At 42.5% G+C, this 120,946-nt stretch overlaps 3 protein-coding genes across 5 annotated transcripts; 2 read left to right on the top strand and 1 right to left on the bottom strand.

Moving 5' to 3' along the window:
- Positions 1-14,005: 14,005 nt before the first annotated feature.
- Positions 14,006-43,570, top strand: LOC114839335 (GTPase IMAP family member 8-like). The gene is made up of 11 exons (XM_034292525.1): positions 14,006-14,176; positions 19,881-19,963; positions 20,066-20,749; positions 22,115-22,819; positions 24,684-25,256; positions 25,502-25,640; positions 31,032-31,246; positions 31,331-31,578; positions 32,295-32,417; positions 32,672-32,819; positions 41,300-43,570. The coding sequence occupies exons 2-11, from the start codon at positions 19,933-19,935 to the stop codon at positions 41,614-41,616; spliced, it is 3,183 nt and encodes a 1,060-aa protein (XP_034148416.1). The 5' UTR covers positions 14,006-14,176; positions 19,881-19,932; the 3' UTR covers positions 41,617-43,570.
- Positions 43,571-61,795: 18,225 nt separating this feature from the next.
- Positions 61,796-69,774, bottom strand: LOC114839337 (interferon-induced, double-stranded RNA-activated protein kinase). Of its 2 annotated transcripts, XM_029119775.2 has the most exons (9): positions 69,689-69,704; positions 66,059-66,119; positions 65,834-65,901; positions 65,430-65,558; positions 64,830-65,028; positions 64,439-64,597; positions 63,724-63,822; positions 63,583-63,645; positions 61,796-63,353 (listed from the first exon to the last, which is right to left on the bottom strand). In XM_029119775.2, exons 2-9 carry the CDS (start codon positions 66,065-66,067, stop codon positions 63,216-63,218), a joined length of 864 nt encoding a protein of 287 aa, XP_028975608.2. In that variant the 5' UTR covers positions 66,068-66,119; positions 69,689-69,704; the 3' UTR covers positions 61,796-63,215. The 2 variants fall into 2 exon arrangements, with proteins under 2 accessions (XP_028975608.2, XP_028975609.2); XM_029119776.2 differs by lacking the exon at positions 66,059-66,119 and having other exon boundaries at positions 65,714-65,901; positions 69,689-69,774.
- A 3,670-nt stretch (positions 69,775-73,444) lies between these two features.
- On the top strand, positions 73,445-98,241 carry LOC105009765 (GTPase IMAP family member 8). Of its 2 annotated transcripts, none has more exons than XM_034292524.1 (12): positions 73,445-73,711; positions 80,366-80,448; positions 80,551-81,234; positions 82,333-83,037; positions 85,970-86,539; positions 86,981-87,061; positions 87,997-88,135; positions 92,691-92,905; positions 92,990-93,237; positions 93,394-93,516; positions 93,771-93,918; positions 97,021-98,241. In XM_034292524.1, the coding sequence occupies exons 2-12, from the start codon at positions 80,418-80,420 to the stop codon at positions 97,335-97,337; spliced, it is 3,261 nt and encodes a 1,086-aa protein (XP_034148415.1). In that variant the 5' UTR covers positions 73,445-73,711; positions 80,366-80,417; the 3' UTR covers positions 97,338-98,241. The 2 variants fall into 2 exon arrangements, with proteins under 2 accessions (XP_034148415.1, XP_034148414.1); XM_034292523.1 differs by having other exon boundaries at positions 86,975-87,061.
- Positions 98,242-120,946: the final 22,705 nt, after the last annotated feature.

The raw sequence follows: 120,946 nt of genomic DNA, 5'->3' as shown, positions 1-120,946 counted from the left end.
GGAAGCGGATCCCATTCCTGGGCTCTAAGGACAGAATATCTCGCTCCAGAATCAACCAAAAATTCTCTGTTTACCATTAATTGTAAGAAACATTGTGGGTTTAACTTGGTACTCTACGTTTTCTCTAAATGCTTGTACATTAAGTGTTTGCATAACATCAATATATGCAGGGTCATGTAATGGATTGATCTCACCGGTAGATGTGTCCTGTCCTGCCCCCTCCGAGCGTCAAAACCCCTCCTCCTGGTAGCCTTCGTTTCTCCGAGTTCCCCTTGGATTGTTCACTGTAAATCCACTGGAATTAAAATTGTCTCTATTATTTTGTCCATCTTCCCTTGTGTCTTTTTCAGGACAATCGAGTACCCAATGTTCAATCGAACCATAACGATGGTAACCTTTGTCATAGTTGTATCGGTTAGCAGACCCTCGTCCTCTGCCTCGAGTCTGTGGTCGTCCTCTCGCTCTACCCCGTCCTCGGCCTCTTTGGTCGTAGCCGCTGTAAAAACCTAGCTGGGTCATCTGTAATTTTGTTTCACGTTTCCCTTTATCGGTTTGTCTCTTGTCCTCTTGGTCTCCGCAGACTTTTTCAGCGTGCTTGATTTATGGGCAAACGATAACTATATTTGATTTATATTGATCAAGCATCTGGAGGAAAACACGATTTAATTCCTCTCCACCTTCTTTTTCCGGGTTGGGCAGCGAACCGGCTACGTCTTTCAGGTCGGCCACTATTGAAGGATAAAACTTCTGGGCAGGAGGGGGACTATTTTGAGCTTCGGTGGCATTTCCGCCCGCGATTCAGGAACAGCTGCAGACTTTCGCACAGTGTTATAAGGAGGAGGAGGTCGGGGAGGGCAGTCCAGGTCCACGTCCACTCTAGTAGGAGAAGCCAGAACACATTGATCAGTAGTCCCTACACTACTCTGCCTAAATCTTTTATCAGTCTCTTCTTTCCATATACCATAAGCTTTCCAATCTACTTTTCGTTTCCCTTTCTATATTTTTTTAATTTTCCCCTGCTCGTATTCCTCCAACTTCTCTTTCAACCCATGCAACTGTCTTTAGCTAAAGCTGCCATTTTTCGGAAAACCCAAAACTTCCCAGAGATCCAACTGTTCACAAGTCCAAACACCATACTTCTCTTTCATTATCTCTGCTGGCCCAACGTAACTACGAGGGACATTTAATGGTTTACTGCCGGACTTACCCATGTTCAGAAAACCTGGCAAATTAATGTGGCGAAAAGCAAGATCTATTTTAGTCTAAATAATGTGCTCTAACACATATACTTGCGTCCTAACGCAAAAAGAAGTCCTAACTCTTAGTGTACTCGCGCCCAAACGCTGAAGTGCCCTAACACTCTTATCTCAATTAACGTGTTCCTAACACCTGTTAATAGACCCATCGGCCCGTAAGTGAGATAATATAACTGCAGATTTAAAATGTGCCCTAACACATCCAATGGCCTTTTCCCGACTGTATTGTGCTCTTACCTCCAAATTCAATTTCCACGGGCAACCTGTACTGATCATACACGAGTCTCAGCTCCAGCCAGGCACTCCTTCTCAACCCCTCAAAGGATAGCCTTTTTAGGGGGATAAGGGAATTTCCTCTCTCTGGCCGTGCACGGTTAACCTGTTTGGAAAAAGGACTCAAACCGAGCAGGATTAGGATCCCGGACGAGCACCCCAAATGTGATGGCAATTTCTAAAGTCCAAACGATTTACGAAAATGATAGGTAAGACAGAGGAAAACTCGAATGCACAATAAACAGTTTATTCTTGCAAGGACAACAATTAATAATCTCTAAAGTAACACAGAACAAACATCCTCATTTAAAGAAGGAGAAAGGGGTGTCTCCCTTCCCCCAATCTCCACTACAGTCTGATTCGGTGTCCTCGTCTGAGTCAATCCATCTCCCTACTGCTTTCCCCGTAAGTAACACCCTTCCCTTGTATGAATTTCCTTTTTCCTGCTTATTTTGTGTCACTCCCCTCAGACTCTGACCCCGTGTCCTCACCTAACATGCCTTTAGCACTGTCTGACCTTTTCTTCCTCACTTTGTTTGTTCAGTTTCTGGCTCCCTTGCTGAAGCCTTCGTACTCTCTCTCTGCCCTTGCCTTAAACGTGTTCACTTCCTCCTCGGTGTGTCTCGCTCCTCTTATCTTGCTTCCCTGTGAACTGAAGTACAGGCTCGCTGTTGTGATGGCAATTTCTAAAGTCCAAATGATTTACGAAAATGGTAGGTAAGACAGAGGAAAACTCGAATGCACAATAAACAGTTTATTCTTGCAAGGAGAGAATACACAGGTTACAAAGTAACAATGAATAATCTCTAAAGTAACACAGAACAAGCATCCTCATTTAAAGGAGGAAAAAGGGGTGTGGTAAGATGTGTGTCAATATAACACATTCACATGGTTAACCTTTTCAACCTTTTAGGAGCCATGTCTGGACACCCAAGGATTGACCCTAAAAGGGTTATACAGATTAACTAATTAACGAGTAACTAATCCACTAGTGCCGGTCAAGGATGCTGTTCAAGGATGTCTCCCCAAGACAAACACCAGACCCCACTCTACCTACATTCCTTTACTTATCTAAACATGGGGACTCAGTCCTTTAATCAGTAAGAAAACATCAGTGTAAGAAATTTCCCTGACACTGTTCTGTGTCTAGGCTCAACGTTCCTTGTTCTAAACGCAGCACTGGATACCTTTGATTTTGTAGCTTCTTGTTGACAGCGGCTCACTTCAAGAGCAGGTGAAGCAAGTAGGGACAATGTTGAAGACGTTTGCTCTCACTGGGCAATCAGGTACAACTTGCAAACAACACCTGCGGTTGTTAGTTTAATACCTGTACATGTAGTAGATCTAGATATAAATGTCGTAGTTTAGTATTTGAGGGACCAGGACTGACTACTTAATTCTTTTATTCTGGGAACCCCGGTAGGTGCGTTACCTGAAAGGAGCATCTGACCGTGAAGGCAGAAAAAGGCGCTGCACAGCTGAGAAGGACCCACAGCCGACCCCTTAAACCTAGGCTGACTACTGACACCCCAGCATCACTGAACTGGAACACTTTCTTTATCCTGCAGTCAGTAACATCAAGAAGCCAGAAGTGCCAGACTACACTCACCAAATCCACCATGGTTTTTTTTGTAGTATTGGCCTTTAGTATTGGCCTATTTGATTCCGTCTTAACGATTCTATTATAGTTTGTAAATCCTATTTCATACCTGTTACTTGATATTGCACATTAACTAGTATAAAAATTCTAAAATACAAAAAAAACCAGGGTGGATTTGGTGAGTGTAGTCTGGCATCTCTTGTCTGTTCGGGTTCGGTTGGAACTCTTAGAATTGAAGAAGTTACCTATGGGGGGAAGGAGAGCTTGTCCTTTGTGTGAAGCCTAAGCAGTAACATAACAAAGGGAAGGTGTTTGATTGACATGAGACAGATGGCAGCATCTTACCACACCCTTTTTTCTATGTAATAAATACGGATTGTGCATGTTTTGAGTCAGAGACTCCTCAGACGATTATGTGTGTGTAAGCGGTTGACGCGTCTCTCATATGTGCATAATAGTTAATAAAACGGTTAGAATGTACAAAGAGAACTTTGTCTCTGTGTCCCTTACTCCGAGTGTCGATACATGGAACTTCCATCACATTTCCAAGACAAAAAACGTCACAAATAACATCACTTGTACTCAAACTCTTGGCTATGTGAAGTGGAGTCTGGATTACTGGGGAGAAACCTGGTTCTGAGAAAGAGGGAACAGAAATTTGAAAATCTAACAAAGTGTATAGTTTAGTTACAGGATCACAAATTAAGCATCACAGCAATACATTTTACATACCAGCTCTGATGTCTACAGATGGCTCAACATTTTCCTGGTTTTCTGGAATCGATGCAACTTCTGTAGCATGTAGTGATTCAAGTGAATGTCCTGTTTGTCCCTCTCAACTCTTTTGGCCCAGTAACTAGACATTGTGACTAACAATGCATTTACCTTTAAAGCCAAAACGATTGACCAACAGTAGGTCTCTTGGATGAAGATAACCGGTTATGCTCTGGCCAAGGTATCTGCAAGAAAACGTGAACAAAACCGGATTGTTAACGTTAGGAATATACAGTAGCTATGCTGTGGGGGGAAACATTATAAAAAATACAATAAAATGTATTCACCAAGTGTTGTGATTCAAGTGAACACAGAATTTTCCTCAAACATAAAAAGTACAGCAGTTCAGAGAATTAGAAATCATAATGGCCTTAAATCCAGTACAGTAGCAACACAGCACAAAACTTGCTAGCCACAGTGTGTACTGTAGCAAAGGCAAAACAGCATGTGCTAGCTAACACTTACTAGCCACTTTAGCTACTGGACTAGCAGCATACTCATTCAGGCAAACAAAATAATTTAAACAACATATATACATTGTTATTTTTGTAAGAAAACACTAAAAGTTAAAATTAGTCTTTCTAGATGTAAAGCTTTTGCTACCTATTATAGTTCGTTAAAATTCTACATGTACTAGCAACATTGCGTAAACAAGGCTACTTTAGCTAGTTAGGCAAGAACAAAGATGACTACACATTTTAAATATATAAACTAAAAACAATGTAAATATAATATTGCGTTACACAAAACATGTACTTACTTAAACGATGGTAATCGATGACTTTGCTAGCTAGCAAACTGCAGGCTGTAACTCGCGATTGAGCGACAAACTGATGCGAATGTGTGTATTTAAAAGCGTCTTGCTGCCGGACGACCGCGGTCCATTAGACCGAGGCAACCGCTAGAGAAAATGAAGCAGTCAGGGAGTGACGTATTCGGCGGCAAACGTTTCATCCCCGCCAGCAGGACGCACCTATAGCCGACAACTTAGGGCGGGCGGCAAATAGAAGCCGTGCGGATATTTTTTGCTATCTGGGTGAAGACCAGCTCCCATCAGCCATCCATCCATCCATCTTCTTCCGCTTATCCGGGGCCGGGTCGCGGGGGCAGCAGTCTAAGCAGGGATGCCCAGACTTCCCTCTCCCCAGACACTTCCTCTAGCTCTTCCGGGGGGACACCGAGGCGTTCCCAGGCCAGCCGGGAGACATAGTCCCTCCAGCGTGTCCTAGGTCTTCCCCGGGGTCTCCTCCCGGTGGGACGGGACCAGAACAACTTCCCAGGAAGGCGTTCCGGAGGCATCCGAAAAAGATGCCCAAGCCACCTCATTTCGGCCGCCTGTATCCGGGATCTTGTCCTTTCGGTCATGACCCAAAGCTCATGACCATAGGTGAGAGTAGGAACGTAGATTGACTGGTAAATCGAGAGCTTCGCCTTGCGGCTCAGCTCTTTCTTCATCAGTGCACGTGGCACCAGGACACCCTAGGCCGCAGGTCGATGATCGACTTTGTTGTCGTCTCATCTGACCTGCGGCCGTATGTCTTGGACACTCGGGTGAAGAGAGGGGCGGAGCTGTCAACTGATCACCACCTGGTGGTGAGTTGGATCCGATGGCGGGGGAGGAAGCTGGACAGACTCGGCAGGCCCAAGCGTACTGTAAGGGTCTGCTGGGAACGTCTGGCCGAGTCTCCTGTCAGAGAGATCTTTAACTCCCACCTCTGGCAGAGCTTCGACTGGATCCCGAGGGAGGTTGGAGATATTGAGTCCGATTGGACCATGTTCTCCACCGCCATTGTCGAAGCGGCAGCTCGGAGCTGTGGCCGTAAGGTCTCCGGTGCCTGTCGAGGCGGCAATCCCCGAACCCGGTGGTGGACACCGGAAGTAAGGGATGCCGTCAAGCTGAAGAAGGAGTCCTATCAGGCCTGGTTGGCTTGTGGGACTCCTGAGGCAGCTGACGGGTACCGACAGGCCAAGCGGGCTGCAGCCCGGGTGGTTGTGGAGGCAAAAACTTGGGCCTGGGAGGAGTTCGGTGAGGCCATGGAGAAGGACTATCGGCTGGCCTCGAAGAGAATCTGGCAAACCATCCGGCGCCTCAGGAGAGGGAAACAGTGCCCTACCAACGCTGTTTACAGTAGAGGTGGGCGGCTGTTGACCTCATCTGAGGATGTCGTTGGGCGGTGGAAGGAGTACTTCGAGGATCTCCTCAATCCCGCTGACACGTCTTCCATTGAGGAAGCAGAGGATGAGGGCTCAGAGGTGGACTCGTCCATCACCCGGGCTGAAGTCACAGAGGTGGTCAAGAAACTCCTCGGTGGCAAGGCACCGGGGGTGGATGAGATCCGCCCTGAGTACCTCAAGTCTCTGGATGTTGTGGGGCTGTCTTGGTTGACACGCCTGTGCAACATCGCGTGGCGGTCGGGGACAGTGCCTCTGGGATGGCAGACCGGGGTGGTGGTCCCTCTTTTTAAGAAGGGGGACCGGAGGGTGTGTTCCAACTATAGGGGGATCACACTTCTCAGCCTCCCCGGGAAAGTCTATGCCAGGGTTCTGGAGAGGAGAATACGGCCGATGGTAGAACCTCGGATTCAGGAGGAACAGTGTGGTTTTCGTCCGGGCCGTGGAACACTGGACCAGCTCTATACCCTCTACGGGGTGTTGGAGGGTTCATGGGAGTTTGCCCAACCAATCCACATGTGTTTTGTGGATTTGGAGAAGGCATTCGACTGTGTCCCTCGCGGCATCTTGTGGAGGGTGCTTGGGGAATATGGGGTCCTGGGTCCTTTGCTAAGGGCTGTCAGGTCCCTGTACAACCGAAGCAGGAGCTTGGTCCGCATTGGCAGTAAGTCAGACTTGTTCCCAGTGCATGTTGGACTCCGGCAGGGCTGCCCTTTGTCACCGGTTCTGTTCGTAATTTTATGGACAGAATTTCTAGGCGCAGCCAGGGGCCGGAGGGTGTCAGGTTTGGGGACCACACAATTTCGTCCCTGCTCTTTGCAGATGATGTTGTCGTGTTGGCCCCTTCTAACCAGGACCTTCAGCATGCACTGGGACGGTTTGCAGCCGAGTGTGAAGCGGTGGGGATGAAAATCAGTACCTCCAAATCCGAGGCCATGGTCCTCAGTCGGAAAAGGGTGGCTTGCCCACTTCAGGTTGGTGGAGAGTGCCTGCCTCAAGTGGAGGAGTTTAAGTATCTAGGGGTCTTGTTCACGAGTGAGGGAAGGATGGAACGGGAGATTGACAGACGGATCGGTGCAGCTTCTGCAGTAATGCAGTCGATGTATCGGTCTGTCGTGGTGAACCCATCAGCCAGTGAACACTTTATCCCATTCCAAAATGGGATATCAGTAAATTAGCGTTTAAGCAACTGTCTCACCAAGCACCATGTCAAACAGGGTAACTTACCTGTTTGACATTCTGTTCAGATTACTCAACAGGCACCCCTCATCAGAGCACATGAGCAGAGTGGAGCGGTGAGAATCTCAGCTCATCGCTCAAGGAACTGGTCACCCCTCCGCTCCCCTGCTCAAAGCCACATCAGGCCACTTCGCTAGTAATTGCTCAGCGCTGAATGCATTTGCTTCGCGCTCCACTCAAATCGGCCCCCGCTCGCACCAAAAAAGGAAAAAAATCTACATGTAGATTTCACTGTTAGCTCAGACCACAAACTTTTTTTTAAATGCTACATCCAGCTCTCTTTTTTCTCTCCTTTGTTATTGTTGGGTCTTTGCGCACAGTGAAGAAACTTTTGAATTCCTCAACCGTTTTCTTTTGTTTCTGCTTGTTGAGTTATATGTTCTCATCATTTATGTTATATTATGTTGTTTAATTATGATACTGACTGTTGTATACCCAAAATTGTGCAAGAGTTAATTGTGCGCATGTGTGAAGAGATGGGACTTTTATTTTAACCTGTCTCAAGTAAAAATGTGTAGCCGTATACTCAGTCCCTGCTGCTGTTCCCTCGTGCACTGATGTTATGCCAGTGCATTGAGATGTAAACTAAAAAATAAAACAGTATTAATAGTTATATTTGGAGTGATCTTTGGTGGATGGATGACAACAACATATTGCACATGGTCATGGTGGAGAGAAATGAAACCTTAACAGGTTATGGGCCCAGGCGCGCAATTGCTAACGTTACAGGAGGAAAATGGCAGAGGCTAGTTTTTGGCAGAGACGTAAATAACTACGAACTATGGGAAGTAAAATTTCTTGGTCATCTGAGAATAATGGGTTTAAAAGAAACAATACTGTCTACCGGAGATATAGACGGAGAAAAGAATGAGGAGTGCTACGCTGAACTAATCCAGTTTCTCGACGATAAAAGCTTGTCACTGGTGATGTGAGAGGCGACTGATGACGGTAGGAAAGCTCTCGAAATACTCCGAAGTCACTACGCCAGTCAGGGTAAGCCAAGAATTATTGCCCCATACACTGAACTAACTTCGTTAAAGAAGAAATCTGACGAGACGATAACAGATTACATTATCCGAGCTGAGAAAGCGGTGACTTCTCTAAGGAACGCAAAAGAAGTAATAAGTGACGGATTGATAATAGCTATGATTCTAAAGGGCCTGACAGATTCCTACAAACCTTTCGCTATCCATACTACACAGAGTAGTGAAGAATTGACTTTCACCCAGTTCAAAAGCAAATTAAGAAGCTATGAAGAGACAGAAAAATTTGATGATAAACCCAAAACTGACAATGTGATGAAAGTAAACCTAGCATCCGTGACCTGCTATGTTTGTGGAAACCGCGGTCATGTTGTGCGTGATTGCCGCCAAAAAGGCGTACCTAAGTGGTGCAGCTACCATAGAAGTTCAACACACAGTGATGAGACATGTCGCCGGAGAAAAGACGGGCACAAAGACGACGCAAAACAGGCAGCAGAAAAACAAGAGAAGCATGAGAAAGATCAAACATTTGTGTTCAAAGTCAGTCAAACATTTCTTCCAGACAATATTACGAAAAATGGACTAATGGTAGACTGTGGAGCAACATCCCACATCTTAACAGACGAGAACAATTTCACGAAATTTGATGGGAGCTTCGACCCAAAGTCACACTACATGGAGCTGGCGGATGGAGCCAGGATGAACAACGTGGCATTAAAGCGGGGCGACGCAGAGGTGTCACTGCTGGATGTAAAAGGAAAATGCGTCAGGATCACTTTAAAGAAGGCCTTGTTCATACCATCATATCCACAGAGCATCATCTCTGTTCAAGCTGCTACAACAGCTGGTGCCAAGGTGATCTTCCAGGAAGGACAGAATGAACTGATAATAATAATAATAATAATAATAATAATACATGGGATTTATATAGCGCTTTTCAATGACCCAAAGACGCTTTACAAAAACAAGCAAAACAAAGAACACTGAGAAATAAAATATACAACAACAAAGGGGCTATGGGAAGGCTTGTTTAAACAGAAATGGCTTAAGGCGGAGGCGGAAGGTGTTAAGAGAGTCAGAGTCAAGGATGGATTGTGGCAGTGAGTTCCAGAGCCGGGGAGCAACCCTGGAGAATGCCCTGTCACCACAGCTCCGTAGCTTGGATCTGGGGATGATGAGGTGGCCTGCTGTACAGGAGCGGAGTGAGCGTGAAGGTTGATAGTGTTGAAGAAGGTCCGAGAGGTAGGGGGGAGCAAGTTTGTGGAGGGCTTTGTAAGTCAGGAGGAGTATTTTGTATTCAATGCGCTGTTTGACAGGGAGCCAGTGAAGCTCACAGAGGATGGGGGTGATGTGCTGCCAGGACTTTGAATGAGTAAGAAGCCTAGCAGCAGAGTTTTGAACCATTTGGAGCTTATGGAGGTATGAGGAGTTGATGCCGGACAAAAGGGAGTTACAATAGTCAAGACGGGAGGAGATGAATGCATGAATCAGAGTTTCAGCTGCAGGTGGTGGGAGGGAGGATTTGAGTTTTGCAATGTTACGAAGATGAAAGAAAGATGATTTGACAGTCTGTTTAATGTGTTGCTCGAAACATAGGGTGGAGTCAAGGATGACCCCAAGGTTGCGAGCACAGGGGGAAGGAGAAACTACAATGTTGTCAATGGTGAGAGAGAATGTGCCAGTTTTACTAAGGGTGGATTTGGTGCCAATGAGAAGAAGTTCTGTTTTTTCACTGTTGAGTTTGAGGAAGTTGTGATGCATCCATATTTTTATTTCAGAGAGACATAATTCAATATGGGCCAGAGGTGGGTTGGTGAGAGATTTGGTGCTGAGATAAATCTGTGTCATCAGCGTAGCAGTGAAAATTAAGGTTGAAGTGGCGGAGGATCTGACCAAGAGGGAGGATGTAAATAATGAAGAGTAAGGGACCCAGAACAGAGCCCTGGGGGACCCCCTGCGTGACTGTAGATATTTCAGATTTTTAAGCAAGGGTGGAGCTGTGTTCCGCATAGAAGAGCATGAGAGACTGTACTATCTGAAAACGGTAAATAACAACAAACAATGTGTTGATACATCAGTTACTGATATGATGTCCATGGAAAAAGTAAGTCTAACTTGTGATGTTAAGACATGGCATGGGATCATGGGACATTGTAATGTTAGTGATGTGTTGAAATTACCTGAAGTGGTAGAGGGTATGAAAATCACAGGTAATACCAAACTAGACTGTAACGTTTGCGCTGAGGGAAAGTTTATCAACAGCAGAAATAGGAAAACTGACACTAAAGCTGGCGAGGCCCTAGAGTTAGTACACACTGACTTAGCAGGTCCCATTGAACCAACTTCTCAAGAGGGCTATAAATATGCAATTTCATTCACGGATGATTTTTCAGGGGCAGTATCTGTTTACTTCCTTAAGAACAAGAGTGACGCTACTCTAGCGACAGAGAAGTTCCTTGCAGACTGTGGACCATACGGTAGAGTAAAATGCATAAGATCAGACAATGGTACAGAATACACAGGCAATGCATTTCAATCACTTTTACAGAAAAGGGGTATTAGACATGACACATCATCCCCGTACTCTCCTCATCAAAATGGCGAGACAATGGCGAACCATTTTTGAAATGGGAAGGTGTCTACTAATAGAGAAGGGATTACCCAAGGTTCTGTGGCCTTATGCTGTCCAAACTGCTACTCATATCCGAAACAGATGTTATAATGACAGAATTAAGAATACTCCACATACAGGAAATGTGTCAAAACATAGACTGGTGAAATTCATTAGGAAGAGCAGTATTGAACAACAGACACAAACCGACGAAGATTACTTAGAAATACAAAGCTACAGAGACAAGACACAGGATAGTGAGAACAGTGGTGATGCCCCACAAAGTGAGGAAAGCACCGAGAACAGAGTCCTAGATGAAAAAGTGGAGGCTGTAGATAAAGACAATACAGAGGTATCGGAACATGATGGAACTATAAAAAGAGTAGAAACAGAAAACAACAAAAACAGTACAGGTCCAACAGACACGGCTAATCAAAAACATTTCCACTCAAAAAGAGAAAAGAGAGCCCCAAAGTATTTACAAGATTACCTGACAGACTTCAAAGACAATGTAACCAATGTGAGTGTTGATTATTGTTACAGGGCAGTGTGTGGAGTCCCCCAAACCTATAGAGAGGCTCTTATGTCACCTGATGCTCCCGGATGGGAACATGCTATGAAGGAAGAGATGGACTCACTTAAAGAAAATGACACATTTGAATTGACAACTCTACCAAAGGGCAGAAAGACAGTCGGGGGAAGGTGGGTGTATGCCCTTACAGAAAATGCAGAAAGAGGAAAGATTTTCAAGGCTAGATATATTGCAAAAGGGTACAACCAAACTGAAGGCATAGACTGCCATGAGACTTTTGCTCCTACAGCAAATCTCACCTCTGTACGGGCATTAATGCAGATAGCTGCTCAGAACGACTTCTTTGTTCATCAGATGGACGTCAAAACAGCATATCTACATGCTCCAATAGAGGAAGACATATACTTAGAACAACCAGAGGGTTTTCAAGAGACATCTGACATAGGAGACAAGTTAGTATGCAAGTTAAAAAAATCTCTGTATGGTCTAAAACAGTCTGGAAGGAACTGGTACGAACTTTTAAATGATCATCTTGAACAAAACAACTTTGAGAGAAATCAGTCTGATCACTGTGTGTATAGAAAGCAGATTGAAAATGAGACAATCCTAGTGATCATCTGGGTAGATGACTTGATAATTGCAGCAAGCAGTGAAGATCAGCTCAACTGTCCAAATTTAACATGAAGGATCTGGGGAAAATATCTTATTTTTTGGGGATTCAATTTGAGCAAAAAGAGGAAGAAATTAAAATGAATCAGAAAAGGTACATTCTCAAAATGCTTGAAAGGTTTGGAATGTCAAACTGTAAACCAAAAGCTACCCCAAGTGAATTAAAAGTGGAGTGTAATAAAAATGAGGGAGAAAACAACGAGATTGAGAACCCCAAAGAATACCGTGAACTTGTTGGAAGCTTGATTTATGCAATGACCTGTACCAGACCAGACATTAGCTGGATAGTCAGTAAACTGTCACAAACCCTTGCAAAGCCTAAGACGCATGACTTAGTAGCTGCTAAACATGTCCTGAGATACCTAAAAGGTACAGCTGACTATGAGCTTTGTTTCAAGAAAACAGACAAGACTTTAAGTCTAATAGCATTTAGTGATTCTGACTGGGCATCATCTGAAGAAGATAGGCGTAGCACTTTAGGTTACTGTTTCAGCCTGACAGAAAAAGGCCCTGTTATTTCATGGAAGTCTAAGAAACAGCCGACAGTGGCACTGTCGACCTGCGAAGCTGAATACATTGGTCTAGCAAACACTACTCAGGAAAGCATGTACCTAACTCAACTGCTAAATGGCATGGACAGTACTGTTTACACTTGCACCACAATGTATGGTGATAATCAGGGGGCCATTGCACTGAGTAGAAATCCAGTGAATAGATCTAGATCTAAGCACATTGATGTGAAATATCACTTTATCCGTGATGCTGTCAGTGAGGGAAGAATACATATTGTGTACTGCCCAACAGAAGACATGGTGGCAGATGTTTTGACAAAATCTGTATCAAAAATTTAAATTCTAAAGTTCAAATGTTTTCTGTTTGGAAACTAAATATCTGTGATATCATTATACATGGCTTAAGATGATGAGAACAAGTGGGGGTGTTGAGTTATATGTTCTCATCATTTATGTTATATTATGTTGTTTAATTATGATACTGACTGTTGTATACCCAAAATTGTACAAGAGTTAATTGTGTGCATGTGTGAAGAGAAGGGACTTTTATTTTAACCTGTCTCAAGTAAAAATGTGTAGCCTTATACTCAATCCCTGCTGCTGTTCCCTCGTGCACTGATGTTATGCCAGTGCATTGAGATGTAAACTGAAAATAAAACAGTATTAATAGTTATATTTGGAGTGATCTTTGGTGGATGGATGACAACAACATATTGCACATGGACATGGCGGAGAGAAATGAAACCTTAACACTGCTGCTCCTCCTCTCGCTCTATTAAATACAAATTCACCGACGACACAAATTAAATAAAACGAACCATTAGGCCTACTTGAATGACAAAACGAATTTGAATATTACACTATATTTACAAGTTAAGTATTCAATTTCCTTTTGCTGTCTTCCCAGCGTGTTCACGAAGCACACTTTCGTGTTTTCGAGAGATGTGTCTTTTCAGATTCCAAAATGAATCTTCACTTACAAAAACGATGTCTCCACATTCGTTTTCTTGTACCACATTATCATTGTTAGTTCGTTTTATTTTAATACTACACCTGTATGACTTTTTTTTCTTTTTTAAAGTACATTTTGAACTCCATTATGTCTACTGTCTGTTGTACTGTGTGTTGATGACTTTGCAAGACACAGATGGATTCTGGGTCAGGCCCGACTGAGCATGCTTAGACTCGCGTTTGAGCGGAGCGGGAAATAGGACGCTCGCGCCGTCCTTTTAAAAATGCCGCTCTGCGCTCTGTCCAAAATCCACCCGCTCCCGCTCCCCGCTCGCTCCCGCTCAACTCCGCTCACATGCTCTGCCCCTCATAAGCACCAAAAAATCACAATTTCTTCCTTTTGGACTCTGATAAAGTAAGTGTTCAAATGTCAAAGAGTAAACCTTGATACCTTTATCTGATTGCAAATTGGCTATATACTCGTAACTTTCGTCTTTTTGTGACAACTATTGAAGTACAAAGATCTTGAACATCGAAAGTGAAACAACATTTTCTCCAGGTGTGAAAAATCTCTAAGCAAGCTTGAAGCCAGTACTTTCCCGTGGTAAGTTACTATTTTTCTCTGAGTTGCCACAGTGACTAAAATCTATTACCTTTTCCAAATATTTGTTTTGCTATACTACTTTATGTATCCTGTACTTTATATAGTTAGATAAATGTGGTGCTGTATAAAGAGCTGATTATCATTTTAGCATGAACCCTTTAGGCAGCTAGACAGCATTTAATTAACACTGTACACAGTTTCAGATCAGACCAGGTGCAGCTGTGAGACTATAGTCTACATTTACTGTTGATAGTAAGACGATTCTCTTATGATGGACAGAAAAAAACCACATATACGTGCCTATTTTTTCCACGCACATAGTCGATAAATAAAGCCTAGTTGAACTAAAAAACGTTTTTATTCATCATAATATCCTATCTCAATTAAATGTACTGAAATGAATGCATATGTGACACAAAAATGCAATCTATTATTTTGGCTAGTAAATAATATGCTTGGCTGGTGGAATTTTTCATCTACTGGCAAGGGAGCATTTCGGACACAATTTACATCCTCGTATACGTGAAAACCTGACAGAACCCTTGACATCTGTCACCCACGAAGCATCATCACCAGTGCCCATCATCACCAGTGCCCATCAAAAGTCGTGGCCTCTGTTGAATAAGGGAAACATCTACTAAAGGTTTAACTACTTAGAGTGGTCTAAGCTTGCAAAAAAAGGGAAAGTAGGGGCGTGTGGTACGAAAGTAACCCTGCCTCAGCTCCTCCGATTTTTATTTATATTGTTTTCAATAAAAATCATGTTTTCAGTTGTCAGTTAACTAATTTTTAATTAATTGGGACGAATGTGAGGCATGGTCAGAACAATGTATTGTATAAAGTTGTGCTCATAAGTTTGCATATCCTGGAAGAAATTGTGAAATTATGGCATTGATTTTGAAAATATGACTGATCATGCAAAAAAAATAGAAATCACCCAAATGGCCCTGATCAAAAGTTTACATACCCTTGAATTTTTGGCCTTGTTACAGACCCAAGATGACGCGCACAGTTGAAAATTGCAATTAAAGGTTAATTTCCCACACCTGTGGCTTTTTAAATTACAATTAGCGTATGTGTATAAATTGTCAATGAGTTGGTTAGCTCTCACAGGATGCCCTGAGCAGGCTAGATACTGAGCCATGGGGAGCAGAAAAGAACTGTCAAAAGACCTGTGTAACAAGGAAATGGAACTTCTTGAAGATGGAAAATAATATAAAAAGATATCCAAAGCCTTGCAAATGCCAGTCAGTACTGTTCAATTATTAAGAAGTGGAAAATTCAGGGATCTTGATACCAAGCCAAGGTCAGGTAGACCAAGAAGGTTTTCATCCAAAACTGCCAGAGGAATTGTTGGGGATACAAGAAAAACTCACAGGTAACCTCAGGAGAAATACAGGCAACTCTGGAAAAAGACAGTGTGGTTGTTTCAAGGAGCTCAATATGACGATACTTGAACAAAAATGAGAAGCTGGTTACAATATGCCTGACAACACCTTGACAGGCCTCACAGCTTCTGGCACACTGTAATTTGGAGTGACAAAATAGAGCTTTATGGTCACAACCATAACCGCTATGTTTGGAGAGGGGTCAACAAGGCCTGTAGTGAACAGAATACCATCCCCACTGTGAAGCATGGTGGTGGCTCACTGATGTTTTGGGGGTGTGTGAGGTCTAAAGGCACAGGGAATCTTGTGAAAATTCATGGCAAGATGAATGCAGCATGTTATCAGAAAATACTGGCAGACAATCTGCATTCTTCTGCATCAAAGCTGCGCATGGGACGCTCTTGGAGTTTCCAGCAAGACAATGACCCTAAGCACAAGGCCAAGTTGACCCTCCAGTGGTTACAGCAGAAAAAGGTGAAGGTTCTGGAGTGGCCACCACAGTCTCCTGACCTTAATATCATCAAGCCACTATGGGAGATCTCAAACGTGCGGTTCATGCAAGACGACCAAAGACTTTGTCATTTTGCCAAGTTGAATGGGCAGCTATACAACCATCAATAATTCAGGGCCTCATAGACAACTATTACAAAATACTGCATGCTGTCATTGATGCTGAAGAGGGCAATACACAGTATTAAGAACTAAGGGTATGCAGACTTTTGAACAGGGGTCAGTAAAAACATTTTCTTTATTGCCATGTTTTGTTTTATGATTTTGCCATTCTGTTATAACCTGCAGTTGAATATGAATCCCATAAGAAGTAAAAGGTGTTTTGGCTGCTGACTCATGTTTTCTTTTCAAATGGTAAATATATTATCAATTCTCCAAGGGTATGCACATTTTTGAGCACAGCTGTAGTTTGAATGACGATTCGAGACATAAAGCTGGACATTTTAATTTTATACGTTTATTACCCATAATGCACTACTTCCCCTGGCCAGTGGGCAGAGCTACAGCTGTCCTTATGACCTAATTCTCTATACCATAACTAACTACTATTTAGGGGGCCAAGCAACAAAGTTGCTGGAACCCTCTTATGTTTGTACGTTTTATTATTATTATTCTCCAGGGCCATTTTCAGAGGTCCATGGTTCGGTCCCCTCTGGTTCAAAACGCTCCAAACTTTGCCTGATTGTAGACAGCCGATGTCAGATGGCCATCATGGTACCCATACTCCTCATGGTGGCGCTGTAGCGCTCAGTCGAAAATGGAAATAGTGAAGCTCAGATCTCATGAACCGAATGTCGTAGAGACATGCATCCAAGTTCCAGATATACCCCTTCTCATGATGACCAAAAAGTCTCTGGGGTCTTTCAAATTCGCCCCTTGGAATTTCCTTCATTTAGAATTTAGTGAAAAACACGTTAACGTCATCTCCTCCGAGACCACTGAACGGATTTGCATGCCGTTTGGTGTGAAGAACCATTATCTTTAAAAGTTATATAAGGAAAGTTGATATCTCAAATAGTACTGCCGAAATCAGCGAATGAAATTGAGCTGGGCGGGTCTATGAATTTAGACGTCCATTTATCCCAAATGGAACATCAAACAGCTATGAAACGAAACATACTAGTACATGTGTCTCTCAAGAATGGACAGAAAAAGTCTCATACAGAAATACCTCTTGGGGGCGCTATAAACATCACCGATGTTTCTCACGATTTTGCCATTAATAAAAACCCACTTAAACGACATCTCGTCCGAAACCACTGAACAGAGTTGGTTGACAATCAGTATAAAGGACCACTGGACCATTGTCTTTAAAAGTTATATAAGAAAAGGTGATATCTCAAACAATATGGCCTCCATTTTGACTTCTGTGAAAAACATGTTAACGTCATCTCCTCCGAGACTGCTGAACGGATTTGCATGCCGTTTGGTGTGAAGGGCCTTTGAACCATTATCTTTAAAAGTTATATAAGGAAAGTTGATATCTCAAATAGTACTGCCGAAATCAGCGAATGAAATTAAGCTGGGCGGGTCTATGACTTTAGATGTCCATTAAACCCAAATGGAACATCAAACAGCTACGAAACGAAATGTACTAGTACATGTGTCTGCTAGGAATGGAGAGGAAAACTCCCATACAGAAATACCTCTTGGGGGCGCTAGAAACATAACCGATGTTTCTCACGATTTTGCCATTGATAAAAACACACTTAAACGACATTTCCTCCAAAACAGCTGAATGGATTTGGATGACAATTGGTGTAAATGACGACTGGACCATTGTCTTTAAAAAGATATATTATTGTAAATGTTTCTGGTGGATTTTCAAAATATGCACCTGTGTGTGCTATTTCAGGTATTATAGATCACAACCCGATGAGACTATTCTGTCTGCCAGCTGGCCCTGTGGTGTAGTGGGACCATCCCGGTCCTTCAATATTGTGACCCCAGTTTGATTCCCTTCTCAGACATTCCAAATTCTGTATCTCATAAATGCTTTTCAACCTTCACACAACAATACATATCTGAAATACCATGATTTTCATTTATTTGCGAGAATAATTGTATTACGTGACCCTTTTGTGCTGTTATTGTTTTCCAAAGAAAGGAACCAGCCATGGAGTGATTGGAGTCATTGATTTCGTTATAAGTAGGATGTATAGCTATTAGCTAGCCATCTATAATAATCTTTGTACAACTGTACACTTTAGTTCCGTTACAAACGTTTTGTTGCCCACTTTATCTCAGCAAAATTGTAATGGCTGGGGTAAATTTTACATTTGGAGAGGATAGAGAGCTGTAGGGACAACCAGTAGCTCCTTTGGTGTGGTGGGGACATCCCTGTTCTGCAATATTCTGACCCTGGTTCGATTCTCCCCAGAGCTGTTCCAAATTTTGTATTTTAGGAATGTATAATCACTCGGTACTTTTCACCCTTCACACAACAATATATATCCCCTCTTTAATACCATCATTCTCAAATGTTTAGGAGAAGAATTGTTTTACGTGACCCTTATATTATAATATTATTACGTGACCCTTACAGTATATATACTGTTATTGTTTTCCAAAGACACAAATCAGCCATGAAGTGATTGGAGTCATTGTTTTCGTTATAAGTAGGATGTATAGCTATTAGCTATATAGTCTTTGTGCAAGACTACTCTTTAGTTCCGTTAATAAATGTTATTTTGTCCACGTTATTTCAACATGTAATGGCTGAGGTAAAAGTTGCATTCTGCTGTTTAAATAGTGTAATGATTAAAGACAGTCTGCCACATAGAAAACCAGGGATTGAAACCTGCCAGCGACAACAATATTCATCCCTCCTCATCGGCTGAACTAGGATTGCCTGGTTCCTTTTCTGGTTTCAAGGTCTTTTTGTTTTGTTTTGATTTCCTCTCCTTCGATTGGACATCCTGACTACTAGCGGCATTGGGCATTTTTAAATTGCAAAACATTTCTCTTGTGAGAGCATGCAGTGAGATGCTTCCTATGCCCCGCTTGGCCCCCTGAAACGCTGCTCGCAGCTTTAATTTACTACTAACGCTGTTCATTCTTTCTAGCCTTTTCTACAGTGTCACACTGAGGAACCATCCTTTAGTCCTACTTGATGACATACAAAAGCCCTGTGTGCTGATTTCATCAGTCCATTAGACCTTCTTCCAGTCTTCAGTAGTCCATTCATGGCTCTGTCAAGCCTCTTTTTCTTATTTTGCCGTCTTAGCCATAGATGTCTTACTGCCACTCAACCGGTCAAACCTGCAGTTTGAAGTTTTTCAGAGTTGACACTGAGACATTCTTACTTGTACAGTGTTGGTATTTATCTGGGCTTGAAGCTGTTGTCCTGTGAACTGCCTATCATGCAAACTGTTGACTCTCAGAAACTTAGTAATCTACTAAAGTTGGAACACCTGTAGGAATTGTTTGCATTAACTGTCAAGGCTGAATTTTATTCCATTGCTGCAGAACAGCTATGTTGTTAACCCATTACTTGTTCCCTTAAAAATATCTTTTTATATAACTCTGAAATGTACATTCTTTTTCTAGTTTTCGGTAATCAAAACTTTTTTTTTTTATCCTCTGGCAGATTACCACTTAACTTTGTACCATTTCTTCAAGTTATTCACTGTACCTTAACTGCTTTCATGTCAATAAACACTGGAAAAATGAGGATATTCTAAAACGTTTTACCCGTAGTGTACAACCAAAGCCACCCTGGAGTGGCTTAAAAACAAAAAGTTCATTGTCTTGAGAGTAAAATGAGTAAAATTTTAGGGTTTCTTGCTGATTGTCTGATTTTATAGGAGTGGATGACTGTTCCAGACTGGAGGAGGAAGAGTGTAATATAGTGTCACAATGGCATCAGGTGGATTACACACACTATCAGGTAATCAAATGAAATGTAAATCATATTTCATCTGTACTTTTATCTAGAATAAAACATAGTTTTAAACATATTTACTTTATGGTGATTACTTCTATCTTTCAGAGTTGAGGATTGTGTTGCTGGGTAACAGAATATCTGGGAAGAGTTCCTCAGGGAATACCATCCTGGGCAGAGAAGAGTTTGATCTGAGGACATCTGCTCAGTCTGTGAGGAGACATGGAGAAGTATCAGGGAGGCAGGTCACTGTTGTCAACACTCCAGGATGGTGGGCTAATCACCCTGTGGAGTGGACACCTGAGATGGTTAAACAGGACATTGTCCTCAGTGTGTCTCTGTGTCCCCCAGGACCCCACACTGTCCTTCTGGTCATACGGGTGGATGGTTCATTGACTGAGAAACACAGGAGATCGGTTGAGGGACACATGGAACTTCTCGGTGAGACAGTCTGGAGTCACACTATAATCCTGTTCACCTTTGGGGACTGTCTGGGAGACACAACCATTGAACAGCACATTGAGAGTGATGGGAAGGAGCTACAGAGGCTTGTTGAAAAATGTGGAAACAGGTATCATGTCTTCAACAATAAGAACATGGGTGATGGATCTCAGGTCACAGAGCTGCTGGAGAAGATAGAGGAGATGGTGACAGGAAGGAGAGGAGGATATTACAAGGTAGAGAAAGAGTTTCTAACAAAGACAGAAAACAGGAGGAAGGCAGAGGAAGAGAGAGCAAAACAGAGACTGATGAAGGTGAAGGAACAGAGAGAGGCCCTGAAATCACAACTGGGTGAGTTTATTTTTCTGCTTTGGGCTTGTCCAGAACATATCCCCATCTGAAGCTTTAGTGGGGAAAGCCTGTGGTCACTTTCTAGATAAAAGGATTTATCATCTTTGCTGTTTTCCATATGTCGCCACCATTACGAAAATACTGTAAATCAAAGATGCGGCAAGAGGCTTTGGCATGTTGCAAATCACAAACACTTTGGCTACAGCTTTGCAACTGCTTCCATTGCTGGTTAGCCTCTGAGCTAAGCAGTGTTGTTGGGTTGGAGGCCAAGTACTGTTGTTTTCTGATTAAATAAAAACATTTCTGGCTAATTCCACAGCTTTATCTTTAGAACCCAAATAATTATTTATAGTTGAAATAAGAGAAGTTGAGCCATACATAATTTCGGGGCCAACTGAAAATGTGTATTTCTGGTAATAATTGGACCTCAAATTTGAGGAAACATAAAAAACAATGGAACTAGTACATGAAAAATAATTAGTTGAAGAAACTTAAAAACTTTCCAGTCTGTGGTTGTTTTGCCCAAGTATACTGTATAATAATGATCACTGTTTCTCTCTCTTTGTCCCTTCATGTGTCATGACTCCCTCCACGTCTCTCTTCATGTGTCATGACTCCCTCCACGTCTCTCTTCGTGTGTCATGTCTCCCTCCACCTCTCTCTTCATGTGTCATGACTCCCTCCATGTCTCTCCTCATGTGTCATGACTCCCTCCATGTCTCTCTTCATGTGTCATGACTCCCTCCACGTCTCTCTTCATGTGTCATGTCTCCCTCCACGTCTCTCTTCGTGTGTCATGACTCCCTCCACGTCTCTCTTCGTGTGTCATGTCTCCATTCACGTCTCTCTTCATGTGTCATGTCTCCCTCCACGTCTCTCTTCATGTGTCATGTCTCCCTCCACGTCTCTCTTCATGTGTCATGACTCCCTCCATGTCTCTCTTCGTGTGTCATGTCTCCCTCCATGTCTCTCTTCATGTGTCATGACTCCCTCCATGTCTCTCCTCATGTGTCATGACTCCCTCCATGTCTCTCTTCATGTGTCATGTCTCCCTCCACGTCTCTCTTCATGTGTCATGTCTCCCTCCATGTGTCATGACTCCCTCCACGTCTCTCTTCGTGTGTCATGTCTCCCTCCATGTCTCTCTTCATGTGTCATGTCTCCCTCCACGTTTCTCTTCATGTGTCATGTCTCCCTCCACGTCTCTCTTCATGTGTCATGTCTCCCTCCACGTCTCTCTTCATGTGTCATGTCTCCCTCCACGTCTCTCTTCATGTGTCATGTCTCCCTCCATGTCTCTCTTCATGTGTCATGACTCCCACCACGTCTCTTCTGCTCTCTGTTTGTCCCACCCTTTTCAACCAGATGACTCCCTCCATCTCTCAGAGTTGAGGATTGTGTTGCTGGGATCCAGAACATCTGGGAAGAGTTCCTCAGGAAACACCATCCTGGGCAAAGAGGAGTTTGACCTGAAGACATCTGCTCAGTGTGTGAGGAGACATGGAGAAGTAGCAGGGAGGGAGGTCACTGTGGTGGACACTCCAGGATGGTGGGCCAATGTTCCGATTGAGGAGACTCCAGAACTGGTTCTGGACGAGATTGTCCTCAGCATGTCTCTGTGTCCTCCAGGACCACACACTGTCCTCCTGGTTATAGATGTGGATGTTTCATTCAAAGAGGAACACAGAAAATCGGTGGAGGAACATCTGAAGCTTCTCGGTGAGACGGTCTGGAGTCACACTATAATCCTGTTCACCTTTGGCGACTGTCTGGGAGACACAACCATTGAACAGCACATTGAGAGTGAAGGGAAGGCCCTCCAGGGGCTTGTTGAGAAATGTGGAAACAGGTATCATGTCTTCAACAATAAGAGCAGGGGTGATGGATCTCAGGTCACAGAGCTGCTGGAGAAGATAGAGGAGATGGTGTCAGGAAACAGGGGAGGTTATTATAAGATAAAGAGAGACATTCTTGAGAAGAAACAAGAGACAAGGAAGACAGAGGAAGAGAGAGTAAAACAAAGACTGATGAAGGTGAAGGAACAGAGAGAGGCCCTCAGATCACTTGTAGGTGAGTTCATTTCAGTCCCTCTTTTTGTATCTTTCATTTTTAGTGTCTGTGTCAGGAAGTATGCCAGAAGAATGTTTGAGCCTTAAAGAAAGACTGCACCACCATCCTGACCCTGCAGACTCTGCTAGGGATATCAAAAAGTTTGTAAATGTGTATTTAAATATTTGTCCACAGAATATAATTATTTAGAATAATATTTGAATAACTACATTAAAAAGTATGTGTGAAAAATGTATTTGCAACTGTGTTCAGAGTTGAGCTCACTGTCTCCCGTAGAGGGCAGCGCTACGACAGACATTGAAAAGTCTTTAACAACGATAAACATTCAGTTCCATTTCACAAAATTTTCAAACCGAAGTGGCTTTATCTTCCACGATTCAATCCACTGCCCAGAAACCAAATAATTTCTGGTCTACGTATTTTTGCAGAGTTTCAGACATATGCTGCTGTTTTATGCAACGCAATTGAAACCAGACTCCTGCACAAATGTAGCACCAGACAGTGTCAATCACGTTCCACTGCCACCATCTGTTCTATCTGAACCTTTAGTGGGGAAAGCCTGTGGTCACTTTCTAGATGAAAGGATTTATCATCTTTGCTGTTTTCCATATGTCGCCACCATTACGATAATACTGTAAATCAAAGATGCAGCAAGAGGCTTTGGCATGTTGCAAATCACAAACACTTTGGCTACAGCTTTGCAACTGCTTCCATTGCTGGTTAGCCTCTGAGCTAAGCAGTGTTGTTGGGTTGGAGGCCAAGTACTGTTGTTTTCTGATTAAATACACATTTTTGGTAGAAATGTTACATATGGCTAATTCCAAAGCTTTATCTTTAGAACCCAAATACTTATTTATAGTTGAAATAAGAGAAGTTGAGCCATACATAATTTCGGGGCCAATTGAAAATTGGGCCAACTGAAAATGTGTATTTCTGGTAATAATTTGACCTCAAATTTGAGGAAACATAAAAAACAATGGAACTAGTACATGAAAAATAATTAGTTGAAGAAACTTAAAAACTTTCCAGTCTGTGGTTGTTTTGCCCAAGTATACTGTATAATAATGATCACTGTTTCTCTCTCTTTGTTCCTTCATGTGTCATGACTCCCTCCACGTCTCTCTTCATGTGTCATGTCTCCCTCCATGTCTCTCTTCATGTGTCATGACTCCCTCCACGTCTCTCTTCATGTGTCATGTCTCCCTCCATGTCTCTCTTCATGTGTCATGTCTCCCTCCATGTCTCTCTTCATGTGTCATGTCTCCCTCCACGTCTCTCTTCATGTGTCATGTCTCCCTCCATGTCTCTCTTCATGTGTCATGTCTCCCTCCATGTCTCTCTTCATGTGTCATGACTCCCTCCACGTCTCTCTTCATGTGTCATGACTCCCTCCATGTCTCTCTTCATGTGTCATGTCTCCCTCCACGTCTCTCTTCATGTGTCATGTCTCCCTCCACGTCTCTCTTCATGTGTCATGTCTCCCTCCACGTCTCTCTTCATGTGTCATGACTCCCTCCATGTCTCTCTTCATGTGTCATGACTCCCTCCATGTCTCTCTTCATGTGTCATGACTCCCTCCACGTCTCTCTTCATGTGTCATGTCTCCCTCCACGTCTCTCTTCATGTGTCATGACACCCTCCACGTCTCTCTTCATGTGTCATGTCTCCCTCCACGTCTCTCTTCGTGTGTCATGTCTCCCTCCACGTCTCTCTTCGTGTGTCATGACTCCCATGTCTCTTCGTGTGTCATGTCTCCCTCCACGTCTCTCTTCATGTGTCATGACTCCCTCCATGTCTCTCTTCATGTGTCATGACTCCCACCACGTCTCTTCTGCTCTCTGTTTGTCCCACCCTTTTCAACCAGATGACTCCCTCCATCTCTCAGAGTTGAGGATTGTGTTGCTGGGATCCAGAACATCTGGGAAGAGTTCCTCAGGAAACACCATCCTGGGCAAAGAGGAGTTTGACCTGAAGACATCTGCTCAGTGTGTGAGGAGACATGGAGAAGTAGCAGGGAGGGAGGTCACTGTGGTGGACACTCCAGGATGGTGGGCCAATGTTCCGATTGAGGAGACCCCAGAACTGGTTCTGGACGAGATTGTCCTCAGCATGTCTCTGTGTCCTCCAGGACCACACACTGTCCTCCTGGTTATAGATGTGGATGTTTCATTCAAAGAGGAACACAGAAAATCGGTGGAGGAACATCTGAAGCTTCTCGGTGAGACGGTCTGGAGTCACACTATAATCCTGTTCACCTTTGGCGACTGTCTGGGAGACACAACCATTGAACAGCACATTGAGAGTGAAGGGAAGGCCCTCCAGGGGCTTGTTGAGAAATGTGGAAACAGGTATCATGTCTTCAACAATAAGAGCAGGGGTGATGGATCTCAGGTCACAGAGCTGCTGGAGAAGATAGAGGAGATGGTGACAGCTGACAGTGAGTGTTTTTTACCATAAAAGAGAAAGAGATGTTGAAGAAATGTATTGGAAACACATCCAATGTACATGGGATATCTCAGAAAAAACTGTCTTTTAAATGGTGTTGAACGAACAGTGGAATAAACAGACATTATCTGATTGCTAACATGAAACTACTTAATCGGCTCACGACGGTTTGGGCTAACACGTAGACCACTGCTTAATGTTAACATTTCCTGGATTGTCTGATGTGTTGTTCTCTAGGGAGCGAACATGACGGATCTGATGACCAGCATATGAAATGCTCTGAATACGACTTCCTGACATCACAATCAGCATTTGAAGACGGTTCTGAAAGAAAATCAAAGGGGCCTATATGGGTTCAAAACTCAGACACCATGGGGTAGGCATGTTTCCTGACCGTCCACTTTTACATTTAAAATAAATGCTATAGCCATGTCTAATGAGGGTCTGACATGCTGTAAATATTCACATTATTTATTATTCTTTAAAAGTGTCAGCAATAAAGCTTTTTTTCCTTATAAACATTTTAGGAAAAGTTATATCTGTTATCCACATGGTGTCAGAGTGCTTGGACTATAAATATTAATTTGGGTAACTGAGGTTGTGTAAGTCTTTCCTATCACAATCAAATAGTGACCATATCCATCAGCAAGTCATTTTGTGTTAAAATGAATATCTTTCTGTATCAGAATCACTGTACCTCTTGCCTTAGCTGACAAGGTTTTGTGACATACCAAGCCATCTTCTGTTAGGGTAAGAATCAAAGAATCCAGAGAAAATGATGTTTCCGTTAAATGTATTTTACCTTGACTTTGCATCTCTTGGTGGATGAGAATATTATGTTCCAGGAGTCTAATAGCCAGCCTTCATCTGGTTTGCATTTCTTAAGGTAAAAAATAACTATCAGCTTTTCCATCTATACTGACACCGTCTCAATGCTTTATAGTTGTTAAAGAGGTTCTGTTTAAAGGCAATGTTTAATTTGGACCAAAAATTGTAGCCAAATTGGAGCCAAACAAACCCACCTTTGACCCATCTGTCCAGAGAACATTGTTCCAGTAATTTTGGTAAAAAATAAACAAGACAAAATTATTGAGAAGATGCCAAATCTACTACCATACAAACAGTACATTCGGAAAGTATTCAGACCCCTTCACTTTTCCACATTTTGTTACTTTACAGACTTATTCTAAAATGGATAAAATTAAATACAGTTTTAAATAGAATATTGTATAATATGACAAACCAAAAACAATATGGGGTATTATTAAGAAAACCCTATTTGTTAATACTTTCTACAACTAGATTGAAGTCCACCAGTAGTAAATTCAATTGATTGGACATGACTTGGAATGGCACACCTGTCCATGTAAGGTCTCCCAGTTGACTGTGCATGTCAGAGCAACAAGCAAGCCATGAGGTTGTAGGAATTGTCCTGAAGGACGTTTGCCAAGGCCAGTGCAGGGCAATCAGGGTGATGGAGGCTCTGTTGCTTTGATTCTGTTGAGCATTTGGGGATCAGTCACACTGGAAGGAAGGCATAAAGGAAGGCCTTTGGCCACCTTTTGGCCAGTGTCTTCACACCCATTCCAATCACTAAGTGCAAAGAGACGGCAGTGTACATTACAGCAAGCATACTGTAATGACTCCAAAACCTCCTAGAGACATCATTCCACAAAAGGGGTTTTCCTTATGACAGCAGGTTGCTCTGTGGAAGAACAAATGCACTCTGTTCCAAAGCAGAATCTTGATGGCGAGGTTAAGAATCTGTATGGAGCGCGTTCTTCCTCTGCGGTTCATATATATACGACGCCTGTCAATGACCTGGTGTCCCTGAAGGTACTGAAGAAAATCGCCTCAGAGTTCAACCATGTTGAGCTCCAAAACGCTTATGTGTAGCATGCTCATAGCACTGGAACACAGCCCATTGGCGGCCCAGCCCCAGACACATTTGTCGTCACCATTTTGTTCACTGAAACTGTTCTGAAGGGACACACCTGAGAAAAGGAGGGGTCTCTCCTGCAGCAAAAGGACACGCTGCTGAGGCAGGCAGTTGTGTGCACTAATAAAGACACAGATCAAGGTGGAGTGAATGTCTGTGCTGAAATCCTCTCGATAGGAGTAGACCAAGTGGAATGACCATGATCATAGCTATGAGCCCTAACAGTCATAGGCAGCTCAAATGCATAACCGAACATGCCGGATTAGAGGTCATTGCAAAACTCTGTCACTGTCTTCACAGTGAGGGCTGTCCTGCCAGTCAAAGAATCCAATGTTAGTCCCAGGACGTTTGCCTGTTTGGAAGGAACTAGCAAGCTATTGGCAGTTTATCCTGAAGCCCAGATGTAAGTTGTGGGACAGCCTGTGCCTGGGAGTCAGTGCTAAACAACCAATCGTCAGTGTAGGCTTGGGCCCTGAGGGCAGCATGCTTATTCAAAGTCTGTGGAGCCAGGGACAAACTGAAGGGTAAGCTGAAATATCTGAAGGCAGTGCCCTCGAAAGCAAAATATCAGAAACCTCGTGTTGAGGATTATTCCGGACATGGATGTAGGTGTCCTTGAGGTGTACAGATGTAAAACAATGGTACCATCTCAAAGAATCTGGCAGCATTCAAAGCTTGAGCATCCGAAACATGTAGACCCATAGATGAAGGTGCACTTCCCCTCTCTTTTCTGGGACCAGGAAAGAACAGCTGTAGGAACCTTGCTAGGCTTATTAACCACCTGAGTGGCATCCTTGGCCAAAATGAATGTGTTTTCCTCTCTCAGCAATACTACACTATCTGCTAATGCAGAAGACTCTACTGTTCCCTGAAATTCAGGAGCCACCCACGCAATTTCTTAATCAGAGGAATGAGCATCTTTTGGTGGCCAGACAGGCAAGGAGTTGCTGTGGAGGGCCGGCCAGCCCTCTAAGCAGGTTTCCAGGACACTGGGAAGTGCATAGTAACCACCTAAAGAGGATGAAGCCAAGAAACTCCAACTCCTTGTTATATTTGGGATGTTTAAATTCATAATATGTTTTATATGTTTTGGTGAACTAATACATAGGGATTTATGAGATCATTGTAAATGATTTAAACTGCTCAAAAAACTTAAGGGAACACTGAAATCACACATCGGGTCTCAATGAAGAAAATATATTAAAGGCCGAAATCTGTACTATATATTCTGTAATTCGTTGAAAATAAAATGAAGTAACAACAGTCAATGAAAATCAAAATTACCAACCGATTGAGGGCTGGATTCAAACTCACACTGAAAATCAACAAGTAAACAATTGAAATCAGAGGCTGTTCCAACTTATGTGAATTTCATCACAGCAACTCATAATGTGTCTCAGCAGTGTGTATGGCCCCCATGTGCCTGTATGCACTCCAGAAAAGGTCTGAATATGCTCTAGATGAGACGGCAGATAGTGTCCTGGGGGATCTCCCAGACCTGGATCAGGGCATCAGTGAGCTCCTGGACACTACTGGAAAACTTGGTGGCATCGGATGGACTGATACATAACATCCCAGAGGGTCTCAATTGGATTCAGGTCAGGGGAATGTGAGGGCCAGTCAATGGCATCAATGCCTTTGTCATCCAGGAACTGCCTACACACTCTGGCCACATGAAGTCGGGCATTGTCCTGCACCAGGAGGAACCCAGGGTACACTGTACCAGCTTAAGGTTTGACAATGGGTACCAAACAGCAGTCAGGGTACCATTGGCTAGCACATGGAGGTCTGTGTGACCCTCCAATGTTATGCCTCCCCAGACCATCACTGACCCACCGCTTAACCGGTCACGCTGGATGATGTTGCAGGCAGCATACCGTTCACCACGGTGTCTCCAGACTCTTTCACAACTGTCATGTGCTCAGTGTGAACCTGCTATCATCTGTGAAGAGAAAGGGGCGCCCATGTTGGACCTGCCTTATTCTGGTGTTCTCTGGCGAATGCCAATCGAGCTACATGGTGCTGGGCTGTGAGCACAGGTCCCACTCGAGGATGTTGGGCCATCATGCCACCCTCATGGAGTCTGTTTCTGACCGTTTGGTCAGAGACATGAAAAAATACTATTTGCACTTGAGAGGATGTTGAATAAACAATCTTTGAAAGAGTTGCCATGTTGTCCCATCCCACCTTGTATTCTATTTTAGTATCTGCTCCATCAGTCCCATATCTGGGACATGTAACATAGGGAAATAACGGGGTAGCCCCAGACCAGTCAGGGTGCCCATGCTGACCCTTGTCCTCTGCCGAAAGCATCTACAATGGGCATGTGATCATCAGAACTGGGCCACGGAGCAATGGAAGAAGGTGGCCTGGTCTGATGAATCACATTTCCTTTTACATCACATGGATGGCTGGGTGCATGTGCATTGCTTACCTGGAGGACACATGGCACCAGGATGCACTATGGGAAGGAGGAAAGCCGGCAGAGGCAGTGTGATGCTTTGGGCAATGTTCTGCTAGGAAACCTTGGGTCTTGCCATTCATATGGATGTTACTTTGACATGTGCCACCTACCTAAGCATTGTTGCAGACCATGTGCACCCTTTCATGGCAACGGTATTCCCTGATGGCATTGGCCTCTTTCAGCAGAATAATGTGGCCCCAAAGCAAAAATGGTTCAAGAATGGTTTGAGGTACACAACAACAGATTCAAGGTGTTGACTTGGCCTCCAAATTCCCCACATCTCAATCCAATCAAGCATCTGCGGGAGGTGCTGGACAAACAGGTCCGGTCCATCGAGGTCTCACCTCGCAACTTACAGGACTTAAAGGATCTGCTGCTAACATCTTGGTACCAGATACCACAGCAAACCTTCAGAGGTCTAGTGGAGTCCATGCTTCGGCGGGTCAGGGCTGTTTTGTCGGCAAAAGGGGGACCTACACAGTATTAGGCAGGTGGTCATAATGTTATGGCTGATTGGTGTATACTGTATATATAGCTCCGGAAAAAAATCACCTTCTAAAAAAAGTGAAAAGGAAATTCAGTTTGCAGTGGTCTCTTATTTTAACCCTTCTAATCCTCACTCAAAACCTTCCTTTTTGACTTTTTTGGAAAGGAAAGAAAAAGGTGCAGGGGTCTCTCTTAATTTTTTATCAAGTTCATTTATTTATATAGCACATTTAAACAGCCGCTAGACAGACCAAAGTGCTTTACAGAACAAGCATATAAAAAATGAAAGCAGCAAAACAACCCATAAACATATAGAGAACTTAGATCTAGACTTAGATTAACTTTAAAACAAAGACACAAATGTAAAATAGTAAAAACCGCCCAAGAAAAATCATCAATATGCTAAAGAGAACAGGTATGTTTTAACCAAAGACTTAAAAGCAAAGACTTTATATCATGTATTAGAGCTTTATATCATGTATTAGAGCTTTATATCATGTATTAGAGCTTTATATCATGTATTAGGGTGTTTTACTCCAAATATACAGTATATCTTAACCTCAAATGAACTGCAATTACAGCCTCCAAGGAGACTAGCAATGTGATTGTTCACATTACAGACCCCAATAATTGTACCGAAATTAGCATTTACCGAATGTACAGACACCTCACATAGGTGACTCTTATTGTATTGCTGACATTTTTAATTGATAATAATTGTTTTGTTTAATCTGTGAGTGTATCATCTGTGAGCGTGGTTATTGTCTTGTGGCTCTCAGGCTCCATTATTTTATTGCTAAAATTAATTGGTAATAATTGTTTTGTATCATCTGTGAGTATATACTCTGTGAGTGTGATTATTGTCTTGTGACTCTCAGGCTCCAGTGCTCCGCTCCAGGTCTGTTCCAGTGCAGGTTGACAGGGCTGGTGTTTCAGATGGAGGGGGAGGGGGAGGTGCAGTACAAGACTATCCAATGGGATGAGAGTTTATTACACTCCACAGGTCAGGTTCCTGCAGGACCTCTGTACAGCATTAAGTGCCCTCAGGGTTCTGTCAGTGAGCTCTACCTTCCACACTGTGAGGTTCTCTCTGGTGAGTAACAAACCACTCAAAACTATGATTAGTGAAGATACTGTACAACAGCCAAACAATCCTGGATGTATTTCTGTTTTGTAGGAGAGGGTTTTGGTTCCCTGTCTGTGGCCCATGTTACTGGTGACAGTGTGGAGGTTTTACCACCACTGAGGGTGACCGAAACACACATAGTGGTGACCATCAGAGACCTGTCCTTATGGGGCCTGGTCAGAACCTATATTCCCTTCCTGTCCATAAAGGGACAGGTGCTGCCTTTCCTCAAATCCGTGGACAGTTCACGTTCTGTTCTGGATGTGATCGTCCTGCCATCAAATGTGCCACTCAGTGAGGTACAGTCCGAACCCCTCTTTCTACAGTCAGTTGTGAAGTTTTTAGTGTGTGTGTGTGTGTTTCTGTGTGTGTGTGTGTGTGTTTCTGTGTGTGTGAGTGTGTTTCTGTGTGTGAGTGTGTTTCTGTGTGTGAGTGTGTTTCTGTGTGTGTGTGTGTGTTTCTGTGTGTGTGTGTGTTTCTGTGTGTGGGTGTGTTTCAGTGTGTGTGTGTGTGTGTGTGTGTGTGTGTTTCAGTGTGTGTGTTTCTGTGTGTGTGTGTGTGTTTCAGTGTGTGTGTTTCTGTGTGTGTGTGTGTGTTTCAGTGTGTGTGTGTTTCAGTGTGTGTGTGTTTCAGTGTGTGTGTGTTTCAGTGTGTGTGTGTTTGTTTCAGTGTGTGTGTGTGTGTGTGTGTGTGTGTGTGTGTCTTTCAGTATGTTTGTGTTTCAGTATGTATGTGTGTGTGTTTCAGTGAGTGTGTGTTTCTGTGTGTGTGTGTGTGTGTGTGTTTCAGTGTGTGTGTGTTTCAGTGTGTGTGTGTTTCTGTGTGTGTGTTTTAGTGTGTGTGTTTTAGTGTTTGTGTTTTAGTGTTTGTGTTTTAGTGTGTATGTGTTTCAGTGTGTGTATGTGTTTCAGTGTGTGTGTGTTTCAGTGTGTGTGTGTTTCTGTGTGTGTGTGTGTGTGTGTGTGTGTGTTTCAGTGTGCACCTTAACTGATAAAAACCTCTTGTTGCGTTGCAGGTGAAGCAGCAACAGACAGGAAGCACCTACATCCAGGTCTGTTCAGGCTGCACTCTCATTAGATGGGAAACATACTTTCTCTCCTCTGACCTGGAGAACATCCAGGAGAAGATAACCCCAGAGGTAGACTATAATGTCATGCCACATAGTGCCAGATGAACTTTGGTACTGCATCTTTCATGGCCACTTAATCTGGCGTTGAGTCTTTGGCGTTTCGGCATGTGGCTGCGAGGTTTCAGCCAGGCACTTCCTCAGCGTTTTTATTCAGTGGCATGATAGGATGTAGTCTAATGGAAAACAAAATTAGTCAACTGTTCTGACATGGTTTGACCTGTTTTACATTTGTTTGATTGATCATATATCTCACTTTGTTTTAGTGTGCTGCATTTGATTGCAACTATGGTCCAAACTTCCACCCCTCCTTTCAAGTGTTCCTGGATCCGAATATGAAGGATTTGAAGCTGAGTCTGCTGAATGGAGGGGCTGGTGGTGACTTGGTGTGGACAGGGATGATTCCTCTGCCAGGTAGAACCCAGATAAGACCAGTGTATAATAACACATTGGTCAGATATGTTAAATGCTTTTAAATAATTGCTCTTTTCAATATTTAGTTTGCGTGTGAAGTTGTCCTCATACGTTTGCATACCCTGGCAGAAATTCAGAAATTTTGGCATTGATTTTGAATTCAATGTGGAGAACAAGTATTTGATACACTTCCGATTTTGCAGATTTTCCCACTTACAAAGTATGTAGAAGTCTGTCATTTTTATCATAGGTACTCTTCAACTGTGAGTGACGGAATCTAAAACAAAAATCAAGAAAATCACATTGTATGATTAAGTAATTAATTTGCATTTTATTGCATGACATAAGTATTTGATACATCAGAAAAGCAGAACTTATTATTTGGTACAGAAACCTTGGTTTGCAATTACAGAGATTATACGTTTCCTATAGTTCTTGACCAGGTTTGCACACACTGTAGCAGGGATTTTGGCCCACTCCTCCATACAGACCTTCTCCAGATCCTTCAGGTTTCGGGGCTGTCGCTGGGCAATACGGACTTTCAGCCCCCTCCAAAGATTTTCTATTGGGTTCAGGTCTGGAGACTGGCTAGGCCACTCCAGGACCTTGAGATGCTTCTTACGGAGCCACTCCTTAGTTGCCCCAGCATGTTTCGGGTCGTTGTCATGCTGGAAGACCCAGCCACGACCCATCTTCAATGCTCTTACTGAGGGAAGGAGGTTGTTGGCCAAGATCTCACAATACATGGCCCCATCCATCCTCCCCTCCATACAGCGCATTCGTCCTGTCCCCTTTGCAGAAAACCATCCCCAAAGAATGATGTTTCCACCTCCATGCTTCACAGTTGGGATGGGTTTGTACTCATCCTTCTTCTTCCTCCAAACACAGTGAGTGGAGTTTAGACCAAAAAGCTCTATTTTTGTCTCATCAGGCTACATGACCTTCTCCCATTCCTCCTCTGGATCATCCAGATTTTAATCCATGACGGCGTAGTGTGTTACTAATGGTTTTCTTTGAGACTGTGGTCCCAGCTCTCTTCAGGTCATTGACCAGGTCCTGCCGTGTAGTTCTGGGCTGATCCCTCACCTTCCTCATGATCATTGATGCCCCACGAGGTGGGATCTTGCATGGAGCCCCAGACCAAGGGAGATTGACCGTCATCTTGAACTTCTTCCATTTTCTAATAATTGTGCCAACAGTTGTTGCCTTCTCACCAAGCTGCTTGCCTATTGTCCTGTAGCCCATCCCAGCCTTGTGCAGGTCTACAATTTTATCCCTGATGTCCTTACACAGCTGTCTGGTCTTGGCCATTGTGGAGAAGTTGGAGTCTGTTTGATTGAGTGTGTGGACAGGTGTCTATTATACAGGTAACGAGTTCAAACCGGTGCAGTTAATACAGGTAATGAGTGGAGAACAGGAGGGCTTCTTAAAGAAAAACGAACAGGTCTGTGAGAGCCGGAATTCTTACTGGTTGGTAGGTGATCAAATACTTAAGTTGCCAGAGAGAAGCCTTTACTGTGCCAATGCCACATAAAAGCCTGGTTACAATATGCCCGACAACACCCTGACAACTCGCCTCACAGCTACTGGCACACTGTGATTTGGAGTAACGAGACCAAAATAGAGCTTTATGGTAACAACCATAACCGCTATGTTTGGAGAGGGGTCAACAAGGCCTATAGTGAACAGAATCCCATCCCCATTGTGAATTATGGTGGTGGCTCACTGATGTTTTGGGGGGGTGTGAGTTCTAAAGGCACAGGGAATTTGGTGAAAATTGATGGCAAGTTGAATGCAGCATGTAATAAAAACAAAAGGCAGATAATTTGCATTCTTCTGCACAAAAGCTGCGCATGACCTGGAGGCATTTTGCCAAAACAAATGGGCAGCTATACCACCTGCAAGACTTCGGGGTCTCATGGACAACTATTACAAAAGACTGCATGCTGTCATTGATGCTAAAGGGGGAAATACAAAGTATTAATAACTAAGGGTATGCAGACTTTTGAACAGGGATCAGTAAATTGTTTTCTTTGTTGCCAAGTTTTGTTTTATGATTGTGCCATTCTTATGACCTACAGTTGAATGTGAATCCCATAAGAAATACAAGACGTGTTTTGCCTGGTCACTCATGTTTTCTTAAAATTTTTTACATACAGTGGGGCAAAAATGTATTTAGTCAGACACCAATTGTGCAAGTTCTCCCACTTAAAAAGATGAGAGAGGCCTGTAATTTTCATCATAGGTACACTTTAACTATGAGAGACAAAATGAAAAACACACACACACACTGAAACATGAAAAAAAAATGAAAAAAAATCCAGAAAATCACATTGTACGAATTGTAATGAATTTATTGGTAGGTTATGGTGGAAAATAAGTATTTGGTCAATAACAAAAGTTCACCTCAATACTTTGTTATATACCCTTTGTTGGCAATGACAGAGGTCAAATGTTTTCTGTAAGTCTTCACAAGGTTTTCACACACTGTTGCTGGTATTTTGGCCCATTCCTTCATGCAGATCTCCTCTAGATCAGTGATGTTTTGGGGCTGTCGCTGGGCAACACAGACTTTCAACTCCCTCCCTTTCTATGGGGTTGAGATCTGGTGACTGGCTAGTGTAGAGAATTTCCGTGTATCAGAATCTCTGAAGAAGGAGAGGCTACGGTCCGAATGAAGATTTAACACAAAGATTTATTAATAGAAAATGGTAAGATCAAAATACATTGTGGCAAGCCCACGGGTGTGGGCTTCCACGTCACCAGCACAATAACACAAGCCGGCACTAGGAGTACAGTTGAACACAGTTGGAAAGTTTATTAAGGATAATTCACAGCGTAGGAGGGGATTTTGCCACTACTTCACCGTCCACTGCTTCACGGTCCACACTCCGTTCTCATCATCTTCTATCCACCAGTAGTCCACAGGTAATCCACAAACAGGTCCTCATTCAAAACAGTTCGGTACACAGGGGGTTAGTCAGCCAGTCCAGGTCACACCACATAGTCACACAGTTCTATATTCTCGTCACTCCTCTCTACACGCTGTTCCACCTTCTTCTCTCCTCTCTCTCCCCTTCAAAAACCAGCTGCTTCCCTTTTACCCTCCAATACCCCCCCCCCCCCCCCAAGCTACAACCCAGATGGAGGCGCGGTCCAGGTCCCTAGAGCATCCCGCCTGGACAGGGCATCGGCATTGCCATGGGGTACCACGGACCTGTGGATGACAGAGAAAGCAAAGGGCTGTAAAGACAGGAACCAGCGAGTAACCCGAGCATTGCTGTCCTTATTCCTTGACATCCAAACAAGTGGCGCATGTTCTGTTACGAGGGTGAAGTGCCGTCCCAGCAAGTAATATCTCAGCTTCTCCAGGGCCCATTTGATTGCAAGACATTCTTTCTCCACTGTTGAATATCTTTGTTCCCGTGGCAACAGTTTCTGGCTGATGTACAAGATTGGGTTTTCCTCACCTTCTTGCAGCTGTGATAGGACAGCACCGACCCCGGTTTCAGATGCATCGGTCTGTACCACCAGTGGTTTGGAGAAGTCCGGAGTCGCCAGTACGGGTCCAGAACACAGCGCTGCCTTTAGGTCCTGAAATGCTTTCTCAGTCCCCTCGGTCCACACCACCGGGTTGGGCCGGCAGCTCCTGGTCAGATCTGTTAGGGGGCCAGCTAGAGAAGCAAAGTGGGGAATGAATCTACGATAGTAGCTGGTCAAACCCACAAATGTGCGTACCTGCTTCTTCGTAAGGGGGCGGGACCAGTTCCGAATCGCCTCCACTTTCTTCACCTGGGGTTTGACACACCCCCTCCCAATCGTGTAACCAAGGTACTCGGCCTCTTGCAGACCGAGTCGACATTTTTTGGGAATAGCTGTGAGGCCGGCCTCCCGTAGGGCCTGTAGAACCAAGCTCACTTGGTGCAGATGGGTCTCCCACTCGCTTCCATGGATGACAATATCGTCGAGATAAGCCGACGCATACTCCTGATGGGGATCTGTCCATCAATCTCTGGAAGGTAGCTGGAGCCCCATGTAACCCAAAGGGCAGTTTCTTGTACTGGAAGAGGCCATCAGGGGTGGCAAACGCTGTTTTCCCCCACGCTTCGAGAGCTAAAGGCACCTGCCAATAGCTTTTCGTGAGGTCAAGCGTGCTGATAAAACGGGCGGTCCCTAGCCTCTCAATTAGTTCATCAATTCGGGGCATGGGGTAGGCGTCAAATTTGGAGATTTCATTAACCTTTCTAAAGTCATTACAGAAGCGAGTCGTGCCGTCTGGTTTCGGGACCAACACTATGGGGCTACACCACTCACTGTTTGACACTTCGATGATATCCCCTTCCAACATCGTTTTCACTTCGGTCCGGACAGCCTCTCTTCTTGCTTCCGGTATGCGGTAGGGTCTCAACTTTACCTCTCTCCCAGGTTCAGTGATTATGTTGTTGTGTTGTACCAGATCAGTGTGTCCTGGTTCACTGGAGAACACATCCTGGCTCTGGTCGACCAACTCCATTAGCTCTTGCCTCTGTGCTGGGTTCAGCTGATCTCCCATAGGTACCGCTGCTGGCTGGGTCTCTGTTGTAGCCTTCTTTGGGGCAAAATAATAGAGTACATCACGTGCATTCCATTTCTTCATCAAATTCACATGGTATATTTTGGTCAAATATCTATGTCCCGGCTGTCTGACCTTATAGTCAACATCACCCATCTTTTTAAGCACTTCATACGGTCCGTTCCATCTAGCCAAAAACTTGCATTCTGAGGTGGGGATCAACACCAATACTTTATCTCCTGGCTGGAGTTTTGCTCCTCTGTTGTACACCCGGGATTGGGCCTCCTGGGCTTCCCGCATATGTTCCCGTACCAAGGGCCACAGGGTTGTCTTCCACATGTTCCACCATGGTTCGATGGGGCGATGGTTGCTGTTCCCAAGCCTCTTTCGCCACGTCCAGCAGTCCTCTGGGTCGTCTCCTGTACAGGAGTTCAAAGGGAGAGAACCCTGTGGAAGCTTGGGGCACTTCCCGAATCGAAAACATCAGGTACGGTAGTAACTGGTCCCAATTCCTTCCGTCCGCCTCCATTACCTTTTTAAGCATCTGCTTCAGCGTTCGATTAAACCTCTCCACCAAACCGTCTGTCTGTGGGTGATACACTGAGGTACGCAACTGGGTTGTCTTCATTAGTTTGCATAGATCCTTCATAATCCTGGACATGAATGGGTTTCCCTGGTCCGTTAATATTTCCTCAGGGATACCCACTCGGGAGAACAGCATGACCAACTCACGTGCAATTAATATGGCCTCCGGGTACCTGGTGGCATAATCCAGAACCACCAGGATGTATTGGTGTCCTCGGTTGCTCCTAGGTAAGGGTCCCACTAAGTCCATGGCAATCCTGCTGAAAGGGACTGAGATGATAGGTAGGGGAACCAAGGGACTGCGAAAATGTGGCTTTGGGGCCACCAGCTGACACTCCGGGCAACTGCGGCAATACTCCTCCACTGCTCTCTTCACCCCCGGCCAGTGGAATCGGCTTTTGATCCGGTCTAGGATCTTCTCTACCCCTAGATGAGCCCCAAGGAGGTGGGAGTGTGCCAACTGCAAGACATGTTGTACAAAGGGACGGGGCACCAATAACAACTCCACACATTCATCGTTCTTCTTCACCACCTGATACAACAATTTGTTCTTTATTGAGAAGTGGGGATAAGTGATACGACTTACCCCCTCCATGGGTTTTCCGTCCACCACAGTAACCTGCTGGAGTGCATGGGCCAGGTTGGGGTCCTCCAATTGGGCCGTACCAAAGTATTTTTTCTCTCCTTCTGATGAGGGGGGGGGTTCCACTGCACAGAACCTCCAAAGCTACCTGCTGTCCTTCCACTAGCTCCACTAACTGATCTGCGCTCTGAGGTAACTTTTTAGCTTTGTATGGCAGAGCACGTAGAAATTTATCTATGACCACTTTCTCAGTGGTTCAGCCGTCAGCCTGCTCTTGGCCAGTCTAATCAGATCATGCATTTGTGTCCGGGGGGTGCTGTGGCATCATACGTCCAATCGTGGAATCTTTGTGCCCTACTAATCATATTAAATCCGTAACGTCGCAGGATTTCTTTCTTCAGCACCTTGTAATTTATCGCCTGGTCAGCAGTCAGGTCCTGATAGGTCCTCTGTGCAGAGCCTGACAGGAACGGGGCTAGCAGGCTGGCCCATTGTTCATGGGGCCATTCCTCCCTAGCTGCTGTCCTCTCAAAGGCTTGGAGGTAAGCCTCAATGTCATCTTGTTCAGTCGATTTCTTGATGCCACAACATGAATTACGCTGCAGTGGTAAAACAGTTGTTTTAACCCGTAAGTCTCCACGTCTATTCTCCCAGATCTATTCGCCCCTATCGGTTTTATTCCTGTAAACACAGGGGCGGTTACTTTTCACCTTATTGGTTCTTCGTTGGCATGGTGACATGCTGGACGAATCTCGTTGTTTTCTTCGCTGTCCAATGAGGAAGGACATGCTCTAAACTCTTTCCCTTTGGGGTTATTTTCAGTCACAGATCAACAGATTCGTGCATACAGATGTGAAATCTTTACAAAGTTACTGGAATTTACATTCTATTGTCCTAACCTAGACTAGAATATCAGGGGGTGGGAGATAGAAGGTTTCTTCCTGCTCTATAGGAGGTGGTTTCTTTTGTATATTAATTGTTGGGTTTTAATCCTATCTCTCTAACTAAGATAGGTGAAAAGTCAGAGTGAGTGTGAGTGAGTGTGAATCATATCTTCCTAACCTGGCTGCAGCATACAATTTAATAAAACAAAAACATACAAATACATGGTTATTAAATCAGCATTAGTTAAACTTCATTTATCTCAACACTAGGCCACTCCAGGACCTTGAAATGCTTCTTACGAAGCTTCTCCTTCGTTGCCCGGGCGGTTTGGGATCATTGTCATGCTGAAAGACCCAGCCACGTTTCATCTTCAATGCCCTTGCTGATGGAAGGAGGTTTTCACTCAAAATCTCACGATACATGGCCCCATTCATTCATTCCTTTATACGGATCAGTCGGCCTGGTCCCTTAGCAGAAAAACAGCCCCAAAGCATGATGTTTCCACCCCCATGCTTCACAGTAGGTAACACAACTAGTTGAGTTTTTACCAAAAAGTTCTATTTTGGTTTCATCTGACCATATGACATTCTCTTAATCCTCTTCTGGACCATCCAAATGTTCTCTAGCAAACCTCAGACGGGCCTGGACATGTACTGGCTTAAACAGGGGGACACGTCTGTCACTGCAGGATTTGAGTCCTTGGCGGCGTAGTGTGTTACTGATGGTAGCTGTTGTGAATTCTTTAAGGTTTATTTCTTTTAGTATTATCTACTGCTTTATTCTATATGTTTTAAGCGCCTATTATGTAGAATACTTAGTATATGGAAGTATTTAGTACGCAATCTCATTGGATGCTGTTTTGGTGTAAGTGACCAGTTCTCCATTATGCATACAGACCTGTCAGGATATGATGTATTTTTCCACCAGTGCAGCATCTCTGAGTGCAAGACAAAGTTATTGAGAAAAAACGACCTCCAATGTATAATGTTTATATGGTGAAACCCTGCACAAATAAAAGGTGGAAAAGATATGATGACTCCTACTCTCTGATCAGAGTACTGAAGTGGTTTTAAGCACATTAAAGAACTGGCATTCAGTGGGGCAATTCCCAACAGTAGCCTTTTTTAATTTGGTCCCAGCTCTCTGCAGGTCATTCACTAGGTCCCCCCGTGTGGTTCTTGGATTTTTGCTCACCGTTCTTGTGATCATTTTGACCCCACAGGGTGAGATCTTGCGTGGAGCCCCGGATCGAGGGAGATTATCAGTGTTCTTGTATGTCTTCCATTTTCTTATAATTGCTCCCACAGTTGATTTCTTCACACCAAGCTGCTTACCTATTGCAGATTCAGTCTTCCCAGCCTGGTGCAGGTCTACAATTTTGTTTCTGGTGTCCTTTTACAGCTCTTCGGTCTTGGCCATAGTGGAGTTTGGAGTGTGACTGTTTGAGGTTGTGGACAGGTGTCTTTTATACTGATAACAAGTTCAAACAGGTGCCATTAATACAGGTAACGAGTGGAGGACAGAGGAGCCTCTTAAAGAAGAAGTTACAGGTCTATGAGAGCCTGAAATCTTGCTTGTTTGTAGGTGACCAAATACTTATTTTACATAGGAATTTACCAATTAATTCATAAAAAAAATCCTACAATGTGATTTTCAGGATTTATTTTTCTAATTTTGTCTCTCATAGTTGAAGTGTACCTATGATGAATTACAGGCCTCTCATCTTTTTAAGTGGGAGAACTTGGACAATTGGTGTCTAAATATTTTTTTGCCCCACTGTATATTACCAATTCTCCAAGGGTTTGCAAACTTTTGAGCACAACTTAACAATAATAATAATTTGTGCAAATATAGAATCGTTTTTTTCTCTTTTAGGTGCTCCTGTGGCGGGATGCGAACAGACTAGGACTCCTCCAAAGGATTCTGCAGACAAGCTGCTGCGTTCTGTACGGAAGGTCTTTGTGGATCGTGTGTCAAAGCCTGTTGTTGATAATCTGCTGGATGTTCTTCTGCAAGAGAAGGTTATTAATACCAATGAAATGGAGACAGTGAAGGAGATGTCTGTGAGGGCAGAGAAGGCGAGGGAGATCATAGACATGGTGTTGAATAAAGGACCTGCTGCGTGTTCTAAAATGAAGGCCTCTCTGGTAGAACTGGACCCCTACTTAAGCAGAACATTTGGGTTCAGCTGAAATGCGGTTGGAGGGTTAAATAATATAACTGGTTTGTTTTGTATATCGGGTAAGCAAAGGAATCAACCCATCAAAACTCTGAACCATGAAAATGCTTTGCTATGTTTACCTATATACAGTTCAGAAACTGACGCCTCACAGGTACTCAACTGGCAACTTTATTAAATAGCAGCCGCGAAACACCAGTCTCAGCATCAACAGTAAAGAGGTGACTCCGGGATGCTGGCCTACTATTTAATCAAGCTGACACATGAGGACCTGTGAGGCGTCTGTTTTTCAAACTAGACACTCTAATGTATTTGTGCTCTTGCTCAGTTGTGCACTGGGATCTCCCACTGCTCTTTCTACTCTGGTTAGAACCAGTTTGCGTTGTTCTGTGAAAGGAGTAGTGATACTGAAGATACTCAACTTGTCTAATGAAGGACAGTTTTATTGCTTCTTTAATGAACACAACAGCTTTGCAAAATGGTTTTCTAATGATCAATTAGCCATTTAAAAGGATTAACTTGGAACATAACGTGCCATTGCAACACATGAATGATGGTGGCTGATAATGGGCCTCTGTACACCTATGTAGATATTCCATAAAAAATCTGCCGTTTCCAGCTACAATAGTCAATTTACAACATTGTCTACACTGTAGTATTGTGAATTTTGTTATTTTAATGGATGAAAATGTAGATTTTCTTTCAAAAACAAGGACAAACAAGTGACCCTTCTGAACATTAGTGTATATACAGTATATACATACACACACATTACCTCCAGTAAGTATTCAGAACATACACATAGTACCCCATATTGAAAAAGCAACAACAATGTTTTTTAAATGCATGCTACGTTATTGGATATATGAAACTAAAATATCTAACCAATGTAAGTATTGGTGTTGCAATAAATATTTTTCTTAAGAAAATATTGATTACTTTTAAATAATTTAGTAGACACTCTTATCCAGGACTCCGGAGAAGTATAATCTCTAGTTTAAATTGACTGCTGATAACACTGACAAGCTAAAAGTACAGATATAAAACATTTAATTTCTGTATATGGTATATTGCAAATCCAGGGACAACCAAATATTTCTCTTATATGCAATGATATGAATCCCACTGCTTCGCTCTTTTTGTTGGTGGATTTCTGACATGAATATGATTAAAACAATATGTTACTCACCTATGACAATGGTCTCAACTGGGCAAACATGCTGCCCCCAATTTAGCATTACAAGAGGAACATGACAAGGCTGTTCACATTCGCCTTTGATGTTTCCTATGGCTTTGGATCAATTGTCATAGGCTATTTGAAAGTCACTTGAATATGCACCTACCATGGTTAAAAACTTGATGATTTTCAAAGTTGAGATATTTTGGATTAGTTTTATGCCCCTCAGATCAACTGTTCAATTAAACTACAATAATATTCTTCAGCTTGTAGATGCAAACCTAGAACGCTTGGCTTTGATTATAAATTAATTCCAAAGCAGATTAGCTTAACCTCAGAAACTTTTAATATTTTTATGGTCTTTTGCATCTGTTCAACTCTACAGTATAAGTAGCATAGCGACCTATGGAGGAAAATATAGTATATCCACTCAGAAACCAATTCAGGACATTTAAATCCAATATAATGTATCAGGAACCTCTTCAATTCAGGACATTTAACCCCTATATAATGTACCAGGAACCCCTTCAGTTAAGGTCCTACAACCACAATATAATGTACCAGGACCCTCTTTGTACTTTTACCTGCAGTTGTAAGCAACTCTTCAATTCTGTGATGTTCTACAGGGAACGGAACTAAACACACACCCTGTTATTAAATTATTCTCCACTCAAAAAACCTGAGGATTAGTCTCAGAAATGTATACTCATACACTGGCCTTTTTATATTGCAATTAGTGTCTGTGTATAAATAGTCAATGAGTTGGTTAGCTCCCACGTGGATGCACTGAGCAGGCTAGATACTGAGCCATGGCGAGCAGAAAAGAACTGTCAAAAGACCTAAGTAATGGAACTTTATAAAGATGGCAAAAGATATAAAAGGATATTCAAAGCCTTGCAAATGCCAGTCAGTACTGTTCAATCACATATTAAGAAGTGGAAAATTTGGGGGTCTCGATACCAAGCCAAGGTCAGGTAGACCAAGAAAGATTTCAGCCAAAACTGTTCAGGATACAAAGAAAAAGGCACGAAAAAAGGCACATGCTCTAAAGGCACAAAAATGTGTTGGCAAGATGAATGCAGCATGTTCTCATAAAATATTGGAAGACAGTTTGCATTCTTCTGCACAAAAACTGCGCATGGGATTCTCTTGGACTCTCCAGCACGACAATGACCCTAAGTACAAGGCCACGTTGACCCTCCAGAGGTTACAGAAGTAAAAGGTAAAGGTTGTGGAATGGCCATCACAGTCTCCTGACCTTAATATCATCGAGCCACTCTGGGGAGAGCTCAAACATGCGGTTCATGCAAGACGATCAAAGACTTTGCATGACCTGGAGGCATTTTGCCAAGACAAATGGGCAGCTATACCACCTGCAATAATTCAGGGCCTCATAGACAACTATTACAAAAGACTGCATGCTGTCATTGATGCATAAGGGGGCAATGCACAGTATTAAGAACTAAGGGTATGCAGACTTTTGAACAGGGGTCATTTCATTTTGTACTTTGTTGCCTTGTTTTGTTTTATGATTTTGCCATTCTGGCCGTGGAACACTGGACCAGCTCTATACCCTCTACAGGGTGATGGAGGGTTCATTGGAGTTTGCCCAACCAAGAAGGCATTCGACTGTGTCCCTCGCTTCGGGAATATGGGGTCCTGGGTCCTTTGCTAAGGGCTGTCAGGTCCCTGTACGACCGAACCAGGAGCTTGGTCCGCATTGCCGGCAGTAAGTCAGACTTGTTCCCTGTGCATGTTGGACTCCGGCAGGGCTGCCCTTTGTCACCGGTTCTGTTCGTAATTTTTATGGACAGAATTTCTAGGCGCAGCCAGGGGCCGGAGGGTGTCAGGTTTGGGGACCACACGATTTCGTCTCTGCTCTTTGCGGATGATGTTGTCGTGTTGGTTTGCAGCTGAGTGTGAAGCGGTGGGGATGAAAATCAGTACCTCCAAATCCGAGGCCATGGTCCTCAGTCGGAAAAGTGTGGCTTGCCCACTTCAGGTTGGTGGAGAGTGCCTGCCTCAAGTTTAAGTATCTAGGGGTCCTGTTCGAGTGAGGGAAGGATGGAACGGGAGATTGACAGACGGATCGGTGCAGCTTCTGCAGTAATGCGGTCGATGTATCGTTTGTCTGTCGTGGTGAAGAAAGAGCTGAGCCGCAAGGCGAAGCTTTCGATTTACCGGTCAATCTACGTTCCTACTCTCACCTATGGTCATGAGCTTTGGGTCATGACCTAAAGGACAAGATCCCGGATACAGGCGGCCGAAATGAGCTTTCTCCGCAGGGTGGCTGGGCGATCCCTTAGAGATAGGGTGAGAAGCTCGGTCACCCGGGAGGAGCTCAGAGTAGAGCCGCTGCTCCTCCACATCGAGAGGGGTCAGCTGAGGTGGCTTGGGCATCTGTTTCGGATGCCTCCGGAACACCTTCCTGGGAAGGTGTTCCGGTCCCGTCCCACCGGGAGGAGACCCCGGGGAAGACCTAAGACACGCTGGAGGGACTATGTCTCCCGGCTGGCCTGGGAACGCCTCGGTGTCCCCCCGGAAGAGCTGGAGGAAGTGTCTGGGGAGAGGGATGTATGGGCATCCCTGCTTAGACTGCTGCCCCCGCGACCCGGCCCCGGATAAGCGGAAGATGATGGATGGATGATGGATTTTGCCATTCTGTTATAACCTACAGTTGAATATGAATCCCATAAGAAATAAAATAAATGGGTTTTTTCTGGTCACTCATGTTTTCTTCTCTATGTCAATCCAAAATATAATTAACCTCAAATCTGAATTTTTCTTTCTCAGGGGAATATATACAGGGGCTGCTCATAAAATTTGAATATCATCAAAAAGTTTATTTATTTCAGTAATTCCATTCAAAAAGTGAAACAGCAGATGACATGGCACCCCAAACCATCACTGACTGTGGAAACTTGACACTGGACTTCAACCAACGTGGATTCTGTGCCTCTCCTCTCTTCCTCCAGACTCTGGGACCTTGATTTCCAAAGGAAATGCTATATTAACTTTCATCAGAAAACATAACTCAGCAGCAGTCCAGTCCTTTTTGTCTTTAGCCCAGGCGAGACGATTCTGACGCTGTGTCTTGTTCAAGAGTGGCTTTACACAAGGAATTCGACAGCTGAAACCCATGTCTTGCATACGTCTGTGCGTGGTGGTTCTTGAAGCAGTCCACACTTTGAATCTCCCCCACATTTTTGAATGGGTTTTGTTTCACAATCTTCTCCAGGGTGCGGTTATCCCTATTGCTTGTACACTTTTTTCTACCACATATTTTCCTTCCCTTCGCCTCTCTATTAATGTGCTTGGACACAGCTCTGTGAACAGCCAGCCTCTTTAGCTATGACCTTTTGTGTCTTGCCCTCCTTGTGCAAGGTGTCAATGGTCGTCTTTTGGACAGCTGTCAAGTCAGCAGTCTTCCCCATGATTGTGTTGCCTACAGAACTAGACTGAGAGACCATTTAAAGGCCTTTGCAGGCGTTTTGGGTTAATTAGCTGATTAGAGTGTGGCACAAGGTGTCTTCAATATTGAACCTTTTCACAATATTCAAATTTTCTGAGATACTGAATTTGGGGTTTTCATTTGTTGTCAGTTATAATCATCAAAATAAAAAGAAATAAACACTTGAAATATATCAGTCTGTGTCGAATGAATGTATACATTATACAAGTTTCACTTTTTGAATAGAATTACTGAAATAAATCAACTTTTTGATGATATTGTAATTTTATGACCAGCACCTGTAAGTGCAGAATTATTATGGAACAATTGGTGTGGAGAATTATTAGGCAACTAAATTACTAAAATAAATTTTCTCAACTCACTTTATTCTGAAGTAAGTGTAACAAATAAGTAACACAAAATGACAATTCAAATTTGTGTCTTTTCAAAACTTACAAGTGAACAATAAAGCCATTCTTGTTTTCTATAACTTCCATCCACGGAGTCTGTCAGTTTCTTGATCTGTTCATGATCAATGTTTGCTGAAGCAGCAACCACAGCCTCCCAAATGCTGTTCAAAGAGGTGCATTGGTTTCCCTGACTGTAAATCTCACGTTTGAGAAGGGTTCTCAATAGGATTTAAGTCAGGTAAGGAAGGGGGCCAGGTCATTATTCAGGCATTTTTGAGGCCCTTGCTTGCTAGCCAACAGTGGAGTACCTGGATGCATGTGATGGAGCATTGTCCTACATAAAGATCACGGCCTTCTAGAATTTGAATGCGGAGGACCTCTTCCTGTACCACTGCTTGAAGAAAGTATCTTCCAGAAATTGGCTGTTGGTATGGGAGTTGAGTTTCAGTCCATCTTCCACCCAAAAAGATCCAACTACCTCCTCCTTAATGATAGCAGCCCATACCAGTATCCCTCCTCTACCTTGTTGGCACCTGACTCAAAGTGGTGCCCTTTATCCATTAGTGATCCAGCCACAGGCCCATCCATCTGGTCCATCAAGAGTCACTTTCATTTAATCTGTCCATAAAACCTTTGAAAAATCGGCCTTCAGGTAACTTGTGAATCTTATTCAGTGGTGGTCTTCTTTCAGCCTTCTTGACCTTGGCCATGTCTCTGAGCACTTGACACCTTGTACTTCTGGACACTCCAGGTAGGTTGCAGTTCTGGAATATTGAGGTGCTGGAAGATAATTGTTTCCTGGTAGCTTCACATTTTATTATTTTAAAGTAATTTTCAGTTTTGTTTTTGAAGTCATCCTCCCATGTGACAGTGGTCTATTTCACTGACACCAGATCAGTTATTTAGCAGGGTTACTTGGATCATCTAGACCCCACATCACCCTCCTGACCTTCACACACACACACACACACACACACTGCTCCTGGGTCCACTTCCTGTAACTGCAGCTGAGAATATACCCAGAGAGCTTTATCTAGTTAGTTATATCTAGTCAGCTAAACTTATTCAGATATATCTAGCCATAGGAAATAGCACAAAGTGTTGCATGTAATGAAACATGATGTTACTGGGTTTTCTCTATCAAGACACGTTACCTCTACTTGGCTTTCAGATTGATGTCCATGAAGTGTAATTGACTTTGTGTAATACTGTGATGATTACGTGTTCCCTTCATTTTTCTTAGTGTACTACAGAACAACGTAAGTGGTTCCAAAGCAATGCACTGAGTCTACTTGTGACGAGGACTCACGAGGGGACTTGTGAGGGAGACGCACGCCCTCCCCCCCGGCGTGGTGTTCGGCGTGCGTCGTCACCGGCCTTCAAGCCACGCCGCTCCTCCTCCCACGGCACTGTCATGTCTTGTTATTGCACACACCTGGTGTCCATTCCCTCGTTAGGTAAACTATATTAGTTCCTTTGTTCCTGGGCGTCTTATTGTTCTATGTTTGATGTAGTGTACCGTGCATTATCTACCAGTGACTCCGTTTTGTTGCGCTTCGACGTTCCTCTTCTCTTGGGGATTGTTTGTATGGATGTGGTCAGTTGTTTCCCCTTTAGATTTTTGGGAATTATACCTATTACACTTGGATAAAGAATAGACAATGAGATTCCTGCGTTTGGCTCTTTTCTCTGCACACCACCACGACGACATCCTTGACACTGCTTCTCTTTTCAGCTTGGGTATCCATTTACAGTTCAAGGATATTTTTACAAATATCTGTGATTTATTTGAATTATTCTTTCAAGTTCTGTAAGTTTCAGTGACTGTTGAAGCTACAGCCTGAAATTTCTAAAGTTGTTCTGTTATCAGTTAATGTACCAATGTTTTGAGATGAGCAGGTACTGACAGATGGCAGGTTCTCTCAGAGCCTGGAGGTTCACATGTTTTTCCTCAGTAGTCTGACTCCTCACAGCCAGGTCCTTTCATTCAGCTCCATTATGGGTATTAATAACAATGTTTTGAATATGTAGAGCACTTTTATTGCTACGCTAATGACGCTTGTCAAGCCTGTAATCTAGATTCTAGTAGCATGCAGTAGGTCACAATTGCAATAGTTTGGCCATTTCATAGCCAATATGGGAAGGGTGTTTTATTTAATTCCTAAAGGGCGTTTCATGACAGCTCGTATTGTCAAAACCCTGTGGGAGAAAAAATATAACAATAACATTTTTGGGAGAAAGCATCTGTACGATCACTGTAGGCAGTGGCAGTGCTTCATTATTCCAAACAATTAAAATACTGTGACTTGACTCCATTATATCCATCTTTTTTTTTTTTCATTGTCATGAGAACCTTTTCAAATGTTGCGCGCACACACAAGTTGTCGAAACAAACCAGTCGATTTTCATGAGAACCAGCCGTTCTGGACCCAAAAAGAGAAACCATGTATGTTCAAGGAATCCTGAATTGGCTGAAAAATATTTCTATAATAGCCCTTTGGTCTGTCCGTTTCCATGGCAACAGCAGCTTAGGGATCAGAGGTCAATGTGACCTTGTGACAGCTGACTTCCCCCTTCAGTGTGTCTGGCCAACCAGACGAGTGTGTGTGTGTGTGTGTGTGTGTTGCATTGCCAGCTGGTCAAACTGGCTTTGTTCCTCTCTCTTTCCTTTTCAGTAAAACTGGAGCTAAAGTGAGGTGGGGTTGGAGAGGATAAAGGGGTAATGGTAGAAGGAGGAGGACAGGATGGAGTGAGGAGGGACAGGATGGAGTGAGGAGGGACAGGATGGAGTGAGGAGGGACAGGGCGGGTGAGGAGGGACAGGGCGGGGTGAGGAGGTACAGGGAGGGGTGAGGAGGGACAGGGTGGGGTGAGGAGAGACAGGGTGGGTGAGGAGGGACCGGGCGCAGTGAGGAGGGACAGGGCGGGGTGAGGAGGGACAGGATGGAGTGAGGAGGGACAGGGCGGGGTGAGGAGGGACAGGATGGAGTGAGGAAGGACAGGATGGAGTGAGGAGGGACAGGATGGAGTGAGGAGGGACAGGGAGGGTTGAGGAGGGACAGGGCGGGGTGAGGAGGGACAGGGCGGGGTGAGGAGGGACAGGATGGAGTGAGGAAGGACATGGCGGTGTGAGGAGAGACAGGATGGAGTGAGGAGGAACAGGGCGGGGTGAGGAGGGACAGGATGGAGTGTAAATAACATCCATGTCCCCAGATGGTCAAACATTCCAAAATACAACCACACATTACAACTAGAATTTATAGTTGCAAATTACATAATACCATTATGAAATACCCTAAAGATCAAAGTATCAAAATAAAACGAAGGTATTAGCAAAGGTATTTATGTAAAATTCAAGTATCATATTTAGTTTTTTTTTATAAATAAATACTTGTGCAAACATGTTGTGTAACCTAAACAACATTCTCCACACTGTACTACTTATTATTCTGATCTGGTTGCCTCAACAAAAACATATTTTTAATACTTATTTCAAATGGTTACATCGGTACCAGGAATCTGGTTCTGTTGATTGCTGCAGGTCCCACGGTCGGGTCCTGGCCTGTAGAGGAAGAGCAAATGTCTGTGGAAGCCATTTGCTCTGGTTGCCAAATAAATGACGGATAGGGTGTTCTATGAAAGACCCTATCCAAAATTTAAAAGCAGGATCAGGGCTTCCATTTCCTTAATTAGTTTGTGTGCTGGAAAAAGAGGCTGTGCTGTGCTAGTCCATGAGGAGGTGGAAAATTCCATGTGAAGGTGGGCGGGAAGCCGTGGTTTCTTGTATCAATCTCTGATTAATGGAGGTTTCGTTATGATGTGGTTAGGTCAGCAGAGACCAGGCTAGATTCCAAATGACACCCTATTCCACAAACACTGTAGAGTCCAACGCCCCTGGTCAGAAATAGTGCAGTATGAAGGGCTCCATAAGGGACCCAAATATACTGTGTTGTCTGGCTGCGTAGATTAATGAGTTCCTCTATACCAGGGGGTCATTAGCTTGTTATGAAATATGAGATTCAATTTAACGCTTGACTTGTCACAGCGTGCACCATAAGTTGCTGTAATTCATATCCAGACACCAGACCTTTACAGCAGATATAGACTAATGCTGCAGTAATTATATCCAGACACCAGACCTTTACAGCAGATATAGACTAGTACTGCAGTTATTATATCCAGACACCAGACCTTTACAGCAGATATAGACTAGTACTGCAGTAATTATATCCAGACACCAGACCTTTACAGCAGATATAGACTAGTACTGCAGTAATTATATCCAGACACCAGACCTTTACAGCAGATATAGACTAGTACTGCAGTAATTATATCCAGACACCAGACCTTTACAGCAGATATAGACTAATGCTGCAGTAATTATATCCAGACACCAGACCTTTACAGCAGATATAGACTAATGCTGCAGTAATTATATCCAGACACCAGACCTTTACAGCAGATATCTCTTTTCCTCAATATCTTCCTTCTGTTAGCCACTGCACACATTCACCCCCTGCCTCCACCTAACAACCCCCTGCCTTCTTAGGGGTGGAGGAGGAAAGAGGACAGGTCTGTTTTGCTGGCTCAGGGTTGATTGGAATCCTACATTCCACAGCACGGGAAGGGGGAGGAGGTCAGCAGAGCAGGGGGGCAGAGGAGGAGTCGCTCAGCCAGCCAATCAGTCAGCGTTGAGGCTCTGTCCGCCCCGGTTTTTGTTCTTTGATCCATTGATACATTTGGGTACATTTAAAGTATTGTTTCCCAATCCTCCATCAGAGACATGTTCCCTACCTCACCCTAATACCCCCACCCCTCCCTACTGCCCCCTCACTTTCACCCCGTGCCCTCCTTTACCCACACCTCCACACCACACCTTTACCCACACCTCCACACAACACCTTTTCCCACACCTCCACACAACACCTTTACCCACACCTCCACACAACACCTTTACTCACACCTCCACACAACACCTTTACCCACACCTCCACACAACACCTTTACCCACACCTCCACACAACACCTTTACTCACACCTCCACACAACACCTTTACTCACACCTCCACACAACACCTTTACCCACACCTCCACACAACACCTTTACTCACACCTCCACACAACACCTTTACCCACACCTCCACACAACACCTTTACTCACACCTCCACACAACACCTTTACCCACACCTCCACACAACACCTTTACCCACACCTCCACACAACACCTTTACCCACACCTCCACAGAACACCTTTACTCACACCTCCACACAACACCTTTACCCACACCTACACACACCTTTACACACTTACAAAGCATGTAGAGGTCTGTAATTTTTTTCATAGGTTCTCTTCAACTGTGAGTGACGGAATCTAAAACAAAAATCCAGAAAATCACATTGTATGATTTTTAAGTAATTCATTAGCATTTTATTGCATGACATAAGTATTTGTGCAGGCAAATAGTGCAAACATTTAGGAATAACGTTTTTCAACGTAAAATTGCAAAGAGTTTGGGGATTTCACCATCAATGATACATAATATCATTAAAAGATTCAGAGAATTCGGAGAAACGAGGGACAAGGCCGAAAACCAATATTGGATGGCTGGGATCTTTGGGCCCTCAGGCAACACTGCATTAAAAACAGACACAATTCTGGGCACAAGATCACTTCTGAAAACCAGTATCTGTGAACACATTACATCACTCCATCCACAAATGCTAAAAGTTAAAACACTACCATGCAAAGAAGAAACTATATATTAACAAGATCCAGAACGCTGCCATCTTCTATGGGCCCAAACTCATTAAGGATGGACTGAGGTGATGTGGAAAACTGTCCTCTGGTCTGACAAATAAAAATTAGAAATAATTTTTGAGAATAATGGATGCCGGGTCTTCCGGGCTAAAGAGGAGAGGGACCATCTGGCTTGTTAACAGTACACTTTTCAAAAGCCTGCATACGTGATGGTATGGGGGTGCATTAGTGCACATGGCATGGGTGACTTGCACATCAATGAAGGCACCATTAATGCTGAACAATATATACAGGTTTTGAGCAACATATGCTGCCTTCCAGACAACATATTATTCAGGGAAGGCCTTGCTTAATTCAGCAAGACAATGCCAAACCACAGTGGTGCCAAAGCACATATTACAACAGTATGGCTCCCTAGTAAAAGAGTCCAGGTGCTAAACTGGCCTGCCTGCAGTCCAGACCTGTCACCGATTGAAAACATTTGGCACATTATGAAGCAAAAAACATGACAAACGAGACCCTGATATGTTGAGCAGCTGAAATACAATATCAAGCAAGAATGGGAAAACATTTCACTTTCAAAACTACAGAAATTGATCTTCTCAGTTCCCAAACACTTACAGAGTATTGTTAAAAGAAGAGTTTAGGCAACACAGTGGTGAACATTTGGTTGCTAGCACCAAATTCAACATGGGCATGTATTTCTGTTTCAACATTCGATATGTTGTCTTTGTACTATTTTCAATTAAATATAGGGATGAATGATTTGCACATCATTGCATTCTGGTTTTATTTGGATTTTACGCAGTGTCCTTACTTTTTTTAAACAGGGTTATAAATTCCGCACATAAACAACATATTACAGATCAAACCCAAAACAAGAGGTTTAAAAAATATTATTTTGAGTAACGTGATGCTTTTGTTTTGGAATTATTTGATGCAAGTGAGAATTCAAAGATGGTAACGATATCTTCTCCTTGGGGCTAGAGAGAGCCTTGCAAATTACTAGCCAGCTAAACACAGTTTGTTTGTAACGTGATTTCTTTGTGTTGTTGGAATTGCAGTAATTTGATCCATCTGAGAACACAAGGTACATTCATCGCTATATTCCCCTTGGGGGGCGATATTGCCTCTTTAAATTGCAAATGAGCTGACTAGTAAACAAACTGTAATTTGTATGAACTGTAATGTAATGTCTTTGTATTGTTGGTATTGCAATTATTTTATTCATATTAGAAAACAAGATTTGTCAACAAAACAGAGCAGTTGACAATAATAATAATGAATTTATTGTAAAAATGTAAACTTTCACTCAGTGAAGAAAACATTGACAGGTTTCTTGAGATAACTGGGGCACCCAGTCTTAGTTTGGAGTGCTTTGAAGTTAATTTCCTTTCATCATGAGACACAATCTAGGTAAAGCATATTTGCCAAGATCATTCTCCAGTGCTCCATCTCTTTTTTAATATTTACACATTAGTAGTAACTTCATCTTTTTCTTTTTATGTTTTTCTTCCTGTCTTTGGGTTCATCGCAGGCATTTTCACACAATGCTACTTAGCAAAGTGAAAGGAAATTCATGCATGGACTGGGAGCTTGGCCAAACAAATCACATTTACAAAATAGGGGAAATTGAAACTAGGTTTTCAGTATGTTTGATGTGAAAACAAAATACATTCATTGACCTGATTATAGATACACGCATATCATATTTAAAATTACAAACAATTAATCTAATTACTTGCACCATAGGAGAGGCCCAGGGGTCCCCTAGGCCAAGGGATTGGGAAAACATTTCCTCCCCTATTAGTGGCCTTGCTGTCTGTCATTCAGTCAGTCAGTCATTCAGTTAGTCTGTCCCCAGTGTGAAGTTCTGTTCCCTTTGGTGTTCTGTTTTTGCCTGTAGTCTGTTTTGTTTGGTTTTTGTCTTTCGTTTCTGAACGTGTTCTGTCCCTTTGGTCCTGATTGATTTGACCTGTTTGTCGTTTAGTTCTCTTTAGCTCCCTATAAAGTTTATCCTCTTCTGTTAGCCCATTGTCAGTCATTGTGTTTTCCTGCTTTGTTTATGTCTGTCCCTGCCACTAGAAAATGGCAGAAAAACAGGCAGGCAGGCAAAAACATGGGCTATGTTTTTGCCTGCCTGCCTGTTTTTCTGCCATTTTCTAGTTTTGTGTCTTCAGTTCCACAATTAAATCCTTTATTTTTCCTTTAAGTCTGTGTTTGGGTCCTGCTTCTTCAAAATTGTGACACCCAGCCATTTGATCTCATCAGTCCATATAGAGTTGTGCTCATAGGTTTGCATACCCTGGCAGAAATTGGGAAATTATTGCACTGATTTTGAAAATATGACAGATCATGCAAATTCTTTTTATTTTATTTAAGGATAGTGATCATATGAAGCCATTTATTATCACATAGTTGTTTGGCTCCTTTTTAAATCATAATGATAACAGCAATCCCCCAAATGATGACACACACAGGTGAAAATGACAATTAAAGGTGAATTTCCCACACCTGTTGCTTTTTAAATTGCAATTAGTGTCTTTGTATGAATTGTCAATGAGTTTGTTAGCTCTCACGTGGATGCACTGAGCAGGCTAGATACTAAGCCATGGGGAGCAGAAAATAACTGTCAAAAGACCTGTGTAACAAGGTAATGAAACTTTATAAAAATGGAAAAGGATATAAAAAGATATTCAAAGCCTTGCAAATGCAAGTCAGTACTGTTCAATCACTTATTAAGAAGTGGAAAATTCAGGGACCTCTTGACACCAAGCCAAGGTCATGTAGACCAAGAAAGATTTCAGCTAAAATTGCAAGAATAATTGTTGGGGATACAAAGAAAAACCCACAGTTAACCTCAGGAGAAATACAGGCTGCTCTGGAAAAAGACGGAGTGGTTGTTTCAAGGAGCACAATACGACGATACTTAAACAAAAATGAGCTCCATGGTCGAGTTGCCAGAAAGAAGCCTTTACTGCACCAATGCCACAAAAAAGCCTGGTTACAATATGCCTGACAACACCTTGACAAGCCTCACAGCTTCTGGCACACTGTAATTTGGAGTGACGAGACCAAAATAGAGCTTTATGGTCACAACCATAAGTGCTAGGTTTGGAGAGGCCTATAGTGAACAGAATACCATCCCCACAGTGAAGTATGGTGGTGGCTCACTGATGTTTTGGGGGTGTGTGAGCTCTAAAGGCACAGGGAAGCTTGTGAAAATTGATGGCAAGATGAATGCAGCATGTTATCAGACAATCTGCATTCTTCTGCATAAAAGCTGCGCATGGGACGCTCTTGGACTTTCCAGCAAGTCAATGACCCTAAGCACAAGGCCAAGTTGACCCTCCAGTGGTTACAGCAGAAAAAGGTGAAGGTTCTGGAGTGGCCATCACAGTCTCCTGACCTTAATATCATCGAGCCACTCTGGGAAATCTCAAACGTGCGGTTTGTTAGAAATCGGCCTTTTTGTATAGTGGTTGTAATAATTAGCATACCCGTTTGTCAAGGGAGAGAGAAAGTATATTGTTTATTGCAGCATTAGAAAGTCTTGTTCATGAGGTTACGGACCTGGTCTTCCTTACACAACCTCAATCTCATCTCAGTCAATCTCTTCTCACTGTAATGTTGGTTACCAGCTAGCCTATACATTAAGGGCGTTTCTAACTTTTTAGAAGTCAACCCCCATGCCATATGGCCATCGTAAACATTCCTGTCATTAGAGCGCTACCTACTGAGAGATAATCTAAACAGAGGTGTTTCTGTTGTTCTCATTATCTAGGCACATTCACTTCCAATGAAACGTACATTCATATTGTAATTGTTAATGCTCAGATTCTACAGTCCCCCCTATCAAACATTTAAAGAAAAAGATTACATGTTTGATAAAACATTACAATTCAATTCCTAATGAAAAGAAAAGGCCCATACGCATATGTTACAAATGACTAAAATGAAAGGAAAAAATGAGTATCTGACCAATCAGGTCTTATTGTTCCTCAAATGAAAATGAATGTAAACAGGACAATTGACACACCACACTCCGACACATAACTCAATGTATGACAGTCATCAATCCTGTCCCCACCTCAGATTATAAAGGTCAAGAAACATTGACATCAACAGGTTATTATCAGTGTTAACGGTGTTCAGCAGAAAAACAGACTCAACATGACATCATGATTAAAACATTTCCCCCAAAGTCCATTGAACAATCAAAACCCCCCTTGTCCGTATCATGATCCATGCGACAAAATCATACAAAAGACTTATGCATATCCTGTTGTACCTGTGACAGATTTCTACCTGTAAAATAGGGAAAACATCTACCTTTGTCAGGGACCATCTATAATAGGGAACAATTCACTGTCCAAACAAACCATGATAGCCATCATAATGTAGATAATTAAGCATCATCACAAATACGCCGAAGTCCAATACTGGGATTGTCATCGTGTAGAGTTTCCCACCTGTCTTGCGAGAAACAAACCTTCATACATATGAAATCACCATATCAGTTTATTTAGGAAAATCTTAGATTGTAAGGAAAGAAGTAAGTTTCCAATCAAGTGTCCTTCAGTTCTCGTCTTCAGTTTTCTTTGTCTTGCATCAGTGATGAAAGTTCCAAAATCAATTATTGCAGTCAGTGTGATGTGGACCCAGCAATTTGCCTGGTTGTCCTAACAAGTCAGTGTAGGTGTATAATGGATAAGTGAGTTTCCAACACTTCACTTAATCAAGATTAACACCACAACAGTGTATTCCACTGTGTTGGGACCCTGTGAACTTTCCAGTCAACTGGCCCGTGGTACTCTGACCTGTAGTATTTGGAGTCCTTCAGGACTCAGGTGGATTCTCCTCATCTCACTGTCAACGATTCATCTATAAATGGAGTGTGAAGCCAAGTGATCTGACCCTGGCATCGTTCTGCCATGTGAGTGGTCAGGAAAATATGAAACAGATTCAACCAATGTGGTTGTAGAAGTCCTTCTTGAACATGTTGCTGGTACTCACACACTCAGTTGTCTGTGTCCAGTCAGTGACATGATGTATCATCAGAAAAGGGGTTGTGATGTCCTGATCTGTTGAAAGTATAACTGCAAAACAACGATTAGTGTGGTTCAACAGTCCATCGGACTTTCATCCACTGGGTATGGTTCCGTCAACTCCCAACAATGAAGACAATAGATCAGTCCTGAAAACTTGTGGATCTCAGAAGTTCCATCATAAGAGTGAAGTGTACACTCTATTCAGACAAGTTTCCATAAAAGTCTATGTCAAAGTTCCTTTCCCATCCAGAACTGGCTTGGTTGTTTTATGACTCCTTGTGCTATATTAATGCCCGATAGCAGCTAGCAGTGGAATAAAATTGTCAGACTTGACTTTGCTTAGCCAAATCAGAAATGGTTAGATCTATACTATTCAACCATTAAAATGTTAGACCTTACATCAACCAAAACAATTTCCAAATAAACCAATTAAAAACATCCTGTAAATGGAAAATGTAAAACATAACAGATGCCAATGCTCCGTTATAGCTATGCAAACAGGAAAAACTAATTTTTTCACAAAACTCCTTATAAATACCAATTTGATTTGCCTTGAGCCCTAAGCTCAACTCTTTCCAATCATAATCAATTATCATATCATACATCCCCCCTGCCTTCACTTCATTAAGTCAATGGAAAATGACACCATGAGTGAATGCAAAACAATGACAAATAAGGCTACAGGAGGCGCCATCCTGAACCCACACTGGCCATCTTTTCAGGACAGACATGAAAAATAGAGAATTGGTAGTAGGGATGGATCTATAATCCATTCGATAAGGAGTTGCATCCGGTATATTCATCAAAACAAAGTGAACAAGTTAAAAAACACAAACATTCACTAATACAAAGACATCAATGTGCAACACGGTCGCTTGTGCGAAGGAATTATAAACCATATAACCCATTAACAAATTTTACCACATAGCTAAACAGCTCTCAAATTTGTCTTTGCCACAGTACCATCACACAGGTCTGTGAAATTGGCTATCATGCATTTATAATATCCTGTAGTTTCTTGGCACATGCCTAACTAAATTGTTCGGCCCCCAGGGGATAAACTGTGCAACTAAATTGTAGGAGTGAAAACTCCAGCCCATGTGCAGTGGTTTACCTGTTGCAACCACCAGGGCAATTGTATTAGCATAGCGACAGCATACAACTTTAGAATTTTTACAGGCAACGGCCAAACTACCTCATGAAAAACAGTGTCTTGAGTAACCTCCTAAATTTTAGGGAATTCGCAAAGTTAGATTCATTTTTATTCCAAATAGTGGCGGTCAGCTAAACCTTAAATCACAACTTTATGCTTTTTCTTTGTTCTATCATCAACAATGGGGGATGACTTTTGGTCTCTACCCTCACTTCAGTTGGTTTCAAAATCATACATTTCAACATTAAAGCTATTGAGAGGAAAATATATGTAGCTTTCACTTAATGTTTGTTTATCCCAAAACTGTATATGCTTTTGTTGATAAAATTACCATAGATGAGACCAGACTGAACACTCGAATTCAACCCTTAGTAATAGGCTACTCTGATGTAATGGGAAAGGTTGCTACTATAAGCTCCACCCATTTATGGCAATCCATTAAAAAGGCCAAATGTTAGTTTATGGTCCTCAGACTATCCTATCAATTTAGCCGACATCCTTGGTTAACTGGAGATTTTGATTTAGTGTCCAACCCATCTAATATTTTCGCAGTTTGTAGAAATGTGCTCATCATTATCTATACAACAACTCAACATTAGGGTGGAAATTAAGAAACTCTTAAGAATGGCAATCCAGACAGAAAACAGATGTATGACGTCACTAAAATCAAGGTACAATAAGTAATCCAAAGGAAACTCAATGTAGGCCTTAAACACGGTTACATCAATTACCTATTTGTTCATTAGTCAATTTACCATTTTAGAATTTATACTCCATTAACGTGTATCAGGTGTTGGTTTTAAAACAAGCATTATTCCAGTTATCGTTGGTAAATACAAATAAGAGAAACTATATTATTTAACCAAACTCAATTCAGCATTTAAAATACATCTAATTGTTATGTTGGGGAATAAACTCGCTTCAGCTGTATTACCCTTTTTTTTTTTTAAGGCTATGACTATATTGGATTCAAATTCAGTCCTCATGGGACACTGCGTGTCTCCTTAAAGTACAAGTCTATCACCATGTGGATTCTTCATCCTACCACTTATACAATATAAAAGGAGAGTGAAAACACAATACGTTAACCTTTTTGTAAGACAACCTTGAGACTATTTTACCAGATTAGAAAATCATTGTACCAAATTCTAATTCATCATAGGTTTCAGATGTACCCACTTGTGCTAGCGAACAGCTCAGCAAGCAACAGACAAGTACCACGTGGTGGGCCTTGATTAAGGCCTACCTACATTGTGAGACCCCCCTTGAGGCTTTACGGTTTTAAACATTATCATCAACGCAATTAATACGTTTGACTCAAAATTACATAAGTACACATGACAAAACAGGTTATTTCTTGAATACCTATTAAAACATGTTCAAGCATGACAGAACAAAACAGGCTATTTCGAATGCCTATTAAAACATGCTATATAACATTCAATTGCTTCTCAAACTACATGTAATATTTAATTAAATAAGCTTGGCTATTACCGAGGAAGGTGATCAGGTTTCCTTGATAAGTTCCAGCTTCATTTAATGATTAAGTACGATACATTTTTAGGAAATAAACATTTAAGAACTCTGAATCAATGATTATGAAAGCTCACGTCAGTTCCTAGTATTGTCCATGATTCCAGGATCCCATAAGAGAGACTCCATCTTGAGACTACTGTCGGTCAGCCAGGTGGTCAAACAGAATGAATCTTCGTCCATTTCGATTGTCTCCTTTTGCGCCTTTCGACTGTTGTCCTTTCTCGGCCATCTTAACTTTCCTCTGTCTTCTCTCTTCGTCTGTACCACACTCTCCATCTGTCCATATACAACTTCCTCGGAATCCATCTTGTTTAGCCGGAAAACGTTCTTTTTCTTTCTGTCCATTTCGAGTCCAGGCATTGTTGTTAATGATCCTTTTCGTTCTTGATGGTATCCTATTCGCGCCTTGCTTTTTAAACATGAACGCATCATGCGCGTCAGAGGCTGCAGTCCTCTTGTTGTATTTGTACAACTGGACGGCATTATATTTTTACTTGTACAAGTCACTGTATAATTGCCGAAAAATACAATATCACACACTAATCCCGAAAAGGAAAATGGAGTGTCATCATACTATGGCGACATGGAATACAGTTCAGCACTGAAGCACACCGGTCAACGCCCCAACAAATTGAGACGGACTGTCCGCACCCGCAGACAGATTCCACGCAATAAAAATCACGGCCTAGTCGGGTCGTCATAGGGCTTGTTTGACAAACTAACGCTTTTTGCAATCTTGACAGTTCGTTCTATGGCGTAGTTTAATGACTCACTGTTCAGTTGTTTTCAGCAACCAGTAACCGGGAAAAACAACTTCTTCCTCGCGATTGCAAATCGAGCCCCTAAGCTCTCCAGCTGAAGTTCAGCAGAATCGTTAAAACATATCCATCCGGGTCACGGCACCATCGTGTTAGAAATCGGCCGTTTTGTATAGTGGTTGTAATAATTAGCATACCCGTTTGTCAAGGGAGAGAGAAAGTATATTGTTTATTGCAGCATTAGAAAGTCTTGTTCATGAGGTTACGGACCTGGTCTTCCTTACACAACCTCAATCTCATCTCAGTCAATCTCTTCTCACTGTAATGTTGGTTACCAGCTAGCCTATACATTAAGGGCGTTTCTAACTTTTTAGAAGTCAACCCCCATGCCATATGGCCATCATAAACATTCCTGTCATTAGAGCGCTACCTACTGAGAGATAATCTAAACAGAGGTGTTTCTGTTGTTCTCATTATCTAGGCACATTCACTTCCAATGAAACGTACATTCATATTGTAATTGTTAATGCTCAGATTCTACAGGTTCATGCAAGACGACCAAAGACTTTGCATGACCTGGAGGCATTTTGCCAAGATGAATGGGCAACAATACAACCTGCATGAATTTAGGGTCTCATAGACAACTATTACAGAAAGACTGCATGCTGTCATTGATGCTAAAGGGGGCAATACACGGTATTATTAACTAAGGGTATGCAGACTTTTCAACAGGGGTCAGTTTATTTATTTGTTACCATGTTTTGTTTTATGAATGTGCCATTCTGTTATGACCTGGGCTACTGTATGTGCAGGTCTACTGTATGTGTAGTTCTACTGTATGTGTAGTTCTACTGTATGTGCAGGTCTACTGTATGTGCAGGTCTACTGTATGTGCTGGTCTACTGTATGTGCAGGTCTACTGTATGTGCAAGTCTACTGTATGTGTAGGACTACTGTATGTGCTGGTCTACTGTATGTGTAGTTCTACTGTATGTGTAGTCCCCTGCAGAACTGTTGGTTCCCTAGATAAAAATCAACCAAAAAAGGCTGTCAAAAAATAACATTGTTATTTATCTGACTGATCTTACTTTCATTTAACCTTTAATTGAGTGAAAATTGGTTGAAGGAAAACATTTATTTTAAACAGTAAATTACTTTTTTTTTTAAAACAGGTGAGAACCAATAATTGGCACCAGTGCATTTAGTTGTTTGTGCACCTTTCCTCAGGCATGTTTGATGAGGCGGGAGAATCATTCCTCCATCAAAAAACTTCAGTCCCTTGTTGTCACTTGTGGACCCGCCTCTTCAGCTCACCCAACAAGTGTCCTTTGGGATTCAGCTCAGAGACCGTGATGGCCATTGCAAATGCTTGATTCAAACATTTTGTGTGGATTTGGAGTTATGCTTGAGATCATTGTTCTGCTGGAAAATCCAATGACCAACTGACTTTTATTTTATAGGCTGTAGACTCTGTTAATGTCAGTGTTACAACACATTTTTTATTATATATTAGTGGATATAACATTTTATTTTCAACTCATAAATATGGCCAGACATTTTGTTGTTTTGAAATGATTACTTATGCCGCATGACTCATGATTTATGAACACAACCACAATATCATGGTCTCTCCAAGACATCTGACTGTTAATTTATAGGCTATAGACTCTGTGAATGTCAGTGTTACAACACATTGTTAAATATACATTCCTGGATATAACAATTTAATATTCAACTGATAAATGGGGCCAGATGTTTTTGTTGTTTTGAAATGATAAAAATTGCCGTATTACTCATGATTCATGATCCACAACATACTGGTCCCTCCTAGAAATCTAATTCCACAAGATTGCATTCAAATTTTTCAAGCTTGTTGGATCAGGCAACTTTACGAGGCAACCAATACACAGCCCGACCCAGACTATCCTGGGTTCTGCCTGGACTAGTAGTACAAGAAACCAGGTCCACTGACTATTTGAGGTTTACTGAATGCAGTTGAAATGGAGATATTTTAGTTTTCGGGTATTCGTAGCATCTCAGAGTGAAGGTGTTGACTGAGGATCATGTCACATGTTGTGTTCATCTAATCGATCTCACTGGGATTCTGTCTCCAACGGCTTATATTGTATTATTTCTCTATGGATATTGTATCTTAAATGTATTATAAAAAATCTTTGTCCAGGCACTCCGCGATGCCTCATACCTAAGAACAGCTCTTTACTGTGGTATATTGGCTGTATACCACACCCCCTTGGATGCCAATGAGCAATCAGGATCCAAACCCCCTGGTGTAATTATATGTACTATATAAAAGGCTGTTAGATTGTTCTGTTGTCTTGTTGGTTATGGAGGTCTCTGGTCAGTATGTTATTAGCCTCCGTTAGGTTCATCTTTAGCTGGCTGGCTTCTGGTCGGTCTTCTGGATTGACACACAGCATGGACTCAATCATCTTGTGCTGTAACACAACCAGATCACATAGTTAGTGATCAACACAACCAGATCATCATAGTTCATGACCTAAACCAAACTGTACCTTCTAAAATATTTGTTTCCAGACAGTAGTGAGGTGTATTGCAACAGTTTACAACAAACGCTTTTGCCAGGCAAATCAAGAGGTTCTGTTGGCACAGCAGAAACACCTTTCTGAAATGTTCTCCGATATGTTTCCAAACAAATAAATGTACCTCTATGGGAAACTGTGTAACAAACCGTTGCGGGAACCTCTGGCTTCGGATGTCATCCCAGACCTGTACAAGGAATATGTATTATAGCATAATGCATTGCGATACAAAAGTATACTGCATAGAAGTTATTGTTATATTCACCTCTGCCCTCTCCATGCCAGATAGATTCCAGAGAAGTTCAAAGTAGATCAGACCCAGAGCGAAGATGTCTACCTTTCTGTCATACGAGGTCTTGTTCCTCTGTGAATACACATTGGATATTTGTTTCACCCTTATTTTACCAGATATGTTGATCAAGATTGCATCCTTATATTACAGGAACAACCAGGACACCATTTGGACGCCTTTCTCAAAACGACAGACTGTTCACCTTAACGGCTCAGGGATTCGATATAACAACCTTTAGGTTACTGGATAGATGCATATCACACTCAGAAATGAACATTATTCTCACTACTTAACACCTGACTTACAACAGGGAGGAACATTATTCTCACTACTTAACACCTGACATACAACAGGGAGGAACATTATTCTCACTACTTAACACCTGATATACAACAGTGAGGAACATTATTCTCACTACTTAACACCTGACTTACATCAGGGAGGAACCGTATTCTCACTACTTAACACCTGACTTACAACAAGGAGGAACATTATTCTCACTACTTAACACCTGACTTGTGAACAGGAATGTGAAGGAAACTACAGCCACGTCTGGTGGCTCCTTGGTTGGGGAGGACATTATAAAACTTGGCTTCAGCGTTCTTCAGCACTCCAGTCGCTGTCGTCATTATGCCCCTCCCCTCACCAGCCTCATCTGCTGTGTTCTAGCGGGGTTGTCCTGGGTTACCTGTTCGGGGGCCATGTAGGACCTGGTTCCGGTGCGCTTCGTTCTCTCCAGCAGGTTCTCATCATCATCGTTATCTTCTGCAGTCACAAGCCCGAAGTCCCCGATCTTTACCTCTCCGTTCGTCTCTCCACCACCCATTCCAAACATGATGTTAACAGGCTGGGAAAACAAGTTAAACCTCTGACCTTGTAAATCAGTTAGACTGTGGAAATCAGAGCAATGAACCAGAAAAGGGGTGGGAATGTTTTAGAGGCTTTAGGATCATGTTGGGATTAAATGTCTTAGTTTCAGGGAATGGAATATATCTTATTTCAAAACATATTGGTCCTTCATAATTTTACATGTCCGTTTTTCCAGGTTAAAGGTGACGTGGTCAAGGTCAGTAACATACCTTCAGGTCTCGGTGGATGAGTTTCTTTGAGTGGATGTAATCAACTCCATTAACAATCTGCTGGGTGATGCGGAGGCTGCCCTCTCTGCGTTTGGGAGTCCGTTGGGCGTTCCTCTCATCGATCCATACCTTCAGAGTCCTTCTGTCACACAGTTCCATCTGAATGTACAGGAACTTGGAGGATGAACTGCTGCCTGAACTATCGGACCAGGACAACAGAACCAGACTTCCACATCAGAACAGTTTTGGATGAATTACTGAAAGGTTGATGTAAAAGGTTACATAAAATGATAGTGCCGTACTGCTAGAGGTGATTTAACAATTATGATGTGACATAAATAGTAATCATGTGTATTACTATGAAGGGTCATAACGAGTAATACTGTGTATTACTATGAAGGGTCATAACGAGTAATACTGTGTATTACTATGAAAGGTCATAAGGAATAACAATGTGAAATACTATGAAGGGTCATAAGGAATAATAATGTTTATTACCATGAAGAGTTATAAGGCATAATAATGTGTATCACCATGAAGAGTCATAAGGAGTGTTAATGTGTAATACTGTGAAGGGTTATAAAGAGTAATTTGCATTACTATGAAGAGCTGTAACTCTCAGAGGTATGGTCACATGTGTACTTAGTGTCTTCTTCCCAGGCTGTGTAGTAACGCACTATGTTGGGGTGCTGGAGGTCTGCCAAAGCCCCAACCTCCCGCTTGGCTTTCCTGACAAAGAGTCAAATATATTTGCTTAGTGGAAAATAAAATACTTTTGCTTAGAAGAAACTAAAATATCTCTCCTTAAGAGAGTAAAATGTCTTTGCTTAGTGGACGACGTAGCATTCTGGGATTCCCTGGAAGAGTAGAAGCGGAACACATACTCAGTCGCTTGGCGTGATGTCACAACAGACATGACAACAGTCTTTCATGGTGTTGTTCTGATATTTAATTGTTTCCTTGTCAGTTGAGCAGCCCCAGATAGTCTGGCTCCACGTTCTCACCATGAAGTGGAGGAGGTCAGAGAGGTCACTAGACCATCTTCTTCTGAAACAGTCGACCTGCAAGACACCTGAATCACAAGAACAGGGAGGACAGGTAATCCAGCATACAATAAATATCAACTGAATTATAATTAGTGGTAGTAGTGATAGTTGTTGTTTTGGTAGTGATATTAGTGTGTAGTGAAGAAAGACAAGGGGGTGAAGGGGTGTCTGGCGATAGCTGACCTTCAACATGTATTATGTGAAGTAAATCATGATTCACAAACACTGGAACACTGGCCTTCCTCTACAGAGAGCATAATGCAGTGATTTCAGTATAGTCACTGTAACTGGTTATGTAATCAAAACACAGCATAATGCAGTGATTTCAGTATAGTCACTGTAACTGGTTAAGTAATCAAAACACAGAATAATGCAGTCACCTTAGTATAGTCACTGTAACTGGTTATGTAATTAAAACACAGCATAATGCAGTTATTTCAGTATAGTCACTGTAACTGGTTATGTAATTAAAACACAGCATAATGCAGTCATCTCAGTATAGTCACTGTAACTGGTTATGTAATCAAAACACAGCATAATGCAGTCATCTCAGTATAGTCTTTGTAACAGTAAATCCAAAAGCAATCAATGCAAGACCCCTGTTTCAAAATGACTCTTTGAAGTGTTGAAGGTAATCTGTGACAGCATATTACACTGTTTTCACATTAGACAGGACTCTGTACTGTACACTAACCATCACAATTGACTGATAATAGTTTCAGTAAGGTCTGTCGCAATTATTGGGCTGTTGCAATTATTACATATTTGCCTGATCGCGATTATTTGAGCCAGATCGCAATTATTTCATAGACAACAATCTTTTTGCACAATATTATGATTCCTAAATCATATGTTTCCAATCTGAGTAAGGATTTTTAAAGCCAATGGTAGAAACGTCTCAACAAATACCATGTAAATACCATGAAAAAATTGGACAGCTCTGTGGGAACTTATAGGCTAAGAAACTTGTTTTCTTCTTAATTTCAGTAGTTTAGAATTGTTTTGCTATGCACAGTAATGTAATTTTGCAACATTATTAATAGACAAACGCATTTCATTTATCTGTTGCATCAACTCTGATGGACCAAAGAAAAAACACCCAAGGTTGTGTAAGATATTTTTACTAATACTGTAAGTAGAATTTTGTCATTTACAACCATATTTCCTAATTGGATAATGCACATTAAAATGTATGGATAGAAATGTTGTTCTATTGCAAATTAAATGTTGAAACACGTTTTGCTATGTAAGGAAGGTTATTTCAAATAATTAGAAATAATTAGAAACTAGAAATAACTATTTCAAATAACTAGGCTATAATATTTGCAGCAGAGCGAGAGGTGAAATGTTACTGTCATTGCTTTGCAACTGTGTTTGAAGAGCAATTGTTAAAAACATTGACTTAGTGATAGTTCCAAAGCCGAACAAAACTGCACCGCTTAGGGCGCATTTTGGTTTTAAGCCAAATTGAAAGAGGTGAGCCCAATAATTTGGAAGATTTGCTCCAGAAAGGTGGCGCACAACAGTGCAAACACCACATATCCGGAGTATCATCTCCAGATCCATCACTTGTACACTCACTTAAAGGATTATTAGGAACACCTGTTCAATTTCTCATTAATGCCATTATCTAATCAACCAATCACATGGCAGTTGCTTCAATGCATTTAGGGGTGTGGTCCTGGTCAAGACAATCTCCTGAACTCCAAACTGAATGTCAGAATGGGAAAGAAAGGTGGTTTAAGCAATTTTGAGCGTGGCATGGTTGTTGGTGCCAGACGGGCCGGTCTGAGTATTTCACAATCTGCTTGAGTGAGATGGGCTACAACAGCAGAAGACCCCACCGGGTACCACTCATCTCCACTACAAATAGGGAAAAAAGAGACTACAATATGCACGAGCTCACCAAAATTGGACAGTTGAAGACTGGAAGAATGTTGCCTGGTCTGATGAGTCTCGATTTCTGTTGAGACGTTCAGATGGTAGAGTCAGAATTTGGCGTAAACAGAATGAGAACATGGATCCATCATGCCTTGTTACCACTGTGCAGGCTGGTGGTGGTAGTGTAATGGTGTGGGGGATGTTTTCTTGGCACACTTTAGGCCCTTTTAAATGCCACGGCCTACCTGAGCATTGTTTCTGACCATGTCCATCCCTTTATGACCACCATGTACCCATCCTCTGATGGCTACTTCCAGCAGGATAATGCACCATGTCACAAAGCTCGAATCATTTCAAATTGGTTTCTTGAACATGACAATGAGTTCACTGTACTGAAATGGCCCCCACAGTCACCAGATCTCAACCCAATAGAGCATCTTTGGGATGTGGTGGAACGGGAGCTTCGTGCCCTGGATGTGCATCCCACAAATCTCCATCAACTGCAAGATGCTATCCTATCAATATGGGCCAACATTTCTAAAGAATGCTTTCAGCACCTTGTTGAATCAATGCCACGTAGAATTAAGGCAGTTCTGAAGGCGAAAGGGGGTCAAACACAGTATTAGTATGGTGTTCCTAATAATCCTTTAGGTGAGTGTATATTTACTATATTATTAGGCTTACACTATAATAATCGTGAAACATTTCCAATATTATTAGTTTTACACTATAATAATGGCATAACATTTACAATATTGACAACTGTTAATCGCAATAATTACTGTGACAATTAATCATCAACTAAAATGTCATAATCGTGACAGCCCTAGTTTCAGTTCTATAAACAAAAGTGTGATCAATAAAGATGTCTTCTGCATTCATCAGCCACCAGTGATGTCATGACATGGCTCATCCATGAGCTGTAGGAGGGTGACGTGCTCATGGGGAAGGCGGTCATAGACCATCCACCTCCATAATCACAAGGAGATTATGGGGCAAGTCTAGGCTCAGGAATCAGGGATTGGCACAAAACCATTCCTGAATCAACTCTGAATGGTGGAACTTAACAATATCACACACTATTTCATTGAGGAACTCAATGAGGTGTGCAGTCACAGCATTGTAAAACCCAAGAAGGCTTATGTCCAACCACCCTATCTTCAGACATGAATATGTTTGCACACATTGTCCAGGCACTTAATATTGATAATGTGGCTCAGTTGTTAGAGCACAACACCAAGGTTGTATGTTTGAATCCCACTGAGGTCACAGACAAACCTGGGACCTTAGGGTGTTGATTCTGTTCTTTTCAATCTGAACATAGGCACGACAATTAAAAATCTATGTATTAAACTATAGGTCTTCAGCCCTCTCCTGGGGACCCCCCCAGCCATCTCACAGTTACATTTTTGCCCTGAACTAGCTCACCTTTTTCAACAGGTAAGGGCTTGTTAATTAGTTAATAACTTGATTCAGGTGTGCTTGCTCTGGGATACATTTAATAGATGGAATGGCTGGGGGTCCCCAGGAGAGGGTTGAAGACTTATGTACTAAAAAAACAGTTAATCAGTTGAGAGCAATCAGTTTAGTGATGGTAAAGGGTATTTTAACAGAAGAGTTCTCCGAGTGCTTCATATGAACATCACTTACGATGTGAACATGCCTTTCTAGATGAAACGCTGATTGCCTTCTGTGCTGTGTTCAGTCAATGTACAATGAGCTACAATTTCTGTAAAAAGTGCTTTTTTAGATTGGGTTTTTTGTGTTAAGTGTTGTAAATGACAACAAACATGTGAAAATAGTATGAAAGCGATGTAAAGAAACTGAGTACAATGAGCTGTGTGATAGCAAACAAGATTTTAGAATTAAGGCTGCTAGCTAAGCGCACATAACTTGATAACCACAACTAAACAGGATCATATCAAGTCTTACTGTGATGTAAAGTTGGGTCCAATCCGGGACTCTTCAAAAGCCTTTAGAGACAGCCTGTTCTTCTGGCTGTGTTCATTCAGCCAACATACAAAGTTGACCTGACTGATAGGCGCTGGGCCATGGGGGGACGTTAAATGGGGACATTCAGATGACGAGAATGTCTGTTGTTGAACACAAAATAATATTTTCAGAAACCAAATATATTTATATACTGCAAATTAGCACTATAGAATATTCTACATGTTAATATATGTAGGTTTCCGCTGCATTGCGGAAAACGACTCCAAAACACTTGGTTGGGGATTAGCGTGTTCACCATCGCCCAACTTTATCTGCTGTCCAAGCTTCTATTCGGTCAATTCATCATGCATCTGTGTATTATGGTTAGAACAAGTAAGGCTCTATCCATCTCGTATGTTCTTCCATCTCGTATTCAGAGTCAGACATAATATAAATGTATTTTCCAATATCAAAGACGAAATGGGTAAATTGCTTACTAGCTAGCGAATACTAACTTCTGTTTACTGTGTATACATTTACTCTTTTCCGAACAAACGTGTGGATTGATGCAATTGTGAACAGAACTGACTGGTAAACACTGGAAGTACCCATTTATTTGAAATGAGAATTATATTGCAAAAATGTACACCTTATTTTGAGGAATACAACATCGTCATGTTCTTTGAAGTAAACAACACTAGTTGTCTTAGTTCGGAGTGTTTTAGAGTAGTTTTCCGCGTGCAATAGAGCTTTGCAATAAGGGTACGAATGGTTTCCATTCATGAATTTGTACGGTGCTAATAACGCTAATTACTGACGGAGACAGAGCTGAATAATGGATTGTTTTAAAAATTGGCTCTATGTGCCTGGAGGACCTAGTCGGGGTGAGGGGCCTGTCACCGAAATATGATTTTTGGATGAACTCTCTAAGTACTAAGATATCCTCCAGAACACTGGTGTCAGGCCATGGAGGTCATAGGTCATCTTAAGAGTGGTGCTCCCTCTGTATGTAATAGATGCTTAAAGTCATACCTGGTCAAATATATGAAATAGACTTCCAAAACAGCACCATAAACTCCCCATACAGTCCACTAGTCAACGGCTTAGGATTGTATTGCATATCGGGGGTCAGGGTCAATTTAGGAGACAATTTCTAAGGGCAATACTCAGTAAACACATTCATAAATAACTGCAGATCGCATGATTATAACATTAGTGTATCATTACAGCGGTAAGTCTCCCTGCCATGCCATCACATTATGGATAACTTACGTTTTGAGATGATCTGTACCAACCTCCTCAAACTTGATTTCTGAGATCTGACGTGTTTTCTGAGGAAACTCCAACAATTTGGCAACATAATTTACGGAATCCATTGCGTTGTATAAAGGAAGTCAAATCTATATGGAATAATACATCAAAACAAAGTCACGTTCAAAACACTTAGTAATGATTAATCGATAATATTAATTTGTATGTGTTCATAATCAATTTGATCGATATGCAAAACAAAAGGAAACCAGCACTGACACATTTAGACAAGTGCAAGCAAGCAAGCATACGCGTTCCAAGATGACAGTTGTAGTTCATGTTCAATTCGTAAAAGGATACATATAAATTCTGCAACAATTCTTAAATTCATCTAAGAAAACATCGTTGTCATAAAGATATCTTACAAGCACTCACAAGCAGAGCTGCTTACTGTGGCCAGTCATCAAAACTTTCGTTTCATGCTGCGACGTTGCAGCAAATTTTCCATCAAAAACGTTGTGAATGTAATAAGATGAACGACTCCGCTGGGTCGAACGATACGGAACGACTATGGTCTACTTATTGCACCCGCCCTGCTGAGGGGTTGCCCTAGAACGCGATATCTCATTTGTTTGTTTTTAACTGGTCGTCTGATGCGGATTGGGCTACCAGTAGGACTCCGAAAGTGGCTCCTCGACCCGAACAAGAAACGAGGGAGCTGGGTGTCTTGATTCATCTTTTGGTTTCGATTTCTCGGAATGAAACTTAATTACCCAATATGGCAGCAGGGCTGCGCTGTCATGTCTGTAATGTTATTTCTAGAGTGTTCAATTATTCCGTTTTTTAATAATATAGAATATAATGTTACGGATGTGTAAAGAGAGACCTATATTCCATACCTGTAATAAAATCTGCCTGTGGGCAAAATCTGCCTGTGGGTAAAATCTGCCCCTAATGAGGAAAATGTAATTTAACAAGATTGTAATATGTGATCAAGCCATACGATGTTTCTGAATGCAAGCCATACGATGTTTCTGAATGGGAAAATAACAATACTTTGCGATGGCACAGAGTCGGACTCAACTTACACAGCCACCGGAACTCAGTACTTGACTCAAGTAATGGGAATAGGGACTCAACTTTGACTAAAGGTTAAGCGATTTGACATTTTCGTAAATGGTATAATGCCATCTTGAATAGTTTGATGTAAAATTGAGGGGAAAACTGATTATATTAAATATTGTTTAGAAATGTATTTAGGAATTAAAATTTTTCCTTTTCAGTACTTTTACCATGAACACTGAAATTGTTGAAATGTAGAATTAAGCATAATTGGGTCTAGATTACAGGGGAAAAAAGGGTAAATTCTCAAATGTACGTCAAAGCCCACCTTAATTCAGGACCACGCCCAGCCGTCATCAGATTGTGACCCCTTATTCTGTAGCTCCAGGAGAGATTCATACTTTTAACACAAGGGGGCAGTGTCAGCATACTAAACAACAGGATATGTGGAACTATTGCATTTGCATTGTGCATTTCATTGTTCTCAAAAATCTATTTTACATGAAATACACAGTTGGGGAATCTCAACAATACAATGATAAAGTGTTATTATGGCAATCTTGTTTCTGCATTGTTTATGTTCTCCGTCACATTTATAATTAGAACTTAATTTATTTTGTCCGTAAAAAACAAGATTAAGAAACAAATTGACTGAGCCTATATTATTTACCAAGATCTGTACCTTTAAGGCAACATCTACTTTGGTTGGATTTCATAAAAAGTGCAATTATCCTGTTTTAGTCTGCAGCCTCAGAGATCTAAACTGACAGAGACAAATACAGATGGGCAGGCAGGCAAAAAGTTGCGAAAAATAGCAAATCAGGACACAGCGCCATCGATTCCCCGTATCAGATTAGCCCTATTCCTGGACACAAAAAAATCACCCTCGGAGCACAAACATACGAGACTATTTTGGGTGATTTTGAAACATGTAGGGGGGCTGGGTGACCTCAGAATGACCTATAAAACATTATTTTATATAAAAAAAATTATTGCAGCACAAATACAATTTTAACGGCAGCACAAACGATTGAGTTTGCGTTGGGTGGGGGGTCAATTCCACGCAGGTCCATGTATCACCCACGGCAGTTTTGAACATTAAGCAGCACATAAACTTAATGAAATGTTAGTTACAGTCAGCGTGAAATAAGTCACACATACAGATTGGTAGTAACCTGATGGATATTGCCTGTCACACCTTAAACATTACTTGAAGACCATCAGCCAGTAAACACTTAATCCCATTCCAAAATGGGATATCGGGAAATTAGCATTTAAGCAACTGTCTCACCAAACACCATGTCAAACAGGTAAACTTACCATGGACTGAAATCATAAAGAAATACTAGTAGTACTAGCCGCTTTTTACAATACTAACGTAGCTATCCAGTGGCCGAGACTCCTCCCTCTCATGTTTATTCTGTTCAGATTACTCAACAGGCACCCCTCATACGCGCCAGGAAAAAAAGCATAATTTCTTCCTTTTGGACTCTGATGAAGTAATTGTTCAAATGTCAAAGAGTAAACCTTGCTACCTCCCTTTATCTGATTACAAATAGGCTATTTCGTCTTTAAATAGGCTATTTCGTCGTAACGTTCGTCTTTTTGTGACAGCTATTGAAGTACAAACTCTTAACATCGAAAGTGAAACAACATTTTCTCCAGGTGTGAAAAATCTCTAAGCAAGTTTGAAGCCAGTATTTTCCCGTGGTAAGTTACTATTTTTTAGAGAAATTCTGAGTTGCCACAGTGACTAAAATCTATTACCTTTTCCAAATATTTGTTTTGCTATACTACTTTATGTAGCCTGTACTTTATATAGTTAGATAAATGTGGTGCTGTATAAAGAGCTGATTATCATTTTAGCATGAACCCTTTAGGCAGCTAGACAGCATTTAATTAACACTGTACACAGTTTCAGATCAGACCAGGTGCAGCTGTGAGACTATAGTCTACATTTACTGTTGATAGTAAGACGATTCTCTTATGATGGACAGAAAAAAACCACCTATACGTGCCTATTTTTTCCACGCACACAGTCGATAAATAAAGCCTAGTTGAACTAAAAACCTCACATGCAGACTTGCGATTTTCGTATTTTGCCTTCACAGCTGAGGCTGTGGTGACGAGTTGTTCTGTGTGTGACCAGCATAAAGGTAAAAGCAGAAACAACTCATTTGTCATCGGAAATAAAACGTTTTTATTCATCATAATATCCTATCTCAATTAAATGTACTGAAATTAATGCATATGTCACACAAAAATGCTATCTATTATTTTGGCTAGTAAAAAATATGCTTGGCTGGTGGACACTGTTTCGGACACTTTACATCCTCGTATCCGTGAAAACCTGACAGAACCCTTGACATCTGTCACCCACGAAGCATCATCACCAGTGCCCCTCAAAGGTCGTGGCCTCTGCTGAATAAGGGAAACATCTACTAAAGGTCTAACTACTTAGAGTGGTCTAAGCTTGCAAAAAAAGGGAAAGTAGGGGCGTGTGGTACGAAAGTAACCCTGCCTCAGCTCCTCCGATTTTTATTTATATTGTTTTCAGTAAAAATCATGTTTTCAGTTGTCAGTTTTACTCATTTTTAATTAATTGGGACGAATGAGAGGCATGATCAGAACAATGGATTGTATGCAGTTGTGCTTATAAGTTTGCATATCCTGGAAGAAATTGTGAAATTATGGCATTGATTTTGAAAATATGACTGATCATGCAAAAAAAATCATGCATTTTTGGCCTTGTTACAGACACAAGATGACGCGCACAGTTGAAAATTGCAATTAAAGGTGAAGTTCCCACACCTGTGGCTTTTTAAATTACAATTAGCGTCTGTGTATAAATTGTCAATGAGTTGGTTAGCTCTCACATGGATGCACTGAGCAGGATAGATACTGAGCCATGGGGAGCAGAAATGAACTGTCAAAAGACCTGTGTAACAAGGTAATGGAACTTCATGAAGATGGAAAAGAATATAAAAAGATATCCAAAGCCTTGCAAATGCCAGTCAGTACTGTTCAATCACTTATTAAGAAGTGGAAAATTCAGGGATCTCTTGATACCAAGCCAAGATCAGGTAGACCTAGAAAGATGTCAGCCAAAACTGCCAGAAGAAAAACCCACAGGTAACCTATGGAGAAATACAGGCAACTCTGGAAAAAGACGTTGTGTTTGTTTCAAGGAGCTCAATATGACGATACTTGAACAAAAATGAGAAGCTGGTTACAATATGCCCGACAACACCTTGACAGGCCTCACAGCTTCTGGCACACTGTAATTTGGAGTGACAAAATAGAGCTTTATGGTCACAACCATAACCGCTATGTTTGGAGAGGGGTCAACAAGGCCTGTAGTGAACAGAATACCATCCCCACTGTGAAGCATGGTGGTGGCTCACTGATGTTTTGGGGGTGTGTGAGGTCTAAAGGCACAGGGAATCTTGTGAAAATTCATGGCAAGATGAATGCAGCATGTTATCAGAAAATACTGGCAGACAATCTGCATTCTTCTGCATCAAAGCTGCGCATGGGACGCTCTTGGAGTTTCCAGCAAGACAATGACCCTAAGCACAAGGCCAAGTTGACCCTCCAGTGGTTACAGCAGAAAAAGGTGAAGGTTCTGGAGTGGCCACCACAGTCTCCTGACCTTAATATCATCAAGCCACTCTGGGAAATCTCAAACGTGCGGTTCATGCAAGACGACCAAAGACTTTGTCATTTTGCCAAGTTGAATGGGCAGCTATACAACCATCAATAATTCAGGGCCTCATAGACAACTATTACAAAATACTGCATGCTGTCATTGATGCTGAAGAGGGCAATACACAGTATTAAGAACTAAGGGTATGCAGACTTGAACAGGGGTCAGTAAAAAATTTTTCTTTATTGCCACGTTTTGTTTTATGATTTTGCCATTCTGTTATAACCTGCAGTTGAATATGAATCCCATAAGAAGTAAAATGTGTTTTGGCTGCTGACTCATGTTTTCTTTACAAATGGTAAATATATTACCAATTCTCCAAGGGTATGCACTTTTTTGAGCACAGCTGTAGTTTGAATGACCGATTCGAGACATAAAGCTGGATATTTGAATTGTAAACGTTTATTGTCTTAAAATTGCAAAACAGTGGAAGATGTTGTAAGAGCGCTTGTAGATTTGTTTTTGACTGTTTCAATCGTGTCATTTGTTTGCCAAAATCTTTTTAATTATAATGTGAATTATTATTTTTAAGTAGGCAAACAGATTCTAAAACCAAGTCCTAATAAATTGTATGCAAATATGAATTATTATAGCGAGGATGGCACACCAGTGAAATGTAATTTTTTTAGTGTAAAAATAACATGAAAAGTCAAAATTGCAGCACGTTCAAATAGCGATTTCATTATGATCTAGATCAACCATGCAGTCCTTCCTGGAGGTGGTTTTTGGGTCATTATCTTGATAGTTGGTCTGGATGAACCCCAGACCAACTAGTTGTACACCAGAGGTTATTGCCTGGTGCTGTGAAATGCTGCGGTAGCCATTTTGGTTCATTTTGCCTCTCCGCACATTGTCGACTGTAGATCCAGCAAAAAAAACAGACTATCAGACTTCCTCTTCCACATTTAACAGTTGGGGTTTGTAATGACGAAACGTAGGACTGTATTTAGTGTTTCGTAGTCTTCTAAGGGTTTGCTCCTGGGTGCTGGGAAGGGCACATTGTGTTGTACTGTACTTGTACTGTTAAATTACAAAGTTGAATCTAATCTAAAGATGACAGAAAGGGTATTATTCCAGTTTAGGGGTTTTAAGGAAGGTTCAAGCAGACCGAGATGCAGATAGCACAGTGATGTAACATTGACTTCCTGGTATATAGTTGACAATTGTTCCAGTGTCTTTATATGTGTTGATATCTTAAGGTCAAACATAGGCTTTGTATAAACAAGGGATGTCAACTATAGAAAGACACAAGATGTAACTGGAGATGTTGAGATTTTATGCTGCTTGTTGTAACTTTCCCCCACAGGTAGAGATCACCCATAATGCACTACTTCCCTGGTCAGTGGGCAGAGCTACAGCTGTCCTTATGACCTAATTCTCTATACCACAACTAACTACTATTTAGGGGGCCAAGCAACAAAGTTGCTGGAACCCTCTTATGTTTGTACGTTTTATTATTATTATTCTCCAGGGCCATTTTCAGAGGTCCATAGTTCGGTCCCCTCTGGTTCAAAACGCTCCAAACTTTGCCTGATTGTAGACAGCCGATGTCAGATGGCCATCATGGTACCCATACTCCTCATGGTGGCGCTGTAGCGCTCAGTCGAAAATGGAAATAGTGAAGCTCAGATCTCATGAACCGAATGTCGTAGAGACATGCATCCAAGTTCCAGATATACCCCTTCTCATGATGACCAAAAAGTCTCTGGGGTCTTTCAAATTCGCCCCTTGGAATTTCCTTCATTTAGAATTTAGTGAAAAACACGTTAACGTCATCTCCTCCGAGACCACTGAACGGATTTGCATGCCGTTTGGTGTGAAGAACCATTATCTTTAAAAGTTATATAAGGAAAGTTGATATCTCAAATAGTACTGCCGAAATCAGCGAATGAAATTGAGCTGGGCGGGTCTATGAATTTAGACGTCCATTTATCCCAAATGGAACATCAAACAGCTATGAAACGAAACATACTAGTACATGTGTCTCTCAAGAATGGACAGAAAAAGTCTCATACAGAAATACCTCTTGGGGGCGCTATAAACATCACCGATGTTTCTCACGATTTTGCCGTTAATAAAAACCCACTTAAACGACATCTCGTCCGAAACCACTGAACAGAGTTGGTTGACAATCAGTATAAAGGACCACTGGACCATTGTCTTTAAAAGTTATATAAGAAAAGGTGATATCTCAAGCAATATGGCCTCCATTTTGACTTCTGTGAAAAACATGTTAACGTCATCTCCTCCGAGACTGCTGAACGGATTTGCATGCCGTTTGGTGTGAAGGGCCTTTGAACCATTATCTTTAAAAGTTATATAAGGAAAGTTGATATCTCAAATAGTACTGCCGAAATCAGCGAATGAAATTAAGCTGGGCGGGTCTATGACTTTAGATGTCCATTAAACCCAAATGGAACATCAAACCGCTACGAAACGAAATGTACTAGTACATGTGTCTGCTAGGAATGGAGAGGAAAACTCCCATACAGAAATACCTCTTGGGGGCGCTAGAAACATAACCGATGTTTCTCACGATTTTGCCATTGATAAAAACACACTTAAACGACATTTCCTCCAAAACAGCTGAATGGATTTGGATGACAATTGGTGTAAATGACGACTGGACCATTGTCTTTAAAAAGATATATTATTGTAAATGTTTCTGGTGGATTTTCAAAATATGCACCTGTGTGTGCTATTTCAGGTATTATAGATCACAACCCGATGAGACTATTCTGTCTGCCAGCTGGCCCTGTGGTGTAGTGGGACCATCCCGGTCCTTCAATATTGTGACCCCAGTTTGATTCCCTTCTCAGACATTCCAAATTCTGTATCTCATAAATGCTTTTCAACCTTCACACAACAATACATATCTGAAATACCATGATTTTCATTTATTTGCGAGAATAATTGTATTACGTGACCCTTTTGTGCTGTTATTGTTTTCCAAAGAAAGGAACCAGCCATGGAGTGATTGGAGTCATTGATTTCGTTATAAGTAGGATGTATAGCTATTAGCTAGCCATCTATAATAATCTTTGTACAACTGTACACTTTAGTTCCGTTACAAACGTTTTGTTGCCCACTTTATCTCAGCAAAATTGTAATGGCTGGGGTAAATTTTACATTTGGAGAGGATAGAGAGCTGTAGGGACAACCAGTAGCTCCTTTGGTGTGGTGGGGACATCCCTGTTCTGCAATATTCTGACCCTGGTTCGATTCTCCCCAGAGCTGTTCCAAATTTTGTATTTTAGGAATGTATAATCACTCGGTACTTTTCACCCTTCACACAACAATATATATCCCCTCTTTAATACCATCATTCTCAAATGTTTAGGAGAAGAATTGTTTTACGTGACCCTTATATTATAATATTATTACGTGACCCTTACAGTATATATACTGTTATTGTTTTCCAAAGACACAAATCAGCCATGAAGTGATTGGAGTCATTGTTTTCGTTATAAGTAGGATGTATAGCTATTAGCTATATAGTCTTTGTGCAAGACTACTCTTTAGTTCCGTTAATAAATGTTATTTTGTCCACGTTATTTCAACATGTAATGGCTGAGGTAAAAGTTGCATTCTGCTGTTTAAATAGTGTAATGATTAAAGACAGTCTGCCACATAGAAAACCAGGGATTTAAACCTGCCAGCGACAACAATATTCATCCCTCCTAATCGGCTGAACTAGGATTGCCTGGTTCCTTTTCTGGTTTCAAGGTCTTTTTGTTTTGTTTTGATTTCCTCTCCTTCGATTGGACATCCTGACTACTAGCGGCATTGGGCATTTTTAAATTGCAAAACATTTCTCTTGTGAGAGCATGCAGTGAGATGCTTCCTATGCCCCGCTTGGCCCCCTGAAACGCTGCTCGCAGCTTTAATTTACTACTAACGCTGTTCATTCTTTCTAGCCTTTTCTACAGTGTCACACTGAGGAACCATCCTTTAGTCCTACTTGATGACATACAAAAGCCCTGTGTGCTGATTTCATCAGTCCATTAGACCTTCTTCCAGTCTTCAGTAGTCCATTCATGGCCCTGTCAAGCCTCTTTTTCTTATTTTGCCGTCTTAGCCATAGATGTCTTACTGCCACTCAACCGGTCAAACCTGCAGTTTGAAGTTTTTCAGAGTTGACACTGAGACATTCTTACTTGTACAGTGTTGGTATTTATCTGGGCTTGAAGCTGTTGTCCTGTGAACTGCCTATCATGCAAACTGTTGACTCTCAGAAACTTAGTAATCTACTAAAGTTGGAACACCTGTAGGAATTGTTTGCATTAACTGTCAAGGCTGAATTTTATTCCATAGCTGCAGAACAGCTATGTTGTTAACCCATTACTTGTTCCCTGAAAAATATTTTTTTATATAACTCTGAAATGTACATTCTTTTTCTAGTTTTCGGTAATCAAAACTTTTTTTTTTTATCCTCTGGCAGATTACCACTTAACTTTGTACCATTTCTTCAAGTTATTCACTGTACCTTAACTGCTTTCATGTCAATAAACACTGGAAAAATGAGGATATTCTAAAACGTTTTACCCGTAGTGTACAACCAAAGCCACCCTGGAGTGGCTTAAAAACAAAAAGTTAATTGTCTTGAGAGTAAAATGAGTAAAATTTTAGGGTTTCTTGCTGATTGTCTGATTTTATAGGAGTGGATGACTGTTCCAGACTGGAGGAGGAAGAGTGTAATATAGTGTCACAATGGCATCAGGTGGATTAAACACACTGTCAGGTAATCAAATGAAATGTAAATCATATTTCATCTGTACTTTTATCTAGAATAAAACATAGTTTTAAACATATTTACTTTATGGTGATTACTTCTATCTTTCAGAGTTGAGGATTGTGTTGCTGGGTAACAGAATATCTGGGAAGAGTTCCTCAGGGAATACCATCCTGGGCAGAGAAGAGTTTGATCTGAGGACATCTGCTCAGTCTGTGAGGAGACATGGAGAAGTATCAGGGAGGCAGGTCACTGTTGTCAACACTCCAGGATGGTGGGCTAATCACCCTGTGGAGTGGACACCTGAGATGGTTAAACAGGACATTGTCCTCAGTGTGTCTCTGTGTCCCCCAGGACCCCACACTGTCCTTCTGGTCATACGGGTGGATGGTTCATTGACTGAGAAACACAGGAGATCGGTTGAGGGACACATGGAACTTCTCGGTGAGACAGTCTGGAGTCACACTATAATCCTGTTCACCTTTGGGGACTGTCTGGGAGACACAACCATTGAACAGCACATTGAGAGTGATGGGAAGGAGCTACAGAGGCTTGTTGAAAAATGTGGAAACAGGTATCATGTCTTCAACAATAAGAACATGGGTGATGGATCTCAGGTCACAGAGCTGCTGGAGAAGATAGAGGAGATGGTGACAGGAAGGAGAGGAGGATATTACAAGGTAGAGAAAGAGTTTCTAACAAAGACAGAAAACAGGAGGAAGGCAGAGGAAGAGAGAGCAAAACAGAGACTGATGAAGGTGAAGGAACAGAGAGAGGCCCTGAAATCACAACTGGGTGAGTTTATTTTTCTGCTTTGGGCTTGTCCAGAACATATCCCCATCTGAAGCTTTAGTGGGGAAAGCCTGTGGTCACTTTCTAGATAAAAGGATTTATCATCTTTGCTGTTTTCCATATGTCGCCACCATTACGAAAATACTGTAAATCAAAGATGCGGCAAGAGGCTTTGGCATGTTGCAAATCACAAACACTTTGGCTACAGCTTTGCAACTGCTTCCATTGCTGGTTAGCCTCTGAGCTAAGCAGTGTTGTTGAGTTGGAGGCCAAGTACTGTTGTTTTCTGATTAAATAAAAACATTTTTGGCTAATTCCACAGCTTTATCTTTAGAACCCAAATAATTATTTATAGTTGAAATAAGAGAAGTTGAGCCATACATAATTTCGGAGCCAACTGAAAATGTGTATTTCTGGTAATAATTGGACCTTAAATTTGAGGAAACATAAAAAACAATGGAACTAGTACATGAAAAATAATTAGTTGAAGAAACTTAAAAACTTTCCAGTCTGTGGTTGTTTTGCCCAAGTATACTGTATAATAATGATCACTGTTTCTCTCTCTTTGTCCCTTCATGTGTCATGACTCCCTCCACGTCTCTCTTCATGTGTCATGACTCCCTCCATGTCTCTCTTCATGTGGCATGTCTCCCTCCATGTCTCTCTTCATGTGGCATGTCTCCCTCCACGTCTCTCTTCATGTGTCATGTCTCCCTCCACGTCTCTCTTCATGTGTCATGTCTCCCTCCACGTCTCTCTTCGTGTGTCATGACTCCCTCCACGTCTCTCTTCGTGTGTCATGACTCCCTCCACGTCTCTCTTCGTGTGTCATGACTCCCTCCACGTCTCTCTTCGTGTGTCATGTCTCCCTCCACGTCTCTCTTCATGTGGCATGTCTCCCTCCACGTCTCTCTTCATGTGTCATGACTCCCTCCACGTCTCTCTTCATGTGTCATGTCTCCCTCCACGTCTCTCTTCATGTGGCATGTCTCCCTCCATGTCTCTCTTCATGTGTCATGTCTCCCTCCACGTCTCTCTTCATGTGTCATGTCTCCCACCACGTCTCTTTTGCTCTGTGTTTGTCCCACCCTTTTCAACCAGATGACTCCCTCCATCTCTCAGAGTTGAGGATTGTGTTGCTGGGATCCAGAACATCTGGGAAGAGTTCCTCAGGAAACACCATCCTGGGCAAAGAGGAGTTTGACCTGAAGACATCTGCTCAGTGTGTGAGGAGACATGGAGAAGTAGCAGGGAGGGAGGTCACTGTGGTGGACACTCCAGGATGGTGGGCCAATGTTCCGATTGAGGAGACTCCAGAACTGGTTCTGGACGAGATTGTCCTCAGCATGTCTCTGTGTCCTCCAGGACCACACACTGTCCTCCTGGTTATAGATGTGGATGTTTCATTCAAAGAGGAACACAGAAAATCGGTGGAGGAACATCTGAAGCTTCTCGGTGAGACGGTCTGGAGTCACACTATAATCCTGTTCACCTTTGGCGACTGTCTGGGAGACACAACCATTGAACAGCACATTGAGAGTGAAGGGAAGGACCTCCAGGGGCTTGTTGAGAAATGTGGAAACAGGTATCATGTCTTCAACAATAAGAGCAGGGGTGATGGATCTCAGGTCACAGAGCTGCTGGAGAAGATAGAGGAGATGGTGTCAGGAAACAGGGGAGGTTATTATAAGATAAAGAGAGACATTCTTGAGAAGAAACAAGAGACAAGGAAGACAGAGGAAGAGAGAGTAAAACAGAGACTGATGAAGGTGAAGGAACAGAGAGAGGCCCTCAGATCACTTGTAGGTGAGTTCATTTCAGTCCCTCCTTTTGTATCTTTCATTTTTAGTGTCTGTGTCAGGAAGTATGCCAGAAGAATGTTTGAGCCTTAAAGAAAGACTGCACCACCATCCTGACCCTGCAGACTCTGCTAGGGATGTCAAAATGTTTGTAAATGTTTATTTAAATATTTGTCCACAGAATATAATTATTTAGAATAATATTTGAATAACTACATTAAAAAGTATGTGTGAAAAATGTATTTGCAACTGTGTTCAGAGTTGAGCTCACTGTCTCCCGTAGAGGGCAGCGCTACGACAGACATTGGAAAGTCTTTAACAACGATAAACATTCAGTTCCATTTCACAAAATTTTCAAACCGAAGTGGCTTTATCTTCCACGATTCAATCCACTGCCCAGAAACCAAATAATATCTGGTCTACGTATTTTTGCAGAGTTTCAGACACACGCTGCTGTTTTATGCAACGCAATTGAAACCAGACTCCTGCACAAATGTAGCACCAGACAGTGTCAATCACGTACCACTGCCACCATCTGTCCATCCATCCATCTGTCCGTCCGTCCATCCATCCATCTGTCCGTCCGTCCATCCATCCGTCTGTCTGTCCATCCATCCATCCGTCTGTCTGTCCGTCCATCCATCCATCCGTCCATCCAGCTCGTTAGGCAGATCACAAAACCATCCGTTGATACAGAAAAGGCTGTACACTCTCAGCCATGTTACCGGCTGTTGAAACCAACAGCAGTGAAATTAAGGATGTTATCCCACCTGGTGGATAATCAACACCTACAGCCTTACTGGGGGTGGGATTTGATATTTTGTAAGGCAGTGGAAAAGAAGCAGAATTTACTCCAGACATTATCACCTTGGCTTCTGTGCTGAAGCTTTATTCTCTGTATTTAATAAGGCATATAACATTATACAAACACTAATTTTGACATTTCTGATTGTAAAAGTGTTCGTCCCATAAATGGTCCCATGCAACTCACATGGTAGGGCATGGTCCCATGCAGCTCACATGGTAGGGCATGGTCCCATGCAGCTCACATGGTAGGGCATGGTCCCATGCAGCTCACATGGTAGGGCATGGTCCCATGCAGCTCACATGGTAGGGCATGGTCCCATGCAGCTCACATGGTAGGGCATGGTCCCATGCAGCTCACATGGTAGGGCATGGTCCCATGCAGCTCACATGGTAGGGCATGGTCCCATGCAGCTCACATGGTAGGGCATGGTCCCATGCAGCTCACATGGTAGGGCATGGTCCCATGCAGCTCACATGGTAGGGCATGGTCCCATGCAGCTCACATGGTAGGGCATGGTCCCATGCAACTCCATGGTTCTGGGTTTAGGGTTCCAGTAAGAGAAACAGAGCAAGTCTTTGTACTTACTATTATCTTTATCCAGAGAAACAATAGTGTCTGCTAAGTGACTTAATGGAACATTTAAATTCAGAAATAGTGATTGAAGTGTTTCACTCATAACATTAGTGAACCAAGATTACGTACTGTAATAACTTAAAGTTATTTAAGTCTGTGGATATGAATAAAATGTATATTCAAAGGTAACATTAAAAGAAAATTCACTTTAGATACTTTGTCCAGTCAAGGAAAATACTAGTAGGTGAATACTGCAATCTGCATTTGATTTAATTATTAAAGGAAAATGAAAAACACATCCTTCCCAAAAGACAACATAATAGCATGTTCCCTTTTGGTAGGTCACTTTGGTGCAATCCATGTGAAACAAATACAATAACGCCTGATAAGGCCATGCATGTGGAAAAAACACAGTGACCCCGATAAGGCCACGCATGTGAAACAAATACAGTAACCCCTGATGAGGCCACAAATGTGGAACAAATACAGTAACCCCTGATAAGGCCACGCATGTGGAACAAATACAGTAACCCCGATAAGGCCACGCATGTGGAACAAATACAGTAACCCCTGATAAGGCCACGAATGTGGAACAAATACGGTAACCCCGATAAGGCCACGCATGTGGAACAAATACAGTAACCCCTGATAAGGCCACGAATGTGGAACAAATACGGTAACCCCGATAAGGCCACACATGTGGAACAAATGCAGTAACCCCTGATAAGGCCACGAATGTGGAACAAATACAGTAACCCCTGATAAGGCCACACATGTGCAAAACTAGACAGGAGCCCCACCTCCAGTACAAAAAAATAAAAACGAATGAAAATGTTCCAGTTTTGAATCGCAACACTGAGAATATATTGTGAAACATGAAGAATTACCATGTTATCGTAACATGACCCAATGATTGGAATTCTGTCTCATTGTGGGGTCCCAGGCTATGGTCTAGATCATGCCTTTTCGATGGTCAGGATTTGCCAGACATGCCCATTTTCTCCACCTCACTCTTTGTCATAGCGCTGGTTGACTTCCATGCTTCGCCATTCATGTAACAAGGACAGTATTTGTTCACATTGTTTACCAGCGTAAGAGCTGCAGGGCTGGTCCAATGAAATAGCTGAGTGCCCCAAGGGAAACACAGTATTTTGTCCGGTTCTGGGTTCATGTATCCAAGATGACACTGCATTATTCGAGTCCTGGTGATGAGTGGATCCTAAATCAAAGAGAAAAGATGGAGCATCGTCTTCTGTAGCCTGGAAATGGGGCTACTGGCTGGAGCATCGTCTTTTGTAGCCTGGAAATGGGGCTCCCGGCTGGAGCATCGTCTTTTGTAGCCTGGAAATGGGGCTCCCGGCTGGTTCTGCACCTCTGATTGTCATCACTGATCCATATTCGCAGGCATTTTCACCTCATTTTTATGTAATACGATAACAATGGTTATAAGCAGAATTTAAGGCTACAGACATTTTTACTGAACTTCTATGTTGATACACATGTCATTGTTTCTTGCTCTTTTCTTTTCTCTCTCACTCTCTGCAAATCTGTCTGCCAGGTGATTCCCAACTGTCAGAGTTGAGTATTGTCCTGCTGGGCTACCATCTATCTGGGAAGAGTTCATCAGGAAATACCATCCTGGGCAGAGAGGAGTTTGTCCTGAGAACAGCTGCTCAGTGTGTGAAGAGACATGGAGAAGTAGCAGGGAGGCAGGTCACTGTTGTGGACACTCCAGGATGGATGGCTAATCTCCATGTAGAGAGGACATCTGAGCAGGTTAAACAGGAGATTGTGTCTAGTGTGTCTCTGTGTCCCCCTGGACCCCACACTGTCCTCCTGGTCATAAGGGTGGATACTTCATTCAAAGCGGAACTCAAAAGATCAACAGAGGAACACATGGATCTACTCGGTGAGAAAGTCTGGAGTCACACTATAATCCTGTTCACCTTTGGGGACTGTCTGGGAGACACAATCATTGAACAGCACATTGAGAGTGAAGGGAAGGACCTCCAGTGGCTTGTTGAGAAATGTGGAAACCGGTATCATGTCTTCAACAATGAGAACAAGGGTGATGGAACTCAGGTCACAGAGCTGCTGGAGAAGATCGAGGAGATGGTGGCAGCTGACAGTGAGTGTTTTTTACCTTAAAAGAGAAAGAGATGTTGAAGGAATGTATTGGAAACACATCCAATGGGATATCTCAGAAAAAACTGTCATTTAAATGGTGTTGAACGAACACTAACATGAGACAGCTGTGAAGAAGTTCTTTTAGTACCCCACAGTGGGGAGATTATGCAGAAAACATGCTGTGAAATCTAAAATGAATTTCAATACCCACAAATTGAAGCTGATAGTCTTCACTTTAACCCTGTAATGTCCTTAGTTTTGGACTACAAAGACAAAAAAATTAATGTCCAAATACTTTTGGAATACAGTGTAGATAATAATATGAAATGGGGACGTACTGTTAATTGGAGGACTACATCAGAATAACTTATTAAACTGAGTGTGTGCCACTAGACCAGAGATATGTACATTATTTTATATGTTGTTGTGTTTTAAGTTACAGATGGTGGAGAAAAAACTGAGAGTGGATATAATTCTGACAAGATGAACAAGGATACATCTGTGGCTGGAATTGATGCTAAAGGTAGAATGTCCTTCTGTTACTTTTCCTGCCTGTTGTTAGGCAGACGGCAACAATGAAATAAATCTGACGTGTGGTGAATTGTAGATGACTTATTTCAACTGACCGGATATTTTCAGTGATATTCTGGCTCTCAAAAGTCTTCCTCCCTCTTGCACTTTTCAACATTTGATATATTCACACACAGTGCAATCGGAAAGGGATCCGTCCCAGTCACTATCTCTACATTTTACATTACGTTATAGATTAAATGTATCTTTTTTTCGCACCAATCTACACAACACCCGTAATGACAGAACGAAAAACACATTTATAGAAATGTTGTTGATATATAAAAAAAACACATCTCTGACATACAGATTTAAATCTTGTAGTAAAGATTCAAAAGATCTGCAAGGAAGGAATGAGCCACTGTCGAGGTGCGAGTAAAGCTGGAAGAGGCATACCCGAAAAGATTTGGAGATGCCAGACACATTTTGGGTTTAGACAGCCCAAACTCTTCATTCACGCCAGCTTAAGTGGGGAGGAACACACTGAAGGCAATCAGATAATGTCTCCAGGTTTCAGCATGTACGCATTTGGAAGAGGGAAACGACATGAGGGCTGGGCTGCAGGAATGTATTTCATGCACCAGTTGGTCAAGTAGGTAGAACAAAAGATTGTCATGATTCATGAATACCAAAACTCCTGATAAACCCAAAAACCCAAGGTTCATGAACCCGGTAGCTGCATACACACAGGCTTCTTTCTCCTCAGGATGTCCTTAGTCAAGAGCCATAAAAGGTGGGAAAGGGCCACCTGTCAGAATACCTGGTTTTATTAGGTTTTAGACAGTTCTAACATAAAACTACTTAATTGGCTCACGACGGTTTGGGCTAACATGCAAACCGCTGCTTAATGTTAACATTTCCTGGATTGTCTGATGTGTTGTTCTCTAGGGAGCGAACATGACGGATCTGATGACCAGCATATGAAATGCTCTGAATACGACTTCCTGACATCACAATCAGCATTTGAAGACGGTTCTGAAAGAAAATCAAAGGGGCCTATATGGGTTCAAAACTCAGACACCATGGGGTAGGCATGTTTCCTGACCGTCCACTTTTACATTTAAAATAAATGCTATAGCCATGTGTAATGAGGGTCTGACATGCTAAAAATATTCACATGTTTTAAACAACCACGGTTTGGCTTTTTAAGAAGGGCTTCATTATTCTTTAAAAGTGTCAGCAATAAAGCTTGTTTTCCTTATAAACATTTTAGGAAAAGTTATATCTGTTATCCACATGGTGTCAGAGTGCTTGGACTATAAATATTAATTTGGGTAACTGAGGTTGTGTAAGTCTTTCCTATCACAATCAAATAGTGACCATATCCATCAGCAAGTCATTTTGTGTTAAAATGAATATCTTTCTGTATCAGAATCACTGTACCTCTTGCCTTAGCTGACAAGGTTTTGTGACATACCAAGCCATCTTCTGTTAGGGTAAGAATCAAAGAATCCAGAGAAAATGATGTTTCCGTTAAATGTATTTTACCTTGACTTTGCATCTCTTGGTGGATGAGAATATTATGTTCCAGGAGTCTAATAGCCAGCCTTCATCTGGTTTGCATTTCTTAAGGTAAAAGATAACCACCGTCTCAATGCTTTATAGTTGTTAATGAGGTTCTGTTTAAAGGCAATGTTTAATTTTGACCAAAAATGGTTTCTGGCATTGGAGCCAAACAAACCCACCTTTGACCCATCTGTCCAAAGAACATTGTTCCAGAAATTTTGGTAAAAAATAACAAGACAAAATTATTGAGAAGATGCCAAATCTACTAGCATACAAACAGTACATTCGGAAAGTATTCAGTCCTCTTCACTTTTCCACATTTTGTTACTTTACAGACTTATTCTAAAATGGTTGAAATTATTATGAAATTATAATATGACAAACCAAAAACAATATGGGGTATTATTAAGAAAACCCTATTTGTTAATAGTTTCTACCACTAGATTGAAGTTCACCAGTAGTAAATTCAAATGATTGGACATGACTTGGAATGGCACACCTGTCTATGTAAGGTCTCCCAGTTGACTGTGCATGTCAGAGCAACAAGCAAGCCATGAGGTTGTAGGAATTGTCCTGAAGGACGGCTGCCAAGGCCAGTGCAGGGCAATCAGGGTGATGGAGGCTCTGTTGCTTTGATTGATGGAGGCAGGCAGTTGTGCGCACTAATAAAGACACAGATCAAGGTGGAGTGAATGTCTGCTGAAATCCTCTCGATAGGAGTAGACCAAGTGGAATGACCATGATCATAGCTATGAGCCCTAACAGTCATAGGCAGCTCAAATGCATAACCGAACATGCCGGATTAGAGGTCATTGCAAAACTCTGTCACTGTCTTCACAGTGAGGGCTGTCCTGCCAGTCAAAGAATCCAATGTTAGTCCCAGGACGTTTGCCTGTTTGGAAGGAACTAGCAAGCTATTGGCAGTTTATCCTGAAGCCCAGATGTAAGTTGTGGGACAGCCTGTGCCTGGGAGTCAGTGCTAAACAACCAATCGTCAGTGTAGGCTTGGGCCCTGAGGGCAGCATGCTTAATCAAAGTCTGTGGAGCCAGGGACAAACTGAAGGGTAAGCTGAAATATCTGAAGGCAGTGCCCTCGAAAGCAAAATATCCGAAACCTCGTGTTGAGGATTATTCCGGACATGGATGTAGGTGTCCTTGAGGTGTACAGATGTAAAACAATGGTACCATCTCAAAGAATCTGGCAGCATTCAAAGCTTGAGCATCCGAAACATGTAGACCCATAGATGAAGGTGCACTTCCCCTCTCTTTTCTGGGACCAGGAAAGAACAGCTGTAGGAACCTTGCCAGGCTTATTAACCACCTGAGTGGCATCCTTGGCCAAAATGAATGTGTTTTCCTCTCTCAGCAATACTACACTATCTGCTAATGCAGAAGACTCCCACGCAATTTCTTAATCAGAGGAATGAGCATCTTTTGGTGGCCTGCATACCAGGCTGTAGGCCAGACAGGCAAGGAGTTGCTGTGGAGGGCCGGCCAGCCCTCTAAGCAGGTTTCCAGGACACTGGGAAGTGCAAAGTAACCACCTAAAGAGGATGAAGCCAAGAAACTCCAACTCCTTGTTATATTTGGGATGTTTAAATTCATAATATGTTTTATATGTTTTGGTGAACTAATACATAGGGATTTATGAGATCATTGTAAATGATATTTAAACTGCTCAAAAAACTTAAGAGAACACTGAAATCACACATCGGGTCTATATATTAAAGGCCGAAATCTGTACTATATATTCTGTAATTCATTGAGAATAAAATGAAGTAACAACGGTCAATGGAAATCAAAATGACCAACTGATTGAGGGCTGGATTCAAACTCACACTGAAAATAAACAAGTAAACAATTGAAATCAGAGGCTGTTCCAACTTATGTGAATTTCATCACAGCAACTCATAATGTGTCTCAGCAGTGTGTATGGCCCCCATGTGCCTGTATGCACTCCCGAAAAGGTCTGAATATGCTCTAGATGAGACGGCAGATAGTGTCCTGGGGGATCTCCCAGACCTGGATCAGGGCATCAGTGAGCTCATGGACACTACTGGAAAACTTGGTGGCGTCGGATGCACTGATACATTACATCCCAGAGGGCCTCAATTGGATTCAGGTCAGGGGAACGTGAGGGCCAGTCAATGGCATCAATGCCTTTGTCATCCAGGAACTGCCTTCACACTCTGGCCACATGAAGTCGGGCATTATCCTGCACCAGGAGGAACCCAGGGTCCACTGCACCAGCGTAAGGTTTGACAATGGGTACCAAACAGCAGTCAGGGTACCATTGGCTAGCACATGGAGGTCTGTGTGACCCTCCAATGTTATGCCTCCCCAGACCATCACTGACCCACCGCTTAACCGGTCACGCTGGATGATGTTGCAGGCAGCATAACGTTCACCACGGTGTCTCCAGACTCTTTCACAACTGTCATGTGCTCAGTGTGAACCTGCTATCATCTGTGAAGAGAAAGGGGCGCCCATGGTGGACCTGCCTTATTCTGGTGTTCTCTGGCGAATGCCAATTGAGCTACATGGTGCTGGGCTGTGAGCACAGGTCCCACTGGGGGATGTTGGGCCATCATGCCACCCTCATGGAGTCTGTTTCTGACCGTTTGGTCAGAGACATGAAAAAATACTATTTGCACTTGAGAGGATGTTGAATAAACAATCTTTGAAAGAGTTGCCATGTTGTCCCATCCCACCTTGTATTCTATTTTAGTATCTGCTCCATCAGTCCCATATCTGGGACATGTAACATAGGGAAATAACGGGGTAGCCCCAGACCAGTCAGGGTGCCCATGCTGACCCTTGTCCACTGCCGAAAGCATCTACAATGGGCATGTGAGCATCAGAACTGGGCCACAGAGCAATGGAAGAAGGTGGTCTGGTCTGATGAATCACATTTCCTTTTACATCACATGGATGGCTGGGTGCATGTGCATTGCTTACCTGGAGGACACATGGCACCAGGATGCACTATGGGAAGGAGGAAAGCCGGCAGAGGCAGTGTGATGCTTTGGGCAATGTTCTGCTGGGAAACCTTGGGTCCTGCCATCCATGTGGATGTTACTTTGACATGTGCCACCTACCTAAGCATTGTTGCAGACCATGTGCACCCTTTCATGGCAACGGTATTCCCTGATGGCATTGGAGTCTTTCAGCAGAATAATGTGGCCACAAAGCAAAAAAGGTTCAAGAATGGTTTGAGGTACACAACAATGAATTCAAGGGGTTGACTTGGCCTCCAAATTCCCCACATCTCAATCCAATCAAGCATCTGTGGGATATGCTGGACAAACACGTCCAATCCATGGAGGCCCCACCTCGCAACTTACAAGACTTGAAGGATCTGCTGCTAAAGTCCTGGTGCCAGATACCACAGCACACCTTCAGAGGTCTAGTGGAGTCCATGCCTTGATGGGTCAGGGCTGTTTTGCTGGAAAAAGGGGGACCTACACAGTATTAGGCAGGTGGTCATAATGTTATGGCTGATTGGTGTATACTGTATATATAGCTACGGAAAAAATTAAGAGACCACTACACATTTTTCTTTCCTTTCTAAAAAAGGTGAAAAGGAAATTCAATTTGCAGTGGTCTCTTATTTTAACCCTTCTAATCCTCACTCAAAACCTTTTTTTGGAAAGGAAAGAAAAAGGCGCAGTGGTCTCTCTTAATTTTTTATATCATGTTTTAGAGCTTTATATCATTTATTAGGGTGTTTTACTCCAAATATACAGTACATCTTAACCTCAAATGAACTGCAATTACAGCCTCCAAGGAGACTAGCAATGTGATTGTTCACATTACAGACCCCAATAATTGTACCGAAATTAGCATTTACCGAATGTACAGACACCTCATACAGGTGACTCTTATTGTATTGCTGACATTTTTAATTGATAATAATTGTTTTGTTTAATCTGTGAGTGTATCATCTGTGAGCGTGATTATTGTCTTGTGGCTCTCAGGGTCCATTATTTTATTGCTAAAATTAATTGGTAATAATTGTTTTGTATCATCTGTGAGTATATTATCTGTGAGTGTGATTATTGTCATGTGACTCTCAGGCTCCAGTGCTCCGCTCCAGGTCTGTTCCCGTGCAGGTTGACAGGGCTGGTGTTTCAGATGGAGGGGGAGGGGGAGGTGCAGTACAGGACTGTCCAATGGGATGAGAGTTTATTACACTCCACAGGTCAGGTTCCTGCAGGACCTCTGTACAGCATTAAGTGCCCTCAGGGTTCTGTCAGTGAGCTCTACCTTCCACACTGTGAGGTTCTCTCTGGTGAGTAACAAACCACTCAAAACTATGATTAGTGAAGATACTGTACAACAGCCAAAAGATCCTGGATGTATTTCTGTTTTGTAGGAGAGGGTCTTGGTTCCCTGTCTGTGGCCCATGTTACTGGTGACAGTGTGGAGGTTTTACCACCACTGAGGGTGACCGAAACACACATAGTGGTGACCATCAGAGACCTGTCCTTATGGGGCCTGGTCAGAACCTTTATTCCCTTCCTGTCCATCAAGGGACAGGTGCTGCCTTTCCTCAAATCCGTGGACAGTTCACGTTCTGTTCTGAATGTGATCGTCCTGCCATCAAATGTGCCACTCAGTGAGGTACAGTCCGAACCCCTCTTTCTACACTCAGTTGTGAAGTTTTTAGTGTGTGTGTTTCAGTGTGTGTGTGTTTCTGTGTGTGTGTGTGTGTGTGTGTGTGTGTGTGTGTGTTTCAGTGTGCACCTTAACTGATAAAAACCTCTTGTTGCGTTGCAGGTGAAGCAGCAACAGACAGGAAACACCTACATCCAGGTCTGTTCAGGCTGCACTCTCACTAGATGGGAAACATACATTCTCTCCTCTGACCTGGAGAACATCCAGGAGAAGATAACCCCAGAGGTAGACGATAATGTCATGCCACATAGTGCCAGATGAACTTTGGTACTGCATCTTTCATGGCCACTTAATCTGGCGTTGGGTCTTTGGCGTTTCGGCATGTGGCTGCGAGGTTTCAGCCAGGCACTTCCTCAGCGTTTTTATTCAGTGGCATGATAGGATGTAGTCTAATGGAAAACAAAATGAGTCAACTGTTCTGACATGGTTTGACCTGTTTTACATTCGTTTGATTGATCATATATCTCACTTTGTTTTAGTGTGCTGCATTTGATTGCAACTATGGTCCAAACTTCCACCCCTCCTTTCAAGTGTTCCTGGATCCGAATATGAAGGATTTGAAGCTGAGTCTGCTGAATAGAGAAGCTGCTGGTGACTTGGTGTGGACAGGGATGATTCCTCTGCCAGGTAGAACCCAGATAAGACCAGTGTATAATAACACATTGGTCAGATATGTTAAATGCTTTTAAATAATTGCTCTTTTCAATATATAGTTTGCATGTAAAGTAGTCCTCATACGTTTGCATTCCCTGGCAGAAATTCTGAAAATTTGGCATTGATTTTGAATTCAGTGGGGAGAACAAGTATTTGATACACTTTTTGCAGGTTTTCCCACTTACAAAGTATGTAGAAGTCTGTCATTTTTATCATAGGTACTCTTCAACTGTGAGAGACGGAATCTAAAACAAAAATCAAGAAAATCACATTGTATGATTTTTAAGTAATTAATTTGCATTTTATTGCATGACATAAGGATTTGATACATCAGAAAAGCAGAACTTAATATTTGGTACAGAAACCTTTGTTTGCAATTACAGAGATTATACGTTTCCTGTAGTTCTTGACCAGGTTTGCACACACTGTAGCAGGGATTTTGGCCCACTCCTCCATACAGACCTTCTCCAGATCCTTCAGGTTTCAGGGCTGTCGCTGGGCAATACGGACTTTCAGCCCCCTCCAAAGATTTTCTATTGGGTTCAGGTCTGGAGGCTGGTTAGGCCACTCCAGGACCTTGAGATGCTTCTTACGGAGCCAGTCCTTAGTTGCCCCAGCATGTTTCTGAGGGAAGGAGGTTGTTGGCCAAGATCTCACAATACATGGTCCCATCCATCCTCCCCTCAATACGGTGCATTCGTCCCCTTTGCAGAAAAGCATCCCCAAAGAATGATGTTTCCACCTCCATGTATTGCAGATCTCCTCTAGAGCAGTGATGTTTTGGGGCTGTCGCTGGGCAACACGGACTTTCAACTCCCTCCAAAGATTTTCTATGGGGTTGAGATCTGGTGACTGGCTAGTGAAGAGAATTTCCGTGTATCAGAATCTCTGAAGAAGGAAAGGCTACGGTCCGAATGAAGATTTAACACAAAGATTTATTAATAGAAAATGGTAAAATCAAAATACATGAATTACGCTGCAGTGGTAAAACAGTTGTTTTAACCCGTAAGTCTCTACGTCTATTCTCCCAGATCTATACGCCCCTATTGGTTTTATTCCTCTAAACACAGGGGCGGTTACTTTTCACCTTCTTGGCTCTTCGTTGGCATGGTGACATGCTGGACGAATCTCGTTGTTTTCTTCGCTGTCCAATGAGGAAGGACATGCTCTAAACTCTTTACCCTTGGGTTTATTTTCAGTCACAGATCAACAGATTTGTGCATACAGATGTGAAATCTTTACAAAGTTACAGGAATTTACATTCTATTGTCCTAACCTAGACTAGAACATCAGGGGGTGGGAGATAGAAGGTTTCTTCCTGCTCTATAGGAGGCGGTTTCTTTTGTATATTAATTGTTGGGTTTTAATCCTCTCTCTAACTAAGATAGGTGAAAAGTCAGAGTGAGTGTGAGTGAGTGTGAATCTTCTAGTTAAACTTCATTTATCTCAACAGTAGGCCACTCCAGGACCTTGAAATGCTTCTTATGAAGCCACTCCTTCATTGCCCCGGGCAGTGTGTTTGGGATCATTGTCATGCTGAAAGACCCAGCCACGTTTCATCTTCAATGCCCTTGCTGATGGAAGGAGGTTTTCACTCAAAATCTCCCGATACATGGCCCCATTCATTCATTCCTTTACACGGATCAGTCGTCCTGGTCCCTTAGCAGAAAAACAGCCCCAAAGCATGATGTTTCCACCCCCATGCTTCACAGTAGGTATGGTGTTCTTTGGATGCAACTCAGCATTCTTTCTCCTCCAAACACAACGAGTTGAGTTTTTACCAAAAAGTTCTATTTTGGTTTCATCTGACCATATGACATTCTCCCAATCCTCTTCTGGACCATCCAAATGCTCTCTAGCAAACCTCAGATAGGCACGTCTGTCACTGCAGGATTTGAGTCCCTGGCGGCGTAGTGTGTTACTGTTGATAGCTGTTGTGAATTCTTTAAGGTTTATTTCTTTAAGTATTATCTACTGCTTGATTCTATATGTTTTAAGCGTCTATTATGTAGAATACTTAGTATATGGAAGTATTTAGTACGCAATCTCATTGGATGCTGTTTTGGTGTAAGTGACGCGTTCTCCATTATGCATACAGACCTGTCAGGATATCATGTATTTTTCCACCAGTGCAGCATCTCTGAGTGCAGGACAAAGTTATTGACAAAAAACTACCTCCAATGTATAATGTTTATATGGTGAAACCCTGCACAAATAAAAGGTGGAAAAGATATGATGACTCCTACTCTCTGATCAGAGTACTGAAGTGGTTTAAGCACATTAAAGAACTGGCATTCAGTGGGGCAATCCCCAACAGTAGCCTTTTTTACTTTGGTCCCAGCTCTCTGCAGGTCATTCACTAGGTCCCCCCGTGTGGTTCTGGGATTTTTGCTCACCGTTCTTGTGATCATTTTGACCCCACGGGGTGAGATCTTGCGTGGAGCCCCGGATCGAGGGAGATTATCAGTCTTCTTGTATGTCTTCCATTTTCTTATAATTGCTCCCACAGTTGATTTCTTCACACCAAGCTGCTTACCTATTGCAGATTCAGTCTTCCCAGCCTGGTGCAGGTCTACAATTTTGTTTCTGGTATCCTTTGACAGCTCTTTGGTCTTGGCCATAGTGGAGTTTGGAGTGTGACTGTTTGAGGTTGTGGACAGGTGTCTTTTATACTGATAACAAGTTCAAACAGGTGCCATTAATACAGGTAACGAGTGGAGGACAGAGGAGCCTCTTAAAGAAGAAGTTACAGGTCTATGAGAGCCTGAAATCTTGCTTGTTTGTAGGTGACCAAATACTTATTTTACAGAGGAATTGACCAATGAATTCATAAAAAATCCTACAATGTGATTTTCAGGATTTATTTTTCTAATTTTGTCTCTCATAGTTGAAGTGTACCTATGATGAATTACAGGCCTCTCATCTTTTTAAGTGGGAGAACTTGCACAATTGGTGTCTAAATATTTTTTTGCCCCACTGTATATTACCAATTCTCCAAGGGTTTGCAAACTTTTGAGCACAACTTAACAATAATAATAATTTGTGCAAATATAGAATCGTTTTTTTCTCTTTTAGGTGCTCCTGTGGCGGGATGCGAACAGACTAGGACTCCTCCACAGGATTCTGCAGACAAGCTGCTGCGTTCTGTACGGAAGGTCTTTGTGGATCGTGTGTCAAAGCCTGTTGTTGATAATCTGCTGGATGTTCTTCTGCAAGAGAAGGTTATTAATACCAATGAAATGGAGACAGTGAAGGAGATGTCTGTGAGGGCAGAGAAGGCGAGGGCGATCATAGACATGGTGTTGAATAAAGGACCTGCTGCGTGTTCTAAAATGAAGGCCTCTCTGGTAGAACTGGACCCCTACTTAAGCAGAACACTTGAGTTCAGCTGAAATGCGGTTGGAGGGCTAAATAATACAACTGGTTTGTTTTGTATATCGGGTAAGCAAAGGAATCAACCCATCAAAACTCTGAACCATGAAAATGCTTTGCTATGTTTACCTTTATACAGTTCCAAAACTGACGCCTCACAGGTACTCAACTGGCAACTTTATTAAATAGCAGCCGCAAAACACCAGTCTCAGCATCAACAGTAAAGAGGTGACTCCGGGATGCTGGCCTACTATTTAATCAAACTGACACATGAGGACCTGTGAGGCGTCTGTTTTTCAAACTAGACACTCTAATGTATTTGTGCTCTTGCTCAGTTGTGCACTGGGATCTCCCACTGCTCTTTCTACTCTGGTTAGAACCAGTTTGCGTTGTTCTGTGAAGGGAGTAGTGATACTGAAGATACTCAACTTGTCTAATGAAGGACAGTTTTATTGCTTCTTTAATGAACACAACAGCTTTGCAAAATGGTTTTCTAATGATCAATTAGCCAATTAAAAGGATTAACTTGGAACATAACGTGCCATTGCAACACATGAATGATTGTTGCTGATAATGGGCCTCTGTACACCTATGTAGATATTCCATAAAAAATCTGCCATTTCCAGCTACAATAGTCAATTTACAACATTGTCTACACTGTAGTATCGTGAATTTTATTTTAATGGATGAAAATCTTTCAAAAACAAGGACAAACAAGTGACCCTTCTGAACATTAGTGTATATACAGTATATACATACACACACATTACCTCCAGTAAGTATTCAGAACATACACATAGTACCCCATATTGAAAAAGCAACAACAATGTTTTTTAAATCCATGCTACGTTATTGGATATATGAAACTAAAATATCTAACGTATGTAAGTATTGGTGTTGCAATAAATATTTTTCTTAAAGGTCCCATGACATGCTACTTTTTGTAGGCTTTAATATAGGCCATAGTGGTCCCTAGTACTGTATCTGAAATCTTTTTTCAAAAATTCAGCCTTGCTGCAGAATTATAGCCACTACAATACAGTCACAGAATGAGCTTCCTTCAAACGGCCCGTATTGGTGTCTGTGACTTTAAATTTTAATGAGGATGAAAAAGGCGGGGCAAGGTGGTGGGTGGGCGGGGCATGGTGGTGGGTGGGCGTGGCCTTTACTATCTTGCGGCAAAGGTAACGTGCATGTTTACCGGTATGTCTGGATCATATTGCAATGGCACAAAGACACATTGAAGCATTTCAGTTTGACCCAGAATCCGATCCAGATGGAGAAGCAACGAATGAAGAAGTTGCAACTCAGCGCCTCCAGAAGGATGTTTCCGAATGGTTAGTTAAAAATATTATGTCTATATGATACTTTGTTAGGATGTCTGATTATCATGTAAGTTAAAGCTAAAGCTAATCTGCTTTTGCCTTTTCATGTTTCTCTGATTTGTGATGATTTTAAAGCTGTGTTAGCATCTATATCAGTAAATATTCTAGTTTTGAGAAGAGGGTTTTTTTAAATGTAAAAATTCTCCCTTCATATCATGAAGTCACGTTACACAAGATATGAAATGTTTGCCACAGACATGCAAAACTTTGGGAAGCTGTGTCGGCGCTTTTCCGGAGAAAATGAAATCATTCCACTGGTTCTTCTGTGGCATGTATGAAGGAAGTAAAAAAAGGCTTCGTTGCTCATCTCTACATCCTATTACTGAGCAATTATTGTGTTTCCTTCGCTCAAAAGCCATGATGCCCCTCCTCGTCGCGTAGACAAATTGAAGTCGCGCTCACACACGTGTGCCTCACACCTGGCTCTATTTAAATTCTTTCTCTGGGCGGGCAAAGCAGAAAAAGGGGAGTTACCATGGGAGTTAACAATTTCTCCTTGCGACGTCACAAAGAGACGGGTCCAGATCAGCCTGTTTGATTCTCCGTTTTCTCCAAGTCAGAGAAAGATAGAAAATGCTCAATTTACACCGAATGGAATTTTTAGAAAATTTGGGACCATATATAGGCTAGGTGAACTCATATTAATGTTAAAAAACCTCACAAAATCAAAATTTCATGTCAGGGGACCTTTAAGAAAATATTGATTACTTTTAAATAATTTAGTAGACACTCTTATCCAGGACTCCGGAGAAGTATAATCTCTAGTTTAAATTGACTGCTGATAACACTGACAAGCTAAAAGTACAGATATAAAACATTTAATTTCTGTATATGGTATATTGCAAATCCAGGGACAACCAAATATTTCTCTTATATGCAATGATATGAATCCCACTGCTTCGCTCTTTTTGTTGGTGGATTTCTGACATGAATATGATTAAAACAATATGTTACTCACCTATGACAATGGTCTCAACTGGGCAAACATGCTGCCCCCAATTTAGCATTACAAGAGGAACATGACAAGGCTGTTCACATTCGCCTTTGATGTTTCCTATGGCTTTGGATCAATTGTCATAGGCTATTTGAAAGTCACTTGAATATGCACCTACCATGGTTAAAAACTTGATGATTTTCAAAGTTGAGATATTTTGGATTAGTTTTATGCCCCTCAGATCAACTGTTCAATTAAACTACAATAATATTCTTCAGCTTGTAGATGCAAACCTAGAACGCTTGGCTTTGATTATAAATTAATTCCAAAGCAGATTAGCTTAACCTCAGAAACTTTTAATATTTTTATGGTCTTTTGCATCTGTTCAACTCTACAGTATAAGTAGCATAGCGACCTATGGAGGAAAATATAGTATATCCACTCAGAAACCAAGACCTATAATGTATCAGGAACCTCTTCAATTCAGGACATTTAACCCCTATATAATGTACCAGGAACCCCTTCAATTAAGGTCCTACAACCCCAATATAATGTACCAGGACCCTCTTTGTACTTTTACCTGCAGTTGTAAGCAACTCTTCAATTCTGTGATGTTCTACAGGGAACGGAACTAAACACACACCCTGTTATTAAATTATTCTCCACTCAAAAAACCTGAGGATTAGTCTCAGAAATGTATACTCATACACTGGCCTTTTTATATTGCAATTAGTGTCTGTGTATAAATAGTCAATAAGTTGGTTAGCTCCCACGTGGATGCACTGAGCAGGCTAGATACTGAGCCATGGCGAGCAGAAAAGAACTGTCAAAAGACCTAAGTAATGGAACTTTATAAAGATGGCAAAAGATATAAAAGGATATTCAAAGCCTTGCAAATGCCAGTCAGTACTGTTCAATCACATATTAAGAAGTGGAAAATTTGGGGGTCTCGATACCAAGCCAAGGTCAGGTAGACCAAGAAAGATTTCAGCCAAAACTGCCAGAAGAATTGTTCAGGATACAAAGAAAAACGCACGAAAAAAGCCACATGCTCTAAAGGCACAAAAATGTGTTGGCAAGATGAATGCAGCATGTTCTCATAAAATATTGGAAGACAGTTTGCATTCTTCTGCACAAAAACTGCGCATGGGATTCTCTTGGACTCTCCAGCACGACAATGACCCTAAGTACAAGGCCACGTTGACCCTCCAGAGGTTACAGAAGTAAAAGGTAAAGGTTGTGGAATGGCCATCACAGTCTCCTGACCTTAATATCATCGAGCCACTCTGGGGAGAGCTCAAACATGCGGTTCATGCAAGACGATCAAAGACTTTGCATGACCTGGAGGCATTTTGCCAAGACAAATGAGCAGCTATACCACCTGCAATAATTCAGGGCCTCATAGACAACTATTACAAAAGACTGCATGCTGTCATTGATGCATAAGGGGGCAATGCACAGTATTAAGAACTAAGGGTATGCAGACTTTTGAACAGGGGTCATTTCATTTTGTACTTTGTTGCCTTGTTTTGTTTTATGATTTTGCCATTCTGGCCGTGGAACACTGGACCAGCTCTATACCCTCTACAGGGTGATGGAGGGTTCATGGGAGTTTGCCCAACCAAGAAGGCATTCGACTGTGTCCCTCGCGGCATCCTGTGGAGGGTGCTTCGGGAATATGGGGTCCTGGGTCCTTTGCTAAGGGCTGTCAGGTCCCTGTACGACCGAACCAGGAGCTTGGTCCGCATTGCCGGCAGTAAGTCAGACTTGTTCCCTGTGCATGTTGGACTCCGGCAGGGCTGCCCTTTGTCACCGGTTCTGTTCGTAATTTTTATGGACAGAATTTCTAGGCGCAGCCAGGGGCCGGAGGGTGTCAGGTTTGGGGACCACACGATTTCGTCTCTGCTCTTTGCGGATGATGTTGTCGTGTTGGCCCCTTCAAGCCAGGACCTTCAGCATGCACTTGGACGGTTTGCAGCCGAGTGTGAAGCGGTGGGGATGAAAATCAGTACCTCCAAATCCGAGGCCATGGTCCTTCGTCGGAAAAGGGTGGCTTGCCCACTTCAGGTTGGTGGAGAGTGCCTGCCTCAAGTGGAGGAGTTTAAGTATCTAGGGGTCCTGTTCACGAGTGAGGGAAGGAAGGAACGGGAGATTGACAGACGGATCGGTGCAGCTTCTGCAGTAATGCGGTTGATGTATCGGTCTGTCGTGGTGAAGAAAGAGCTGAGCCGCAAGGCGAAGCTCTCGATTTACCGGTCAATCTACGTTCCTACTCTCACCTATGGTCATGAGCTTTGGGTCATGACCGAAAGGACAAGATCCCGGATACAGGCGGCCGAAATGAGCTTTCTCCGTAGGGTGGCTGGGCGATCCCTTAGAGATAGGGTGAGAAGCTCGGTCACCCGGGAGGAGCTCAGAGTAGAGCCGCTGCTCCTCCACATCGAGAGGGGTCAGCTGAGGTGGCTTGGGCATCTGTTTCGGATGCCTCCGGAACGCCTTCCTGGGAGGGTGTTCCGGTCCCGTCCCACCGGGAGGAGACCCCGGGGAAGACCTAGGACACGCTGGAGGGACTATGTCTCCCGGCTGGCCTGGGAACGCCTCGGTGTCCCCCCGGAAGAGCTGGAGGAAGTGTCTGGGGAGAGGGAAGTCTGGGCATCCTTGCTTAGACTGCTGCCCCCGCGACCCGGCCCCGGATAAGCGGAAAATGATGATGATGATGATGATGATGATGATGATAAATCCAATATAATGTATCAGTAACCTCTTCAATTCAGGACATTTAACCCCTATATGATGTACCAGGAACCTCTTCAATTAAGGTCCTACAACCCCAATATAATGTACCAGGACCCTCTTCAATTCAGGACATTTAAATCCAATATAATTTACTAGGACCCTCTTCAATTCAGGGCCTACAACCCCAATATAATGTACCAGGACCCTCTTTGTACTTTTACCTGCAGTTGTAAGCAACTCTTCAATTTTGTGATGTTCTACAGGGAACGGAACTAAACACACACCCTGTTATTAAATTATTCTCCACTCAAAAAACCTGAGGATTAGTCTCAGAAATGTATACTCATACACTGGCTTTTTTATATTGCAATTAGTGTCTGTGTATAAATAGTCAATGAGTTGGTTAGCTCTCACGTGGATGCACTGAGCAGGCTAAATACTGAGCCATGGCGAGCAGAAAAGAACTGTCAAAGGACCTAAGTAATGGAACTTTATAAAGATGGCAAAAGATATAAAAGGATATTCAAAGCCTTGCAAATGCCAGTCAGTACTGTTCAATCACATATTAAGAAGTGGAAAATTTGGGGGTCTCGATACCAAGCCAAGGTCAGGTAGACCAAGAAAGATTTCAGCCAAAACTGCCAGAAGAATTGTTCAGGATACAAAGAAAAAGGCACGAAAAAAGGCACATGCTCTAAAGGCACAAAAATGTGTTGGCAAGATGAATGCAGCATGTCCTCATAAAATACTGGAAGACAGTTTGCATTCTTCTGCTCAAAAACTGCGCATGGGATTCTCTTGGACTCTTCAGCACGACAATGACCCTAAGTACAAGGCCAAGTTGACCCTCCAGTGGTTACAGCAGTAAAAGGTAAAGGTTGTGGAGTGGCCATCACTGTCTCCTGACCTTAATATCATGGAGCCACTCTGGGGAGAGCTCAAACATGCGGTTCATGCAAGACGACCAAAGACTTTGCATGACCTGGAGGCATTTTACCAAGACAAATGGGCAGCTATACCACCTGCAATAATTCAGGGCCTCATAGACAACTATTACAAAAGACTGCATGCTGTCATTGATGCCTAAGGGGGCAATACACAGTATTAAGAACTAAGGGTCATTTCATTTTGTACTTTGTTGCCTTGTTTTTTTTTATGATTTTGCCATTCTGTTATAACCTACAGTTGAATATGAATCCCATAAGAAATAAAATAAATGGGTTTTTCCTGGTCACTCATGTTTTCTTCTCTATGTCAATCTAAAATATAATTAACCTCAAACCTGAATGTTTAACAAAAAATGTAGCTTTGGATATTTCTCAGGGGAATATATACCGGGGCTGGTCATAAAATTAGAATATCATCAAAAAGTTTATTTATTTCAGTAATTCCATTCAAAAAGTGAAACTTATATATTATATTAATTCATTACACACAGACTGATATATTTCAAGTGTTTATTTCTTTTTTTTGTGATGATTATAACTGACAACTAATGAAAATCCCAAATTCAGTATCTCAGAAAATCTGAATATTACTTAAGACCAATACAAAAAAAATATTTTTAGAAATGTTGGCCAACTGAAAAGTATGAACATGAAAAGTATGAGCATGTACAGCACTCAATACTTAGTTGGGGCTCCTTTTGCCTGAATTACTGCAGCAATGCGGCGTGGCATGGAGTCGATCTATCTGTGGCACTGCTCAGGTGTTATGAGAACAGGGATACCATGGTCCTTAAACCAGGTACTGGTAGCTTTGGCACTGTATGCAGTTGCCAAGTCCTGTTGAAAAATGAAATCTGCATCTCCATAAAGTTGGTCAGCAGCAGGAAGCATGAAGTGCTCTAAAACTTCCTGGTAGACGGCTGGGTTGACCTTGGGCCTCAGAAAACACAGTGGACCAACACCAGCAGATAACATGGCACCCCAAACCATCACTGACTGGAAAATATACACTGGACTTCAAGCAACGTGGATTCTGTGCTTCTCCTCTCTTCCTCCAGACTCTGGGACCTTGATTTCCAAAGGAAATGCTAAATTTATTTTCATCAGAGAACATAACTCAGCAGCAGTCCAATCCTTTTTGTCTTTAGCCCGGGCGAGACGATTCTGACGCTGTGTCTTGTTCAAGAGTGGCTTTACACAATGAATTTGACAGCTGAAACCCATGTCTTCCATATGTCTGTGCGTGGTGGTTCTTGAAGCACTGACTCCAGCTGCAGTCCACACTTTGTGAATCTCCCCCACATTTTTGAATGGGTTTTGTTTCACAATCTTCTCCAGGGTGCGGTTATCCCTATTGCTTGTACACTTTTTTCTACCACATCTTTTCCTTCCCTTCGCCTCTCTATTAATGTGCTTGGAAACAGCTCTGTGAACAGCCAGCCTCTTTAGCTATGACCTTTTGTGTCTTGCCCTCCTTGTACAAGGTGTCAATGGTCGTCTTTTGGACAGCTGTCAAGTCAGCAGTCTTCCCCATGATTGGGTTGCCTACAGAACTAGACTGAGAGACCATTTAAAGGCCTTTGCATGTGTTTTGGGTTAATTAGCTGATTAGAATGTGGCACCAGGTTTCTTCAATATTGAACCTTTTCACAATATTCAAATTTTCTGAGATACTGAATTTGGGGTTTTCATTTGTTGTCAGTTATAATCATCAAAATAAAAAGAAATAAACACTTGAAATATATCAGTCTGTGTGGAATGAATGTATACATTATACAAGTTTCACTTTTTGAATAGAATTACTGAAATAAATCAACTTTTTGATGATATTGTAATTTTATGACCAGCACCTGTAAGTGCAGAATTATTACGGAACAATTGGTGTGAAGAATTATTAGGCAACTAAATTACTAAAATAATTTCTCTCAACTCACTTTATTCTGAATTTTTTAAGTAAGTGTAACAAATAAGTTACACAAAATGACAATTCAAATTTGTGTCTTTTCAAAACTTAGAAGTGAACAATATAGCCATTCTTCTTTTCTATTACTTCCATCCATTGAGTCTGTCAGTTTCTTGATCTGTTCACGATCAACATTTGCTGAAGCAGCAACCACAGCCTCCCAAATGCTGTTCAAAGAGGTGCATTGTCTTCCCTGACTGTGAATCTCACGTTTTTAGAAGGGTTCTCAATAGGATTTAAGTCAGGTAAGGAAGGGGGCCAGGTCATTATTCAGGCATTTTTGAGGCCCTTGCTTGCTAGCCAACAGTGGAGTACCTGGATGCATGTGATGGAGCATTGTCCTACATAAAGATCACGGCCTTCTAGAATTTGAATGCGGAGGACCTCTTCCTGTACCACTGCTTGAAGAAAGTATCTTCCAGAAACTGGCTGTTGGTATGGGAGTTGAGTTTCAGTCCATCTTCCACCCAAAACTGTCCAACTACCTCATCCTTAATGATAGCAGCCCATACCAGTATCCCTCCTCTACCTTGTTGGCACCTGACTCAAAGTGGTGCCCTTTATCCATTAGTGATCCAGCCACAGGCCCATCCATCTGGTCCATCAAGAGTCACTTTTCATTTAATCTGTCCATAAAACCTTTGAAAAATCGGTCTTCAGGTAACTTGTGAATCTTATTCAGTGGTGGTCTTCTTTCAGCCTTCTTGACCTTGGCCATGTCTCTGAGCACTTGACACCTTGTACTTCTGGACACTCCAGGTAGGTTGCAGTTCTGGAATATTGAGGTGCTGGAGGCTAATTGTTTCCTGGTAGCTTCACATTTTATTATTTTGAAGTAATTTTCAGTTTCGTCTTTCCTTCTCCATGCATTTTTTGCGCCCCAGTTATTTGTAACAAAACATTTGATTGTCTGGTGGCCATGCATCAATAGTTTACCTATTTCAAGAGTGTTGCATCTGTCTGAAGGGCATTAAAAAAATATATACTTTTTATTGTCAGTTAAATCTCTTTTGACCCATTTTACCTGAGGTCATGAAGCTGCTTAATAATTATGCACACCTTGATGTAAGGTGTAATTCACATACACCACACCCTCCCTCATTATGCAGATATGTATCACCTGAAAATGATTCAATCCAATGAGCATTCAAGTTTATATGGTTTGGAATTTTATATAAAACATGGTCATTAGTCTATTTTCTCTTCTTACAAATGTTTTTTCATGTTTGTGTTATCAAATAAGAAAACAATATGCATAATTGATTACAAAAAAGTAATGTAGTTATTTTTGTGTCCCAGAGACACTGGAAAGGCAGTAAGAAATGCGCTCTAGAACCAGTTTGGCCCATAACACATGAAATATAAGTTTGTACTACCTTCTGAACTCCTCTGTTAAAGATCTTGAGCAGGTTTTTTATTGCTCAATCTGACTTTCAATTAAATCTTTTTTGGGGGGGCTTCAACAACTGATATTATTAAGAGACATAAATAGAAATAGATAGATAGTTCAACAGGCAGAGAGAGACACAGGAAGAGAGCAAAGAATCAGTTTCAGAACCAGCAATTTCCACTGGTACAGGACATGTGTATACGCACATTCTCCACTTTGCCTCCAGGGGGCACTGTTGTAACACACTCCAACATGCAGGACAGACTGAGTCCGTCATGGAAGAGCTTCAAAAGTAGACTTTGCATCTGCCATGCTCCACTGTATCTGTAGCAAGCTGCTGGCTGTGTAGTGTGGGGATTCATCATTTAACCTAACCCCTAGTACACCAATGTAAAGTGAGGATTCATTATTCAACATAACCCCTAGCACACCAGTCTACTGTGGTGGCATCAGCTCTGGTTGAGTAGTAGGACAATTCTTATCTACCACGCTCTATCAATCATTAATATATTGTTAGTGTTCCAAGTTGCCATGGTAAAGCGCAACCTATTTAGAGGGCAGGTTGAATTCTTGTCCGAATGTTTCATCTCTTTCACCACTGTCTCTCTGTCTCTGACCGAGCCTTAGGATTTATGTTTGTAATTAGGGTGACTGTTCAGATGTCAAAGCATGATCCTTACACTTAACACTACTCAATTAAATTCCAATCAATACCTACATCATGATATCTGACAACTACATCCGCTATACTGAATATAAATCAATCTAATACTCTTTTACATAAGCAGGTTTCTTAAAGTGTTTCTAGCACACATTACACATGCAGTGTATATATATATATATAATAGGTACATTGGTTAATTCATCAAAACCCATAAAGCGTACTCTAAATTCAGTCATTCTAACAACCAGTTAAAGATGCCATCTTGGAGTTTCCCACATTACTAAAGTTTTTTTAAAACCTTGAATTTTGGTATGTATGTGTAATATGTTGTTTAAATGTAACATCTATAAGTATATACCTGAGTCAGCCATGAAAGTCCAAGTTTTATAACGTGGCACATGTTGGTACAAACATGACAGTGCACCATTTTCTAGGAACGTTTTGGCTTGACGGCGCCCCTTTTCCAACTAGTGGCTAAGAATTTTGGAGTATGTCCTTAATCCAAGAGCAAACTGTATCCCCTTGTGTTTCGATGAAATCTATTAGCAATGACAACAAGTTCATTGTAGATGGTAACAATGTATTATATTTTACATTACTGTATTTCAGATAGGCAGAGGGACGCCAACGGGGGGGGACAACCGTGAACGTTGTCCCGGTCCTAGGCCTGGGGGGTGGGGGGGCATTTGTCAGTCAGTGTTGTATTCAGTACTATTGAGAAGGCTAACAGTTATTAAACAGAAGAATGGCATTGATGACGGGATTCGTGTTTTTTACTCTTTGCTGATTTTTTTTAATCATTATGATTAAACCCTTTTCTGTAAAAATGATTTGTTGTACCAACAGCCAATCAATGATACCCTAACACCTACAGCCAATCAGAGTGATACCCTAACACCATCAGCCAATCAGGGTGATACCCTAAACACCAGCGCCAACATAACTTAAGCTAACGTTAGCAAGGCTAAGAAGAATGTTGTCGAAATCTAACTTTTTTTGGAACAGGTAATTCCATTTTACATATTTTTATTCGGAACGTGGTTCTCTATCGGGCATTGGTGCGGAACCCCTTTCTGACAGATGAGTAATCGCAAAATGCTGTACATTTTTTTTAAATCAAATTCATCCAATAAATTTGTCTAACTACTGTAGTGTAGCTATCTGGCTAAAACATTGCCGCCATGCAACCAAAACTAGGAGCACAGAAATGGAAGGACAAATCTAAAAGAGAACATCTAAATATGTGTAACAGTTCAGTAATGGCTGATTGGGACTGAGTAGGTTATTAATTTAAAAGATAGGACATAATTAATTACCTGTGTTGAAAACAAAGTGATTTGAATGTGGCCTAGTTATTAATTAAAACATTAAACAATAAAACATGTATGACCTGTTTGTTGGACAGTAATATTATTACTATTAATAAATGTTTTGGCCCGTGGTTTGAATCCTAAACGTTTAATTCTGTCCAGGGACCTGTCATTCCTGTCAGCATCTCTGGATAGGCATCGCACTGGTCCTCTGTGACTAAATAACCAACATTAAGCTGGTGGGTTTCAATACCACTGAGGTCACTTGAGAATGTAGGTCTTTAGGGATGTCATTCTATACTTTTCAATCAGAATATAGTAGACAACAGAAGTGGCTGTATCTATATACCTATATTCACTGTGAATTATGAATAATCTCTAACTTTCTAAACACAGCCTGACACTGTGAGCTCTGTAGGTGCTGCTAATTTATTCATTATTGTTGTTACCTGTTTCATGTGATGACATTGCTAATACGTCTCTGTCTTCCAGCTTTGCAAACCCACTTCAAAGGCTTGTTGGCGCACACACAAACCCGCACACACACACACTCACAATGTCTAGCTGCTCCTGCTTTAATTATCAGATCTGGAGGATCATCTGGCGAGGACTAGAGTGTGCTGTCTGTGACTGGGAGATGGGGAAAGTGAAAGAAATAAAAAATCCTTCAAGGACTTTCAGAAACATCATGTCTTTGTTTTGATGCAAAATATTGTAAGTTTTAGCTTATGCACAATACTATACTACTATACACAAGGCCAGTATCTTCTGTGTCATGGGATCTAGTGTCAATAGGACCCGGATAGGAGCAATATTTCACCCTACACTGGAGAAATGATCTCATGAATCCCATTCACACAAGTCTGCTCTCTTCAATCTTTCTGAGGCCTTTCATGTTAACCAGATCTGTATTTCTTCCAAGCCCCTGGGTCAGGGCGGGGTAGGCTGAGAAGGCCAGAATGTGACAGGGTTCATGGTATCATCATACATAATGGATTTATGGACCTGATGAGACAATTGTTCACCACATGGCGTTAAGTTATTACTGGTCCTGATTACCTACAATAACATTCTGTCCTGGTAGTCTGATTATCTACCATAACAATCACACCTGTGTCCTTACTGTCTGATTATCTACCATAACAACCACACCTGTGTCCTTACTGTCTGATTATCTACCATAACAATAACAATCACACCTGTGTCCTTACATTCTGATTATCTACCATAACAACCACACCTGTGTCCTTACTGTCTGATTATCTACCATAACAATAACAACCACACCTGTGTCCTTACAGACTGATTATCTACCATAACAACCACACCACTGTCCTTACAGTCTGATTATCTACAATAACAACCACCTCACTGTCCTTACAGTCTGATTATCTACCATAACCCCACCACTGTCCGATTATCTACCATAACAACCACACCAGTCTTTACAGTCTGATTATCTACCATAACTACCCCACCTGTGTCCTTACAGACTGATTATCTACCATAACAACCACATCACTGTCCTTACAGTCTGATTATCTAGCATATCCCCACCACTGTCCGATTATCTACCATAACAACCACACCACTCTCCTTACAGTCTGATTATCTACCATAACAACCCCACCACTGTCCTTACAGTCTGATTATCTACCGTAACAACCCCACCTGTGTCATAAGTCTGATTATCTACCATAACAACCCCACCACTGTCCTTACAGTCTGATTATCAACCATAACAACCACACCTGTGTCCTTACAGTCTGATTATCTACCATAACAACCCCACCTGTGTCCTTACAGTCTGATTATCAACCAAAACAACCACACCTGTGTCCTTACAGTCTGATTATCTACCATAACAACCCCACCTGTGTCCTTACAGTCTGATTATCAACCATAACAACCACACCTGTGTCCTTACAGTCTGATTATCTACCATAACAACCCCACCTGTGTCCTTACAGTCTGATTATCAACCATAACAACCACACCTGTGTCCTTACAGTCTGATTATCTACCATAACAACCCCACCTGTGTCCTTACAGTCTGATTATCAACCATAACAACCACCTCACTGTCCTTACAGTCTGATTATCTACCATAACAACCACACCTGTGTCCTTAAAGTCTGATTATCTACCATAACAACCACACCACATTCATTGTTATCTGATTATCTGCTCTAACCTCCAACAGTAAGTGTCCTGTGAAGGCAGTAATCAGATGCAGGGGAGTGGGATGCTTAACAACCAAGGGGAAGCTTGGTCAGCCAGTCTGTCCAGGCATACAACCTCACTAGAAAGGAATACAGTTTCACCCAGCTGGCCTTAAACAATGTAGTCATCCTCCCATGGGACAGTGGTCCATTTCACTGACGCCAGATCAGTTATTTAGCAGGGTTACTTGGATCATCTAGACCCCACATCACCCTCCTGACCTACACACACACACACACACACACACACACTGCTCCTGGGTCCACTTCCTGTAAATGCAGCTGAGAATATACCCAGAGAGCTTTATCTAGTTAGTTATATCTAGTCAGCTAAACTTATTCAGACATATCTAGCCATAGGCAATAGCACAAACTGTTGTAATGAAACATGATGTTACTGGGTTTTCTCTATCAAGACACGTTACCTCTACTTGGCTTTCAGTGTCAATGATCCAGATTTCAAGATTTTCTCTCCTCAGAAGAGAATAAACTCTGATGTGGTTGATGATCTCCGGACTTTGGGTCAGGGCCAATGTGGGATACTGAAGCTTCATTAATTAATCAGAGTTTAATCACATTCACAGAGAGTTCGGAGGAAGTGTTCAGTCAGAGGTTGTAATGGAGCCTACAGACTTTATATTGGTTAATGCAGTGAGGATGTCAGGTCTTTGGTAAAAAGCCAATATGTAATGAATTGCGCTGCAGTGACATCCATTAGTCCACGGGACAGGAGGAAAGAAGCCTCGCTACACCTCCCCCCACCACTCCAAACCAGGTTGGACCATGTAGAGTGACAGGGCAGAGATAGAAGAAACAGTGCCAATTGATAAACACACAGACTGGCAGGATGGACAGACTGCTCCATTCATTTCCTGGTACAGACTGCCCTCTCACATGTGGGGGGTTCTCTGAGTCTTTCTCCAGTTCAGTCAGCTGGGATCTTTTCAAGTGGTCAGGAGTATGTTATGCTGTATGCATATCCGTTAGAATGATATGAGCAACAAGGACTGTGTGTAGGGTGTTACAGGATTCACCAACCAAAGACAAAAAAAAGAAATGTACTAAAGTGGATTTCTTTCAAAGCCCTTAAGTTCAACTTTAGTACAATAAATAGTAATAAAATATTTTTTTCTTAGTACTATTTACCTAGTACTATTTAAATAGCCATTTTTATACTTAAGTGTGTTAAAATTGACAAAATAACTAGACCTTTTATACTTTATACTTCAATTATAATATCATATTTGGAGTATATTTTAAGTGTCATAAAATCCTATTTCCGATCATTTATTGTTATTTCTATAGTACTTAAGTGTTAAATAGGGCAACACTGAAATCCCACATCGGGTCTTGATGAACGAAAAATATATTAAAGATTAGAATCTTATTCATCCTAAATGGACAGATTGATGTCCCTGAAGTTTACACTCACCTAAAGGATTATTAGGAACACCTGTTCAATATCTCATTAATGCAATTATCTAATCAACCAATCACATGGCAGTTGCTTCAATGCATTTTGGGGTGTGGTCCTGGTCAAGACAATCTCCTGAACTCCAAAATGAATGTCAGAATGGGAAAGAAAGGTGATTTAAGCAATTTTGAGCGTGGCATGGTTGTTGGTGCCAGACGGGCCAGTCTAAGTATTTCACAATCTACTCAGTTACTGGGATTTTCACACACAACCATTTCTAGGGTTTACAAACAATGGTGTGAAAAGGGAAAAACATCCAGTATGCGGCAGTCCTGTGGGCAAAAATGCCTTGTTGATGCTAGAGGTCAGAGGAGAATGGGCCGACTGATTCAAGCTGATAGAAGAGCAACTTTGACTGAAATAACCACCCGTTACAACCAAGGTATGCTGCAAAGCATTTGTGAAGCCACAACACACACAACCTTGAGGCGGATGGGCTACAACAGCAGAAGACCCCACCAGGTACCACTCATCTCCACTACAAATAGGAAAAAGAGGCTACAATTTGCACGAGCTCACCAAAATTGGACAGTTGAATACTGGAAGAATGTTGCCTGGTCTGATGAGTCTCGATTTCTGTTGAGACGTTCAGATGGTAGAGTCAGAATTTGGTGTAAACAGAATGAGAACATGGATTCATACTTGCCTTGTTACCACTGTGCAGGCTGGTGGTGGTGGTGTAATGGTGTGGGGGATGTTTTCTTGGCACACTTTAGGCCCCTTAGTGCCAATTGGACATTGTTTAAATGCCACGGCCTACCTGAGCATTGTTTCTGACCATGTCCATCCCTTTATGACCACCATGTACCCATCCTCTGATGGCTACTTCCAGCAGGATAATGCACCATGTCACAAAGCTCGAATCATTTCAAATTGGTTTCTTGAACATGACAATGAGTTCACTGTACTGAAATGGCCCCCACAGTCACCAGATCTCAACCCAATAGAGCATCTTTGGGATGTGGTGGAACGGGAGCTTCGTGCCCTGGATGTGCATCCCACAAATCTCCATCAACTGCAAGATGCTATCCTATCAATATGGGCCAACATTTCTAAAGAATGCTTTCAGCACCTTGTTGAATCAATGCCACGTAGAATTAAGGCAGTTCTGAAGGTGAAAGGGGGTCAAACACAGTATTAGTATGGTGTTCCTAATAATCCTTTAGGTGAGTGTAATTGACTTTGTGTAATGCTGTGATGATTACGTGTTCCCTTCATTTTTCTTAGTGTTCTATAGAACAATGTAAGTGGTGCGTCGTCGCCGGTCTTCTAGCCACGCCGCTCCTCCTCCCACGGCACTGTCATGTCTTGTTATTGCACACACCTGGTATCCATTCCCTCGTTAGGGAACCTATATTAGTTCCTGTGTTCCTGGGCGTCTTATTGTTATATGTTTGATGTAGTGTACCAGTGACTCCGTTTTGTTGCGCTTCGAAATTCCTCTTCTCTTGGGGATTGTTTGTACGGATGTGGTCAGTTGTTTCCCCTTTTGATTTTTGGGAATTATACCTATTACACTTGTCTAAAGAATAGACAATGAGATTCCTGCGTTTGGCTCTTTTCTCTGCACACCACCACGACAACATCCTTGACACTGCTTCTCTTTTCAGCTTGGGTATCCATGTACAGTTCAAGGATATTTTTACAAATATCTGTGATTTATTTGAATTATTCTTTCAAGTTCTGTAAGTTTCAGTGACTGTTGAAGCTACAGCCTGAAATTTCTAAAGTTGTTCTGTTATCAGTTAATGTACCAATGTTTTGAGATGAGCAGGTACTGACAGATGGCAGGTTCTCTCAGAGCCTGGAGGTTCACATGTTTTTCCTCAGTAGTCTGACTCCTCACAGCCAGGTCCTTTCATTCAGCTCCATTATGGGTATTAATAACAATGTTTTGAATATGTAGAGCACTTGTATTGCTACGCTAATGATGCTTGTCAAGCCTGTAATCTAGATTCTAGTAGCATGCAGTAGGTCACAATTGCAATAGTTTGGCCATTTCATAGCCAATATGGGAAGGGTGTTTTATTTAATTCCTAAAGGGCGTTTCATGACAGCTCGTATTGTCAAAACCCTGTGGGAGCAAAAAGATAACAATACAATTTTGGGGAGAAAACATCTGTACGATCATTGTAGGCAGTGGCAGTGCTTCATTGTTCCAAACAATTAAAATACTGTGACTTGACTCCATTATATCCATCTTTTTTTCATTGTCATGAGAACCTTTTCAAATGTTGCGCGCACACACAAGTTGTCGAAACAAACCAGTCGATTTTCATGAGAACCAGCCGTTCTGGACCCAAAAAGAGAAACCATGTATGTTCAAGGAATCCTGAATTGGCTGAGAAATATTTCTATAATAGCCCTTTGGTCTGTCCGTCTCCATGGCAACAGCAGCTTAGGGATCAGAGGTCAATGTGACCTTGTGACAGCTGACTTCCCCCCTCAGTGTGTCTGGCCAACCAGACGCGTGTGTGTGTGTGTTGCATTGCCAGCTGGTCAAACTGGCTTTGTTCCTCTCTCTTTCCTTTTCAGTGAATTGAAGCTCCGATCTAATAAGATCTATTGATCCACCAGACAGACTGGAGTATTGATCCACCAGACAGACCAGCCAATCTAGATTAAAACTGGAGCTAAAGTGAGGTGGGGTTGGAGAGGATAAAGGGGTAATGGTAGAGGGAGGAGGACAGGATGGAGTGAGGAGGGACAGTGCGAGGTGAGGAGGGACAGAGCGGGGTGAGGAAGAACTGGATGTAGTGAGGAGGGACAGGGCGGGGGGAGGAGGGACAGGGCGGGGTGAGGAGGGACAGGATGGAGTGAGGAGGGACAGGGCGGGGTGAGGAGAGACAGGATGGAGTGAGGAGGGACAGGATGGAGTAAGGAGGGACAGGGCGGGGTGAGGAGGGACAGGGCGGGGTGAGGAGGGACAGGATGGAGTAAGGAGGGACAGGGCGGGGTGAGGAGGGACAGAGCGGGGTGAGGAAGAACTGGATGTAGTGAGGAGGGACAGGGCGGGGGGAGGAGGGACAGGGCGGGGTGAGGAGGGACAGGATGGAGTAAGGAGGGACAGGGCGGGGTGAGGAGGGACAGGGCGGGGTGAGGAGGGACAGGGCGGGGTGAGGAGGGACAGGATGGAGTGAGGAGGGACAGGGCGGGGTGAGGAGAGACAGGATGGAGTGAGGAGGGACAGGGCGGGGTGAGGAGGGACAGGGCGGGGTGAGGAGGGACAGGATGGAGTGAGGAGGGACAGGGCGGGGTGAGGAGGGACAGAGCGGGGTGAGGAAGAACTGGATGTAGTGAGGAGGGACAGGGCGGGGGGAGGAGGGACAGGGCGGGGTGAGGAGGGACAGGATGGAGTAAGGAGGGACAGGGCGGGGTGAGGAGGGACAGGGCGGGGTGAGGAGGGACAGGATGGAGTAAGGAGGGACAGGGCGGGGTGAGGAGGGACAGGGCGGGGTGAGGAGGGACAGGATGGAGTGAGGAGGGACAGGGCGGGGTGAGGAGAGACAGGATGGAGTGAGGAGGGACAGGGCGGGGTGAGGAGGGACAGGGCGGGGTGAGGAGGGACAGGATGGAGTGAGGAGGGACAGGGCGGGGTGAGGAGAGACAGGATGGAGTGAGGAGGGACAGGGCGGGGTGAGGAGGGACAGGATGGAGTGAGGAGGGACAGGGAGGGTTGAGGAGGGACAGGATGGAGTGTAAATAACATCCATGTCCCCAGATGGTCAAACATTCCAAAATACAACCACACATTACAACTAGAATTTATAGTTGCAAATGACATAATACCATTATGAAATACCCTAAAGATCAAAGTATCAAAATAAAATGAACTAATTTAGCAAAAGGTATTTATGTAAAATTCATGTATCATATTTAGTTTTTTTTATAAATAAATACTTGTGCAAACATGTTGCGTAACCTATATAACATTCTCCACACTGTACTACTTATTATTCTGATCTGTTTGCCTCAACAAAAACATATTTTTAATACTTATTTCAAATGGTTACATCGGTACCAGGAATCTGGTTCTGTGGATTGCTGCAGGTCCCACGGTCGGGTCCTGGCCTGTAGAGGAAGAGCAAGTGTCTGTGGAAGCCATTTGCTCTGCTTGCCAAGTAAATGATGGATAGGGTGTTCTATGAAAGACCCTATCCAAAATTTAAAAGCAGGATCAGGGCTTCCATTTTGTTAATTAGTTTGTGTGCTGGAAAAAGAGGCTGTGCTGTGCTAGTCCATGAGGAGGTGGAAAATTCCATGTGAAGGTGGGCGGGAAGCCGTGGTTTCTAGTTTCAATCTCTGATTAATAGAGGTTTCGTTATGATATGGTTAGGTCAGCAGAGACCAGGCTAGATTCCAAATGACACCCTATTCCACAAACACTGTAGAGTCCAACGCCCCTGGTCAGAAATAGTGCAGTATGAAGGGCTCCATAAGGGACCCAAATATACCGTGGGATGTGTTGTCTGGCTGCGTAGATTAATGAGTTCCTCTATACCAGGGGGTCATTAGCTTGTTATGAAATATGAGATTCAATTTAACGCTTGACTTGTCACAGCGTGCACCATAAGTTGCTGTAATTCATATCCAGACACCAGACCTTTACAGCAGATATAGACTAATGCTGCAGTAATTATATCCAGACACCAGACCTTTACAGCAGATATAGACTAGTACTGCAGTTATTATATCCAGACACCAGACCTTTACAGCAGATATAGACTAGTACTGCAGTAATTATATCCAGACACCAGACCTTTACAGCAGATATAGACTAGTACTGCAGTAATTATATCCAGACACCAGACCTTTACAGCAGATATAGACTAATGCTGCAGTAATTATATCCAGACACCAGACCTTTACAGCAGATATAGACTAGTACTGCAGTAATTATATCCAGACACCAGACCTTTACAGCAGATATAGACTAATGCTGCAGTAATTATATCCAGACACCAGACCTTTACAGCAGATATAGACTAATGCTGCAGTAATTATATCCAGACACCAGACCTTTACAGCAGATATAGACTAGTACTGCAGTAATTATATCCAGACACCAGACCTTTACAGCAGATATAGACTAATGCTGCAGTAATTATATCCAGACACCAGACCTTTACAGCAGATATAGACTAGTACTGCAGTAATTATATCCAGACACCAGACCTTTACAGCAGATATAGACTAGTACTGCAGTAATTATATCCAGACACCAGACCTTTACAGCAGATATAGACTAATGCTGCAGTAATTATATCCAGACACCAGTCCTTTACAGCAGATATAGACTAATGATGCAGTAATTATATCCAGACACCAGACCTTTACAGCAGATATAGACTAGTACTGCAGTAATTATATCCAGACACCAGACCTTTACAGCAGATATAGTTTAATGCTGCAGTAATTATATCCAGACACCAGACCTTTTCAGCAGATATAGACTAGTACTGCAGTAATTATATCCAGACACCAGACCTTTACAGCAGATATAGACTAGTACTGCAGTAATTATATCCAGACATCAGACCTTTACAACAGATATAGACTAATGCTGCAGTAATTATATCCAGACACCAGACCTTTACAGCAGATATAGACTAGTACTGCAGTAATTATATCAGTAATTATAGTAGTATTAATTATTAGTTGTTATACTTGAGCTTCTAGTTCTAAATACTGTAGTAAGACGATAAAAAACAGACAAAGATTACACAGTACGTACAAATTGCACAGAAACGTGTGTGTGTCAGAAGTCCCATATTAATTCAGTGGTGTTACATCATACATATTGTATATTGTTGACATGTTTTCCTCCTGCATCATCTGATTCAACACTCTCTTCTCTGCACTCTGCACTGTCTGAGTAGGACTCTGAACCAGATGGCCTGTCTCCAACTGCCAGGAAGGAAACGACAGAGAACGAGGGACAGGGAGATGGAGAGTGTGGAGAGAAACATGAAGAAGATAAACATGAAAGAACTCTGCTTGGGATGTAGATGAGAGAGATTGAGAGGGAGGAGGGAGGAGAGAAAGGGATGGAGGGAGGAGAGAAAGGGAGGAAGAGATGGAGGGAGGAGAGGAGGAAAGGAAATCTCTTTCAGAATAATAATATTATGTAACACATGTCAGCATATTTCAGAAACAAGTGAGAGTAAAACCAGGCTGTGTTTGTAATCAGCCACATTTCCTGAGGGTATGGTCTCCCTCAACCAATGAGAGAGCTTGGTCCTGTCCTGAGGGCTAAGGACTGGCCCAATTAGAGTGCTCGGTTCTACCATCCACCGCGACAGTGTTACTAAGCAGATGATGATGTGACTCTGACACAGGAAGCCTGTTACCAATCACAGAGACACAGCACACACACACCCACACACACAAACACACTCTCACACAGCACTAACACACACACACACACCCACACATAAACACACTCTCACACAGCACTAACACACACACACACACACTCACACACACCCACGCATAAACACACTATCACACAGCACTAACACACACACACACACCCACACACAAACACACTATCACACAGCACTAACACACACACACACACACACACTGATGTCCATCCTCCTCACACACACACTGATGTCCATCCTCCTCACACACACGCTGGCCACAGAGGATCTGTACAGGCAGGGAACATGTGGAGGACCCGCCTGAAACACAGCCAGGTTCTGGAGTCAGCCTGAGCCTCAGCCTATCAACAGGGAGAGATGTGTCCCGAAATGGCGGCTTCTGAGACTGAGGTCCTTAATGCTTTCATAGTCCCTATCAATTGACATTTCACCCCTTGTTCCTGAATCGAAGCAAGCAGGGGAGAAGCACACTGGACAGCCAGGCAGGAAGTAAGGGGTGAGAGGCAGACAGCCAGCCAGTAAGGGGAGAGAGTCAGACAGCCAGGCAGGAAGTAAGGGGTGAGAGGCAGACAGCCAGCCAGTAAGGGGAGAGAGTCAGACAGCCAGCCAGAAAGGGGAGAGAGTCAGACAGCCAGCAAGGGGGGAGAGGCAGACAGCCGGACAGTAAGGGGAGAGAGTCAGACAGACAGCCAGTAAGGCGAGAGAGGCAGGCGGTAAGGCGAGAGAGGCAGGTACAAGGCATACAATACATACAACATCTCTCTGCTCAGGTTGTAAAATGGTGGAAAATGTCTGTCAGGTCTGGTTTGAGTCCACAGCTTTGAGGCCCAAAAGTCTGTGGTGGAGAAACATTATAAGGAAGGGAGGAGAAATGAAATGAGGGAAAACGTCTAGAAAGAGAAATGTTCCCTCCCTCTCCCCTGGCGTTACTGCATTTCCCCCTCTCTTCCCCCTCCCCCTCTCTTCCCCCTCCTTCTCCGTCCCTCCCCCCTCTCCCTCCCTCCCTCAATAGTTTTGTTTTTCCACTTACAGCTCCAGCAGGCAGGCAGGTCATCTCCAGGCCAGAGTTCCAAATGAGAAATGCTTGGCCTGACGCCCTGGACCTGTCTGGCAGATGCTCAAATTCACCCTTTTCAAAAGATTACTGTGCGGCTGTGGTGTGTGTGTGTTGGTCTCATGGGGGCAGGCCAAATCTTCTGAGGGGAGAGGAATGTGGAGGGAAAAGGGGAGGTAGGTAGCGATGGGGGGGGCAGAGAGGGGAATGAGGGAGAAAGCTGTTGGCAGCAGCGCCAGGTTGCTGGGAATGGACTAGCACTGCAGATGGAGGGAGGGAGGGAGAGAAAACAAGTTACCCGCAGGTCTCAAGAACATGTGCAGTACCGCCTCCCTGGAGAGGAAGGAAGAAGAGAGAACGAGAACTGGATCCTGGCGGCGCAGCAGGGTCATCACAAACACACATGGAAGGGCTGAAATATGTTCTTTCTTGTTTCAAAGGAGCTCTTTGTCTGAATCTCTTTTCCTCAATGTCTTCCTTCTGTTAGCCACTGCACACATTCACCCCCTGCCTCCACCCACCCACCCCCTGCCTTCTTAGGGGTGGAGGAGGAAAGAGGACAGGTCTGTTTTGCTGGCTCAGGGTTGATTGGAATCCTACATTCCACAGCACGGGAAGGGGGAGGAGGTCAGCAGAGCAGGGGGGCAGAGGAGGAGTCGCTCAGCCAGCCAATCAGTCAGCGTTGAGGCTCTGTCCGCCCCGGGATGTTCTGTGATCCATTGACACATTTGGGTCCATTTAAAGTAATGTTTCCCAATCCTCCATCAGAGACATGTTCCCTACCTCACCCTAATACCCCCACCCCTCCCTACTCCCCCCTCACCTCCACCCCCCTGCCTACCTCACCCTAATACCCCCACCCCTCCCTACTCCCCCCTCACCTCCACCCACCTGCCTACCTCACCCTAATACCCCCACCCCTCCCTACTCCCCCCTCACCTCCACCCCCCTGCCTACTTCACCCTAACACCCCCACCCCTCCCTACACCCCCCTCACCTCCACCCCCCTGCCTACCTCACCCTAATACCCCCACCCCTCCCTACACCCCCCTCACCTCCACCCCCCTGCCTACCTCACCCTAATACCCCCACCCCTCCCTACTCCCCCCTCACCTCCACCCCCCTGCCTACCTCACCCTAACACCCCCACCCCTCCCTACTCCC

The sequence above is a fragment of the Esox lucius genome, chromosome 5 (genome assembly GCF_011004845.1).
Source record: "Esox lucius isolate fEsoLuc1 chromosome 5, fEsoLuc1.pri, whole genome shotgun sequence".
Taxonomy (NCBI): domain Eukaryota; kingdom Metazoa; phylum Chordata; class Actinopteri; order Esociformes; family Esocidae; genus Esox; species Esox lucius.
This window is presented reverse-complemented; position numbering and strand designations above follow the sequence as displayed.

Excerpts from the sequence above, each read along its gene's own strand:
- LOC114839337 (XM_029119775.2), bottom strand. Across the intron at positions 64,598-64,829 it reads TCATCCACCGAGACCTGAAG|CCTGTTAACATCATGTTTGG; the intron begins GTATGTTACTGA and ends TTGTTTTCCCAG. Across the intron at positions 63,646-63,723 it reads CTGGCATGGAGAGGGCAGAG|GTCTGGGATGACATCCGAAG; the intron begins GTGAATATAACA and ends TTCCTTGTACAG.
- LOC114839335 (XM_034292525.1), top strand. The coding sequence starts at position 19,933 with ATGGCATCAGGTGGATTACACACACTATCAG. Across the intron at positions 31,579-32,294 it reads CAAATGTGCCACTCAGTGAG|GTGAAGCAGCAACAGACAGG; the intron begins GTACAGTCCGAA and ends GTTGCGTTGCAG. Across the intron at positions 32,820-41,299 it reads AGGGATGATTCCTCTGCCAG|GTGCTCCTGTGGCGGGATGC; the intron begins GTAGAACCCAGA and ends TTTCTCTTTTAG.
- LOC105009765 (XM_034292523.1), top strand. The coding sequence starts at position 80,418 with ATGGCATCAGGTGGATTAAACACACTGTCAG. Across the intron at positions 87,062-87,996 it reads GGCTGGAATTGATGCTAAAG|GGAGCGAACATGACGGATCT; the intron begins GTAGAATGTCCT and ends GTTGTTCTCTAG. Across the intron at positions 93,517-93,770 it reads AGGAGAAGATAACCCCAGAG|TGTGCTGCATTTGATTGCAA; the intron begins GTAGACGATAAT and ends ACTTTGTTTTAG.